The 104,329-nt window shown below is 33.3% G+C and overlaps 19 protein-coding genes and 1 long non-coding RNA gene across 36 annotated transcripts; 6 read left to right on the top strand and 14 right to left on the bottom strand.

The window, feature by feature from the left end:
- Positions 1-7,714: 7,714 nt before the first annotated feature.
- On the bottom strand, positions 7,715-8,696 carry LOC123223397. Its single transcript, XM_044646560.1, has 2 exons — positions 8,558-8,696; positions 7,715-8,168 (listed from the first exon to the last, which is right to left on the bottom strand). Exons 1-2 carry the CDS (start codon positions 8,694-8,696, stop codon positions 7,822-7,824), a joined length of 486 nt encoding a protein of 161 aa, XP_044502495.1. The 3' UTR covers positions 7,715-7,821.
- LOC123223396 (protein NETWORKED 3C-like) lies at positions 8,495-9,988 on the bottom strand. The gene is made up of 4 exons (XM_044646559.1): positions 9,870-9,988; positions 9,747-9,823; positions 8,948-9,019; positions 8,495-8,915 (listed from the first exon to the last, which is right to left on the bottom strand). Exons 1-4 carry the CDS (start codon positions 9,964-9,966, stop codon positions 8,739-8,741), a joined length of 423 nt encoding a protein of 140 aa, XP_044502494.1. The 5' UTR covers positions 9,967-9,988; the 3' UTR covers positions 8,495-8,738.
- A 3,066-nt stretch (positions 9,989-13,054) lies between these two features.
- On the top strand, positions 13,055-17,191 carry LOC123223696 (tubby-like F-box protein 3). 3 transcript variants are annotated; one of them, XM_044647020.1, is made up of 6 exons: positions 13,055-14,172; positions 15,114-15,201; positions 15,431-15,563; positions 15,647-15,826; positions 15,969-16,451; positions 16,885-17,191. In XM_044647020.1, the coding sequence occupies exons 1-5, from the start codon at positions 13,825-13,827 to the stop codon at positions 16,438-16,440; spliced, it is 1,221 nt and encodes a 406-aa protein (XP_044502955.1). In that variant the 5' UTR covers positions 13,055-13,824; the 3' UTR covers positions 16,441-16,451; positions 16,885-17,191. The 3 variants fall into 3 exon arrangements, with proteins under 3 accessions (XP_044502955.1, XP_044502954.1, XP_044502956.1); XM_044647019.1 differs by lacking the exon at positions 16,885-17,191 and having other exon boundaries at positions 15,969-16,646; XM_044647021.1 differs by lacking the exon at positions 16,885-17,191 and having other exon boundaries at positions 13,058-14,172; positions 15,434-15,563; positions 15,969-16,646.
- A 926-nt stretch (positions 17,192-18,117) lies between these two features.
- On the bottom strand, positions 18,118-19,170 carry LOC123223697 (translation initiation factor IF-2-like). The gene is made up of 2 exons (XM_044647022.1): positions 18,526-19,170; positions 18,118-18,403 (listed from the first exon to the last, which is right to left on the bottom strand). Exons 1-2 carry the CDS (start codon positions 18,810-18,812, stop codon positions 18,304-18,306), a joined length of 387 nt encoding a protein of 128 aa, XP_044502957.1. The 5' UTR covers positions 18,813-19,170; the 3' UTR covers positions 18,118-18,303.
- An 11,600-nt stretch (positions 19,171-30,770) lies between these two features.
- Positions 30,771-34,558, top strand: LOC123222571 (protein TRANSPORT INHIBITOR RESPONSE 1-like). The gene is made up of 3 exons (XM_044645414.1): positions 30,771-31,542; positions 32,537-33,029; positions 33,321-34,558. The coding sequence occupies exons 1-3, from the start codon at positions 31,073-31,075 to the stop codon at positions 34,140-34,142; spliced, it is 1,785 nt and encodes a 594-aa protein (XP_044501349.1). The 5' UTR covers positions 30,771-31,072; the 3' UTR covers positions 34,143-34,558.
- Positions 34,559-37,502: 2,944 nt separating this feature from the next.
- Positions 37,503-40,014, bottom strand: LOC123222708 (rRNA-processing protein FYV7). 3 transcript variants are annotated; one of them, XM_044645625.1, is made up of 5 exons: positions 39,608-40,014; positions 39,457-39,508; positions 39,090-39,284; positions 38,457-38,566; positions 37,503-38,023 (listed from the first exon to the last, which is right to left on the bottom strand). In XM_044645625.1, the coding sequence occupies exons 3-5, from the start codon at positions 39,265-39,267 to the stop codon at positions 37,715-37,717; spliced, it is 597 nt and encodes a 198-aa protein (XP_044501560.1). In that variant the 5' UTR covers positions 39,268-39,284; positions 39,457-39,508; positions 39,608-40,014; the 3' UTR covers positions 37,503-37,714. The 3 variants fall into 3 exon arrangements, with proteins under 3 accessions (XP_044501560.1, XP_044501559.1, XP_044501561.1); XM_044645624.1 differs by having other exon boundaries at positions 39,461-39,508; positions 39,608-40,010; XM_044645626.1 differs by lacking the exon at positions 39,457-39,508 and having other exon boundaries at positions 39,608-40,013.
- A 2,606-nt stretch (positions 40,015-42,620) lies between these two features.
- Positions 42,621-44,159, bottom strand: LOC123224281 (bidirectional sugar transporter N3-like). Its single transcript, XM_044647899.1, has 6 exons — positions 44,036-44,159; positions 43,898-43,934; positions 43,602-43,812; positions 43,372-43,533; positions 43,159-43,278; positions 42,621-43,064 (listed from the first exon to the last, which is right to left on the bottom strand). Exons 1-6 carry the CDS (start codon positions 44,142-44,144, stop codon positions 42,828-42,830), a joined length of 876 nt encoding a protein of 291 aa, XP_044503834.1. The 5' UTR covers positions 44,145-44,159; the 3' UTR covers positions 42,621-42,827.
- Positions 44,160-46,499: 2,340 nt separating this feature from the next.
- LOC123222566 lies at positions 46,500-48,585 on the top strand. Its single transcript, XR_006503664.1, has 2 exons — positions 46,500-46,988; positions 48,390-48,585. It is a non-coding gene; the product is annotated as an uncharacterized LOC123222566 (long non-coding RNA).
- A 331-nt stretch (positions 48,586-48,916) lies between these two features.
- Positions 48,917-51,303, bottom strand: LOC123222565 (zinc finger protein CONSTANS-LIKE 13). The gene is made up of 4 exons (XM_044645410.1): positions 50,414-51,303; positions 49,769-49,954; positions 49,317-49,573; positions 48,917-49,207 (listed from the first exon to the last, which is right to left on the bottom strand). The coding sequence occupies exons 1-4, from the start codon at positions 51,008-51,010 to the stop codon at positions 49,117-49,119; spliced, it is 1,131 nt and encodes a 376-aa protein (XP_044501345.1). The 5' UTR covers positions 51,011-51,303; the 3' UTR covers positions 48,917-49,116.
- Positions 51,304-52,530: 1,227 nt separating this feature from the next.
- Positions 52,531-54,319, bottom strand: LOC123223395 (E3 ubiquitin-protein ligase MIEL1-like). The gene is made up of 8 exons (XM_044646558.1): positions 54,316-54,319; positions 54,039-54,178; positions 53,863-53,919; positions 53,740-53,772; positions 53,558-53,635; positions 53,390-53,433; positions 53,186-53,306; positions 52,531-52,909 (listed from the first exon to the last, which is right to left on the bottom strand). The coding sequence occupies exons 1-8, from the start codon at positions 54,317-54,319 to the stop codon at positions 52,865-52,867; spliced, it is 522 nt and encodes a 173-aa protein (XP_044502493.1). The 3' UTR covers positions 52,531-52,864.
- Positions 54,320-55,673: 1,354 nt separating this feature from the next.
- On the bottom strand, positions 55,674-59,205 carry LOC123222526 (membrane-anchored ubiquitin-fold protein 3-like). 3 transcript variants are annotated; one of them, XM_044645355.1, is made up of 5 exons: positions 59,049-59,205; positions 58,781-58,895; positions 58,168-58,401; positions 57,183-57,353; positions 55,674-56,008 (listed from the first exon to the last, which is right to left on the bottom strand). In XM_044645355.1, exons 3-5 carry the CDS (start codon positions 58,298-58,300, stop codon positions 55,953-55,955), a joined length of 360 nt encoding a protein of 119 aa, XP_044501290.1. In that variant the 5' UTR covers positions 58,301-58,401; positions 58,781-58,895; positions 59,049-59,205; the 3' UTR covers positions 55,674-55,952. The 3 variants fall into 3 exon arrangements, with proteins under 3 accessions (XP_044501290.1, XP_044501292.1, XP_044501291.1); XM_044645357.1 differs by having other exon boundaries at positions 55,674-56,005; positions 59,049-59,204; XM_044645356.1 differs by lacking the exon at positions 58,781-58,895 and having other exon boundaries at positions 59,049-59,199.
- Positions 59,206-60,450: 1,245 nt separating this feature from the next.
- LOC123224285 (monothiol glutaredoxin-S9-like) lies at positions 60,451-61,170 on the bottom strand. Its single transcript, XM_044647902.1, has one exon. It carries the CDS (start codon positions 60,984-60,986, stop codon positions 60,678-60,680), a length of 309 nt encoding a protein of 102 aa, XP_044503837.1. The 5' UTR covers positions 60,987-61,170; the 3' UTR covers positions 60,451-60,677.
- A 1,888-nt stretch (positions 61,171-63,058) lies between these two features.
- Positions 63,059-63,921, bottom strand: LOC123224256 (glutaredoxin-C11-like). Its single transcript, XM_044647870.1, has one exon. It carries the CDS (start codon positions 63,558-63,560, stop codon positions 63,255-63,257), a length of 306 nt encoding a protein of 101 aa, XP_044503805.1. The 5' UTR covers positions 63,561-63,921; the 3' UTR covers positions 63,059-63,254.
- Positions 63,922-66,151: 2,230 nt separating this feature from the next.
- Positions 66,152-68,914, top strand: LOC123222410 (OVARIAN TUMOR DOMAIN-containing deubiquitinating enzyme 5). 2 transcript variants are annotated; one of them, XM_044645165.1, is made up of 3 exons: positions 66,152-66,321; positions 67,345-67,456; positions 67,822-68,914. In XM_044645165.1, exons 2-3 carry the CDS (start codon positions 67,353-67,355, stop codon positions 68,696-68,698), a joined length of 981 nt encoding a protein of 326 aa, XP_044501100.1. In that variant the 5' UTR covers positions 66,152-66,321; positions 67,345-67,352; the 3' UTR covers positions 68,699-68,914. The 2 variants fall into 2 exon arrangements, with proteins under 2 accessions (XP_044501100.1, XP_044501101.1); XM_044645166.1 differs by having other exon boundaries at positions 66,158-66,321; positions 67,293-67,456.
- Positions 68,915-71,749: 2,835 nt separating this feature from the next.
- LOC123224416 (monothiol glutaredoxin-S6-like) lies at positions 71,750-72,459 on the top strand. Its single transcript, XM_044648070.1, has one exon. It carries the CDS (start codon positions 71,823-71,825, stop codon positions 72,141-72,143), a length of 321 nt encoding a protein of 106 aa, XP_044504005.1. The 5' UTR covers positions 71,750-71,822; the 3' UTR covers positions 72,144-72,459.
- A 2,659-nt stretch (positions 72,460-75,118) lies between these two features.
- On the bottom strand, positions 75,119-76,351 carry LOC123222955. The gene is made up of 2 exons (XM_044645989.1): positions 76,175-76,351; positions 75,119-75,510 (listed from the first exon to the last, which is right to left on the bottom strand). Exons 1-2 carry the CDS (start codon positions 76,228-76,230, stop codon positions 75,318-75,320), a joined length of 249 nt encoding a protein of 82 aa, XP_044501924.1. The 5' UTR covers positions 76,231-76,351; the 3' UTR covers positions 75,119-75,317.
- A 462-nt stretch (positions 76,352-76,813) lies between these two features.
- Positions 76,814-81,882, bottom strand: LOC123222897 (BTB/POZ domain-containing protein At1g03010-like). Of its 3 annotated transcripts, none has more exons than XM_044645916.1 (5): positions 81,623-81,882; positions 80,315-80,617; positions 79,138-79,204; positions 77,673-78,866; positions 76,814-77,592 (listed from the first exon to the last, which is right to left on the bottom strand). In XM_044645916.1, exons 2-5 carry the CDS (start codon positions 80,404-80,406, stop codon positions 77,053-77,055), a joined length of 1,893 nt encoding a protein of 630 aa, XP_044501851.1. In that variant the 5' UTR covers positions 80,407-80,617; positions 81,623-81,882; the 3' UTR covers positions 76,814-77,052. The 3 variants fall into 3 exon arrangements, with proteins under 3 accessions (XP_044501851.1, XP_044501853.1, XP_044501852.1); XM_044645918.1 differs by having other exon boundaries at positions 80,315-80,500; XM_044645917.1 differs by having other exon boundaries at positions 80,315-80,504; positions 81,623-81,881.
- Positions 81,883-82,790: 908 nt separating this feature from the next.
- LOC123224112 (zinc finger CCCH domain-containing protein 32-like) lies at positions 82,791-88,396 on the bottom strand. Of its 2 annotated transcripts, XM_044647643.1 has the most exons (8): positions 88,043-88,396; positions 87,746-87,888; positions 87,234-87,296; positions 86,999-87,118; positions 86,578-86,868; positions 86,179-86,496; positions 83,566-83,975; positions 82,791-83,075 (listed from the first exon to the last, which is right to left on the bottom strand). In XM_044647643.1, exons 1-7 carry the CDS (start codon positions 88,128-88,130, stop codon positions 83,580-83,582), a joined length of 1,419 nt encoding a protein of 472 aa, XP_044503578.1. In that variant the 5' UTR covers positions 88,131-88,396; the 3' UTR covers positions 82,791-83,075; positions 83,566-83,579. The 2 variants fall into 2 exon arrangements, with proteins under 2 accessions (XP_044503578.1, XP_044503576.1); XM_044647641.1 differs by having other exon boundaries at positions 82,791-83,975.
- Positions 88,397-91,681: 3,285 nt separating this feature from the next.
- LOC123222706 lies at positions 91,682-93,829 on the bottom strand. Of its 6 annotated transcripts, none has more exons than XR_006503695.1 (2): positions 93,134-93,829; positions 91,682-92,307 (listed from the first exon to the last, which is right to left on the bottom strand). XR_006503695.1 is itself a non-coding variant. In XM_044645616.1 (2 exons), the coding sequence occupies exon 2, from the start codon at positions 93,064-93,066 to the stop codon at positions 91,855-91,857; it is 1,212 nt and encodes a 403-aa protein (XP_044501551.1). In that variant the 5' UTR covers positions 93,067-93,328; positions 93,440-93,789; the 3' UTR covers positions 91,713-91,854. The 6 variants fall into 6 exon arrangements, 5 of the variants coding, with proteins under 5 accessions (XP_044501551.1, XP_044501550.1, XP_044501549.1 ...); XM_044645616.1 differs by having other exon boundaries at positions 91,713-93,328; positions 93,440-93,789; XM_044645615.1 differs by having other exon boundaries at positions 91,713-93,398; positions 93,550-93,789.
- A 798-nt stretch (positions 93,830-94,627) lies between these two features.
- LOC123223864 (peroxisome biogenesis protein 6) lies at positions 94,628-102,275 on the top strand. 2 transcript variants are annotated; one of them, XM_044647295.1, is made up of 16 exons: positions 94,631-95,143; positions 95,402-96,019; positions 96,096-96,339; positions 96,654-96,795; positions 97,234-97,417; positions 97,884-98,066; positions 98,582-98,866; positions 99,070-99,141; positions 99,833-99,919; positions 100,009-100,131; positions 100,236-100,346; positions 100,435-100,473; positions 100,590-100,711; positions 100,813-100,957; positions 101,209-101,286; positions 101,802-102,275. In XM_044647295.1, exons 1-16 carry the CDS (start codon positions 94,871-94,873, stop codon positions 101,889-101,891), a joined length of 2,796 nt encoding a protein of 931 aa, XP_044503230.1. In that variant the 5' UTR covers positions 94,631-94,870; the 3' UTR covers positions 101,892-102,275. The 2 variants fall into 2 exon arrangements, with proteins under 2 accessions (XP_044503231.1, XP_044503230.1); XM_044647296.1 differs by lacking the exons at positions 101,209-101,286; positions 101,802-102,275 and having other exon boundaries at positions 94,628-95,143; positions 100,590-100,715; positions 100,813-100,868.
- The last annotated feature ends 2,054 nt before the right edge of the window (positions 102,276-104,329 follow it).

Genomic DNA, 104,329 nt, shown 5'->3' with positions numbered 1-104,329 from the left:
GTCGACATTCGTCTATTGGTTTACATTTATTTTGTATATTTATTAACACTAAAAATAAAATATAAATATAGGTTAAAATGTATTTAATAAAAATATATTATTATTTAGGTTTAGCTAATATTAGAAATATGAAGAGTATTTTGTTTTTCATAAATTTTTATCCAACTTGCAAACAAAATCTTTCCTTTTAAAGTTTAATTCTAGAAAACTATCATTAAAAAAAGTGGAAATTATTTTTATTTCAAATTCTATCCTAGGATATACATTGTGTACATTAAAAAAATTATGTATAACCACTTTAAATATATAAATGAATATATATTTATATATAAAGTTGAATTTGAAGTGAGTTTATTTGATTTCGAAACGAGTTTTGTTTGAATAAATTTAAACACAAACATGAAAGAATGAGTTTGACCCCGAACACAAGCTTGGGAGGACGAATGAAAACGAATCCGAACCCAAGCAAGTGCCTTGCTTGGCTGGCATGATTCATGAGCATAGCACAACTCAATTTTTTTAATAAATAAACTCTAAAACGATGTTGTACAATCTAGCATGTCGAGTCTGAGATACGATCCCAAAGTTGATTAAAACAAACGCAAGACAGAACACAAGAATTCTAATCAAGTGCAAGCTAATCATAAACACTAAAATTGTGAAATGAATCAAATACGAATATGTGTTTAGTGAACCTAAGTTTTGACTCACTAAAAAAGACTCTAATCTTATTTGAGTTTGATTCAATTTATATCTAATCTTACTTATAAGTATTATTATATAACTAAATAATTTTAAATTAATAATAAAATAATAATAAATTATCACATAATATATATATATATATATATATATATATATATATATATATATATATATATATCTCAAATTGAATTAAAGAATTCTGATATTGGTTGTTAAATCCATATCGGAAACTGAGCCTTAATTTCGTTATCAATGTAATAATTTTTCAACTCTTCGTATCCTTAACAAGTGAGATAGATTTTCACGTAATAAAGTTGCCTTTTTTAGTGGAAAACTGGTGGCTGCTATGTCAACGTTCATCTTGCTTTGCCTTCGAAATTAAAACCGGAATGGTTTGGTGGTTAGTTAATTGTAATAAAATATTAAATAGTTGAATTAATAATCCAACGTCGTGAAGAAGGAATAAAAAAAATAAGGGATATTCATTTTTTTATCTTTTTTTTTTTAAATGTTTGTATATATATATATATATATATATATATATATATATATATATATATATATATATATATGTTATTTATTTCAAATTCTAAATAAAAATATCATAATAATAATCTATTTTTCTAAAATATCTTTATTGATAAAATTCATATAGAAAAAAAATACCACAACAATAATTTCTTTCTTTTTCTTTAGCCTTCTAGAAAGGAAAAAAAAATTTTACAATATAAAAAAATTCTTCAACAGAGAAGACATATGTGATTAGATAATAAAACTCGTGAGAGAAAACTATTATAAAATATTCAATTTGGACACAAGAGAGAGAGATGAAAATTGTCAAATTTCTTTAGAGTTCATATTTGTCATAAATGTTTCATAACAAAATTGTTCATACTTAGGTCAGTTTTGATTCAAGCCCTTATGTTATATGTTTTCTTGTTTAACAATTGAAAATCAAATAATATAAGATAAATTTATGTTTATAACTTTATAAGAAATATAATTTTATTATGATTTCATGTTGTTAGATTGTTTAATGTTGTAATTTCATGTTGTTGTATTGTTTAATCTTATATTAGTAGTTAAAAAATACGAAAATTCAGTTCTGGATAAAAACCAAACGAAAAACAGGTTGACAGAAAGCAAGGGGTTGACCCCTTTTTGCCAACCCCTTTGGTCCTACATGTCTGTTTAAACATAGATATTTAACATAGCTGTTTAACACCAATGTTAATTTATTGCATGTCTTATAACGACTATGGTTTAAACACAAGTGTTTTTATGTTTTTAAGTTTATTTCAAGTCAAGATGAAAAAAATAGTATTGAAGATTCGCTATAGAGGGTAATAGATTTCAAGTGATGATAATGTTACGAGATATGTTGATGGGAATGAGAGAGGGATGTGTATTGACACAATTATTGATTTTGAAGGATTCATAGTAAGAATAAACTATCATCTATGACTCAATCGAAGTCAATCAAATATACCAAATCGAAGTCATTTGGTAGTTGGTGGCCTCTTAACAGTTGTCGATAGGTCTTACTTTTATTGTTGCACATTATTGTCTGATGAGTCATCCAACTAAAAAAAAAATTATTGTTGTCATTATTCTATAACACAACTAATTGAAATAATTAAAAAAAAGTATAGTGAATAATAATCTGTAATGATTCTGATGCCTAAACATGCGAATTCTCAAGTCTCATAATTTGATACTTTAAGGAGGACTAGAGTTCCTGTATCTTTTTATGAAGCATCGATGTCTGTTGTTGTCATTGCTCATTTATCTCCTCATGAAACACTGATCTCAGTTGTTGTCATTGCTCCTGTATCTCCCTACGAAGCATTGATGCTTGCCTATGCATCTCTCCGCCATTGCTTGCCCCTGCCACTACTCCTGCTGTAACTACGCCTATACCTCACCTTACAAAGCGTTGTTGCTAACCTGTTCTTCCACTTTAACCCAACAACAAACAAGTCTTTCAATTTAAATTTAGCTTGAATTCAAATTAAAACAATAATTCAATCCAAATCAAATCGAGATTTACATTGAATTACTTAATTAAATTCAAATCAAATTAAATTTCATACAATATAATTATGTTTCCATTTTATAAGAGAAAACCTCACCTGTCGTATTTTCATTGCATCATCACTATCAATCCAAGAAGTTTCTTCGTGCCCATGAAAACAATTTGATGATCTCTTATATTATATTTGTTTAATACTTTTATGCTATATTATATGATCTTCACGGGAAAGCAAGCAAATATGTATGTTTTTGCAAAAAATATTTGAAAAAGCATACATATATGTACATTCGCATGCATGAACACGTAGAAGCAAACAAACATGCAGAAAACACATGGAAGCAAACACACATGCAGAAAAGTATTTTGCATATTCTTAAGAATATATTCTCCACAATATTCTGTACAAAGAATAAATTATTTGCTTCTTTGTTTTTTTGCATATTTTATATTTTTTATATGTCTCACGTCAAGACCTTCTTTTAGACTGCATGCCCTTTACAGGTGATTTATTGAATTATTTTTTTATGTGTTGCTTCAATATTAGATTAACATCAAACAAGATTTAGAGAGATAAAATCAAGTGAGTTTAAAATTTTTTAGATTTAATCTAAAAAATTTAAACTCAAAAATTTTTAAATTCATTTGATCTTATCTAATACATTCATAAATTTGTTTCAAATATTAATATCAAATATTTATATATGTTCTCTTTATAATATAAAACAAAAAATAGTATTATCTTATTTGATTTTTTATGGTTGATAACAATAACTTAAGTATTTTAATATATAAAATAATATAAATATAATATAAATATATAAATAAGACTCAAGTTAGGTAAAAAAATTCAATTTCCCGTAAAAACACCTCATCTTATCTGTTAGGAGCAGCTGAAAGAGACTTTCCTCTTATTTCAATAGCGGCTAGGGGTTTTGAGATTTAACTTAGGCGTCAATGTTGTGCAGCCCGAAATGGCGAAATATGTGTAAATGAGAACATCAAATTTTCTTGTAGTGCAAACAAGGGTTAATTAATGAAATATTTTCAGCCATCATCTTGTCGGCTGGGCCTAGAGAGACAAGGGCCTTTAATGCCATCCATTGCCAGCCACAACTGGAGCCGGAGACCGATGGATTAAGGCGTCTTCGTAAAAACGTGCTTCCCGCGTCGCAAGGCGCGTTATATCATTGCACTTACATTATTACAATTTGTATTTTTAACTCTTTTAAGTAATGTTTTTAAAGTATAAATACTAATTTTTTTAATTAAAATTAAAGATAAAAATATTATTTAATTAAAAAATTTAATTTAAAAAAATTAATAATTTTTTTATTGAAGTTTTAAAAAATAATTATTTTTCTTTTAAGTTTTTTTTTAATGTTTTTTTACCACCAAAATTATCTTCAACCAATTTTTTCAGCCCACTATCTCTTTTATAGTATTTTCTCTTTTTCATGCAAATCGAACACTCTCTCTTATAAAAGATTGATATTTCTCTCGATTATCTTCAAATTGTCAACGGGGATAATACAATATAATCATCACTTTACCAAATAATTAATATATTGAAAAAAAAAAAAGAAAATGATTGAGTTGGTGGAACAACGTATAACATATTTAATGAAAAGCTACACCTAACTTTCTTTCAACTTAAAAGACCTTGACAATGTGCATATTTTGTTTTGATGATGACGAGACGACGATGATGATGATGATATCCGCTTCATCAAGTATATAAACTGGAGAAAGAGTACATCAAAAGAAATGTTTTTTTTTTTTATTTAAATAATTGAACTCAGAAGACTTCCGCTGAGTCGTCTTATGAAGTCCACTCTTCATGAATTTGTACACATTGGCCCTGGCACTTTCTAATTAATTAATCTAAGTCAGACCCAAACCAAGACTTGACAGACGGTGAATAAACGTACTACAGTGGCAAGGCCTCCTGTGTGGCTGGAAACAAAAGTCAGGTACAGCTACAGCTACAGCTACAGCGGCAATGAATGAAGTGTGGACAGAAACGCAGCTCCACAAGCATTTAAAGCTCTGCACCTGCAACTCAGATACCAGCTCAGCTTATCCTCTTTTAAGTCATGAATGTGTGGCTTTCACAGTAGCAATTATCAAAACACCTCAGCCACAATCACGTTCTAATATTCATAAAACAAATTAATAAATAAAAAAAAGATAATTATATGATCAATATTCCCTAAGATATTGATACTTATTTCATGTGTTCCTTTCGAGGGAAAACAATGAAACATCATCAACATCAACAATTAAAATGTAACGTGCTAGAAACGGTAAAATGAAGTAATCGGAACGTAGTTGCATGTGAGAAGGGCCCATTAATGTCGACTTTAAGAAGGAGGCCGAAAGACTTATTCCATCTCAAGTATAGCAAAATTTTAAATTTATATTCTTCAATTTTTTAAAATTTGAACACCTATTCATCACCTAAAATCTATTAAACGTTTTTCTTAAGGTTAAGGTAAAATATTTATTTTACTCATAATATTAAAAAAATTATTATTTTATTTTATTTTTCTCTTCTGATTTTGAAACTGACAAGTTTACCTATGCTTAAACATTTTAAGTTTTAAAATGTGACTATTTCTCTCCCACATCTAGATTTTTCTTTTCTCACCTCTCCAACCACCATTCTGTCATTAACTCCTTCCTCTTCCCACTCTCACCGTTAGAATTGTTCGAAGGACCATCATACGAAACTGTCTGACAAAGAGATGTTGTCTCTTCATCGATCTCTTTTGAGACGAAGAGATTCTCTTCCTCTTATAAGATGAAGAGATTCTCTTCGTCTTCTCTTCATTGCATAAGCTTCCAAGGGAATCAACCAAAAGATTTTGATAGTGAAGGCGGAAAGAGGAAATCGTTAGTGATAGAGTGGTGGTCAAAGAAAGGAGAAGAAAAAACCTAGGTGTGAGAGTAAAATAGTCAGTTTTTAAAACTTAAAATATTTAGAGAAGAGTGAAGTTATTAGTTTTCAAATTTTGAGGAGAAAAATAAGATAAAATTATAATTTTGTTAATATTATTAATAAAATGATAGTTTTATCTTTAACTCTAATAAAAAAATTTAACAAATTTTAGATAATGAATAAGTGTTTAAATTTTTAAAAATAAAAAAAATATAAATTTGAAATTTCACCATATCTTGAGTAGGAATAGGGTTTTTGCCTAAGAAGGAACATGTGTCAAGAGACATCAAACCATAAAATGGTAGGAAAAAAAAAAAAGAAATGAAAAATAACAAGAGTAACACAGCATAAGTAGGAATAGTAGATATTATTATATATTTTTAAAAATTTACCATTTTCATTAAAAAAAAATATTTGTGTTGTATTATTCAAACATAAATTTAAATTATTTGTAAATTGCCACATAATAATAGAGCATTTGCAAAACAAATTAATATGTAATTATTTATTTGTATAACATTTTTTATTTCAATACAAATAATATTATACGTATATATTTTAAATACATAAATAAGTATATATTTATATATATTATTATGTAATTAAAAATTATTTTATTATTAATTTAACATTATCTAATTATATATAACACATATAAATATATATTTAAAATAAATATATATAATTTTATTCTTTCGAATTATTAATTGCTAAAATTATTGGTTGTTGTGACTCATATCGAGATTGGGATATAGGCCAACCAGGAAAAGCCCACTTTGATATTGGGCGACAGAGAAGGAGTATGGGCTTTGTTTCTTGCTCTTCCCTTCACCCATTTCCTTCCATTATCAAATAATTTGGCATTATATTGTCATTAATTAAAGAACGATGCTACCTAATGTACCCTTATGACTATATAATTAATCATATATTATATTATACAATTAAATATTATTTTATTATTAATTAAAAATTATTTAATTATATATTGATATATCATCTATATATTTTAATTATATATTCAAAATATATATATATATATTATTTTTATTAATAATAATTAAATCATCACTTCTTTTACATGGTTTGGAAATGAAATTTAGAATACCTTTGAGATATATTCTATTTTCGATATCATTGTAATTGGCGTTTTATGTTTGTCTGTTATGTAACATTGCTAATTCTGCAATTTTGTATTGTAATTTCAGATCCGGTCGAAGTTGAATCTGTAAAGTCACGAAGACTCCAAAGTATCCGGTTGATGGGGTGAGGTGTCATTTTCAATTTTTAAATGCAGAGAGAGAAAGGTTTCAATATCATCCCATTTCCCCCCTCTCCTACTGCTATCCCTAGTAAGTTTTACCAGAGTTGGCTCTCTTCACACCAACCCTCATCAAACTAACTCCTACTCTGCATCCCCTCTTGCCCATATCTGAACATTTAAACAGAGTCTTTCTGACTTGGAACTTCAAGAAGCTCATTTACTTTTATAGATCAACTGTTCATTATTTCTCAAAGTAAGTATTTTCCGACCCTGCAATAAATAATTAACTGAACAACCATGATTGTGTCCCTTTGACTTCCCCGCACGGTAAGGGGGGTAACCAACAAGTTAATTTGAATTTCTAATATTGCTCTTTTTTTTTTTTAATACCAGTGAGAGACAGAGATAGATACAGAGAATAATATCACTCTCCTTTATAGCAAAAGTCTACTTAAAGCTTGACAAGAGACCTTCACGGGACAAGCTACAGTCTACAGCACAAACACTTAGAGAAAAAGATAAAAAGACACAGCCCATCTTCATGTGCACCAGAAGAAATTTTGCATAAGCAATCTTGTCACTTGGTAACAATGCAGAGCTGTATTTTCACAAGAAATTCCAATCATCTTTTGCCACCTATCATTCTGTCCCTACCACCTGTTTTTTAAACTTCAACTTTTAAGCCTTCACCATCCTCTACCTCCTCTCATTGCCATCATAATTCTCTTTTCATTATTCTTTCTCTCTCAGTTTCTTGAAGTTGCAGATAAACATTTATTAAAGTTGATTATAGGAGAATTGATACCTTCATCATTTAATGGCTTCCTTTAGATCATTCTTGGCAACTTTTATGCTCTTTATCACTTATTTTTCCTCAACTCAAATACATGCACAACAAGTCTCCACAATATCAGCTGCTCCTGCATTTTTGCCAAGTGCTCCTAATCCTGTAGCTTCTGCTCCAGCTTTATCACCAGACATTACTCCTTTGTTTCCAACTCCTAAAGGCATGGCTCCTTCTCCAACTGAGTCATCTCTCCCAACAATTCCTTCCAGTCTAAGCCCTCCAAATCCAGACGTTATGATAGCTCCTGGACCTGAATCGGCCTCAACACCATCTGGGTCTTTGCCAGTTTCATCTTCAGTTTCAACAGCACCATTAAATTTAGCTGCTTTTCTTGGCTTTCTACTGTTTTGCACAATGCCGCTTGCTTTTATGTGAAGTACTGTTAACGGGGCTTTTCCAATTTTTTCAGTAGTGGTTCCACTTTATGTTTGCAGATTTCTTTTGGTGGTATATAATATTGCTTTAGTGACATTCGTGAGTCAAGCGCATGACATTGTTTGGTGGGCATTATAGTTAATAATGAATAAATTATGTTGTTCCTGTTATTCATGTACTTTATTTTGTTGAAGGAAAGATGTTTTTGAGGACTGCAGAGTGTAAAATTTATGATGGTTTTCTTCTTTTCCATTTGAAAATGAGACTTACCATATGTATATTTATCAAATAAGATATGCATACTCTACTGAAAAACCTGGACAGGCTCTGTTTTGCAGCCAAAATGAATATTCTCTGTATACGAGGCTACTAGCATAGAAAAATTTATAACACCTCTAAAGTTATAATCTGAATCAGGCTTAAAATTTGCCAAATTATCAAGGATTATAACTACGATGGATATAAATTTACAAGCTATATTGAATACAAACTGTATGCTACATATTTTGCTACTTCCCTCCATCCAACCCATATCCGGAGAGGCAAAACGCTAGCCTGAGACTCAGAAGACCGGCTAAATAACTTTTCCGAAAAATCCTTCTATCAATCTAAGTTTCTTGGAGTCTCTGGCTATATACTTTATCAGTTTCATATTTTCTTCCTTGAGAACTCCCACAGTCAGGGTCAGCTGTCTAATAACTTCTCTCTTCTCTGCATCCTTCTGCATTAGTTGATCTTCCTGTGTCTTGTTCCCTCAGCATCCTGATTCCATTATTATGGCCGTTTCTTGTAAAACATTTCTGCACGTTCGGCGAAGTTATCTGCATCTTCTTCAATCAATTTCAGCGTTAAGCTCTATATAAACCAATCAATCAATTAATAGAAAGGAAAGCATCCAAATCAATTATTATGCATTCTCCAAATAGTTGACCTAAGAATGAAACTTGTTCAACCAGCAACCAAAACCACTAGACCCTTGAATTTTTTTCTGGTGGTCCTGGTGGAAAATGTCAGAAGTAGTATGTTATAATTTAAACTCTAATGAAACTTCTTAGGGCCCTTCAATTCCTTACACCAGAAAAAGAAGGGGGGCAAACAAAAAGGAAGCATTGATGAATTCAGGATATAGACCCACCAAGCAAATGGAATCTGGAAATGAGAGTCCAGGCCCCACCACTTTCCTTGTTTCATAAAAGCAACGCTTGTTCATCATAAAAAAAGTTATATCGTGTTAACTGGATACCAATGGGTCCGGTACATTATTAGGTCATAAATAGCATTTTACAATGCTTAAAGATTATTTGCTGCGTTTAGAGGCCAACCTAAAAGTTGATTAGCTGACAAAACTGGATGCATTTGAGGTTAAGGTTCCTCTACAGATAGGACCACCATATCACAATAAATTATTACCACCACTCGATTTTTCTCTCTAGAAATCATCACACATCTGACCAAAGAACACTCCTCAGAACCAGCGGCGTAAAAAGATAAGATATAATCTTTCTTCAGAAGAACATAAGGCTGTCCGATCTATCATTTGTTCACTTCCTAAGCTCATCCTAGACTGCCACTGGACAATTACTGTGGACCCAAAAACGAATGTAATGCTGTAATTCATAGATGATATCGTTATTTCGTAATTACCAACTTTCCTCAGCCCTACAAGCAAATAAATTCAAAGAGCAATGTTATGTGTACAGTTTACCAGCAATAGTTGTTTGGAGCCATGGAGAAGGGTTGGAGATTTCATGACCTTCAAACCACCAACAGTCTGATGTTTCCCCGTTCATCATCTCCACCATCCTTTGACTCTGTCTTACTATTTTTACCTTCTTCACAATCAAATTCAAAGCCAAAACAAAGAAACAGAAATAAAAAAATTCACACAGCCTTTTGCGTAGTTCAAGAACCAAGAAATAAAACAACAGAGACCAAATTTTATTATAGAACAATCAAACTATTTGCTGCTAAAATTGATTAACAAATTAGGTGCAAGTAGCATTGCTTATTATCAAAATCAGTTAACAGTCTCATATTGTTATATTCAGTAATATGTGTTAAGTGTATACACAATTTTAACATATTATCTGAGAATATAATCAATTAAAAATCTATGATTTAAATTGGTTGTTGTCATTGTAGAACGATATTAAGGTATTGTCTGGTTTAGGATAAAGATAAATTACTTTAGTAATCTATCTTTTATTAGTGAGTTTATTTCGTTTGGTTAGTAAATAATATAATATTATATTATCAACTTCATTTTAGATATTTAAAAAACATTGAGATAATCTTTATTTTTTTTATTATTTTATCTTTTTTAGTTAATTTTTTAATATAAAAATACTTTTATTTTTAATTAATATAACAGTAATAATAATTTATACCCAATAATTTTTAAAATATTTAATCTTTCTAATAATAAAAAATTATCTAAACTAAACGTTTCTTTAGTATGAGTGACATTAGATGATACATCATCTACACTAGATGTGTCAATTGAGTCAAACCTTTGTTTGGCCCCACCCAAAACCTAGGAATAAGACACAGCTCGACACCATAGTGTGTTGGGCCTAGCTTATGGGTCTTTTGGGCCTAGTCGTGGGCCTAGGTTTTAAGCCATGGGTTGGCCCTGCTTGTTGCTATTTATAATTTTTTAAAAATTATAATTAATTAATAATTATAATATAAAAAATTATAAATAAATAAAAATTTCAAACATAAAAAATGAGTTTGAGTTCTTTGGATCAATCTCAAATGTATGAAATAACTAAAATTTTAGTTTGGTTAAAATATGTTGTTTAACCTTTATTTACAGTGGATGAAAGAAGTGAAAAATTTTATTCTTTTGAATGTGAGACTCTTTACAAAGTGTAAAAGTGCAAGTGTAAAAGTCTCATATATAAAATAATACAATCATTTATTCTATTCATATACTAAAAACACAGGTTAAACAAAGTAAAAGGTTTAACTAAATTCATGTTTTATACCCCATATTGATTAGATTGATCATGAAAACTCAACTCATTTTTTATAAATAAGTTTTTTTTAATCACAAATTAATTTTCTAACATGTTTTATTTCTAATTAAAGAAAACATAATTAAAAAAAGTTATTTAATAATTTTTCTTTTTAATTAAAGTTAATGGGTTAACCCGTAAAACCTTGTTTAAAGTCTGATCCGTTGTATACTAGGCCTTGGGTTTTAAAGTTGTTATAAGTCAGCCCAGCTTAAAGGCTTATTACTATACGGGTTTAAGATTCGGCCGGACCCATGAACAAAGAGAGTGAGGATGAAGAGCTCAAGGCGACACCAAGCAGTGTGCTTAAAACAAATAAATATAAGAAATTGCGAATCAATTCCATAACAACAGTGATCAAGGTTATGTGTCAAAGGTTAAGTCTTTGAATTAAGTTGAAATGTACAACAGACGGGGCATCACCTACCACACCTTCGCCACAGACTAGACTGTGCACTAAAGGTGTCTCATCTTGAATAAGCACCTCTCAGATCACATACAAAACGTTAGAAAAAGAGTTGTCATCATTTACCTCTAATCGCCAAAGTTTGGTGAAGAAAGGCTTTACATATACTGGTAACTGCAAGGTGCAAACAGAATCTGTGGCTTAAAGGATTGCTTCAAGTGCTAAAAAGTAATAGAAAACCAAGATATTCATTAGAGACAGAGCTAAAACGAAACAAATCCAACTACGAATGATTTCAGATTAAGTGACAAACCTAGATAATGAGACTGGAAATGCTAATCAATTGTAACAAATACAGTGAGGAAAAAGAGCATAGAAAATATGATAATATAAAATCAAACTTTCCCAGCATCAAATATGATAGGTGGAAGAAGATATATAAAGAGGAGCTTTTCCCTTTAGTGGTAAGTAGAATAGCAATCCCAGTAGAAAGTCCCTGCAGTCATCGCCAAATATTAGTAAACTATACATTCTGATTTCTGCCAAAGATTATTCATTTGTTATGGACAGTATTAGTGTGAAGTGTAAATTAAATTTGGAATGTAGAACAGAGAAAATCACAATTGAAAAGCCCAGTAATTGAGCCGCTCACCTGGTTTTCTTTCAACTTTTCTTTTCCTTGGATTTATCAGCAACCAAACAAAGAAAAGAAAAAAAATAGCACAGTATTAACCAACCAACGTAAAGTAATGCTTATCCTATGGTCGAGTTCATATTCCTCTAAAACCACAAAGAAAACACAAAATAATAAAAAATTTAACAACCCGTAAACTCTTGGTGAGGAAATTAATTGGAAAAAAAACCATAACTACGCACCTTGAGAGCATCCATCTATATGAGAAGAAAAGTGGACACATCAGCAGGTTTTGATCATAAAACAATAACCGGGGCGGGAACCAGTTTGAGAGTGAGATAAACTGGTGAAATCAGTTACTCAAGGAGACAGTAAAAGTGGCTACGTAAAAAGATTAATTTTTTTTTTTTATTGAAAGAAAAATAGATATCATTGTCCTCCATTAGTGCATTAGTCTTTGATTTAAAGATACAAGTATAAGATTTTTATCTATAATCGATTTTATGAAGTTTTCATTGGTATTTCCCAGGAGTGTAGTTGTAACATATAGAAGAAGCTAAATATATTTCAAAAGTTTAGCCTTACCCTTCAAATGTTGAACTTAGTTATAAGATAAATTAAGATTTCAAATTATAAAAAGGTTTAAAAAATTTTAAATTATCAAAAAATTATATGTTAGATATATAATTGATATGTCATTCTATAATTAGATAATTTTAAAGTAAAATAAAATATTATTCAATTATATAAGGACTGATTAGCGGCGTATATAAATATAAATACACTAATATTGTTATTAGCAATTTTATTGAATGACAGAGTGAGTTCTTAAAATTAAGTGTTAATGGCTGGCTTACACAATTGTTGCGATCAATATAAATGGATTCTGCCGACAGGGCGTACGGTTCCAGGAAATTTGGACGATACCGAATCCTTTTTCTGTCCGTCACTTGTTTGTTTGGCTTTAAAGTCATCTAGAAAGCCATAGATCAGAATCAGATCTTCCTCATACCAGTTGAAGAGAAGAGAAGAGAATGGAAGGGAACGCGTCTGATAGGCAAAGTATTGGGTGAGGAGGGGGAAAGCTGGAAGTGGGATCCATCATGCAAAAATAAAAAATCAAAAGAAAACAGTTGTACGGCTAATTACAGCAAAAAAATGGAAAAATACCAACAAAAAACCCTAATCTATCAATCCGGAACAAAAATTCTGTTTCTTCTCTAACAGTCTCTTTTTATAGCTAAATGGGTCCCAATTTCTTAACAGATAACCCAACACTTCACTCCCAACTTCCATATCTTTCCTTTCTCGCTCAAATTTCATTCACTCAGTACACCAATCATTCAACATCAAACTGATTTTTTTACATCGTGATCTACCTAGTTGATCTCTGTTGCTGTACGGTTTTCACTTTTTTAAGATGAATTTCTGGTTATGGTTAATCAATTACTTCAATTTATCGATTGTTGGAGAGTTTCCGATATCAGCTTGTATTTGGTGTAAAAAGTTGTGATTTTGAGGAGTATAAGTTTGGGTTGATTAGGATTTGATAGAAAACGTGGATTTTGAGGTGCATTTGGTTAATACTGAGGAGTCATAGATGTCTTTCAAGAGTATATTGCAAGAAGTGAAGGGTGAGGCGGGGAACATATCTAGGAAGGGGTTTGATGTAAAGTTTGGATATGGAATGCGATCGAGGTCGCATCGAGTGTTTCAGGATAGTTATGTTGTGGTGAATGCTTTCAGGCAAAGCTGTTGGGCTAACATGCCGCCGGAGCTCTTAAGGGATATTTTGATGAGGATCGAGGCTTCTGAGAGTTCTTGGCCTCATCGCAAAAATGTAGTTGCGTGTGCTGGTGTTTGCAGGAGTTGGAGGGAAATTGTGAAGGAAATTGTAAAAACCTTGGAAGTTTCTGGCAAGTTGACGTTTCCCATTTCCTTGAAGCAGGTTTGATAGCAACACTTTGTCTTTTCTATTAAGCTAGAGATTTTTGTGTGAAATGTGCTTCTCCTTTATTAGGTCTATTGGCATTTTGCTGTACTTAATTGTTTTATGACCTTTGTTGATTTAAATCTAGTAAAATTTCTATTTTTGTATTTGCATCTATGTATATTCACCTCAAATGACGTAGAAATGGAATTCTCAAATTTAGAGGCTCATTTCAGGGAAAAGTTATGGACATCAATCTGATATTCTGATGTGCTTGTTAACTCTTGGCAGTTGTGATGTAAACTTATGGAAGTATTATAACTTGAAATTTGGCCATGATCTTTTTGCTGATTTTATTTTGTCTATATTTAATTTTAATGAAATCTAGTTACTGCTTTGTGGATCTGCATTTCCACTGATTAGACATTAGACTTTCAGCTCACTGTCTAACCTTCCTTTGGGTCTAGTTCATTATGGGTTATGGAACTGGTTTATTGAATTATGATATCATTGTATAATTGTTTTTTGTGAGCTTCCTCATAAATTTTTGTGATATGGACATTGAAGTCGGTTAACTTTCTCAGTCAAGCCATCAGATTGCCCTCTTATCCAGAGTCACCATAAATCTCTGAATCCAAAGTTTATGAATTAGAGTTCACTACACTACAACATTGGGGTGGATTTATGGAACCTATTGTTACAATTACTGTTGATCTGATGAATGGTTACTACTCCAATGATTATTCTCTATTTATTGTTGTGACTTTTCATATTTTGTTTTTTGTTGGAGTGAGCATAATTTTAACAGGATTTAGAAGCCAAAATCCCAGTCTTTTCCATCTGGAATATTCGGTTGCAGTAATCTTAATTATTTAATATCTTTCAATTTGATATTAATAATTTTTAAGACATCTTTTGCTTTCTGTAATCTTGAACGCCCCTGTTTTTTGGTTCCGCAGCCTGGGCCAAGGGCCACTCTTCTACAATGCTACATAAAACGGAATTGTGGCAACCAAACATATTATCTATATCTGAGCTTGAATCAAGGTGACAACTGAAATTTTGTTTTATGTTCTAGGTTGTGTAATCTTGGTGCTGATATGATTTTGTGTTTTCCTTGTTACAAATTGTCTTTCACTTTTTTTAGTAGATGAGTTAGGTTTATCTATGATTTACTAGTATTTTTGTATTCCTCTAGGGTTTTCTTTCTTGAACACTTTTTTGATTGATCTATGGTAGCTCAAAATTTTGTTATGGCCTTTGTCTCATCGCATAGCAGCTTCAAATGATGATGGTAAGTTCCTTCTTGCTGCAAGGAAGTGTCGACGCCCTACTTGCACTGACTACATTATCTCATTGAACTGTGATGATGTGTCCAAAGGGAGCAGCACTTACATAGGAAAGTTAAGGTATGTTCATATGTAGGTGATTTAGCTGTTTCTTCATTATCTTCTCGGTGTATCGGTCACCATTTGTGTTTCCCTAATGGCAGATCAAACTTTTTGGGTAACAAGTTCACAATCTATGATGGGCAGCCTCCAAATGCTAGAGCCAGAGTGACTAAGTGTCGCTCCTCCAGGCTAGTTAACTTGAAAGAAATCTCCCCTAGAGTTCCTTCTGGCAACTATCCTGTTGCCCACATTTCATACGAGTTGAATGTCTTGGGTTCTAGGTAACAGATGTTTATGAAATATTCCATTCATCTTCTTTGGAAAGAATTGTTGAACAATATGATACTACATTGTTGTTATTATTCAATTCCCAGGATGTTGTTTCCTTTTACTAGCTGAAAGTGTACATATCTGAAAAAATAGGGGTCCAAGGAGGATGCAGTGTATCATGGATGCCATTCCTGTCTCTGCTATTGAACCAGAGGGAGTGGCCCCCACACAGACTGAATTTCTTTACAGCAGTCTGGATGCCGTCTCTTCCATTTCTTTTTTCAGATCAAAATCAACCCGCTCGGAGAATTTCCAATCTGGACCATTGACTGGCCAGAAGGATGGAATGCTAGTGTTAAAAAACAAAGCCCCGAGGTGGCATGAACAACTCCAGTGCTGGTGTCTAAACTTCAATGGACGGGTAACAGTTGCATCAGTTAAGAATTTTCAACTGGTTGCATCCTTGGAAAATGGAGCTGCTGGCCAGGAGCATGAGAATGTTATTTTACAGTTTGGAAAAGTGGGAAAAGATGTGTTCACCATGGATTACCAATATCCAATCTCAGCTTTCCTGGCATTTGCCATCTGTCTTAGCAGCTTCGACACTAAGATTGCATGCGAATGACTGGCAAGCAGGTGTGCGCCTGTATGCAGAACTTTTTTCTGGTCAATGGAGTGCTTTATGCATGATTTGTACCTAGGACATACAACAGTTCAACAATAACCACTTCATTTAACTTAAAAATCAGTTTGAATTCTGATCTTGCTTTGAACTGTGAACAGTTACTTCAAATGATATACATTATTTAATGGAAGTTCTTATTGCCTGAAGGTAAGATTTGTGAGACATCATCCAATGCTTGCATTTGCTTTTGAAACTTCCCATCAGTTACTGAATAATTAACTGCCAATGTCACCAGCTCTTACTTATTTAGATTGATTGATGAACTACCGTACTAGATTTACCTTTTAGTACATGTTAGAGCCTATTTTGCTGTCCTAGGTTTCAGTAGAGCAGCATATGTTTAGGGATGTCAAGTAACTGAACTTACTGTTTTTCGCCTGGCAGGCATTGGCGAATGTAATAGAAGTTGGTCAGAAAACCAGTCTAGTTCCACTGAAATTTGGAGCATTTTGCTGATAGATAGTTTGATGTTTGTTATTTCATTGCCCTGTGAGCAGTTAGGTTTTTTGTTTTAATTTTTCCCCTGTACATATAATAATAATTGTTGTTATTAAAGTGAAACGTGTTTAGTTGGGCGCTCGCTAACACATTTCAGTACATCCATCTGATCATTTTGTGTGAGAAATTAGAAAACAGAAGATCTTGTAAGTTCATTTTATCATTGAACGTATTGGTTAACCTTTCCTGTCAATTGTGCAACTCTGAGATTCTTTAACTGGAGAACCCTCATGACAGGGGTAAATTTAAGTATGGATGTGTATTCATCAAGCATACCAGCAGGATATATTGGAACGAATCATCTTCATTGATGATTAATGGGTGCGAAATACCTAAACATTCCTTATCATTAAAATGTTCAAACAAAGATTGTGATTGAGGGGAGGAAGACAGTATATTTTGTTAAGCTTGTTTCATCACACCTATCTTCTCTGTTTTATTTTTACAACAGCTTTACCATCATAGCACTCAGTCATTATTTGAAAAATGACCAATCGTGGAATCATTTTTAGACCATAACGAATCCCTTCTTCAATTCAGCCCTCTCTTATTTATAAGAAAGGGAAAACATGAAAAAACAAGTCAAAAGAGGGCTCCTCTTAAAACACGGAGTAAAAAGAGATTTTATGAAAGGATATTTCTTGAAATATATGTTCACTTTATAAATATAAAAATCAAAATTTATATTACATAAAATTAATTAACTTATATTAAAATCTAATTTACATACTTATATACTATTCACTTTATTTAATTTTTTTTTTTTTGTTTAAATTTCTAACACCTTCGCTCAAATATAATCATCATAAACTGCTAGAATCGTCATTTAACTCAACCAATTTTTAGGTGAATGTATTATCATTTATATCCAGAAATACCTAAAAAATGTTAGACCTACCGTTTGACTTATATTTTAATACTATATTAAAATATATATTAAACTTATAAGTATGAAGATAAAAAATCATATTACATAAAATCAATTAATTTGTATATACTTAATAAATTGCATATTCAAAATAAATTATGAACATAAATAATGATATATCATCAAGTAATTAGATATTATTTTATTTTTAATTTTTATTTACTTAATTATACGATGATATATCGTGATTATTTATACATATAATATTATTTTTTATTTATTATAACATGATCCAAATTACACGTCAGCAAAGGAAATACCTATCTGATTTTAACACAAATGAAATTAAAAATTACAAAATACACTGACAGTACAAGTTATTTTAGGAGACACCAATATGAGATTCCCCGGTGCTTTTGAATGAACACAGATACATATCAAAAGGGGCGGGGGCCACCAGGAGGACCGAATGGACCAGGGCCACGGGGCCCACCAAAACAGTCTTGTAGCATCCAGCAACAGCACAGGGCGTAGAAGCTGCAATTCCAAAAGCAATCAATCAAATTAGATTGTGTCAAATTGCAAGTTAAACCAAGGCAATTCCAATGGCAGTTCCGATTATCAAATTTAGAGGAGAGAATGGCCGTGATTAGACTTACCAAGAAGAAATCATGTTGCACATACCATCGAAGAACCCACCAAAAAATCCCCCTCCAGGAAAGAAACCGGGACCTCCACCCCAAGGTCCAGGCCCCCAACCAGGCCCTCCACCCCAAGGTCCGCCAGGTCCAGGCCCCCAACCAGGCCCTCCGCCCCAAGGTCCACCAGGTCCAGGTCCTCCGCCCCAAGGTCCGCCGGGTCCAGGCCCCCAACCACCCCCAGGACCTCCAGGTCCAGGACCCCAGCCGCCGCCAGGGCCTCCAGGTCCACCGCCAGGTCCCATCATGCTTAAATATTTAACACTCTTAAACCGATGGAGTCAATATCCTACTGCCACAAAGAATGCCGAGAAGCCGAGTTTAGCGTCTCCGAGTTAGACAATCTCAAAATGTACACATATTTCTTCTTCCTTAAGTTAAACCAACTTCTCTAGCAAAAACCTACCATTCCAGGCGCTATTCTTGTCTCAACTACCATTCAAATGAATAACCTAATTGTTTCATTGAAATTCTTTAATTTCATTTGAACCCAGCCCATTTCATTGGGCCTCAATCTGGGGTTGTTGGGGGACGAGTTTTTTTTAATTGAATAGTTTCATTTCAAGTCAGTCCATCCAACCAGGTACTGGTCAATGTCCCCTTCCACCCTCATCCATACTCCCATTTCTTCATCTTTCTTGTTATAATAAAATTAATTATTAAACAAAAAAGGGGATTCCAATGACTAATCACGGAGACACTTGACAGCTAGCTGTGAACCATGTAGTTGACAGTGATTGAATATCTGCTTGATGGATCTCTTTCCTGCTACTGGAACGGTAATTCTCCAAATCACCATGGACCAAACATTTTTTCTCATTCTAAGCCCAATATCTCGATCAAGTAAATCAACATACCAACGTATGCCCACAAAAACCTCAATCGAAATACTGATTTGTGTTAAAAACAAAATAAAGGTTTTGGTAATCATTCAGCATCAGAAATCCAAGAAAAAGGCTAATTTGGAGTTCCTCTAGAAACAATGCTATATACAAGCTTAAATAGAATATGAAACTAAAGTGCACCCAACGTTTAGAACAACTCATTTGATATAATTTCAAAGATAAACACCACAGATTACTGATCGAAACTGCATTATCTTTGAATTAGGTTAACATTTAAGTTAATTCCCATCAAGCACATGGACAATAAAAAACAAATCTAGCAATTGGCAAACAGCATTCGGATATCATAATGCAGAATAGCTAAAAATGGTTAAAATTCAACTCACAAAATCAACTAGCTACCGGAAACCATATGGTGTCTAACTAGCAAGGACTTTACATATGAGAAATATACCATTGCCAATGACATTGAAACAATTATTTTCTTATGTACTCTCATATTAGGCATTGCATATCTCATTAAAACTCATGCCATCCAAGTCCAACAGCACAAACATAGTGTAGTAACTCCAAAACTTCCTGAGTTATCTAGTGGGCTCATGAAAAGATGACAATAAAATCTTCAAGCCATGCTTAAACTTCATGCAATTTGAGACTAACAGCAGGATCATACAGCAGTCACTGATGAGAAAGTGTGTAAGAAAAATTAAACTTTAACCTTGAAAAATCCAATTCATATACTTGAGTAAGATTTAAAAAATCCTGAGAGTCGCATTTTGTCACAGTCTTGTTATGTCAACAACCCATGTGTGCAATCTACCATGGTGCTCTAAATATTGTTGCAGCTCAAGTCCAAAATTGTCATCATACTCAATAACGATTCACAGTTCAAGTTCAATAATTCAGTCCCTGTAAACATAAGTAATTGTGCTGCCTCTCATAATATGATAATAATAACCTAGAAAAACCAAAATCATCATCAATAATCCCAACATTAACATTGATGTGAAATTACCTCGGTCTAATAAGAAATAGAAATCAAAGCCAAATAAGCTCTTCTTCTAAGTTTGTTTCCGGAAAATGCAAGAAAATGTTAAAAACAAACATTCGAAAATTGAATTATTCCATTAGTCCAAAACAGTAAAACTTACTAGTAAAATCCAAGGTTTCACATTGCAACCACTAAGAGTAACAGACACAAAAACAGTAAGGCAAGAGGAAATATCCATGATGAAAATTAAAAGAATAAAAGCCTCAGATTAGCATATTGGCACATTCTTCATCGCCACAACAACCCGTGTAGATAAACTACACGGAGCGCAATAATATGTTGTAGCAGCTATGCCGATACGTTCTCCTCACCGGCTTCACAACAAAATTAGCATAAGCAAATGACTCATTGTAATATACCCTAATAAATACTTACTTTAATATAAACAACAGAGTTATGTTTCTGAAATTTAAGATCAAAACATTAGAATAATATACAAACTCGCCAGAGAGAGCACCGAAATTTCAAACTAAAGTGATTGGATCTGCGCAAATTAGGGTTTTCTTCAGTTTCTTATAGACGCGTTTCTTATGTTTTGGGGAATTTTCGTGGTACCCCTTAAAGGAATTTTATTTCATATAATACCCTAAATTTATGGTATTTATAATAATCGCCTGATATAGTTAGATAATGTTAAATTATGAATTAAAAAAAATATAATAACAATATTTATATTTTTGTTAATATAGGTTATTTATATATATATAATATTATTTTCAAAAAAATAATGGTGTTATAAAGGCCAAAAGACTTATTTCATTTCTACTCAAAGTATAGTGTAAATCTAAATTCATATCCGTCAATTTTTAAAAATATAAAATCTTATTCATAAGCTAATTTTTGTTAAATTTTTTAATTAAAATTGTAGATAAAATTATCATTTTTACAATAATATAAAAAATTAATATTTTATTTTATTTTTTAATCTTAGTTTTATAAATTGACAATTTTTTCCTTAACTTCATAATTTCAATTTTGAAAAATGACATTTCTCCCCAACTCTAGAGTTTTATACTTTTTCAAGTTTTTCTTTTTAACCACCCCCAAAACTTTTTAAAACTTTCATTTCAACCCCCCATATAATTCATTTCAACTTTCTTTCTGATGAGATGGTGACATCGAACGATGAAAATTGCAACCATTACCCCAGCATCCTTCTTTGATGAGATGACAATGCTAGACAATGAAAATCGTAGCAAAACAAGGAATGTTTCTACGATTTTCATAGACAACACATCTATCCCACCCACACGATGGAATGTCTCTCTTTGGCACGATAACAACAACTTGATCTCTTCCTCATGACGACTTAGTGTCTCTCTCTCATCATCAACTTGCTCTCTTCCTCTATCCATCATCGACACACCAAGAGAGAAACGAGGAAGAGAGGCTACAGAGAGTCACACTCGACAAAGAAGAAACGTGTGGCCATTTCACCAGAGAAGGATGTTGGGCTAACGACAACTCGATCCTGGGCAAAGAGATGGCCAGAGACGAAGAGAGGTGGTCGTCAGAAAAAGGACGACAAAGAGAAACTATATTGGGGTGAAATGGAAGTTTTAAAAAGCTTTGGAGGTGTCTGTAAAAGAAAAACTTGAAAATGTATGAAATCCTAGAGTTGGGGAGAGGAAAAATGTTATTTTTAAAAACTGGAATATATAAAGTCAAGGGGGAAAATTATCAATTTCTAAAACTAAGGTAGAAATTAAAATAAAATTTTAATTTTTTAATATTATTATCAAAATGATAATTTTATCATTAACTCTAACTGAAAAATTTAACAAAAATTAGTTTATGAATAAGATTTTAGGTTTTTAAAAATTAACAAGTATGAATTTGGGCTTACGCTATACCTTGGGTGGGAATAAGTCTTGCGACCTATTATAAAAGTGGTTTTGGTAATATTTATTTGAGTATGGGTAAATCCCGAATTTTAGAATCAGGAGGTAAATGTAAAGACGCAGCAAACACTAGCTGCAACTAAAGCTGAAGCCAGTTGGGCCTAACAGAGAGAGCATAACGGCAATACATTGTTGGGCCAAGGCCTTTGCAGCTAATTGTATGTGAGAAATTAGAACTCACAATTCACAGCTACAGCACAGACTTGAGTGATACTAGTTTGTTGAGTGATTAACATTCTCAAATAAGGGTTGGCCAAAACAATTTTGCAGATACTGTAATTACTAATCAAAGATAAAACAAGACAATGACGAAATATCATATGTTACCAATTAGAGTACATCAAAATTTTGCAATCACAATTTTCTTCTTTCAATCACTAATATTTATGACCAAGTAGCAGTAGAGCACAAAAGAGTATCATCCAGAAGTACTAAGATGCCTTTAGACCTCTCTGAAAAGCATCTGATGCTCAGGCCATTTGTGAGGACATCAATTAGTGCATTAAACGAAAAGAGGAAGAGTTCACCGAGTTCATGTCAACTCACAAAGAAGGTCTCTAATCAACTCACGATGTTGGCACTCCAAGAGGCCAAGGAGTCCCTTTTAACGAGCGAGATCATGGCCTAAAAGATCAAGATTCATGAGATTGAAGAGTGGTGTGCAACATTGATGGTGTGCATTGTAATGGTACATGGACTGGATAGCAAGTGACATTGCGAAGGAGATTGGCTGGCTCTCGTGGTGGTGTGGAAGGATGATGTGCAACATTGGAGATATGCGATGCAGACTAGTGATGCAAATCACAATGGTGCAACAAAATTAGGAGTGCAAAGCGTAGTCATGCAAAACATGTAGTCGGCTAATTATGGGAAGTGAGAAAGAACCCCAATTTCTCTTTGTTCCATCAAATTTTTTCAAATCTTAGGAAATAAAATTGATGATTTTTCTCCTTTATTGTAATTTTTCTTTTAATGGAATTAAATTTTAGGTATAAAGATATGATTTATGAATCAAGAAGAAAAAACAAATAATTTTAGAACAAATCTTAGAAACGAAAAGTTAATCACCATAATTTGTTAAATTTTTGGGATATTGTAAAAAACTAAAAATCACGCATCTTTGTTTTCTATAAAAAGTAATATTATATATACCTATTTTGAATATACAAATTTATATATATTTATATATGTCATCATATGATTAAATGTTATTTTATATTTAATTCAAAATCACTTAATCGTATTATGACATATATAAGTATGAGTATATTGGTATATCTAAAATCAATAAATATAGTTTTGTTGTGCTATAAAAATATTTGAGTAAATCTCAAATTTTCAATTGAAATAAGATTCTGAATAAAAAGTCATAACTATAAATGATCGCAGGAAATTGAATTGAAAGAGATATGAGCGTGAAATTGGAAGAATTGGTAGAAATGGGCCTGACCTCGGACATCAATGTCAGGATATTATGCAGGGCAATGGCACATAAAATTAAAAATGAAGGATTGTGAATCTAAGTCTCACAATATTGGTCCCCGTTTAGCTTGGGCGAGGGAATAAATGGTCCAGGGAAAAAAATATATGATTGAATCATCGAAACAAGTGAGACCAACTATTTCCCACCCTTTTCTCCTTGAATGACATATGCCCACCCTTCAGGATTTGAAACGACATGTTCCCACATTTGTCTAAAATTTTTCATTATTTTATTAAATATTAATTATAATTTTGAAAAAAATTCTTCTTTTTTTTTTTTTATGGTGCTCTCTTGTTCATATATTGATAGTGTATTGTGTCATCACCATCACTGTCAACTCACATTCTCTCTCCATTCTCGAGACATATATGAACGTTTCGTTAAACTTTAGATTCGCGTCATTTACATGTTTATCTAAACAATATGATATCTCTCTCAAATCTCTAGACTCAGAGTGATTCCTAGTTAGGCCATGAACCTATGTCACTCCTTGCAATGCAAAAATGGCTAGTCATCTTGAAGTCAAAGCAATTTGACCAAGGACTTTCAAATATGCAATTTTTTGTTTGTTCTCATTCATGCCAAAACTCTGGAGTTCTTTTATTGCTTATCGGAAGTGGTTTACATGGTGTGTAGAGAGACTTGTTAATGGGAAAAAGTATGGACTGAAAATTGCTTAGAATCATATCACTCTAATACCATTACATCAAATTTGTCTTATTCTAATCATAATTGTATTGAAATAATGTGATTTAGCTTGAAACACACCATCTCGTGCAATTTTGGCTAAATCGGACAATTTTATATATAGTTTGATTGAAATTAAATCTCACTAATTTATCGGTGACTATTTTAAATTTTCTTTTTTAATCATTATTATCCTTAAATTAATATAAATTAAAGGTTAAAAAATACATTTAATAAAATTTTGAGATGTTTTCATCTTTTCCATGCATCAATGATAAATTTTAATGAATTTCACTAACAAAATCGGGTGAAAAGTATTGTTCTTCCTTAAGGGAATTACAAGCATTGGACCGTATAAAGGACAAAAACTTTGAACACCCCGCTTAAGAAAACTCCTCAAATCCAACATAAAATCGAGATGAGTCGAAGCCAACATTTGGTGTTCGTCATCACCAACTAATGGTCCCATTCACTCACCCATTAATATTAACATTATATACCAAATGATTCTATTCATTAACGAATCTACACACCGACCATCCAAATTCTCAATTACTATTTTTTTCACCATTACCTAATAAAGATCACTGTATCAGTATGAAAAAGGGGAAAGAAATGTAATTTGAATGATGAAGTCGGATGTTTAATAAGCCTAATGCCAAAATTTTACTATGTATTATTTAATTGAATAATTTTTGAATCGACCCAACTCCAAGCAAAGCATGCCTAGTCTAAATCTGTCACTTAGTGAAGAAGCTTACAAGAAACTTCGAACAAAGTCCGTCATAAAACATGGTTTTGCTACTTTGTTTGGCAAAACAATCCTTCACCATCAATTACAATACACTTTTAAAAAACCTAAAGGTGACAAAAAAGAAGGGTCACCTGTAAAATCTGTGGGTATTTTATCTAAATACATGTATAAAATTTTAGATTTTTATACTCGTATTCAAGGATAATGAATTTTACAAATGGATTAGGTATTCTCGTAAGTTGTCTTTTTTTCCCCTATTCATCATCATCATCTTCTTCTTCAAAATTAAACTTACAATATATTTCTCTTTTTTTAACATAAAATGAATTCAAATATACTCAAAGATTAAAAAATTTATTATGTTGAAACAAATTTAAAAAATATAAGTATTAAATACTTTGTTATAAATATTAATTTCTTGTTTAATGCTAAAATTCTTTAAATTTATAAAAAAATTTTTTTTATAATTTGAGGTAAATTTTCATTCCTCCATAAAATATTTATATATTTGACAAGAAAAATATTAAAAATTATGAAAAGAATACAATTAAAATATAAAAAACAACAAAAATAATGAGAAATTAATATTAGCTAGTAACTTACGGTTAACTTGTATCCATAAAGTCAGATATGAGTTTTAAAAATATTATTTATATAACTCAATTCGTTTTATTCACATCCGTTTTGACTTGAGTATCTTATCCGATTTGGTTATTTACCACCTTTAAAAGAACCGCCCATTATTTATTGGTTCATCATCCACATCTCCCACATCCATTATTTAGTTTGAAATGAATCAAACAAACTTGTGCACGCAATTCACAAGTCTAAAGTTCGAGAATGAAGAGCAGCAAATTAAGTCTAGTCATGAATCTAGTCATAACATTGCAATTTCACGACTCCATCCAATTAATTATAGCCCCAATACACATTCTTTTACTGTTGTGTGTCATGCTTTGTGGACCAGTGGTACTTACTTAAAAAAAAAAAAAAATCTTCACTTTGATATTATTTTTGTTTTACTAGCTCTAGCTTTATTGGTAATGATTAGTTTGTCGTTAGTATTTGTTTATTTGTAAAGCCCATTTTTGTGGTTGGCTAAGGATTACGGTGGAAAATTATTGAACCTTAATTCATAATTTAGCAATCTTAATATAAAACCCATGTTGCCACGTGGAAAGGACAAGAAAAATAATTAGGTAAGACGACAACTTTTGGAAGTAGCAGGAGCGCATTACGTGATAGTAATTGTACACGTTTTCAAAAAACGGTGTTGGATTTGGATAATTATGATATCATCACCAAGTCAACAATTGCGATTAAGTGGATAAAATTGTCAAATGAAAAATTGACACGCAAGTAGGTAAAAGTTTAAGAGAGATAATTAGGCAAAAGTTTAAGAAGGTTTTGCTTTTTATATTATTTTGTTGCGTCGAAACTCCAGTGTACAAAAGACATAGAGCTCATGCTATGTAAGAGAAAGATAAAAAAGAAAAAGGTAACGTCAGTCAAGTTGATTGGACAGTGCAGGCCGGCACTAGGGAGCAGACTTTGTTCGCCTCTCTATTCTCCTACTCAACCCAGTTTTTGTTTTCTTTCTCGAAGGCCCCCACGCTGCTTCTTCTTCTTCTTGGGCTCGTGTCCCAGTTTCTCTCGTCTTAATCTTGGTTTCATTCTAATGAGATATTTATTTGTTGGATGTGTAAAAGATGTCAATTTTGATTTAAATATTGGGTTTTTAATTTTAATAGAGGAAATATTTTTTTATAAAAATAAAAATAGAGATAAGAGTAAAAAAATATTTTTGTAATTTGAGAGAAAAATACAAATATTTTCTCTTAATTCGATTTTGTTTCTACCTTTATTCCTATTCTTATTTTTGTCTTATTTTTATTTAAAATATTAATATATATTTTTATATTTTTAGAGTATTTATATTTAATAAATTTATTTAATTTTTTGTTGTGTATATTAAGATGGTTAATATATATGATAGTTGAAATAATTGGTTCGTTTTAATTTTAATTAATTTTATTATAAATATTTATATTATATTTAAAATATATGAGGAAAATATTTTTTCTTGTAAAAATGAGAAAAAAAAAATATTAAAGGGGATATAAAAATGAGAATTTTCTTTATAAAAAAAAAGAATAAAATTTTATTATAATTTTCGTAACATAGGTTAGGGCGAAAATTAATATTTTTTATGAAAATAAGAACAGGGATCGTGATCTTTTTTCCATTACCATCGCTAGATGTGCGTATCTATCAGATAGTCAATAATTATCTGTGAAGTATCGTATTTGTGAATTTGATTTAAAGAAGAAAGTTGACGGCATAATATTTTACATCAATTCAAAAGTTTATAATTTGATGATTATAATCTTCAAATAAAACGTTGCAAAATTATTCGGTCAATGATGCCATTTTCTAGAGATTCCAATCAGTGGGAGCCATCTAAAACTAACTGCAACTCACTTTTTATACGTTTGGTCAACAAAAGTTCGCCAAAAATATCTGTTTAATGTCGTAATCAGTTAAAACTTTTTTTAACTTTGTCACACACAGGCGCACATGCACTAGACAGATGTTAAAATTTGATTGGATAATTGGGAGAATAACTGTTTTCCATCCAAATTATGTATAGAGAATAAGATTTCATCTTTAAAGTGGAATTGTAGCACATTCTCACATTTTCTTTATTTTTTTCACCTTAAAAGATTATTTAAATAATATTATCAGTATAATTTCAAATTCTATTTTATTTTTTCTCTTCCCTCCTCTCATCCTCCCTCACCTTCTTCTTCTCCACTAAGAAAAAATCTTTCACTGTCACTAATATCAAATCACAATTTTTTATTTTATTATCGACACTACTAGAAACTATTATTATTACCATTAAGACTCACCATGCACTCCAAAAATATACTATTAGAGACGACCATCAACACTATTATCATCTACCACACACTCTGAATAGTATCCTATTTAGTTCCATGGCCACCAACACCCATTACACAGTCTTAAAATACATTACTAGACACTACTATTAATATTGTCAACACTCACCATGAAATTAAAAAAGTATACTACTATATTCTATTACCACAAACACCCGTCACACACTTTGCAAATACACTATTAAACACCACCACCAACATTGCCAATACTCACCACATACTTAAGAAAATATACTAATAGATTCCATTGCCTCCAACTCCCACCACACACTCCAAACTTACACCATCATATACCATTATTGCCAGCAACATTGACCATGCACATTGAATTTGCCACCTTCTTAAACTCTTGTTTCCTCTTCTTCAATTTTCACCTCATTATTGAAATTTTTTATCTTAAACTCTAGTCAATGCCTCTATTAAAATGATGTGATTTTCACTTTTTTTCATTTTTTTGATCAACTCTTAAGTCTTATAAATGAAAAAAGATAAATATTTATGAGTTATAACAGATATTCATTAAATTAAAAAAATGAAATTTAATGAATTAAATATTAGATTCTCAAATAACGAGGGCAATGAGAGAAAAAAGTTAATGAATTATTAATATGTTATAAAAATGTTCATATTTAATAAGAATATTTTTTTCTTTTTATCATTTTTATCATAAAATAAACATAATTTACTAACAAAATCAGATGAATTAGAGGATTTTATCATGTAAGCGCAAAATCTTGTCATTAAAATATGTGCATTAATAATTCTCATAGGCTAAAGCGTGGGCGGGTTGCACATAAAAAAAATTACATTTAAGTAGTCATAAGTATAATTTATTACAACTAACACCTAAACTTAATTTCTTTATTCTCACCCACCCATCATTTCCTCAATAATAATATGACCTAGTAAAATCAATTATTGTCGAATTGAGCGTGAAAATTTGATGTGTATAGTTTGGAGTTGTCATCAATGGTGGTTGCATTTGCCACTCCCATTGGGCAGCTTGGGCATGCCGCCTTCACGTGTAGAGGATTAATTAAGAACAGCACCAAAGGTCATGATTGACTTCATTTTTATTGTGTCCATCTCCAAGTCCTAGAATTCGATTTCTGAAAACATTACAAAATTAGTCTCCAGGGATTCCCGGAGAACCGAGCGTGGGTTTATTTATTTATTTATTATTTCTCAATCATCATTTCTTACAATATTATTTTATGTGCAAGACAACTCATCTCCCGTATTTACTTAATTTTCTCTGTTTCCTGGATTAATTAAATAAATGATAAATCATTATTCTCATTTTACAGTAACCCTTAACGGTTGCTCTCCAGAAGGACGCTTTCCAACGACACACCTATCAACGGTCAAGATCTTTCTTTCAAATCTTGATCGTTAAGTTTTAAGTTTTAACTCTCTTTCAGCTTTTTCGTGCATAAAAAAGACGGGTCTATGGTCTCCATGCCGAGACCGTGGAGCCCCATAATACCATGTCCTTTTCACAGGACTGACAACTGTGCCCCTCATTTTTATGAAATGAGAACGAAATAGATTAGGGGTATTTCTGACATTAGGGTTTTGATATCAATATTTTTCCACGTACATGCACCTGAGGTAATTGTTGGGACCCTTTGCCGCTTTTACTATTCATGGTAAATTGTTTTTACTGTTTTTGGGTAAATGTGTAACTCGATTCTATTACCACACAGCGCACACTGTTAAAAGGTCCCCTCCTCATCTGACGGTTTCATTCAAAATGTGACGTGCACCAATTTGTATCTTCTACTTTTTTGTAACAAAACGATTACCCTTTTTTTAAGACTGAAATTTACCTAATTAAACTGTTAAAATACAGTTTGATGAGGTAAAATTTACTTACGTAACTGCTAATTGGCCTAACATTTAAGTTGTTTTTTGGTAAAATATTCAACTTTATTCAAAATGATATTTCCTGAGATTTTTCACTATATTTTATTTACCTTTTTTGGTTCCCGGAAAAGATTTTGCCAAAAAAATAACAATTTAAATGTCAGGTTGGTTGGCTACTTGATTGAAGGACGAACAATTAGTTTTCACTGTTTAGTTGTTGTATACATAGTTCACATTGTACATGTTGAGAGTCTGAAAACAGGAGAAACACGCTAATAAACTATTCAACGGCCATGATTTCAAAATAACAAAACTTCACATCAGATCATTCCTCATTATTTAACTTTTCTCTCTCAATCTGATCCCCCCAATATCTGATTCCCTCAGATCCAGCCGTGCAACTCAAATCATGAGATTCCTTCCTGCACTAACTCTTCTACACATGAAAACACTTCATCAACACCCTCCTTCCCTCCTGTACACGATAATTTCAAATCCAGAAATTCCAGATCATCTCATCCCACGATATTGCGAACTTCTCTTCTCGCCACGCCACATCTGCACTGGTGCCACTTTCTTTTACATAAACCCGTTTTCTGCGGCTCCTCTTCGTCGATTACGGATGAGAGCATAAACTCCCACCTTCCATCCAACGGATAAAATCAATATGCTAATACGTGTCGCAATTTCAACCGTTGTTATTTGTTTAACCATAGTTAAAATCTAGCCCCATTAGTTTTACCTACATAAAATTCTTTATCTATTTTAATGTTTGTTGTCCTACGCTTGACCCTCTTTCACCGACCTCACCTCAGTACTGAGTATAAGCATGTTAATGGCATTTTAGATCCAAACAAGACCAGCACCGAAACATCACTTCTCTTCCCTCATTCTTCCAAAATACTTTGAAAAAATTTGAAGATAATTTCTGGGAATTCAAATACTTAATTCTGTTTCCATGTTAAAGAAAATGTCATACTCATCCTTTCCAGAGGACGTGTTAGAGCATGTGTTTTCGTTTGTTCAGTCGGACAAAGACCGGAATGCGATATCTCTGGTGTGCAAGTTCTGGTTCCAGGTCGAGAGGAGGTGCAGGAAGCGGATATTCGTTGGGAATTGTTACGCGGTGAGCCCTCGGATGGTGACCAGACGTTTTCCCGATGTGAGATCAGTGGAGCTAAAAGGAAAGCCTCACTTTGCTGACTTTAATTTGGTTCCTGAAGGTTGGGGAGGTTACGTGTATCCATGGATCGCTGAGATGGCCAGTGGTTACCCGTTGTTGGAGGAGATCAGGTTGAAGCGTATGGTGGTTTCCGATGAGAGCTTGGAGCTGATTGCCAAGTCTTTTAAGAATTTTAAGGTTCTCGTGTTAAGCTCTTGTGAGGGCTTCTCTACCCAAGGACTTGCTGCCATTGCTGCTAATTGCAGGTTTACTTTTTTATTACTTTTTCTTACGATGGAACTTGCGAAGTATGCAACTATATAATATTCCTTACAGTTGGTTGTTTTGAGTGGTGATGATATTGAATGTGTGATAAAGATCCCATTTAATTGTGCAATTACGTTATTAGTTCCAGTTCATTTTATTGTTTTTTCATAATATTTTCCAATAAAAAAATTTTAGTAAATCTATAATGTTTGCTTCAACTGAGTTGAATTTGTAGGGTTTGTTTTGAAGATTGGGTATCCGCAAAATGTGGACTTTTTGTTACATGTTGACGGTGGCTCACTTATGCTTCGTTTTTTTCACTCTTAGATCTGGTGTGGGTGTGTTCTTTCAATCGCTAAACCTGTCAAGTTGACTTGCGTTTCTTTGCTCTCTCTTATTGCCTGTAGAACATGACGAGGGGTTGTCTTGCGTTTTATTTATTTTCTGGTGTTTTCGTCTTGATCAATGCGGGTGTTGTTTAGAATCCTTCAATAGGATTCCTCTTTCCTTACTCTATGTCGATGCAGAAAAGAGGATGGTTTTGCTTTACTTGATTTGCTTTTTATCATGCTTCAATCTTTTACCTGAAGATTCTGATGATTTATTCACTCGGACTTGGTTTTTTGTTTTGGGGGAAAACTCAATTTCTGTTTCCTTCTCTCTCTTATTTTAGTTTGGAATCTTAGAATGGAGACAAAATTTTCTTTATATGTGAAATAAATTTGGTTGTCTGAACAGATCAATTAATTAGACTGGGAGTGGGCTTTGTTTTCTGGAAATCCTCTTTGTAGAGGAAACATACTTTGATAAGGCAGTCTAGTCACTGTCATTTACGAAGATGGCAATGAACTTCCAAGTTTCTGTATAATTTTTTTTTTTTCTATTTTTCATTTTTATTTTGTCTATGGCTTAATATGGATTCCCTGTGTTTGGATTTTCTGTATTAAATCACTTATAAGGTCTTAGAACTTGTCATCTTGTATGTTGGTGCAGGAATCTCAGAGAGTTGGATTTGCGGGAGAGTGAAGTGGAGGATCGAAGTGGGAATTGGCTCAGCCTTTTTCCTGAGACATACACATCTCTTGTATCTCTTAACATTGCATGTCTAGGGTCTGAGGTTAGTATATCGGCTCTCGAGCGCCTTTTAGGTAGGTGTCCAAACCTTAGGACTCTTCTCCTCAACCATGCTGTACCTCTTGACAAGCTTGCCAACCTGCTTCGCCAGGCTCCTCAGCTTGTTGAGTTGGGCACAGGTGCCTATTCCGCTGATATGAGGACGGATATCTTCTCAAATCTAGCAGGAGCTTTTTCAGGGTGTATGGAACTTAAGAGCCTGTCTGGTTTTTGGGATGTGGTCCCTGCTTACCTTCCAGCTTTTTATTCTATTTGCACTGGACTGACATCATTGAATTTGAGCTATGCAACTATTCAATGCCCTCATATCATCGAGCTGCTTAGTTTCTGTCCCAATTTGCAGCGCCTTTGGGTAGGTTTGATCATATACAAGTATTTGTCAACTTTTAGTTATCATCTCATTCTTTTTTTTGTAACCGCTAGCAGGAGATGCTTCCTTTCTGTATATAACAAAATAATCGGCCTATGGTTATTTTTGAGTTTCAATGCTGGGCATTTCAAGTTTATCACTGATTTCATCTGTAGGCATTCCTTCTAAATGTTCTGTCAGCCTACTTTTGATCTTTTCTTGTGAAACTTGCAAGAACTTCTATCATCTTATTGCTATACTAGGACTAATCAAGGACATCATTGTGATTTTCAGGTACTGGATTACATTGAGGATGGTGGCCTTGAAGCCCTTGCCACATCTTGCAAGGATCTGCGGGAACTGAGGGTATTTCCATCTGAACCATATGGTGCTGAGCCAAATGTATCTCTGACAGAGCAAGGCCTTGTCAGTGTCTCTGAGGGCTGTCCTAAGCTTGAGTCGGTTCTCTATTTCTGCCGCCGAATGTCCAATGATGCATTAGTTACCATTGCTAGAAACCGTCCCAATATGACTCGATTTCGGCTTTGTATTATTGAGCCGCGAACTCCTGATTACCTGACTGAACAGCCACTTGATGTTGGTTTTGGAGCCATTGTTGAGCACTGCAAGGATCTGCGGCGCCTCTCCCTTTCTGGTCTCCTCACAGATCGTGTGTTTGAGTACATAGGAACCTATGCTAAAAAGTTGGAAATGCTTTCTGTGGCTTTTGCTGGAGAAAGTGATTTGGGACTCCATCACGTGCTTTCTGGGTGTGATAGCCTTCGGAAATTGGAGATTAGGGACTGTCCTTTTGGTGACAAGGCTCTTTTGGCCAATGCTGCAAAGCTGGAGACAATGCGATCCCTTTGGATGTCTTCGTGTTTGGTGAGTTTTGAAGCATGTAAGCTGCTAGGTCAGAAGATGCCCAGGCTTAATGTTGAAGTTATTGTTGATGAGAGGCAACCTCCAGATTTGAGGCCAGAAAACTTCCCCGTTGAGAAGCTTTACATATATCGAACTGTTGCTGGGCCAAGGCTTGATATGCCTGGTTTTGTGTGGAACATGGATGAAGATTCTGCATTGAGACTTTCTAGAAAGGGTTTCCGGACCATTTAAAAGCATCAAAGTAACAAACCAAACCCTGTGGATATGTCGCAGGTACATGCTCTACATGCTGCTCATTGCTTCACATTTAATTTTCTGTAGCTTAATATATAATTGCTGCCCATTTTTAAGTGGGGGAGAAGATAATGAGGGTAATACAGAGGCTCAAGAACTCTATTGCCATTGATTTCACTTGGCTGAGCGATGGTGTACCAACTAGTATTTAATAAAGAGATAAAAGCTCCTTTTGTGTATTAATCAGAGTTGCTATTTGACTTTGGCATAGTCACCATGTATACTATTTGCAGACTTTTGCATGTTATATGCAGCATTTGTAGCAACTATTTATGAAGGGTAGTAATAGTGTTGTGGGACTTATTTGTGTCATTGTTAGCTATTGAGGAATAAAATTTCAAATTTTGGTACAATTACATGATTGCATTTGGTTGTGGGAAGCCATTTATTTACCGAAATCAGCTTCCGAAAGCCATATAAACGTTATGATATAAAGAAATGTACAACTCTAGTCCCCTGGCCGATCATAGATTAAAGAAATAAACATAATACGGAGGAGATTTGAGTTTCTTTGTTTAACGACTATCAGGGCATTGCCAAGTGATTGAGATTGAGATTGAGACTGACAAAGCTGAAAACCATGTCGGCATTGTATATTTAAAATATGGGCGTATGAAATAGTTAGGATAAAATACAGAAGGCCAAAGAACTAACTTTAAAAAATTTGAATACCCACATATCTATTAAAATTTACGGTTAAAGTTAAAGATAAAAATATTATTTAGCAAAATTATTTTAAAAAATTAAAATTTTATCATATTTCTTTCTCTAAGTTTAAAAAATTAATAGTTTTTTCTCAACTCAAAGTTTGAAAAGTGATTGAATCTCCAATAGAGTTTTCTTTTTCTTTCTCTAGCAACCACCTTGATCTTGGTTGAGAATCAACCTTCATTGTATCTTTCTCTCTCACTGGAGATCATGCGATAACATGCATTTTTGTTGGACAAAAAATAATTTGTTTTTGTTTAACGAAAAGGTTGTTTTCATCTCTTTTGGAGGACGCGATGATTTCAATCAAAGATCAATATGCTTTAATAGAAGAAGAGGAGTCTGCGAAGGCCGACCGTTGGAGATGGTCACCGGAGAAGGGAAAGGAAAACCCTAAGAGAGATTTGGTCACTTTTCAAATCTTAGATTAGGGAAAAATTGTTAGATTTTTAAATTTAGTAGATAAATGTAATAAATTTTTAGTTTTTTAAAATAGTTTTACTAAATAACATTTTTACTCATAACCTTTAAAGTGAATTTTAATATATAAATAAATATTTAAATTTTTTAAAGTTAATTATAAAAATTTGTCGTTTCACTAAACCTTAAGGGGGACATAGTCGTTTGGCCAAAATAGAAATAATAATAAGTACCATTCAGATTAAAGTCTCTTAGGGTTGGATTCGAGCCGAGCCAGCTCGAGCTCGAGCTCGGCTCGGCTCGGTTCGAGCCCGAAACGAGCCGGGCTCAGCTCGGCTCGATCGAGCTCTAGCCGAGCCCGAGCTGGCTCGGGTTGACTCGGTATATTTTTTTTAAAATTTTTTTATACAAAACGGCGTCGTTTTGATCCATATATATATACAAAACGGTGTCGTTTTGATATAATAAACGAGCCGAGCCGAGCCGTTACCGAGCCGAGCTGAAAACGAGCCGAACTCGAGCCGAGCCGAATTTGGCTCGAGTCGACCCTTAAAAAGCCGAGCCGAGCTCGAGCTCGGCTCGGCTCGAATCCAGCCCTGAAGTCTCTAGACTGCGTAGTGGATGATCTCAGGCACGTATGAATTCAGCTTCTTTTTTTTTTTTTTTTTTTTTTTTCAAATTGTCAAGATGACAAATTCGGTGGCATTGGTTGCAGATTTATCTTGTGATGATGGCCACACGTTTAATGGTTTTATGATGATGATCATTCTCTGTTGCTAATGATTGTTGCTGAATTCATACATATATATTTCAATCACTTATAGCCAATTATAATGCATGGTGATGGTGATGGTCCAAGTCTATGATGCGAAAGCAAGTCAAAATTGGCATATACAAAGTTAGTCTTATTGATGAATCATGAATCTACCATCTCCTCCGCTCCATCATAAAATTGATGCTCTTTATGATTTTGTTATCAAATAATGTTATATATATATATTTTATATATAATTTAGATACATAAATAATATATTATCATATAATTATATATTATTTTATTTTTTATTTAAAATCATTTAATCATATAATAAAATATCATTTATATATTAAGATTGTATATTAAAAATCTGTACGTATAATTTTATTGTTTAGGAAAAGACTGAGCAGCGTGAAACTTGGAAATTAAATGGGGACGCTAAAAGCAAATAATCTCAAACTCCATTACCCCGTCAATGGGTTCTTTGTGTCATCTCATTCTGTCAATGGTCACAGCATTCTTCAACCAGTAGTTTTTCTAGCCATTTGACGTCAATGTTGACCTCATGCCTGATGATATTTCCAAGGTTTTACAAAATTTTCCAGATTTAAACTAAACTTTCCACCATAGCATATAAGGAAACTTAAACTTCCAAACAGAAAAAGTCATCTAGATTTATAAGAACCATTTCCCTTCTCCCAAATATCATAATCAAATAGCAGGAGCGCTTTTATCAGATATGGGGAAGCTCATCTGCTCGGAGATAGTAGATTGTGGATTGAGTATCACGGGGCTAATCACGGCACTCATAATAGCTCTCGTTCTGATGCTGTTCTGTGTCCAACCTCCACGTCCCCGCTGGATGGTGGCAGCCTATCCTCCTGTCGTATTAATTAGACAATGAGAAGACAGTTCTTCAACAAAATTTCTATGATCGGCTTTTCATTTTCATGAAAGCAGTATATTTTCCTTTTTTATGGGTGTGGCTTCTGTGATCTACTTTTCATGTTTATCAGTGGGCTTTGTTTATTTTTGGCTGTCTTTACTCTTTCCTTCCCTAATGTTGTATAAAGGGTCATAATATTACTTGGGAATTTGTCACCAGGAGTCATAATTCTCCTCAGAGTCTCCCTGTAATTGAATGCCCTTGCTAAATAAAACTTTTCCATGGTCTGTTGCACACTTGTTTGTTATAAGTTTTTTCTCATAATGCTTGCTTACACAACTCAAATTATCATCTGCTATGCAAGACACAATCTTTCAGCTAACAAAACCATATCCTAGTAGTAGAATTTTATTCCATTATAGTAGTGTTTTCACCAGATCTAAGTTACCATCAAGCAAATGATTTAAACATATAACCTAAAAAATATTTGTTCTGACTTCAACAATTACTTGAAACCAAAAAAATGTGCCACTCAACTTCAATTTATTAATTATCAAAACAAGCTACAACAGATGTTTGTTTTTTCTTGAACTAAAATCTCCTCGACCTAGAAAACTATTACAGCTGAACTTATATCTATCTAGTTTCAACAAAATAATTCAAGATTTCTTATCCACATCAGTTTGTGCTACCATTTTCATGAATAAGGTAAACAAGCTAAAGATGCAGAATTTCAAACTAGTTACTGCTATTAACTGAGTTTTTGCTAGAACTTTGAATGGTCTGCAAAAGATGTTCAATCCTATACTTCATCACAGGCTGGCCATATTTCGTTTTTTTGAACATCTTCGCTCTTGTTGCCTTCCTTTCAGCTTCAGCCTTTTCTCTCTCTTCCTTCTTTGCCTGAATAATTGCCTCCTTCTGTATTCTTGCCTGCTCAATTTCTTCACGCTTCTTCATATACAATTCTTCCATACTTGGTTTCTTCTTCTTCTTCTTCTTGTTCTTTATATTCTTCTCATCAACATCTCTAGTTTGAGCTTGATCCTGCCACAGCCATAAAAAATTGGATGATTCAACAATATCAAGACCTATATCAATATACATATCAAAAATTACATTCTGATACCAGAATTTAATCAGGAAATTGGGTTCCAAAACAAGAGGGTATAGATTTCAAGAGGAAAACCACATGGCATTGGCAAATATAAATAAACATTTTTTGGGGTCACCTAGACAAACATTTCCAATGTATTCAACCTGTTAATTTACCCTCTATATCCACAAATGCAAAAGCAATTGTAGAATACTTAACATAAGCAAATGAAAATCAGATACCGAAGATATATAAACAGTACACAATCACTTGTGTAAAGTAATACAGTAGACTTATTTAGCTTCAACCTAAAGATATTATATATATATATATATAGATAGATAGGTAGAGAGAGAAAGCCAGAGATATGGTATAGTCACAAACCTCTACAGGTCTTATGGCCAAGGAATTATCATTCTGTTGATTCTGTTGTTTCAGTGACTTCTTATACTTGCTCACACGCTTAGCATTCTTGTAGAATTCCCTCTGCTTCTCTGATAAAAACAACGAGAAGATTGTTTTAGGCTTACTGTTGGCTCTTTGTTCAAATAAAAGGACAAAAACTTGTCTTAAATCACACATTAAGAAACTAGTAATCAATCCAAAAAGTTTCAAATAGAAATTCATATATTAACCCTTTCAGAGAGTTCTAGTTATTAAGATGGACTTCACGCTAGGTCATTATAGATTCAAGGCCAACCAATTAACTCTACATCTCATTTGCAAAGTGAACTTAAATTAACACTGTTTATAAACAAAGAAAAATTCATTACATACCAAATAATAAACGACACAGCTAAACCCAGAACCAGACGAACATTGCATATCTTAAAAGGCCTCAACCTAGTTAAATCCGGTCCAGACTAAAGTGATTTACACACAATTCACCATTCCCATTATATCATTCAAACAGAAAGAAAACCATAGAAGGAATAAGAAATTATAAATTATCAACACAAGACAAAACAAAGTTTCAGGTAATAATTTAAAGCTTAAAAGAAGATTAATTTTTATTACTTTTGAATGCAGGATTGTACTTGTTGCTCATTGATTTGGCATTAGCAAAGGCTTCGAGAGAGAGGCCGGACCCACCCAATCTCTGCATGTTCTTCTTCTTCCTGTTGTTGCCCATGCTCGATGTTGAGCCGTTGATTTTGCCAAATTTTTTTGCATCTTTGGAGTCCCGATGCTTCATGGTTGCAAGAATTCAAACTGGAAAAATCATTCAAATCCTCTAAGTCACAGAATGCAGAATAAATAAAGTCTTCTAAAACACAACACAAATTCACAACTTTCAAAACCCAAATCTCATAAACAAGCCAAGAGTCAAACAATCTAAAAAAACAACTCATCAGATCACAAAGATATGAACTTTGAAGCATACCCACCAAGCAATTGAGGTCCGTCACACCACACTTGAGCTGCTCAGCAAAATTCTAAAAAGACAAGAAAGAAAATCAAAATTGCGGCAACATACGAACCTAACAACAAGACTTCTACGAAGAGTTCTCAATTGGATAAGTAGAATAGCGTACCAGATTAAGTGCACAGATGAGGACGGTTGTTACAGACTTCGCAGATTTCGAGACGCCGGAGAGGAGGAGAGCTCACGCCGAGATGAGTTCGTTGACACTTCGAGACGAGGGCGACGGTCAAGAGTTGAGACGCCGGAGACGGAGAGGATTCGTGACGACGACGGAGAGGTTTCGTGACGACGACGTAGAGGTGATGGTTAAGTTTAGGGTACCCTACAAATTGCAGTGTAAAGGGCGAAGGAGAGCGAAGATACGGTGCCCTTTTTACTTCGACTTGATATGGTCCACCCACATGAATAACAAATTTAATGCCCTAACTCGAAAAAATTGATAGTTAGTAGGTGAATTTATATGATTTTCCCCCGCCGTGTTTCTATTAAAATACAATTGCTTTGCTTCAATCAAGGGTGAAGAATCCATGATAATAATAGTAAAGAGACCTTAAAGATTTTATAGAGGAGTGTTTCAAGTTCACAAGTTCCATACAAATAAGCCTAACCCTAATCAAGGAAGGTTGATTATTTTCAACTATAAGAATTTTATAAGTTGGGATAATGTAAATTCACTTTCTAGACACAACAAAACTTTAGAATTATGTAATCTTGAAGATTTCTTAGAAAAAATTCTGAAAAAAAGAGTGTTTTGAGCAAGTGAGTGATATTAAATTTGTCAATTGAAAAGCAAAAATATACTATTAATCAATTGAAAAGCAAAAACTAACGCTTTATACCTATTCTCAAAGTTTGAAAATTTTGAATTTTACTCTTAGGGTCCGTTTTCTTTCTCTAGCCACTACTATTCCGATCGACGGTCAAGGCTTTTTACTTATCTTCTAGATCCAATCACGAAAGACGATCACCCACCATCATGAAAGATAATGAAGCATCGTCTTTCGTTATCTAGATCACTTCTTCCCAATTTGGATGATGATGAGTTATCTTTCATCAAAGAATATTATCACTTTTTCCTTATTGACAGTCAGATTCCTAGATGAAACCTTAAAAACACAAATACTCATCTGTTATTTAATTTTTATTTAAATTTTTAGTTACATATAAGGATAAAATTGTTATTTTAACAATAATTTTAAAATAAATAAAATTATGTCTCATTTTTTCACCCCTGCTTAAAAAGTTGCATTTTTCCTTTACTAGGGTTTATTTTTCTTTCTCCCATTTTTTGACCACCTTCTCTGTTTCTAGTCGACGACCCATGTCCAGTCTCTCTCCCTCATGGTGATCTCTCTCCCGACCCTATCATTAGTTGAAAATGGAAAACCTCTCGGATGAATTGTCTATCAAAAACAAAGAAAAGGAATTGTCCATTGGCGCTTCATTTTTGACAAACGATTCGCCCATCTCCGTCAAAGCTTTGTGAAGATGGGTTGGCATTCTAGTTGTCTTCTTGTTGTCAACTGAAGACAATGAGTGGAAGACCAAGATTCGGCTAATGACATTGCCCCATACCATAACTAGCTTGACGTTTGGGAATCGCATTTGATGAATAAGATTCAATAGATTCGAATAATTTCACTAGGTCGTCTGTTGTTAGGAGAGAAGGCAGACGGAGAGGATGTTGGGAACGAAAAGCTAAAACATGAAAATTATGATATTAATCATCTTTTATTGAACATCGATAAAATTTTGCAGAACTCATGGAACACCTGTTTTAAAGCTTCGAGCATAGTTTGTTACAGGTGGAATAAGATCATCTATTTGGTTGCAATGCCCGTTCCACGACCAGAATGCTTGTTCAATATGGTTAAAGTCAAGTATGAGTTTGTTCCGTAACCCATTCCAAAAGGCCTCAATTAAATCGTTCTATTCAAGAAATCCCTTGCAGGATTATAGGAAATTTGAAATTCCCATTATCCCTGGAACACTTACAATTAGTTGTACCAAAGTCTAAAATTTATACATAATTAATAATTAACCTTCTTGATTTTGCACTTATTTTTATAAGAGTGTATGTTTTTTCCAACAAATCTACGGTTTCAGATTTGTCTGTGTGTTGTGGGATACAGTTACAAAGCATATTATTAATTTTATAAAAGTATTTTTATTTTATTATTACAAAAATATATTGGACAAATTATATTGTCAACAAGAAGTAATTAAATAAAGAAATTAAAGAAGCTCTACATGTCACTTTCTCTATTAATTCACAAATGTGAAGAAATTCTGGTCATTAAACGCTGTCATTTCATGCATTAATCACGTGGATAAATTAATAAAGAAAATAGTTGGAATTGCACGTATTGGATATCAAAACAGGGGAGTACCGTATATAATAGGAAAGAATGGTATATAAATATAATAAATTAAATTTTAAATATATTAATTAATTTTATATAATATGAGTTTTGGTTTTTATATTTATAAATTTAATATATTTTGATATGGTATTAGAATATAAATTAGACAGTAAACTTAACAATTTAAAATTTTTTTAGATATAAATGATAACATATTCACTCAAACAAATTTAATCAAACAGTATATCTAATAAACTATATAGTTATATTTCAAAAAAAGTATTAAAGATTAAAAGAAAGAAGTCTTACATCTAATAAAAAATAAATAAAACAAATAATATATAGATATAATAGATTAAACTTTAACATAAATTAATTAATTTTATATAATATAAGTTTTAATATTTATATTTATAAACTCAATATATTACAACACCATGATATATTGCTCGCTGTATTGCTAGCAACAAATGACCATTTACTAATGGGATTTAATGAAATTTGAACGAGCAAATTGAAGTCACTTCGAAACAAAAGAGGGACCAGTTTAACATAAAAAACAAGAAAGGCAATCCGCAAGCAGCCCCATGCATAAAGAGAAAATACAAGACACAGAATTCTGTTAGCCGGTATCATTTAGACTGCCGTGCACGGTGTACTCAAATTCAGTCATTATTATCTTTTGCTATTTTCAACTTAACGTAAGACGCCATGCTAAAAGAATTAACCAGAGCTGGAAAGTTTGGAAGATACAATCACTTTAATATGGCTGAAACCATCGAGGAGTAATTATAATTTGTATTTGATTAAAGGTAAGATACCCATATAATCACATTATGGAACGCATATTTAAGCTGACTGATAAGCTATTTTTTCTTTTTTTCATAAGGTTAACTATAAAAATAAAATTATATTCCGATCTATCGATTAATCTCGTCAGAGTATGAAGTGTGTTCGTCTCCTGGATCACACATTTTCTTCACTTGGTTGCATATTAGTTGTGTTGGGCAATTCTGAAATTCCTTCAGTTTGTTGTGGGCGATCAGAATTGTTTCTTGGCTGGTCAGCTATATTGCTCATGTGGACTCCGTTTGCTTCCTCTTTAGGATGAACTACCGGCATGATTTCGTTGCCTCTTTTTCTGTAGACGATGTATAATATCATCTGTGTCACTCCAAAAGCTAGGCCCAAAATATTTGGTGTCTGATTAAGAAGCAATACCATAAACAATAAGTATAGGAAATTATACATATAGGTTAGCTTTAATGGGGTTGAAGGAATGTATATATATGCTTACTGCGACGAAGAAATCCTCGACAGAAAGGCCATACATGAACCACATAACAGCACAGATTGTGAGGCAGACGGAGAGTGGAAATGGCATGTATTCTGCGCTCTTTGTTTTTATGACCAACCTCTGAAAATATTGATCAATGAAACACAGTTAGTGTTGATGAATGAAAAGTGAGCTTCGCATCAGAGTTGGTGAAAGTGGTATGTAGATACGGACAATGACACTAAGAGGAGCCGCAAAAACACAGACAGAAAAGACGGCACAGGTCCATCCCACAATTGTCATTCGTCGATGACCCGTGGAGAATAGGTAGGTGAAGAGTGCAACCAATCCAAATGCTCCAAAGTTGAAAAAGACTAGCAACTTTGCCGTATAAGTCTGCAAATGAAATTAGTACAAAGTTTAGAATAACATATTTCAACACCTTAAAGAAGTGATGGAAATACCTTGGAACTTTTGGTTGCATATATCATGTAGAAGATGAGGTAGAAGGATTCAATGACGCATCCAATTGAGTTGATGGTTATGAGCAAAATTCCATTAGGCTTCAGGAGCCCATAGTACAACGTCAGCATGGCACTAAACAGTGCTACAGAATATGGGACTGATTGGAACCCTTCTGTAGATTTTTTCTTGAAAATTCGGTAGAATGTTGGCCTATAATTTTTAAGTAACAGCTTAGTGAAACTCCAATAAATTATACAAAGATCTAAGCAGAGAGAGAGAGAGGGAGAGAGCTTACAATGGTGCCAAATAAACAAGGAAAGACACAACGTTACCTGCACAAAATGAAGAACAGATTTTTTTGACACGCTTAAGCAAACAGAAGGTAAAAAAAAAAAAAAAAACTGAAGTTTATGAAAGAAAGTCCAATAAGTACCAAGAAGGCCAAAAATAAAAGATGTGTGAGTTCCAAGTATCGCCATTCTTGGTGGTATGAGGCTAAAGCTGTTGAGACTTGAGAGTAGAACAAGGAGCTTGTGGATCATTTGCAGGGAGTGGGTCTGTATATATATACACAAGCCATGAAGGGGCAGGTGCTGACCGGTGAAATAGATGAGTTTGCTTTCTACTATATTTTACTTCGTTTTTTTTTTTTTCAACCAAATTAACTGTTTTGAAATTTTTCTGGAATGTTATATATATTTATTTTAAATGTATAATTAAGTATATATTTAATATATATGTTATTAAATAATTTTAAATTAAAAATAAAATAACAGTTAATTATATAATAATACAAATAAAATAAATGTCTTTAAAGGAGAATACACATAACATTGCTCAATCACAAACTAACTACTTAGTATTATTGGAACATTAATTGAACGCGTGTCTAAAAACATAGATATTGATTTAAGGCTAGACTACCGACATTGCTTAGCTCTGTTGAAATGTAAATGCCTAATTACCGGTTAATTATCCTGCCATGTGTCACAAAAAATTTATTATTCCCTAATGCCCCTACAATCCTAAAATGTATAACCATACTTACCTAATTTTTAATATATAATTAAATATTTATATAATATATGATTTAATTATATAATAATATGTTATTTGAATAAAATGAGAGTCATATAATTTTATTGATTTAAAATTAAAAAAAAAAAAGCTATTGTATACAAAAAGTTGGGTTTTAATTTTATATCTCAAACAATGTGAGTGTGTGTATATATATATATATATATATATATATATATATATATATATATATATATAGCATTTAAATTTGTTTAATGGCAAGTATTTGTGGAAAAGCGAGGATAGACGAATTAAGAGAAGTTGGCATGCATTAATAGTTGAGAAGCAAACTGGTTTTAAGATTGAGCCAATTTGATGACGTGAAGCAAATGATGTGGTGGCGGAAATAGATATATCGAGGGAGTTGTTTACGTCTGCTAAGTTGGATTTAGCACGTGAGCTATTGTATCCTAACCCTACTTGTCTTGGTTTCCTTTACCTTTTTTTTTTTTTTTTAAAAAAAAAAGAAAAATTTAGATACACATATTTTTAAATATATAATTAAATAAATAAATAATATTTTTATTATATAATTAAATAATTTTAAATTAAAAATAGTATTAATATTTTATTATATAATAATAATATATCATTATATATTTAAAAATATATACTGATAAAATTCTTTATTCTCCAGTTACATGAACCCTACCCCATTCCGCGCCGCTCCAAATCAGTTACTCGGATTATGTCCCAGATCTATGGTGCAAATTATTAGTTCTATAATCATAGCTTTTGTCCCCGTCATACTCATATTAATTTGTGATTAAAAGCCCGTGGTTTTATATTGATGGATTTGCTTATTGAGCTGACTCATGCTAACCATTAATTATGAGCGTCTTCTTTTATTATTATTATTATTATTATTTTTTACGATAAATAATAAAACTATATATAAATAATTTTATATGTAAATAAGATAATCGGAACTGGGGGGTCTGCTTGTTTTATGTATTAATGGATATTCCTTTTTATTTATCCATTGCCTGGCCCTTCCCAGTTGATTATGTGTTATACATATAACAAACTTATATTTAATTCAAGGGGCTAATTAAGAAGCATCTGACGAGCAAATCGACATCCATTCTTTTCTTATACAAACTTATATTCTTCTCTTATACAATGCATTTCTATTTTAGGGTAACGAGAAACATCACTTGAGTTGGATTACGTTTTTTAAAATCAAATTAATCATGTTAAATAAAATAAAATTAATAATTTAATTTTGATATATCTTTAAATAAAACTTGAATTCATATATTTTTATATATAAAATCTGTTATTTTGTGATTTGAATTATTACATTATTCATATTTGAGGGAGTTCAATAACGGCGATACCAATCATTAATTGAAACGCGATGCTGTTTACACAGGAAAAAAAAAAAAAAAACTTAATTGGGTTATGTTTGAAGAAAGATACCGTGTACGTTTATTTAAATTATTTTTAGGAAGATTATGGAATTTAAGTGCACTAAAGATTAGTGGAAATCAAATTAATAATGTGTCATTACCCACACATAAATCCAATTATAAAAACTAAATTAGATTACTTGTATGATGTGGGTTCTGGCTAAATAACTATAATAAAGAGTAATACAATTTGAAATTGCCTGCTTCACCTATAAAATGTTAATTTGAAGGTGGTACATTTTGATTAACTTAGATGTTTAAAAGACCTTAAAGTTTACCATTTTAAGGTAAAGGCTTCTTAATCTAGTAGGAATGGCACTATGATCAAAATGTTGAAATCACTTTGACGAAGAAAGCTTACATAATTTTTGTTAATTAATTCGGAAGAGAGCAATGATAAAGGCCGTCTCTTAATTTGATTGAGTTGTGTGAGTAATTATCAGATTCGTTAGCAGCAAATCAACTGAAGCTAAACCTCTTTGGAAATAGCTATGCACAGGCCCAACAACGACGACATGCAGGGATTGAGAGAGAGAGAGAGAGAGAGAGAGAGAGAGAGATGCAGGGACACTCTTGCCTTCATTTCCGCAGTTGTTGTGGGTATTGATAAGGAGAGTCAGATGGTTTAATTCTTTCACTTTGTCAAAACTTTGCGTCTCGTCCATTTTCCCATCACTGCTAAGTGGCAATATTTGTCTGCTTTTGTGTTAGCTATAACTTGTCTTTCTTTTATTAGTTGATTATTAGGGTTTCGTTTTCATATTTCCCTAGTCCCCAAACAGACGGCAAATTACAGTTAATACGGACGTTGCGTCCATGTGCATGTGCCGTAACAAATGGGTTCTGAATTCTTTGAATCGCACGATAGAGTAGGAAATGAGGCCTCAAAATTCAAAGGTTTGTGCCAATTTTCACTCTCAATTTAATGAAGTTAGTTATATGGCTCTCAACTCAATAAACATGTGCTGAAATTAAATTTAAATTTTAGATGGGCCATGCATGGCTACGTCTTCCTTGGTCGCTGCTCCTCTACGATGATTTGAACTTCTAATCTAACTATAATTTATGATGCCTACGTTTGGCTGGTATTCCACTTGGAATGAATGAAATGAATTTATGTCATCTCTTTGATTTCCTAGGTTTTCCTACAGTGTTCTTCAATAACGTTTTCATCCCACTTTTGAACCCACATCATTTTATTTATTTTAACATACAAGTAATTTAAGCATTGTGAGTATAGAGGCCAAAAATGTTATTGGGGTTTATTTTGATGGTTAAAAAGAAAGAAACGGATTATGTTTACCAACTAGCAAATGAAGATTGACAATAGATATTGTTCCATAAATTGATTAATCTAAATAATGCTTGATTTAACTTAGATTGTTCCATAATCCCACCCCTTTAGATGCACAATTAACCTTTCATATAAAATTGATGAAACTTGGAAACGATTTTGGCAAACTAAGAACAAATCATGATCACAAATATTTAAGTTTATGATAATAATATTGTGTGCATGTAGAACATGTTAGAAAATTTTCCAAATGTGGGTAAACTCTGATATTGTCTTTCTGTTAAATAAAACCGAATAAATATATAGTTAAAAATCAGTTTGCTAGGCATTATGTGATCATTTTATAAAACCCATTACACTTCATATTGAGTCTTTTAATTTGAGTGATAAGTGTGAGCTGTTGTGGTCTATTGAACTTTTAATAAGAGAATTTAATAAATTTATTAATAAAATAAACTAAGTTCTTTTTTCTAATATATATGTAATATTTTATCCCATTCCTATCTATTACATTTTGAAAGTTTGCTGGGAAGTATGACCATTATTGCCTAAGGTTGATGTTCAATCTAAGTTTTGCCATCAAACTATACTATTTTGGGAGATGGCTCAATCAGGTTTCTCTAAACCTTTGAATTAGGTTTTAGTATTTTATAATCTTATGTGTTTAGACTTTGAATTAACTATTGAGAAATTATAATTTATGATTATTGTTTTTGTCAATTCATATTTTGTTTTACTTTTTCGACCAATAACATAAATTAGTAATGAATTACACTAGATATAATTTGTACCTTTGTGTATTTTATTACAAATAAATAGGGCATGTGAATCATAATCTAGTTTTGCCAACAATCAAGAGAATTTGAATCATTGTATAAACAACTCTCTTTTTCATCATTTTGCAACCTTAATATTGACTTTCTCTTTCAAGTTCGTTTTTGCTATTTGGGTTATTCATTTAAGCTCTCATTTCTATTAATCCTCTTCTTAAATTCTTTTGGTAGGCAATCATCTAACTGCAAATCATGAAGATTAACGATGATAGGACATTAAAGCCATTTAACCTCCCAAGTCGAAGAGATTTCAGCTTTCAAGTTTAAGGGGATTTGAACTTCTCCTTCTAAGTCGGAGACTTACAAAAACGAGTGAGATACTTTTATCTCTTTTCAGATCTATATAACCACTGTCATTTGGATTTAAGTTTCAATTGCGCAAGCTTGCTATGTGCTAAATATGAATTGATCTCTTATTGCATTTGACAATTTTTTTTTTTAAATAACCGGAGATTTCGTTTGTATTTATTTGACGGATAAATCTAGAATACAATAATCGAATTCATAATCACTGCACCAAATAAGTTAAAGTTTTATATGTATGACAAAAATTCAAACTCAGACTTATATTTTGAAAGTTTTAATATTTCACTAATTTTGTTAACTCTTAAGGGCTTGACGGTTTATTTTGTGTTGCAGTGGAATTGAATTGTTGGACTTCGTCCCATAATATAGGCAAAAACTATAGCTGAACCATGTAGAAAACAAACTGTCCCCTTTACTTTTATGTTTGTTTTATTTTCCGTTGCGTGTGTGCGTGAAATCGTAATTCAACTAATTACTTAACTAAATTGTGCTCACAAATTGTGTACATAAGCAACCTGTATCATTTACATAACTTCAAATAAAACTGGTTGTCAGGGTAATTACATGCAGGCAGTTCGTGGTTTCAAGTGTATCAATGGTCAATCTTTGCAAAGCGTCCTTTAATTCTTGTCCTGCTTTCAGCCCGAACCTTCCTCGATTCATATCTGATTTGTTTATCATACCTGTAAACGAACACAAACATTATGTGAAGCACACGAAACCATCCAAGTACAGTGGAAGCTACATTTGAAAATCCATGTTCAAGTCAAAGGGATGAATAATGATGAATACCTGCGTGTTTTCTTTTTCTCCTTGTACCGAGAGAGAGCTGAATCTCTTTCTTGACTGTTTATCTCATGTAGACCAGCTTTAGACAACACTGATAATGTTTCAGTAGAAATTGGATATCGAGATCCCCCTTCATCTCCATCACTTACAACCCTTAAACGGCCATCAATATCTGAAAGTTTGTCTGGAACAACAGAAACTTCATCAAAATGGTTTCTTGATACCACTGAACGGTCATTAAACCACTGAAGTGCAGTGCCCTGTATCAAGGGAAGAATTTGAGCTTGAAAAAAACTCTCCACTAACTGAATAAAGCATTTCGACTAAACTCGCTGCATGATCACTCAAGCAAAACTTTCCATTTTCACTGATCAAGTTCAAAACAATAAGAGTAGCCGCATTCTTGAAGCATTAGGAATCAATTTCAAGGTTACCAAAAAGAAGCAAGCTTTTACCTGGTAGGCAGGATAAGAGACTGGCTCTCCAGTACAAATATTTCCTGGAGGCGAGTTTTGGTCAGGCACAGATGATTTGAACCTATTAATGGGTTTAGCATCAGTACTTTCATATTTCAACTGGCCGAGTTGACGAAGCTGGCAAAGCATTTCATACTTATGTTTCCCACAAGCAGCATTTCGATTCTGATTTAACAACAATTTTCTGAACCAAGTCAAACTACCATAGTCGATGGACAATCTCAATAGAATTTCAGACAAATGATTAAGTGAAAAGATTTAAAAAAAAAAAACAAATTGAAACAATGAATCAAGAAACGAACAATAATTCGAGAAAAAAAAGTTACAATCTAGCACTCAAACCAGCATCAGAAATTTGAATCAGCAAGATCACACATTTAATCTACAAAACAGGTAACCAAAAAATTAAAAATAAAACCCTAAATTTTCTTTTAGTTTTATATCAACAAGAAAACAAAAGGGTGTAACTTCCGTGCTTCCATTGGAAAACATTTTTATATTTTATTTCTCCAAGGAGATCATCGATGCTTGCAAAATCTTAAAAAAAAAACACACAATCCTTTAAAGATAAAATTAAATTTATACAAAAGAGAGATAACGTTTGAAACAGAACAAACTACTTGCCTTGAGCAGAGGAGGTACATCCAGAGCCTGAAAATTATGAGCCGAGTCACTCCCAACAATCAGGTCATCTATACTTACAAACTCAGGTTGTTCCCAAATTAATAAATCTGATAACCCATCTCCATCAAAATAATTGGTATTACTATCATTACTGTGATCGTCTCTCAAAAACAGAGCTTTATTATCCAAATCATCGAACCCCAATATTGTGGACAGCTCGTTCGCTGATGGGCATCCAGTGAAAAACTCAATTGGTCTACGATTATGAACATAGGAGACATATAAGCTGCTCTGGCGGTGATATTCCCAGTCACAGTTGGAGCAGAAAACAGATTGCTCTGTTTCGCAGAAAATTGAAGCAGGGGAAGAGTCACAGGCATCACAGAGAAGCGAGCGAGAGTGCTTGGAGAAAAGCAGATTTGTTGAGTGGACTTGTAGGTCACATGAGAAACAAAGCTTGGCTGAGTCTGCTCTGCAATATAAAAGAGCCGTTTTGTCGTTGCAGTTATCACAGAGTCGTATCTGTTGTTGCTTTAGCTGTGGCTGCGGCGGCGGCGGCGGCGGTGTTTGTTGTGATTTACGTGGAGTATCAGTCATCTCTGTTAGTGATTTCAGATGGCTTTTGCTGATTGAAAGTATAAAAGATAAAGAAGAAAGAAGAGGAGAAAGAGAATTACAGAAATGGAGAGCTTATCATTTCATGATGTACAAGAACTTTCTTGATAAAAAAGAAAAAAAAGTTGATCTTTTTCTTGTGTGTTGAAACGAAAGACCGAAGCTTTTAACCTTTTTGTTAAGTGCAATGAAAAAGGTTGTATGCTTTAATTGTATCTGTTGGGAAGACAATGAAAAGCTTGGCATGTGTTCAAATTTCCATCTTCATCTTGACAATTCAGTTGAAAACGACCACCAGCCTACTACAGCTACGAGCTTGAAATGGTAGATACTGGACTTACATCTAGATACCAATTTACCTTCTGGTTTACCCTTGTGACAGGGTAAACAGTTAAAGCTATTACTTTTTGTTGTCCACGTCCTGAAGGCTGAAACAAGACTCCTAACCCAGAAAATAAAACAAACAAATAAATAAAGCTGATAATAAATGGTATGGGCAAAGTAATCGCAGCCTAATTAGCAGAAAGAGTGAGCAACCGAAATGTTCATTATTATAAAAGGGAATTATAGCTCAACTGTATCATTCACTTGCTCCAATTTCAACTGTCTTTAACGATAATTTAGTGAATCCTTAGACTTAACCTTCTAATTAAGCAATTTATAAAAATTTATTCATTCGCATTAGTATTGGCCTCTCAATAAAATTCCTAATCAAATCATATAAAATAAGACCAGATAGTCGGTTACTTTTATCTATCAAATCAAACCCTTTAGAAAACCATCAAATAATTAGATAATTTTAAATTAAGAATAAAGTAATATTCAATCATATGATGATATATTATATATATACTCATTTGTGTATTAAAAAATGATTATGCATAGGATTCTTTTTTAAGGGCATTTAGTTAAATAAATTACTTAAAATATTAGTAGGTATAAATGATTATTATGGTTAATAAAATTTTGTAGGTATAAATAATTATTATATTTGATCAAAAATAATAAAAGAATATTAGTATATTATTTTACTTAAATATCTTTAAGTATAATTATTTTATAATATTTTTATATTAATTGTTATATTAATTGAAAATGAGTATTTTTTCCTAAAAAAATTAATAAATAAAACCAATTCACTTGCAGGTACAATTTGAGAACATAAATAAACAAATGATGCAGGAATGATCACTGCAGATTTGTATAAAAACAATCAAAATGAGAAGCATGGATGAATCTATTACATCATACTGATACTCCGCAGGCATCTTATTAGCTTCGATTTGTCCAAAAGAAAAAAAAATACCAAGCCAGTATTGTAGTAAAGAAAAGGAGAGACAATCATCCATCCAAGTAAACTAAAATATTACTACACATGCAGCATAGATTTGTTACAGTCAAACAACTTATAGAATAAGGAGGAGATACTGAATGCACAAAGATATAATGTTCAAGAGTACCCCATGAACATGAAAAAAGTTAATAAAGTCAATAAGTTCTAAAGGAAAAATACATAGCCTTTTAAAGCTACATCTAATTTTATTCAGTAGTTGAAGCTTAGTCCACAGAAAACTCATGCTTAATCCTTCACAAGAACTTAAAGAAAGACATAATTAGATAGAGACAGAAAGAGGAAATGCAAGCCATGAACAAGAAGCAGAAAACAATTTGTACAATAGCACTTGTACATGCTTATTATTCCAACAAGAAGGCATCTCACAAAAATTACAATTCCCCTCTTATGTTGCCAGAAAATTTAAATTATTCAGACCAATTTATAGAAATTTAACCTAAAAGTAAAATATTCCATGCCTCCATACCTAACAGCTGCCAGTACTAAGACTTGTTAAGCACTGTCTTGGATAAAATGGGTAATGGTACCTGGGCAAAAGCCAGAAAAAGGGGGAAAAAAAAACAAATTATAATCAACTCTGATGAGTTAAACTCTTCCAAAGAATTTGACAATTGATCTGAAGTTTACTGGTTTTGATCAGCCATTTCTTTAAAGCAATTTGAATGCATTGTGCATCCACATTTCATAACTGTTCAGCCTTTAACCCAGTCAAAAAGATAATGTTGGCATAAAACAGTATTATTGGGCTGATGAAAACCCGTGAACAACAATCAATTGTGACAGATAGCTGTTGAACCACAAACCTCATAACAAACAGGGCAGTAATTCTTCATGGAGTTCTCTATGCATACACGATCATTGTGCGCACTTATTGAGTAGCGAGATCCTGTGCTCTCACAATATACATTAGAAAGCGATAGAGATCTACAAAATAGGAAGACACCAAGCCATCACTCCCTCACACACTTAACTAATAAAATACGTGACAACATAACTGGTTTACTAACCTGCCAATCCCACAATCATCATAATGGAACTGTCCCTTTGAAATCTGTAAAATTACATTAAGCACGTGAAAATATCACGAAAATAAAAATCAACAATGACCAAATTTAAAAGTGTGATTCTAAAACATTGAATTGAAGTGAACAACCGATTGAAACAAATTAACTTACATCATCACCATGGAATTCGCAAATGTTGCAAAAATATTCACCCATTTGACCCAACAGTGAGCACAAAATTTGAGCAACCTACAAACAGAAGAAGGAAGAAAGTAAAGGACATAATCCTGCCTAAGATGTTGGAAAAAAGAACAAAAGGAAAAGCGACTATCGGTAGATCCCAAAAAACACACCTCCTGCTGGGTGTTGCAGCGTGAACAGATAACCTGGAAGACCAAATTGAATATGATAAAGAAATAAGCAATTTATCATACGCATACATGTAAATAAACTAGAGTAGTTAAAACAAGGCATACTTGCTTAAAATTTTCCCTGACAAGCTCGTGATGATCCTTGGGGTTGCACAACGAGTTCTAAATCAAAGGCAAGAAAATCCCACAATGAAATAAAACACCAAAAAAAGAAAAAAAAAACAATCAAATGAAAAATAAAATAATCGAGAGATGTGGAAAAGAGAGAGAGAGAGAGTTACCACGGCCTCATTATGGCAATGGCGGCAGAGGAAGATCTTATCGCAACAAGGAGAACGGATTTTGCATCGTCTCTGATAGTGCTCGCATCTACAAATAAAAATAAAAAGGCAAAATGAACAAAAATAAGAAGCAATTTTTTCTTAAACGCAAAATAGATGAAGGTATATTAATTTTATATGCATTAACTTTGAATATAATTTTTTATATAAATAATAATATATTACTTTATAATTAAATAATTAAAAATAAAAAAACACTACTCTTATTAATTTTAACCCATATTGTGATTTTTCAGAAGTCTAATTTTGTTGTGTGAGGATTCAGAGCCTCTACTTCTTCCATCAATAACGTAATGTCAATGAAGAAAGGGGACGACACGACGGAGCGGCGAAAAGATTGATATTCTACTTGGGTTTTGTCCCTTTTTTAAAATGTATAGTATTAGCGGGAGAGGGGCAAATACATTATGACGTGGATTAGTCCCGTCAGCTCATTTTGCTTCTTACACGCGTCACTTGTTTTAGTTTGTGTGGACTGGGGAAGGAAGCTTGCCTTTCAAGTTTATAAAATTTTATAATATTTAGAGGTCAACAGTCAATGATGCTTACTCTGGTTTATGTTATAAATTTCTGCATTCATTTTCCAGACTGATTTCTTTTTCTTTGTTTTTTCTTATCTTTTTAAAAATAAATGTATCAATGATGTGACAGAAGGAAGAAGAATACCAGAATCCCAATCGCTAATGAGATCGTCATGGTTCTAACTGACAAAAAGAAACGACAGAGTCCCACCTTCTACATTTATATCAATGGCCAAACGATTATTTTCCACCCAAGGTTTGATGTTTCTTTAAAAGTCTTCCTTTTAATTATGAAAATATCAAATATTTACCCATAATCAATTAGATTTAACAAAACCCTAATATCTAAAAATTTTATCTTTTTTTACCCTCCTAAACTTTAAAAACTAAAAATTTTTCCTTAACCTAAGTTTTAAAAAATGACAGTTTCACCCTAGAGTTTGATTTTGAAATCTCCGACAACTGTTTCGGCTCTATTGTCGATGATCTCTCTCTCCCGAAGCAGCCTCTCCTTACGGCGAATGCTTTCCTCCTATTTAAAGACTCGATCGACGTCGAAGACGTCTTGAGAGACGAAGTTCTTCGTCTCTCAAAGCGAAGACAAAACCGATCGAACCTCCAAATGAGAGAAAAACATTCACCAAAAAGAGAGACTACTTCGGAAGGAAGAGACCATCGACAATAGAACCGAAACAATTGTTGGAGATTTCAAAATCAAACTCTAAGGTGAAACTGCTATTTTTTAAAACTTAAACTGAGAGAAAATTTTAGTTTTTAAAGTTTAGAGGGGAAAAATTAGAGTCTATTTTAGTTTATTTTTAATATTATAACAAAAATGACGATTTTACCCTTACTACCGTTAGAGTTTTGTTAAATCTAATCGGTCATGGATGGGTGTTTAATGTTTCTATAGTTAAAAGGGTAAAAACTTGAAAAAACATCAAACCTTGGGTGGGAAATAGCCGTTTGGCCTTATATCAATTGGCAAAAGCATGTGTATATGTAGAACTTAAGTAACAAGGTAGAAAGCATGCGATGTGGACACATCCGGATCTGCGTTCACCTCAAACATAAAGGCATGCTGATTTTGTTTATCCAAGAATGATGGCAACATGAACGACAGTTAAAACAATCAATACAACAGAGGCAGCCTACGTACACGTTTGGGTTATTAAAAATGTACAGCAGACCAGATTAGTATCATGAAGAAAAATAGGAAAAATATGAACCACACTGAAGCTTGCGTAAATGTGTATGGCAGTTTGAACATACAAAAGTATACAATGTTAAATGCTCATTCCATCTCGTCCGCCCACAAAGCATTATCCCCAACTCAAAGGATAGTACATGAGCACAAATTCTGTGACGGCTCTTCACGTTTCTTGTCTGCATTTTACCATATAGGAGGAATGTTAGTTCATATAATGGTAGAGATAAATATCTTAATCCAATCAATTGGAGAATGCAAATCAATATCATTGCAAAATCATTACAAGGTCATCACCACCATTATTGCCAACAATAATTACACTGGGTTCTCCAAAGGCATAAAAAGGAACCAGCTTAAGTACTTTAAACAACTACCCAAATTCAAATTGAGTTTGGACAATAGACAACTTGATATTTGATGGCTCAACTTAAGAAACTAGTTGTGTTTCCTACAGAGTACTCAGATTTATAATTTGGTAATAGTTATCAAAGAGAGTGAACCTAAAATCTTCAACTGTTCTACAAACTGCCAGGTAACTCAATGCTTAAGAATTTGTATACTTCTCAGTTAAACTATAACTCAGATTTATAATTTGGTAATAGTTATCAAAGAGAGTGAACCTAAAATCTTCAACTGTTCTACAAACTGCCAGGTAACTCAATGCTTAAGAATTTGTATACTTCTCAGTTAAACTATGATTCAGTCCTTTTAATCAGTTTTCCACTCTACAAAGACATAGCTTTAACTTCAGTGACCGGAAGCACACATCAATTTTGAGACACTATGACATAACAAGGATGGCATCCAGGTATTTAGTGGCCGATTGTAGGCAATCTTAAAGAAAAATAAGAACTCCTGGAACCAGTGTTTATGGAATCAGGAAAGAACGTATGCTATTTTTCCATAAAATAAAGCAAGCCAACAACAAAAGGGCGTAGACAAATTGCAACAAAGAGAAATATTAATCCACATCCATTTTTCACATTTGCATAGGCCTCACAAGGATTCTTAAATAACTTAAAGACTCTATAACAGGCCAAAAGAAATTTAAATGCAAAAGGAATTGAATATATATTAAACTCGCAAACTTAATGGGAGAGAAGACAATCTTATACATACTATTTGCATAGGCCTCACAAGGATTTTTAAATAACTTAAAGACTCTATAACAGGCCAAAAGAAATTTAAATGCAAAAGGATTTGAATATAGATTAAACTGGCAAACTTAATGGGAGACAAGACAATCTCATACATATTAGATCCTTTCATGTGAATGATGGACAATCCAGACAATGAATAAATTCCAAAGTAGATTCTGCATACCAGATATAAAGGATGAGAAACTAAACAAACCTTTCTTCTTTTTAGCTACAGATGGCTGCACAACAATGTGCATGGTAATAACACCAGTAGGAAGGTCACCCATGGTAACTCTTGCATCAGCCAAAGTGGTGTTATTCTCCAAAATTCTACCAGCATGTATAAGTTTTACATCATCTACTGACTTGGGTGTGACTGTTTTATCTGAATATGCAAACACCCCATCAAAAACTTGAATTGAGTATTACCACCAGAAAGATTATGAAAACCTAAATCCAGTAATTTTGCGTTCACATAAGTTTACATAGCATGAGCCTTGACAACAACGATAAAATTATTTATTTAATTGTGGAAATGCCATGTTAGTTGCATGTGTACATAAATCTTCTAAGTTGAAAATAAATTTTTCATTGCAAAACATCATGCAAGATAAATGCTTGATCTGATAATGAGAATCATAGGTAAAGGGCATACAACAATTTCAAGTCTTATAAAATAATAATTCCATGATAGGATGACAAGGTTTATAAAAGGTGTGATAAGGCTGATTCTAATGCAAAAGCCTTATCTGACTGATGGGGGTTTCAATCTAGAACTTCCATAGGTTTTGCGACTGACATTGATTCTTGTTTGTTCTTTTATTGATTGTGCTGCATGATTTTCTTTTATTAGTCAGGTTTATTCTGATAATTTTGATTTTTGCTGGCCATAAGCTGAAATTGTGTTAATGGATCTTAAAAAAACTGAAACAGGAACCCAAAGAACCTCAGTTCAACATTATTTATTTCTGTTGTTGGGTTATTATTTGTAAAGAGCTTTGTTCACATCATTTTCTTTACAGATAAAATGAGACCATAAATCCAAAGAAAGAACATAGCACAATCATCCTCAAACTATGTTCAGGTCAGACAGTAATCAAGATAAATGCAATAATGTCAGTTAAGTGAGTCTGAACACCTAATTTAATCAACAAAATAACCGGTTAATAAATAAACAAACAGAAAATGAACGTAATAACCTTGAGGCCACTCAGCAACTAGCCTTTCCTTGAGAGTTGCAACAGAGGTAGATAGTGCATAAGTACCATGGCTGATATCTGTGCCATCATAAATGCGAAATTTAAGCTCAATTTGCGGTTCTCCTTCAGCCATAGCACCTTTCTCCTTATCCCAGCTTGAAAAATCCGATGAAATACAAAATCTACAGATCTAGGTCCAGTCCCAGCCACAGAATTCAGTCTAACCCTATTCACCTGGACAAGAATTCACATTCACAACTTAAAGCCAAGATTTATGCAACACTAACTGTTTAGCTTTCCAGAAAATATAGCTATATAACATAAAGAAAAAACTTTTCTAATCTTTCCATAGTTTTTGATAAAAGATACAACATACTTTTTTTTTATAAATATTTTAAAAAATATTCCCCTTATCATGTTTCTCTATTCATCACTTCTTTATATCCTACAATTGAGAATTAAATTTCATTTCTCGCATAACCTAAATTGCCAAGCACATAATTCACCTCTTCTCCAAGATTTTGAACAGCAGATGAGGAAATAAGTATACAACAACTAAAGTAAATGTGCATAGAGAGAAACATGAATTTGATTAATATTCGTTTAAACCAACCTCCGTGAATTTGAAAAAAAGTTTGTTTGGAGTGAAAACATGCAAGAAAAGTACATAGCCAAACCAATCCAACAAGCACTTCATATGATCCAATCACTCTCCGCCCACTCAATTCCTGCAACAAAAACAGACTACCTTCAACACCAATAAAACCTAATTATGAAATGTTAACAAGAACCAAATTCCAGAATTCCAATATCAACCTGGCATCAAAACTCAAGAAAATTAATAAAATAAAAGGGAAATAGTTGAAAATTGGAAGTAATACCTAATCAAGAAGCCATAGATTGAATTAGGGTTCACAGTCTTAGCTTCAGTGTCGGTGCTCTGTACTTGTTTCGTTAGTTAATTTTCTCTTCACGATCTTTACTTTTCTTTTATTTTCCGTGAAAAGCTGGAATCTACCTGCATTATAAAGAAATCGAATTTATATATAGTTAGGAAGTAAGATTGTGCGAGCTCGCCCAAAGCGTGAGACCAATCCACGTCAAGTTGTGATTGGTTACTTCTTTTATTAAATGATTATATTACCCCCACAGGCGCGTTGCAACTTGTGGCTGGGGAAACTAAAAGGAGCCCCGTCATACCGCTAGGAGATCCAATGGGATGGACTCTGTGTAAAAACCAACTTGAGGCCGTTGGGTTCATTTTGAATGGTAAAAGAAGAATAAAAACCCAAAATAGGGAGAGTAGAGAAAAATACCTTCTCTTTAAGTCACACATCTATATGGATATGGGTGCAAATTTTAGTCTTTTTTTTTTTTAACAAAAAATAATATTTTATAAGATTATTTTTATTTCACTATCTCTAAAGAATAATTTGAATAACAAATAATATAAAATCTTCAAATAAAAAAATTAGTTTTGAAAGAAGAAGATAGATTTAATCATTATTGTGAGATTCTCTTACTCATCTCTTTACTTTGAAAATATGTGTCTTTCACTTTTATATCATTCACATTTTTGTCATATATCATTAAGGAATCTATCTATAGACATTGATGAAAGCAAGTAGTATCTCATATGTTTAAGGCTAATTATGTTAGTTCACTTTGAAAGATACATTATCGATTTTCTTTTAACTCTTAAAGTTGAAGTGGTCATGATCTAATTTAAGTGTTTATAGAACTCAAACCATCGTATACTCACATTGATTGCAATCTTAGAACTTGTTCTTAACACATATATCTTTGTTAACTCTAATTTATCCTCTTCTTCATGAACTCTTTACTGATAATAATTCGTTCATTCAAATTGCTTCCCACTTGAATATCACTAGGAAAGACAAAAAATTTAATATCTTTCTTTATTCCGGATAAAGTAGAAGAATCTGTAATGACATATATTATAAAAGATAAAAATTTTCAAAAAATATAGTTAGATTTTTACATTTAGGGTCTTTAAAGTTTTTTCCGTGGAATACTTTTCATTTTCTGATAGGTCATTCTTGTAATAACTTTTCATGTTTTAGAAATTCTTGATTGCATATTATACTATATTTTCCATTAAAAAATTTCCACCTCTTCGTATCTTTCTAGTATGCTAGTTTGGAAGATTGATTCATAGGGAGATTTTTCTTTGTGATCCAACTAAAATTATTCAGTTTCTTTCTCCTTTTCCACTAGTGCTGGGGATTTCATTCTGATAATTGGAGTAGAAAAACAATCGGATGTTCAAAAGCTGATTTATCCATTATTTAAATCGTATGAAAAGCTTGACAACATAAATATATATAAAGCTGTACTTCATTAAGAAGGGTAACACACACACACACACACACACACATATATATAAAGGTTTTGGGGCATAACAAGCTTCTTAAGCTACACACAAAGGGCACACTAAACTACTAATCTGTGCCAATTTTATTCATCAATGTGATACTGAAGTATATGATTTAAGACACAGCCCGCTGATAAGGCCTAACCAGTGGAATCAGATTGCCACTTAGATGGAGAGACATGACTTCGTTGGTGGATCCTATTAGTTTCCCAGCAATGAACACAGCTGGTACAGGCTCGTTACACCCCAGCCTCATCAGAGCTTTCTCCATTTCCCTGCCTTCAGGATCCTGGTCGATCTCATGAACCACTGGGCTCACTCCAAGTTCCTGAAATAAAATGTTGACTGTATAACACATGCAACATGAGCTCTTGCTGAATATTACCACTCCTTTCTCCGACGCCAACCTTGTTATCTTATCCATAATTAGAATGCTTCTTGCTTAGTGCAAAATTTTCTCTTGACAGATAAAATTAACGCGGGTGGGTTACTTTAGATTTGCTCTTAAGATCTAAATACCATAAGCTGAATTTTGTCTATTGATAGGGTAAGGATGGAGGCAGGGGAAGGAAAAAGTAGGCAATAGAGAAAAGGATTTAAAGCTTAAGGTTGTTTGAACCTAGTTCTAATGTTGGCCTATATATAGGGACAGCCAAGTAGACTCCATTGTTTGAACAAGGACATTCAAAAGAGGATCTACTTTCCTTAGTTGCCCAAATTAATAAAGTAGCTTTACTGGGATGGAAACCACTGTGGTCTGCTGAACAACTGAACAACTTGCATATACTGCATTTTTGGCTAACATATTATTCATTTTATTAGATTGAGAATTGGTGGAGTTGATACATTCAACTTTTTAATATCGGCGTATATAACTTACTGGCCATTTGTTTAAACTTTTTGCTGATTTTACGGAGCACAAGTATGCTCTCTCCATCAAGATGCGACAAAAGTAAAAAATTCTATGGCGAGGTGTCATCAATTTATATCAGATGCTCCGAGTCACCTTCTTTGAACCCTTATGCGGAAAGGCTGGAAATGAGATGGCTTTCGGTGGTCGTAAATGTTGCGCCCACCACTTGCATGATTCCCCCTCGCACATGACCACATGCTCTGTTGCTCTTCTGTAAATACTGCTTTCATATGTATGGACGAATACAGAATCTGCAAACTGAACAAGCATGCAACTCTTCCTTCATCAAAGAATTCTCTTTTCAGGGCCAAGCCCACGAGTCTAAGGAAACAAAACAACTGCAGCTGCATAGAACCACAAACAATTATTTATGGGATTGGTAGCTTTACACTGGCACTCCGGCCTTGTTATTAAATTATTTCACAGATTCTTTTATATCCATCCATATGTGGCAAATACGCGCAAACATATTGTTACACGGATAAACACATGGGTGATATCTAGAAAATCCAGTCTTCATCCTGGAAAATCATAGGGCAAAGTAGCACGGAAACTCACAATGAGTGCGTTTCCATGTTTCAGAAACGTTTCTGTTTTCAAAACTCTCAAAATTTGTACAAAACGTTTCGGGGTATTTCGAAATTTCTAAAAAATTTTTAAATGCTTTTAAAAAAAATTGTGAAATCGATTGAATACACATCTTTTGTATTTTCAAACTTGATCTTCACTCTTAGATGTGGTACTTATCTTTTTTCCCAACATATTATACAGATTGATGTGTATTATTGTTTTTTTCTTAAATATCTACATATATTTACTTAAAAACAATTTACAATAGGCTTTATGATTTCATTTTATAATATTCGTTTTCTTTATTCTTTTTTATTATTTATTTTTATATTATATATATTTATTTATTTTTATTATAAAAAATTTAGTATTAATAAAAAAAACTCATTATATTTTTTATACTTATAAGTTTTTTTACATTTCCATTTTCTATATTTTTTAAAAAATGTGTTTCCACATTTTTGTTTTTGTTTCTTCATTTTCACATTTTTCCGTTTCCGTTTCGGCTACATAGTCACAGGGGAAAAGCTTTTTGCTATCGGAAATGAAGGAATTTCCTTTTTGTCCCTCACTTTAAAAGCGATTATGCAGATGTCTCACGGTTAATTATCTGGTAAAAAGGTAATTTTTCACAAGATAACACTCTGAAGCTGAAACTAAACAACTCATCCAATTGTCGTTCGTATAATTAAGCCATCAGAGAAAATACTCTGGTGTCTACTAGAATTTTCATCGTCACCTTCATAGTGACACAGAGAGGGGTCCTCCCTCTCCTCTGTTAATGGATTCATTTTGGAAAACTTATTCTATCATAGTGTAGCCTGCACACGAATAATTTCATTAAATATTCTCAAATAGGTATTTGTCTGCTGGTGCAAGTTTGATTTGAGATTTCAGGTTGATGACAAGCTTATCCTGAATTCTGATATGGAAGAATCCTAGAAAGTTCAAAAGATAAAAATGATCATTATGTTTTGTGATGTGTCTTCATCATGCATTGGAATGAAAGCCAATAATTAAAACCAAAATCTGTGATTAATTACAAAACTCCTTTGCTATTTTACAGAGTAATATGATATTCTGCCATACAATGTTGTCAAAAGGTCAAATATGACAGAGCTTTTGACACAGTATTAAAAACTAAATTCATATTAATACAACTTGAACCAACGTAGTACAAGGGTTGTGTTTATTGTAGTAAGTAGGTAGCTAGAACCAGATGGCTTTTGCATCCATGAGCATCTGCTTCAGAGATCCATCAACATGAAGGGAAATGACATCTTTTGCTGAACCCACATATCTTCCACCAATAAATACAGCGGGGACTGACCCATATCCTTGGGCCCTTAGAGCCCGCTCAATCTCCCTCCCATTTGCATCATGGTCAAGCTCATGAATCGCAGGGCTTGCACCCAGTTCATAAAATAGTGTCTTGATGCTATGGCACATGCAGCATGAGCTCCTTGTGAAAATCACAGCAGCCTTCTTTGATGCTAAATCTCTCACAGCGTCCATCTTGGTTGATAAGCTCTGTATGATTTAGCAAAGGTTTTGGTCAGCAATGCAGCTCAGTTTTATCAAAAGCCTGAAGACAGCAACAAAGGAAGTTAAATTTGTGAAAACTGAAGAAGAGAAAGTAGTATGCAGAGGAGTGGCAAGTGATCTGTATGCTTTGGTGGACTTTGAGATTTCAACAAGCCTTATTTATACCAGTTGGTGAGAGAGGTGGATTACATTGTTTAATCCAAAAACAAAAAAACAATATAAAACCAATAGATAGGATAAAAAGAAGAAGTTCTTTCAGATATTTGTTTGGATAAGAAAAATGCTTCCATATGATTTGCTTGATTGTGACCCTTCTGTGCTATAAATCCACTTGCTTCTTATATCAAATATAACCATAATCTAAATCTTCTCGGGACTGTCCGTACAACTACTCTGAGAAACGCTGGAATACAAAAACAGTACTTTATGGATTATTAATTAGCACAAATTACTTTCGGCCCTGGTTGGTAGCATCAAACATAACAGTGGCAACAGAAAACAGAACGAATAATTCCTTCATCCAGAATGAAGAATACTTTTAGTATTAATAAATTTTAGAATGCCAACAATTTTTAAAAGAAAAAGGGAAGGGGGGCTGCAGCAGTAATCTGGTATTCATTCTAAGCTACCCTCAACCTACAACAAAATAGTGTTTTCTTCTGAAACAAAGTGTAATTTTATGTTAATTGCAGGGTGATGATGATTCTGGATTCATCATGTTGGTAGTTGATCATCTGAGACTGGCAGTTTCAGTTTGATGATGTGGAAAGAAAGATAGAGTTTATCCAATTCATTCCACTTTTGTAATTTGGTCCCCGCATCAAATACATGGCGCATCAAAATCCACCAATAGGACAAGAACAAAATCGCCATATCTAAATTCTTTCCCTGTTACTGACGCAAGTAAGAAAATCTCTGCAACTACAATAAATACATAAATCCGATCCCCAGGGGCCAGGGGGAATATGAATATGAATATGATGATATGTTTTAAGCAATAGGGCATATGACGTCGGTGTAAAAGTTGATGGAAAAGAACAAATTAATTGAAGAACAAAATTCCCAGCTTCCAACACGACATGTGCAAGGAAGGAATCTTATTTCAAAGTAATGAGAGCCACATGCAGGTCGCCCTTTATTATTGCTATTACTCATCCTTATTCTTCATTCTTATATATCCTTACGAACACTGCAACCCTTTTTCAAATGGGATAAGAGAGAATGTCAGCTTGGAATTATTCCAACTTCATCATCCCTACAACTAAAATTTTGGTAGAACATGAATCAATGCACTGAAATACTGTTAATTACAGGCTAATCTTAATTGGAGAATATATCTCTCAAAGTCAAAGCTATTTGAGAATATCTTAGTCTATAATCCTAACCAATATGTTGTGCATGTGAATTCCTCCTATATCCCTTAATTTAGGCCAATGGACTATTTCCCACCCAAGTTTTAATACAAAGATAAACGCACACCCATAGGATTTTAAAACTTAAACACCTATTCATAGACCAACTGTTATTAAATTTTATATTAGAGATATGAGTAAAATTATTATTTTATCAACAATATTAAAAATTATATATTTTTGTATCATTTTCCTCTTTAGGTTTTGAAAACTCGCATTTCATTTCTAGTCTCAACTTTAAAAAGTAACTTCCTTTCAAATCTCTTGGGTTTGCTGCAAACAACGATGATGACAACTAATCAATTTTGACGTCGACTAGTCTTTTGTGCATCTATCTTTGCTATTGCTGATAATGCCAAAGGAAGGCCAACAAAGCCCTGATGGTGACACAGAGGCTTCATCAAATCAGCTCTGAATGGTGAGAAAATCAATGCATTTTCTGTCGATGCAACTTCAAATCTGGAAGACCATTGATGAACACGACGAATTCTTACTGTCTGGAGCTAATTTGATGAAACCTCTTTGTCTTTGGGTTTCATTGGCCTTCGTTTGGTGTCGTTTATGGTAACAAAGAGAGACGCACAAAAGGTCAGTTGACACTAAAGCCAATTGACTATCACCATCATCGTTGTTACCAAAGTTTTCAACAAACCCTAAGAATTGGGAGGGAGAGTTACATTTTCAAAGTTGAGGCTAAGGGGTGAAATGCGAGTTTTCAAAACTTGGAGAGAAAATAAGATAAAATTATATATATTTTAATATTATTTGATAAAATAATGATTTGACCTTTAACTCTAACATAAATTTTCAACAATAGCTAGTTTATGGGTGAGTGTTTGAATTTTTAAAATCTCACGGATGTGCATTATCTTTGCATTAAAACTTGGGTGGAAAATAGTCCTTTGGTCTTTAATTTATTCCATTATAGTAAAATCAAATTAGGGGAATTTTATCACATTAGGTTGCTGTCTTGTTGTGGGCCGCTTGGAACAATATAAGCACTGGATTATTAATGTTTGGACTTATGGGAAAGGAGTAGCTAGGCCCAAGTATAAGAGACCATCGCATCATGCTTTCAAAGCCCAATGGAATTTTAGTTTTTTCTTTCTAATTTTTTTAACTTTCCCTGTAATTAATATCTTCGGGCATATACCAAAGAATAAAATAGAAATACAAAAACAAAAAGAAGAGAATATTTTCTGTCTGCTGGGTGCTGGCAAAGCTAATCGGAGATCTATTAGGTTTTACGCGAAAAACCCTAGCCCACAAAAGTCTTGTTCTCTTAGGTGTTCTATCTCTTTTCCCTCTTCCATTGCTTTGTAAGTTCTCTTTGATTCACTCAGTTCATAAAAATTTCTGCCTTTTTTAATTGTTTTGATGTTGTCATGTTATTGATGAATTTTATGTAAATGATACTGAAAGAAACGTGCAGAACATATTGCTGATAAAGAACAATGCTTCATGGATTCTGTTTATTGTGCTTAACATTTCATTATTTACCTTTTTTAGTTTGTTGTGCTGCTTGAATTAGTTGAAGTGAAGTGATTAGCCACTTTTTGCTTGATAATTGATTGCGAGACCTGTGAGATTTTCCTACTTTTTATTATTATTTAATTTAGTCTTAGGATATAAATGCTATAATCTATTTTTAGTCTTCCTTTATTCTTCTTTGTGAGATTATTCATAGTTTGTAATTGGTTATGACTTGTGTGCTTTTTGCATTTAAATCTATTTCCTGAAAGTATAGGGGGAGTCAGTTTTAGATTATGGTCTTCATCTCTTTATATGGGGAAAAAAAAAAAAACTCATCATTTTTGTTTTTATTATGTTTGCCTTTTCAAATTGATGAAAGAATGACAATTATTAATCATTGTGGTAGTCACTAACACAATGCATTACAATTCATAGTGATATGCCCTGTAAATTTTGTTCATTTATTCAAATTATGAAAATTTATTACAGTTTTTATGGTTGTGATGTATCCAAAATGCATTCCAGAATACATTTCTTTTAATGTTATTGTTGGTGCTTGATGAAAAGAAGTTGATGTTCTCAATGTTGATTTTTGTACTATAAAGAAATATGTTTGGTATACCCACATTCTGTGTTTGCAATATAAATTTTTTTGGTGAATGATTGCTGTGAGATAGATCCGGTTCATTGAGCACTTGGAATGTCTTTTTTAATCTAAATTTTTATTGGTGTTTGCAATATATGTAATCAACTTATTCATATCAATTCTTCCCCAATCCTTGACAGCAGACATTGTGTAACTAATTGGTTCATATAGTTTCAGAAGGTTTCAATAATATTCTTCGCATTTTTTTCTACCTCAACTTTAGGAGTCCAAATGGCAGAAAATCAAGAAATAGAGGATGGACTATCTGACACAAAATCTGTTGATGCACCTCAAAAGAAGCAGGAAACTCGTGATGAAATGCTTTCTAGGCACAGGTAATATTATCATCTGGCTGTTCCATGAAATTTGAACCACTTCATTAATCTTGTAAGCATTCTGGAGTTCTGTGGGTAGTTTAATATGAAAAGCATATTCACAATTGTCTAGTCTAGATGAAGTTTCTAACCAGAAATATTTAAAATGGCTCATATTATTTGTTGGTTTCTGAAGTAAGACTTTTAGCATGGAACTTCTGGTTTGATGATTACTTAAGTTATTACTATATGGTTTCTATCAAGTTCTCTTTATTTCTTATTCTTCTAGATGCTTGTGCCTTCAAACCTTTTGGTTTCTTTTTCCAAGCTATTTCTTAGATTTTCAGGGTAGTATTCATGCCCTTATTTCTTCCTTGTGAGTACAGGAAAGAGATATCTCAGCTTCAGAACAGGGAAATTGAACTGAAGAAAGCAGCAGCCAAGGGTAGCAAGGCTGAACAGAAAGCTAAGAAGAAGCAGGTGGAGGAGGAGATATCTGAAGTATCTGCAAAGCTTAAAGAGAAGCATGCTAAAGAACTTACTTCATTAGGTTTTAGCAACAGTAATGAAAATGATAAAAGCAATCTTGACAATCTGGTGAAGGCCATTGCTGGAGTTTCTGTCACCAACCAGTCTGACCATTCTAAGCCCAGCAAGGGTGCTAAAAGGAGAGAGAAAAGAGCTCAGCAAGAAGCTGCAAGAGAACAAAGAATTCAAGAAGAACAGAGTAACATTGTAAGTGATCGAATGGTTGAAGACAAGAAATTGGAAAAAAAGCTTGAACCCCTTGGATTGACTGTTAACGAAATTAAGCCAGATGGACACTGTCTCTATAGAGCAGTTGAGGATCAGCTTGCCCATCTTTCAGGAGGTTCTTCACCTTACACCTACCAAGCACTTCGAGAAATGGTAGCTGCTTATATGAGGGATCATGCATCTGATTTCTTACCATTCTACCTGTCAGAAAATATGTTAGATGAAGATTCTGATAATTCACAAGCAGAGAGATTTGAGAATTACTGTAAAGAAGTTGAGTCTACAGCTGCATGGGGAGGAGAGCTAGAGCTCAGAGCCTTAACTCACTGTCTGAGAAAGCATATCAGGATATTTTCAGGATCATTCCCTGATGTGGAAATGGGGAAGGAGTACAAATCTGACATTGAATCGGATTTTTCTAATGGAAGCATAATGCTGTCATATCATAAGCATGCCTTTGGCCTTGGTGAGCATTATAATTCAGTGGTCCGAAATTTGATCAGATAGGTGGTTTTTATTTTATTTGTGAAAAGTAACGATTTTGTTTAACATTCTACTTTTGTAATGTCATAGAGAACATGTTTGAGCTCCATGTTAAATTTTAATTTATCAGAAATGTTAACATTATTGCTTGTGTTGGTGACATTTTGTATTAGCTCACTGGAGAAGGATATTCATTAGGGTATATGCATAATTCTTTACTATTGCTTGTGTTTCACAGAATTCTGCTTGGTCTAACTTTGGACTGGGGTGCACGTATGGGATGTTCCAGTGTATTTCATATTCCCTGTAACATGATAGAAACCATATTTGTTGTACTTATGCTTGATACGAGAGATTTGTCAACTATCACTACATTTTGGTATGGGTATTTAACACTATAATAAACTTAACCAAATTATCTGTACCCTAGTTCAGAGAAATAACAGGACTAAAAACTTTTTTAAAATGGTCATCATATATGCTCCTAGTGTTTTACGGTCAACAGTCGTCTTGTATTAAAAAGAAAAGTCACCAAAAGCTACTATGGATAATAGTGTGATAAGATAGGAAACTTCTTCCCAATAATATAATCTACATAAGGAAAGATATTTGGCCTTAATTTAATTTTGTCGTTAAAAGCCCCTTACAGAGATCTTCATTCTGGTCTACTAGTCGAATACTACGGTTCCCCGCTGAGGTGGCATGGCATCTTAGAAGTAGAAGGTGATTAAAGATAATCTTCTATGTGCTAATCATGAGATATATTGTAATTATCAATATGTTATCGATTTTTCGTCTGACCCTCCTAATTATACAGCCATTTAGTTGGAATCTGCTATTAGGGGCACATTACCTTTAATAATTGAGCATCTTTACCTCCAATAAGGTTTTCATTCTTCACTGTTCCTTTATTTTTCCCTTTCAGCTTTCGGTTTTCCTCATTGAGCATATGGAAATCTTCTTATGGAGAAAGAAAGTGTTGCTTGGATTAACTCCACTTAGTTTCCACCTCAGCAGAAGCTTTTAACTAGATATTGCATATATTCCATAATGGTAAAACACAGGAACATGAAATGAAATAACGAGAAATTCTAATTGCCAAAATACACATCATATGAATCTCATCCACGCCATATTAACTCTAAAAATGATAAAGTAACATATAATTACGTTATAATATTTTATTAATATTTAATTTATTATAAGTAAATACAACATCACTCTTATATTAATGATTTAACAGAGAAAAACCAGCGGTGATCTATAGCAGGAGCAGTTGTTCATAGGGCCTACAGGTTCAAAACCGGCTAAGCCAGTTACTCAAAAGGGCTGGAGACATCTGGGTTTGAAACAAGGAAGCCTTTTAATTACTTCCTCACTCAAACTCTTACTACTACTGCATATATACTGGCTAAACGAGCTCTAATAAAATAGCTTTTAATTACTTAATTAGTAATTGCTTGACAACATAAGCTACTCAGAAAGCTTCTTAATCACCTACAGTGTACTTTTTTCCTTGTATTTTCTGGGTGTTTTAGTCAGGTGGAACTTGTTTTATGTTCCAGATGCTAAATAATACATAAACTTGCTGTATATCAGTATATGTTCTACGTGCTGCTGTTTAATGACAAACCTGAATTTGATTATGAACCCTGCTATTGGCTTTACTTGAATACGTATTTTATACTATATACAATACGCATATACATGCATGTTAATCAAGTCCATGTATGATGTGAGGAACCGTCCTTGCATTCTGCTTTATCTTTTTTTATTTTGTAACTTCTGTAAGTGTCCATCAAAGTTGACATTCCTCCACAAGATTACTTGGCCTGTTGCCTGCGTCTATTCTTCTTATCATCTTTCAATCCACCAGGCATATTGATATATTTGGTAATAGTAATTAAATGCCACATTTAAGTATCATAAACAGTATTAAGTGATTCATTGGCTCTATCGTGAGCCAGTTACGCAACCTGATTCCTCATATTTATTTATGCTTTGATAATGAGCTAGCTCTTTTGGTGTTTGAGAAACGTGGCAATTTCTGGTACCTAAGATTTTCAGTAATTTACACTCATCAAACCAATTTGTTCCTTCCTACACGTAAGAAGTAGAAATTTTGATTGAGCTGATAGAAGAATATCTCAAAATCTCAGGAAGTTTTACTTCTATCACACATTAATTATGAACTGATAGACATCACCTTGCTGATTTATGTATCATTCAAACCACATTAAACCTTGGAGAGCTAGCTAGAAGTTTGATGTAATTCTCTTTCTGGAACAATGGCAATTAAGTTTCTGATTTATGTATCAGATTAATGAGTGTTTTCTGCATTTCATTAGAAGAATATAGCACGAGTCAGTGAGCTCAAAAAGGCATCCTACAATGTGTACGTACCTTTGGAATCATAATCTATCAATCAGCAAAGACAAATCTTGATGTTGATAATTACTGATTAACTTAATTTTAATTCAATGCTTTTGATATTCGTAATAAGACAGAATATTTATAAAATATTTGTAGGATTTGATTTGTTTGGTGGGTCTCATCTAAAGGTATCATCTTCTTGTACGGTCTTCACGCGGGTTTATGATAATAGTGTCTTATCGGAGGTAGATATAAGATGACACTATTTAACTTTATCAGAAGCATCTTTTCTTTACAATTTCTGCCTGTCCCTCTGTCGAATTTTCTTCGGTTTTCTGTACTCAAATAGATATAATTAGGTAATAATTTTATGTGATGTATGTAAATAGGAAGATTTATGGCTGCCTTCTTGCTGAAATTTTCTGAAAGTCCCATTCTTCATAGGTCAGAAAATATAGCTTTTATTCTGCATTAGCAATTCTCTGCAACTTGTTCTTTAAATGCAGATTAGACAGAAAATAGATTGTCATAATCAAGGGTACATTATCTGGAACATTTTATTCCTTTCCTTTACTGATTCTATAAGGAAAAAGAGACTAAATAATGCATGATAAAAATATGGCACTAAATCAAGTCCACCAAAGTCAATTTGGACTATGGATCATTATAAATACACCTACGTGGGTGTTTCAAGTTGCTCATAGCAAACCCCTCTTAACTCTCTCACCTAACTTGAGTTACACACTCCCGCATCAATTTGCAGCTTAAGATAGCTATGGACATGGTGATGAGGTTAATTAATGAAAAGCCAGTGGTGATTTTCAGCAAGAGCTCTTGTTGCATGAGCTACACCATTCAGACACTAATATGCAGCTTCGGTGCAAACCCAACTGTTTACGAGCTCGATCAAATGTCAAATGGACAGCTTATTGAAAGGGCATTGCTGCAACAAGGATGTCAACCAAGTGTACCAGCTGTGTTCATCGGCCAAAGACTAGTTGGTGGTGCTAATCAGGTGATGTCTCTCAACCTGCAGAACGAGCTAGGCCCTCTGCTCGTAAACGCTGGAGCTATATGGATTTGGAAGAAAAAGTAGCTCGCTTCCCATATCCAACTCAGATGCTTATATACATACATATAATACGTGAGTTTGCTAATTACTATTTTCTTCTTCCTCCAGTTCTTGTTGTCGTAAGTACTATATATATTAAATGAGAAGTATTTGCACGTACGGCTAGATGCTTTGAGAATCTTTAGCACTTCTTCTTGGGTTTGAGAAAGATCACTCAATTTTTCTTCTTCTGAGTTCCTCAGGAACTTGTAATATGGGGTTCAAAATTCGTGTAGGGAGAAAAATGTGTTTTCATTTTCCCTTTTGAAGTGATCCGTGCAGGTCATAAATTAATATTGGATTACTGTGAGTTTTTAATCTCTGTAATAGATGATTTTCTACATGTAAAATTGTTAAATTTCTTCCAATAATGATTCAGTGATCTAACAAAGAAGAATTGAAAACATGGCTTGTAAAAGACGTTATACAACCCACCAAGCATTGGCGAGGATACGATTCGTTAATTCGATATGATATGACATAAAAATAATAAGTTAAAATTGAGACTTTAAATACAAAATTTATTTTATATCAATCTGACATAACTTAAAATTGAATCAAACTGTGTTATGATTGACATAAAAATAATTTAAATTAACATGAACTAACCTGAATATATGGAGAAATGCTAATTAAATATATTTGTTAAGGACAAATTAAAGAAATTTTAAAGGACAAGTACTGATAATAGTTGAAATTCTAACATATTGCATATAGTTATATCTCTATCATAGTAGTTGAATTGTGTATCGTATTGTGTATCGAAAACTTAATTTTACGTATTGTGTATTAAGTATAATATTATATCGTACGATACAATTTTTAATAAATAAAATAAACTAAAAAATATAGTAAACACGTCATCATTTTGAAAACTATCATAAACACCTATAAAAATTCCAAATTTCTCATATACACCTTAATTACATTATTATTTTTTCTAAAAAGTATATCAATCTGTATTGATAATATGTATCGTATCTTATGAACATCCACTATATCGTATTAATTACGATAAACCTTAAAATATATATCGTTTTTAAATCTGTATCATATTGTATCGTAAAATATATATTATATATCTTAAAATTCTAATAACTATGATTTTCATATAATTGAAATTACTTCAATTATTCTTTATTTTTATTTAAAGTCTTATTTTATCATTTAGTACTAAAAATAAGATTTAATTACTAAGATTATTGAAGTGTTTTAAATCTCCTAATACGTATTTTTTTAGATCATTTGTAAACATGATACAATGTTATATTATTTGTTTTATTGATAGTAAGTTGGGGTTCCTAATAAAAAATTAAAATGTTAAAACATTTATAAGAGTGAAAATAATAAACAATTTTGGGTTATATTAAATTAATCTGAACATAATTTATGTTAAATTAGGGATGAAAAATTTTGACACATACCTAATTTAAATTAGAGTTAAAAGTCTCTAAATTAATAATACTTAAGCTAATACCGTACGAATAAATCTAGATGTCTACAACCAAGATAGTGAAAATTCCCCACAACATAGGGTGACAACTCATGGCTAATGCCACTCTAACTGTTGGATCTAAATTATATTCTTCAAATCTCATCAAGATTTATGGTGTTCTGAAAGATCTATTGATTCGCATGGTACCTGAGCTTGATCGCGCGGTTCATCATTCCATGATTTCTTCTTTGGCGCACATGATGTGACCACCTGTGTTAATTGCAGCTTGTCAATTTGAGAGTCGCATCAGTTATCTGTACAAAAATTCTGATTGGCAAAGAATTATAACGATTAGATTGGCCTACATATCTAGATCAATGAGTTCAAAGTTTTCCAAATTTGAAAAAATTAAAAAAAAAAAAAAAAAAAAAAAAACCTGAAAGCCTTATTCCCACCTTAGGTATATTGAAATCTCAATTTTATATCTTTTAATTTTCAAAAATTCAAATATCTATTTATCACTTAAAATCTGTTAAACTTTTTCATTATAGTAAAAATAAAATAATTATTTTACTAGTAATATTAAAAAAAGTATAATTATATCTCATTTTTCTCTTCAGGTTTTAAAAACTATTAATTTCATCCTTACCTAAATATTTTAAGTTTTGAAAAGTGACTATTCCCCCCTCTCCTAGCATAGGTTTTTCTTTTTGTCCTTCTCCAACCACCGCTCTATCATCGACACCGTCCTCTTCCCACCCTCATTGTCAAAATCATTTAGATGGCCTAATGGGAGGCCATCTAATGATCTCTTTGTCTTAGAACAGACGGAGATGATTTGTTTGTGTCTCTTCAAAGATGAATAGATGACAAAAAGTCCCTTCTCTTTGTCATCTCTTCTAAGACCAAAAGATTTCATCTCTTCGTCACACGGCCTTCCAAGATGACCAACCAAAAGATTTCGATAGGGGTGGGAAGTGGAAGTCATCAGTAATTGAGTGGTTGCTTGAAAGGAGAAAAGAAAAAAACTTTGGGAAAGGGGAGGGGGGGGGGAATAGTCACTTTTTAAATTAGAAATGTTTCGACAAAAGTGAAGTCGTTAATTTTCAAAACTTGAAGAAATAAATGAGATAAAATTATCATTTTTTTAATATTACTAATAAAATGATAATTTTATCCTTGATTCTAACAAAAAAGTTTATTAGATTTTAGATGATGGATGAGTGTTTAATTTTTTTAAAATTATAGAGTATAAGTTTGGAATTTCACTATGTCTTGGGTGGGAATAGTCTTTTGGCCCAAAAAAAAAAGCCAGAGAGTATCAAACTAAAAAATATCTTAAAAAACCAAAGACAAAAAACATGTAGAGAGGAAAAGTGTTTGATCAAGAACACCTACCCATCATCAATCAGGTAGAAGACTAGTTTGAGGCAACAAAAAGATATTCATCAAGTGAAGCACTAACCTTACTGTCCGTATCGTTAACAAAATTGACCAGAAAATCAAGCGCACCAATATTCCGATGTCTCACAAAATGTATATTTACTTATGTATGCAACATCATGTCATTTCCAATACCAAATAGAACTGATTCAGTAAGCATTTTTTTTTTTTTAAATTCATAGAAATGGTATTCTAAAACTTAGAAGCACTCACAGTTGAGCTCAGAAATTCTACAAAATTTGACTTAATACAATAATTTAAACTATAGCAGCAAACGATCCTCACTTGTGAATAAAATCCTTTATAACTCGGTTTCCCTGATCTAGGCTTGCATTTCTTCGCCAATTCTCAACAGCTCTGTTAACTGTAGCATTTGCATGTCGTATCTCCTCTGCAGAGAACTTGTGTTCTATGATTCCCAAGGGTCCAGGCTGCAGAACTTTAACCACAGTTTCCATTTCAGCCTCAAGCTGCCTTTAAGATGAGAAAAGGACATAGCAGGTAACATATGTTAATAGATGAAACAGAAAGGCATGAGGTTCCGGTAAGAATATAAACTTACAAGCATAGAAGAGGAAGAATATTAACTTCACCATCACTTAAAAAAAGATTCAATCATCCATGATAAACAATTTTCTATGACCATTAAACAGATTTGAAGCCACAAGAAGAATTAATAACTAACATTGAAACAGAGCACTAATGTGAGATTAAACTCATTGCTGATTTAGATTTTTTAGAGTGGAAATCCCAAATTATGAATTCCCACTTTCAAATTCCAAGAAAACTCAACAGAGTCCTTCAAATTCCATAAAACAACAAATTATGCGCTCTTCCTTTTAACTTCACAAATGGTCTTACGGAAGAAACATTTAATTCCATCTCTCCAGACACTGACCATTCGAGACACAAAGAAGTCATAAAATTCTATCTGTTCGAGGAAGAAATAAGTTCTGCAATCACCTAAATGATCAATTCGTGTAACCCTCATAACTTCATGAACATAAAAACTAGTGTCAAACCACATAGATAGGATACTGGTGATCGATTACGGAAGGATTTGAGCAAGAACGATTAATAAAATTAAAGCACAAAACCCTAATAAAAAAATGTAATATATGTAGACAAAAGATAAAACCTGAAGAGCTTTGAAAACGGAAAGAATTTGCCCAGGCGAGATAAAGATTCGGCCATATCTCTCTGATATATCTACACACCGTTTCTCAGTGTGACAGGAGAAAAATACTTCAGTTAATACAGAAAGCTCGGATCCTATGCTTTAACGGCGAACTTCAAAGGAGGTGTATCGTTCCGAAATTTTATGTATCCCAATTCCCAAACATCGACCTTCAATTGAAACGACACCGTTTAACGGTTTAAAAAGATTTCGCCGTTTAATTGTCTACACACGACATCGTTTTTCAAAAGAAAGCAAAACAATAGTTTCTATTAGATGGCGTTTTAAATTAACAGCAAAATATCAGGGAATACGACACCGTATTCAAAAAATAACTCTGTTTGGTGACCAAACCCTGCTCTTTTTGGTAGGAAACATTACTTGAGTAGGATAGTTCTTTCGGAAAGTAAAATAAATCAGCAGAGAACTTGAACTCATTCAGTCCAGATGGAGTCATTTAATATTTAAATATTATTGATACGATGACCCAGTAAATTTTTATCATAGGTTCTAATCTACAAAAATGAAGTGTCTTAAGTTAATGATATTGAGTCTATGGATGGAACTTTCCACTTTGAATAACAACTGGGAAAAGTATACTTATGCCAAACCTGAAAGATGATAATTTTATATCTCCCTGGACATTACCTAAGATGAACATGTAATAGTAAGTTATTGGGAGAAAGAGAACCTGCATACATATGCATTCCTCAAGACTTGCTAGTTCAAAATGTCATGGCAATGATGATGTCACAGAACAGGCAACCCAGAATCAGCACTCAAAAAACTATGCATTCAAACTACTATGCACTCTTTTACTTATTCACACTATTACACAGTTATGACACAGAGCGGCGCCATCGCTTCTGAAACAAATATCGATTTTCTGAATTTGGCTTCCCTCCTATTGGCTTCATCCCATTGATCCTGAATAAGGCATTCAGCTTGCCTAATTTTTTGGTAAAGGTTTTCAATAGTTTATTTGCAGGATGGGATCTTACTAGCTCTTGTTTCATTGATGCATGGTCCTTTTCTAGGTCGGTTAGTCTCATTCTCATTCTTGCAACTTCAAGCTTTAGCTCTCGGTTTTCTCTTCTCACCGACGCATAATTATCTCTCGGAGAAATGGCTCCACTTCCTGCCCCACTGTTTGAACGTTGAGGGAATTGCCCGTTTATTGAACCAAAAAATAATTGATTGTGCCCTCCACTCATTGCATTTCGAAGCCTGATTTGTTCAAAGTGTAGCACTTGAACGGCCATTTGCACTGGTAACCTTTCATTCTGTGCTGCATGACTGCAGGCTTCTTGTGATAGTTTCTGACAATCTATTGCTTTGCAGAGTTTGTAGCCTTCAGAATCCTTAATATTTGGATGAACCTGCAAATAGAAGCAGATTGGTGTTCATAACTGTCCTCCATATAAACTAAATTCTAAGTATGAAAGAGAAAATTTCCCACTTTGAGAAAGATGTCCACTGCTCTGTACAATCCATCGGTTACTATTCTAGCATGATTTGGAATTATTTCTGCTAATGATATGAACTTTGATGGCATTAAGTTGGAGTCCAATGCAACTTCTGCAAGATAATTGTCCAATAACTTTGACACCTTGAGAATTGAGCTTTGTTTAGGAGATCCAGGGCTGTCAAAATCATAACCCATATCGCTTTCATCTCTCATATGATTGTCTTCGTCGTCATCTTCATCCAAGTTCAAAAATATGGCGAAGATCCTCAGGATCGAATCTGTATCATAAATATTGCTGTGGTTGTTTCCGTGTGGATTCGCTGGGATAAGGATGTCTTCAAGAATTGCCTGATCCAGTTGAAGACCAATACGCCTCTCTAAATCGGATCTGCAAGAAGTAGTTGCCGATGCTATTATTGCTGTTTTCAACAAACTTGAGAGAAATGCCATTGGAACTGGACTCTTCCTTGATTGAGTGGGTAATAAGCCAACGATTGCTTCAACAATGACCCTTTGTTTCTTCTGCAACTCTAAATCTAACAGACTTCCTTTAAGTAGTTGAGGATCCCTGACAAGACCTTGAAGAGATTTATGAGCATAGTTTATTAAGATTTTGCTGATCATCTCCTGTTTTAGACCTTTTGACTTAACTGCAGATAGAACCCGTTGGAAGAAATCCAAATTAAGCACTGCAAGAGCCTTTCCCCACCGATCCGCGGGTGTTTCTGGTTCAATTTTTGAAGAATGTTTTGCAGGGAAGCTATGATCAAGTTTTAACAAGCCGGAGGTGAGCTGCTCTTTACATGCATTATTTGCAATTGCGTTAATGAGCCTATTAACCAGGTTAATCTCTTCAGATATGGGCAAGAGGCTTTCACAAGAGTGAAGAATGAATATTGCGCTTGATATGTCAGGGAACACCATCTCCTTTAGATAAGCTTCGGCTAGAGTCTCCAAGTTTTTCTCCACAAAGTCTTCTGTCATTTCCAGGAAATGGGCTGCACAACTTAGCATTGCAACATTTGAAAATGTAATATCAACATTTACTCCATAGCAGAACTTTGCAGCAAGCTCAAAGGCCTCTGGTCCACCAGGAACAGCTGAGAGATTCACGTGTGAAATTTTAGAGTCTTTTGCTTCCGACAACAATTTACGAATCCTTCCACTTCTAGAAACGAGAGGGAACTGCAAGAAAATTGAAACAATAAGGGTAAATCTTCAGATGAAGTTCTCTTTTCCTTGAATTCTTCATCTTTCAGTTTTTCTCATTGCTTTGTTTTAGTATTAGCATTTAACTTTTCATTGACAAAAATTGATGTATTCAGTTTTTTTTAAACAGGCTGAGTTGATATATATGGCTATATTGCAACTCAATAAAAAGCAATAATAAAAAGAGCGTTAGCAAATTTGGTAGAAAAAAAATGCATCACAATTGCTTAAACCAGAATGTTTGTACCTTGTGAAGTGCAAAGCTTGATGCTCCTACTTCGATAGTAAGGTCACTAGAGACATCAGAAATCGGCCTGCAAGATATGCAGTAGACTAATTGAAGATGTATTTCATTACATAGAGACAAGGCATAAAGGAAACAAATTAGTAAACAAAACTCAGTAATACACTTTGGTAAGTGCCACTAAGGCCTGCAATCTCATGTTTGAATTCGTGATCTCTAAATGAAGAATAAGTTCTTTGTCAAGAGTAAGTTATTTTTATATACAGTTAACATCGAAAAACCTATGGATACTACAATCACAATCCTCTGGATTCATGTTTCAACACGTAAGGACCAGACTTATAAAAATGACAGCTCAATTATTAAACCCTGCATGACTAGACTTCCAGCAATAGTACAGGCAGTAAGGTAGACTTTTCTGTTGATAAAGACTGAAGAGAAGAATCCCAGAACTATTTGTGCCTGGGAAATGGAAACAATATGACCATTTTCCTGAACTGCATTGACAAGATGAGAACCACATGGGTCATTTTACAGAAACTTGATAGCTGTGAATTTTGTTGAATTGTGAATGTCAAATCAAATTTAATGAACTGACATCTAAATCCTCTGTGCACATCTGACGGGTCTGTCCATAGTAAAAGAAAGCAAATTATTGGCAGGCAAAATATTTATTGTCGTTACAAAATTAATAGTACAGGATTATAATATATTAACCCAGCAGCCTCATGAGACTGTCATTTGGTTGCAGAACTTTCAGGTCAAGATCGCAGGTCTGATCTCTATCGGATTCCTTGCATAAAGATGTACAATAAATTGTTGCTTTCTCGCATAACTAGTCCGGAGTCTATCCACCAATGATACATTATGTTTAAATTAAAGCAAGCATAAAAAACACTACACTGATTGACCCTGTTGCAATGAAATATAAATCGTATTCATCTTTTGGAATTGCTCTAGTTTTTTGTAAATTCAGACCCTCAATGTTTTAGAAGGCAAAAAAGTACGTATTGCGGTTTTAGTACTGGCACAACACCGCCAGTGCTAAAACCGCAATACACCACCTGTTTCATTGCAATGGAAAGTAAATACAAACTCCAGTCTACAGATATTAGTAAACATCAATGGCAGTATGCAAAAGTAGCAATAGAAAGTAGCTAGCAAAGAAAGAAAGTATTACCATTCAGTGGCATGTCTTATACTGGAGCTTGGACGAAAGGATCTCTTTCCTGATATAGTTGGCTTCAATTCACCAATAGTTACAACACCCATCTCTTCAAAAAACTGGCAGTTCAGCCTTAATTTTCAGTCTGAAACTACTGTCTTCCACGCCAAATCCACTAAAAAGTGTCTTTTTCTCTGGAATCTAACTACATTAACAACCCATCTCTTGTCAGTTACGAAGCAGAAGAGAGTTTATGATTTTCTTGTGGTGAAAGGTTGTTTGAGGACACCTTTCTGCCTTTATTTTTTCTCCCTATAGCTTTGTAGAAAGAGAAGGCTGGAGTGAGGTAAATGTCACATGAACCCATGCAGAAAAGTAAATTAAGGTGTAGTGATGAGTTTGAAATAAACTTTAATGAGTGTTTATAATTGGCCTAATCTAAAGTCAAGAATGTTGCTGGTGTGCTTACACTTTTCGGTGAAAGACAGTGAGAATGGCCTTTTGACATGGTTTTTGTTTTGAAAGATTGCAGGAATTCAGAAGGGTTGCAATGCTTTTGGGGGTTGTAATCATGCCTACTGAAAGCTGCCTACATAAAGATTAGTATAAATTAACACTAAATAATTTGTAAAGCTCATTGAAGCGGAAATTAAGATGATGAGTTGGATGACATGTTATAATGAGAACCACTGTGTATCAACTAAACCTACTTCAGGGTGGGGGCAAATACAGCTTTCATGTCAGCTTAAGAGGCACATTTGTGTAACAACAATCTTGACTTTAGCATCAATATTTCCATAAATACTAGAAAATTTGATTAACTAAGACCAACTATAAACAGTGTAATACTAACATATAATATGACCTTTTTTTGGCAGAAACACTTTTGGCCAGAAAGAAAGGCTTCATATAATTGATATAAGTTCAAGTTACATCACCCACATATACCAAAGCAATAATTTTTTTTATCATCCCAAAAAAATAAATGTATGTGAGGTGACTATTAGATTAACTTATGACAAAGATTGCATTGATCAAGTGGTAATGATGATCCCATCAATTGGTGTTTTTGTGTTGCCATTTTTTTTATTGGTAGATTACATTTAACCTTATATTTAACAAAAAAAGGTTTGATATTCAAATGGTTAAAATGATTTCATTTCATCATATTCATCTTTCACTTTCTTTCAGGGGAAAAAATAATTTGACTGGATCAAAATGACATGTACTTATAATTCATTTTATTTCTATCTTGCAGAGGCAAATAATATTTGAATTGTTTCAGGAAAGCTAACATAATATTTGAGTGGGCAGTGAAGATACCTCTCAGTGTAGACTCATAAGTGCGGTGCGTGAATGAGTTATACACATGGAATCTTGCTTTGAAGTTTCAAGTTTTGTTTGTGTGGGTTCAAACTCTGGGGGAAGATTTGGTTTTGCCGTATTTATTTTCCTTGAATTTGGGGAAACCGAAGGGAAACAAAAGCTAAAAGCCAAAAAGGTACACATGAATAATGGAGCTTGTGGCCACAATCATAACACGCAACATCTGAGCCTACCATACTAATTCATATGACCCATCCGTATATATGCTGTACCACTTCATCCCACTGAGTAAATTTTTTCCTTTTTAACAAGAAACCCCACAGTTCAGATGTAATAAGCAGACTTAATATTGATATATCGTCAAAAACTTGAATTCAAACTCTCACTCTTAACTCTATACCTTTTTTGCCACTTAAATTATCTCTTAATGTTCCCACGAGTACCTTTAATTTTGAAAGTATTGCTTGCTGTTTTTAAAGGGTAGTAGCCCTAGTTTAGCACATTAATTTCAGGGCGTTGGCCTAAATGTATCCAAATAAGAAGAGGATTGGGTGGGTTCCTTAAAATTTGTGCTTCCCATCTGCCTCATGTCGATGGGCCATTCTCCTATACGGGGTGCTGCTACTATGATAGATGTCGAACAAGTACTTAGGAACCAAAGCTTTTCAATTGACAGGAAGAGGTTATGTGAATGAATTCTCATTTTTCTTTTCTCCTCAATTGTAGCAGGCTGATTTACATTGAAATAAGTATGTTTTTTCTGTATTACATTATCTTTTGGCCCAAGTGAAAAGATTAAGGAGAAGAGTAGCTTGTTTATCTGACCACCAACATAAATCACTTTTGATTTCGTTTTCCTATAAGACAAAAACGCTGCATGCGCATTAACTAATTCAAATGTTTGAACTGGGATAAGATTTATGGATAATTTCTTTAATTTTTCTATAAAATACATAAAATCATGTTTAAATCCCCACATTCAGATGTCCTACAAGAATTCATTCCAATATCATGCCAACCAAAATTTGTATGTATGAGCTATAAATTAATGATGTTTTCACATAAAACCAGTCACAAGCAATAATTTTTCTTTTTCATCATCCCAAACAATCACTAAAGCAGATTCACAACCTCCCTAACCTTTGCCTTGCAAACATCAACCATATTACACAAGTACTAATATTTCAATATAATACTTGAAATTTGACAGCAATCTTTGCCATAAATTAAGTAATTCTCAAGGTCCCATAATGTCTTATCTTACATAATATAAATCAATGGAGAGAAATAAGAGAATTTCTACAGAAGCTTTCTCACTCATCCAATACATATAAAGACCCTTAAGGACACTAGTTCTCTTGTATCCTCAAATGAAGTTGCAGTATGCCTTCTTGGGACCTTCAAAATGTCCTCATAAGAGTAAGACCTACCAGATGGGGGGAAACTAACCCTATAAAATCAAACGTATAAGTTCAAAGATACCAAAATTGGAAGTTTATCCCCATAACTTTGAGAGAGGCATGAATAGACAGCAAAGTAACACAAGGAATACAATCTACGAGTAAGAAAGACATGAATAGCATGGCTGAGTAATTCATGGAACTGATCATTCTTTCCATTGCATAATTGGTCATATGACACAGAGATATAAAAGGTCCAAAGTTAAACAAGTAGGAAGTCGGCCTGATCATTGCCTCTGTTGCTATTATTTGGGAGATTGAGGAAGTGTTCATATGGTGTTTGCTATTGAAGCTTATTTAGATGGACACAAAGATGATCATATAAGACAATCAATCCTATGGTGAGGCAAACCAGATTGACTGATAAAGCCTGACAACTATAGGTAAACTTTGCACAATTGACTATAATTTACTGAGATCTATAAACAAGAAACATATAAAGACTAGAGAAACCACATTTGGGGGCTAATGAAGAATTACTTTCATGTTATACATCAACTTGAACGACGAACTTCAACTCCCTGCCTTGTACTTCTGCTACTGCTTAAAGGAATAGAAGTCTGACCTGAAAGCTGCAAGTCAGAAAGTGGACCAGGCCCAGTCTGAGAGAAAATCAGACCAACAGAACTATTTGAGCTATTTCCAGAAGAAGGAATTCTGCTCAATATAGAATCCTTCTTGGAAATCAGTTCAGGCCGCAGCTCAGAAGAAGAGGACGGAGGGGCCAGAGTAGACAGCAACGAGCCAACTGGGTAGGGAGCAACAGGCATTTCAATGAGGGAGGACGCTGATGGACTATATCTCATTGTGCCCACTGGATGATCAAATTGGCATGTGGACCCAAACTTGCAGTATCCATTTTGCAAGTAGAAAACACAAGGCCGCACCCCCTGTTTTCCAAAGAGCGATTATATAAAACAACCATTCAACTTGCCACATATCACAGCCCAACATCAAAAAATTTTCATAACACCAAGCAATACATAAGTAGTTCAAAATATTAACATTAATCACAACAGTGGAAAACATATTAGAAACAAAATAATTTGGAGATATATTACATCAGTATTCTAAAATAAAGCATAATGATTACAATGACATGGTATCACAACATCATAGTGCATTTATGCCAAGGTTCAATCCTTAAGAACCTGTCCCTAATACCCTACACAAGCGAAGTCAAATTAACCATATAATCTCTACTATAAGGCTCTGAGAAAGTAAAAAATTAAAAGGCATTTCAAGAAGACAAAGGTTTTAAAAAACATGCTATTTCCATCTATTTGTTAGTGAAGTGATTAAAATGAAAAGAAGTGTTCATTAGTTTTAAATTCCTCTGTACTAAATTAGAGCCTGTGTAGGACAAACAAACTGAAGCTTTCAACATGTGAATAGCCAAATCCATGCAACATACTTGGGAAATTTTTAGATGGCATTTCTCATATCATAGCAAAATTTCATTTACAGACCAGAATTTCTGAATAGCAACTATAATTTGCTGTAACATATAAAAATTATTTACTAACCACATTTACCCTAACTTAGTTTCAAAAAGGATAACACATATCATAATTACAAACAAGATTCATTAAAGAATCCTAGAATAATAGCTAAATGATGAACAAATTTTATTGATATGATGTTGGGAAAGATGACTTTCCATAAGACCTCACTAACCCATTGTAATGTTTCCACAACATCAATCCAGCTGTTACTTGACCTCAAAAAACATGTGACTAGAAGAAAGAAAGAGAAATTGTAACATATGAAGAAAAAAAAAGCCTCACATTCCAAATGACCAAAAGCCAGAAATTAAACCGGTTTTGTAAATAATACATAAACAAAACAGAAAGACAAAAGATATTTTAAAAGGAGAGAAACATAGAGTATGAGAGTTTTATAATTTTATTTTTTGTTAAACATTCCAGGCCAAGTTTAATCGGGTTAACCACCACAACCAAACTTCTTTGATTCCTGACACAAAGAAAAATAAAAAGAGGGTAAAAATTCATGACCTCAAGTTGAAAACAAAGAGGAGTATAAGGAGACTTTTTACAGGTAGATACTAGAATCAGCCAGATTCCTTGAACCAAAAAGTAAAAGATTAACCAAACATAATTGTTTGTTGATTCCAAACAATAAGGATAGAGACAATAATGAATATATCCTAGGAAATACAGATTTATTTTCAGGAGTTTTGAATATACTCTTTTCTAAGTAATATACAAAAAGAATGTTTTAGAAAATATGAGAAAATTAGCAACACTTAAATCAATTGATTATACCTCCTTTTGATTATGTTATTACTCTTATCAAGTGTAGCTTCACTCTAAATTAAGCTCCTTTAAGCAAACTTTAATTTCGCTCCAGTGCATTGACATGGGTAAACATGCCAACAGATGCAGATTGTAGTTTTAGCAATGTTTTGCTTATAGACAATAATATATCTAGCGATAAATTGGTGGCTAATGTTACATCTCTCTAGCATACATATAGTCATAGTAACTTTAATGTAACATGCAAACCAAGCCGGCTAGCCTACATTATAGAAAATAGCATAAATTTTCAATATCAGTAACAATTACATGAAAACAAAAGCACTCTAAGATTATGGATAGAAAGACTACATTACAGAAGATGGCACACAGTGGAAATCGGAAAAAAAAAAAAAACAATTTCACATGAAAACAGAAGCATCTTACGATCATAAAGTGAAGTATAAGAATAGGTCAGGAAAAAAAAAAAAAAGCACTTATTTAGGCTTCCAGGTTTGATCCAAGAGAGTTGCACAAATTCTCTCCAGCAACCTTATCCATCAAACATCTCCAACCTTACCAAAATCCTAAAAATTTAACTTCATCCTTTAAGGAGCAAGGAAACATAATGAGGGCGAAAAGGAGGAAACTACAACATTAAGATGTATAACATAATTTGGTGAACTAATATGATTGCAAAATAGGGACATAAAATAGAATCTGAAATATGAAGCCAGCCTAACATAGCAGAAATCCCTATAATTGATCCTCTATTTGAACCTTAAGAGACAGAATATAAATAAGAGAGAACCTTAGAAGAACATCAGTAAACTCATACCGGACGAATAGGGAGACCAAGTGGGCTGAGGGCACAATTTGATCTCAGTGCAATCCTATCCCGAGGATGATGATACCTACAAGATGATCCAAATTTACAGTTCCCAGTTTTCAAGAAGAATTGGCATTCAGGTTCACCGGGTCTCTCTGGAAAAGATTGTTCCTTCTGCCCACTACTTGAAGGACCAGTAGAGGAAGGTAAGGAGGAATAAGGTCCTGTAAGTGCAGGCATTGAAGAAGATAGCTGTGCTACTCCATATAGAGAAGTTGCTCCAAGTGCAGGTTGGGCACCAGGAGATAGCACAGGACTCACAGGAGCCTACACCAAGTGTGCCAATTAGAGCATAAGAAGAAATGTATTTTTGGGAAAAATCTCAAAATAAAACAGATCATATCATACCGAGTAAGGACTCCAACCAGAAAAAGGTACAACTCCAGGGGAAAACAGCACAGGACCATAAGCCCCCTGAAAATAAGAACCAGCTAAAAGTGGAGGTCTTGCTACCCTCAAGCTGGTGGGTGCCCCCCTGTACTGTTCAGACATGGGAACTGAAGGAGACTGCACCGAAGGATAAAACTGGGGTGCAGATGCCAGTGTTGATGTACCAGCTGGTTGTGGGTGATCGAATTTACATGTTATACCAAATTTGCACTGCCCCGTTTTTAAATAGTAGGAGCATTCTTTTTCACCCTGTTAAAGCTAATAAATGTAAGAAAACTGTAATTGAAAATTTTCAGAAATGCATAGCATCAGTACATATAAATTCCAAGAGATAAGGAAAGAAATTAAGAGAAAAAAAAAAGGAACTAAGAAGTCAAACCGGTCGTAGTGGGTATCCAAACGTATTCGTTGGAACGTGACTCATGGAACTGCCTGAATGTTTTGGATGGTGGAATTTGCAGGATGCACCAAATTTACAGGTTCCAGTTTTCATGTAAAACTGTTTATCAAGAAATAAAAATACCTTAAAAGGTAAACAAAAGTTTTCAATTGTACAAGAAAACAAGAGAATCTCAGCATAATGTCTAAAACACTGCCTTCCATTCAAAATTTACCTGACACAGTGGTTCCCCTGGTCTTTCTGGGTATTCCCTTGTAGCCCTAACTGCAGCCTCCACCTAAGCAACATTAAAACCAGATAAAACCACTGAAACCCAATATTCTAAATAAACTTACCAAATTATTTTTCAAGCATAAAATAGAAGAAATGAACAAAATTCATATCTGAATTACAAAACTTTCAGACTATGGCACAGACTAATACATTGCTTTCATTTCCTAGTAGCCTAAACACAACTACTCAAGTTCAACATAGTCTAGGCAAGTCTCTTGTCTTTTCTTCACCTTTCTGATATACCAAAAATATATTTAGATAATACACGCCTAATTACACCAAGAAATCATCAGATTTGCCACATCAAAACCTAACATACTTTTCACTACATAGTAATCACCTGTCAATTAAACTAAAAAACTGCACGTCATAACAAATACCCACAACACAAAAATAGATTCTAATACAATATATAGGCAATGATGAAGTAAGCCTCAAGCTAATTATATTTACCGCAGCCCGATTTCGAGGGTGATTGTATCGGCATCTACTACCATATCCGCATGTTCCAGTTCGCATGTAGTACACACAGTCGGGCAATCCAGGTCGCTCCGGATATGATTCAGTGACTTTCGGGTCGAATTGCCACATCGATTCTATATTTACCAAAAAAATCCTAATTCATGATCACATTACATAAAACCCTAGAACTTTTTGCGATTTACAAATATTAAAAATAAAGAAGCATATTCTAAAACGGCAAATGAAATGCAATTGAAATTAAGTGAAATGAAATGTACATGGACGGACCTTCGAAGCCGGTTGGAGGGTTCCATTTGGGCTGATAACTGGACTGAGACCCATTCCTCGCCGTGTTGTTGCGACCGTACAACTCCATGGAATTATACAGGGGAGAGGAGGGTTCTGTATGTACAGTACCTACAGTGAAGTTAAAAAAAGACGACGTTATACAGAATAGGCTCTCGAATGTTTAAAAAAAGGTCGGCGAAGTTCGATCAAGAGTTTGGAGTTGGTTGTATTGAAGAAGAAGGAGAGAGATTAGAGATGCTTTCACTGTAATGGAGCTTTTTGTTTCTCTCGTACGGTCTGGTTTTGTTGCTTTTTAGCTCTGTTTTTGTTTGATTTACTTTTTTTCCTCTTTTTTTTTTTTTTTTTTCTTTTTCATTTTAATTTTTATTTTGTGACTGATAATATTCGTACCCGCCAAATTAAGAACCCGGAAAGGGTAACTTCGCGGAACAGTTTAAAATCAGGCTTTGGACTTTAAATGGATAACCGACACTGACTAAGGTCAGTTTTACCCAACTATTCTCGGTGAATTATGTTTTTACGCAACAAAAGAAAGATTTTTTTTATTTTATATATATCTATATATTTGACGAGGATAAATTTGGAATTTTGATTATATCTTTTCTTATTTTGTTCAATGCAATTCTTCTAACACAACATGGTTTTCATGTGCTTTGCCCCTCCTTGTTTCACCTCGTATTCCTAACATAAATCGCCCATTTCCCATGTTAATTAAGAAGGTAATTATAATGTAGATTTTGTACTTGACGAATCGCTGTGCCTAAAGGGATGTTATTTGTGACGTGATGCTTTACTTTACCTATGTGGAACCCCATAGACACTTTTGTTTTAGTGATGGTCTCATCCCATGGAAAGCGAAATATCCTTGGCCGCCATCTTCATCCATTCGTCAATTTCCTCTGTCAACTCTTTAATTAGAAATTAAGATATATTTGAATAAATTAAAATTAAAAATAAAATTATATTTAATCAAATAATAAAAAAACTTTATCAAACATTAAAAATTGAGTATATATAATTTTATTCTTGAATGATATTCATAATTATATTAATTATTAATAAATTTGTATGCTTTGTTGAATAAGTAAGGAGGGTTATTTTCTAGTCATATTTCTACGCGAGGGAAAAGCTTTGTCGATCATGTTTACAGCCTACAGATGTTCTACTTTTTTAACCTTTAATAAAATAATATGGTCAAAAGGATTATTATATATCCAAATTTTAATATAAAGATAAATATATATTTTCAGTATTTTAAATATCTAAATATCTATTTATAGATTAATTATTACCAGAATTTTATATTAAAAATAAAAAATAAAATTATTATTTTATCAATAATATTTAAAAATATATAATCTTATCTTATTTTTATTTGAGTTTTCAAAACCCGTATTCCAACTTTAACCTTAACTTTGAAAATTAACTGTACTCGTCCTCCACACCTTCAATATATATATATATATATATATATATATATATATATATATATATATATATATATATAGGGTGCCTTATTTCCTAGTATTTATTAAAGAAATTGAATCCACTGGATACAATTCTAATAATTTTTTAACAATTAATAATATACTCTTACATTTATTTTTTTTTAATATAGTATTAAATTTATTATTTATTTAAAATATACTATTAATTATAATTTTCATAGCATTGCCAATTTCAAATATGACCTCATTGGTATCAAGTTCCTAGAATTTTAAGTTTTACCGTTCATACTTGAATTAAATTGTTTAAAATTCAAGCATATTCTTTAAAAAATATTATAATTATCAATTATCGGACATAGAGTCGTAGACTCCAGATAAACATATCTAATAATTGTACTACATGATCTGCTGTTGCTAATTGTTAGTGATTATATTATCATTTATGGCTTTTTAAGGTAGTGATTATATTAAACAAAATTATTGTATCTTTATGTTTTTTGTGCTTACAGATTTTAATTAAAATAATACTGAATAATATTTTTACCATATAAGTACGACCATACAATTGCGAATCAAACAGACTTCGTGAGGCACTTATTGTGACAGCAGTAGAGCATGCATGGCCTGGCACACCTGCTTCCAATTCAACTGTTAATTGAGAGGCCAAAAGACTTATACTCAACTAAGGGCTAAGGGGTAATTAATTAAAATAAACAAAATTTTAAGTGTTTTTACGTTTTTAGGTGACCCTAGAAAAGTTTTAGCAAAATAAGTAAACTGTATTTTTTTTGCGTGGCACTGTAAATTTGAGCAGTTTGCGCAGCGCTGTAAATTTGCGCGTTTTTGTCTCTCACCGATTACACTTTCAGACATCCATTAACATCGAAACTACATCATTTTAAGCGTTCGAAACATTCAAAAACATTCATATACATAATTCGACATATTTAGGATTTCACTGTAGAATCCCTAGCTACCATCGTAAGCACCATAAACCGACACACATTCTTAGAAAAAATATTTTTACTTGGTTTTTTAACATAAGGGTAAAAAAAATACGGTTTACTTATTTTGATAAAACTTTTCTAGGGTAACCTAAAAACGTATAAACGTTTAAAATTTTGTTTATTTTAATTAATTTCCCCTATTGTCAAATACAATCTAAAATGATTAAGATTTTTTTTTTTTTTGTTTCAAAATTACTTATGATACTATATCAGATTATACACAAAAGGTTATATGATTTGTTTATATATATAATATTACTCGATTCTAATTGTTAAGTAATTTACTTGTAGTACAAGGGCCTGTCAAAGAGGCATAATGGCAATTTTGTCCTTCCAGGCTGCACAATTTTGCTATAATTGTAGTACCCTTATGAAAAATTTTCTGTTGGTAACAAAAGCTTCTTCTATTACTATCCATCAAAAAGAAAATATTAATTATTTTCAACATTTATATAGTAAATCCTTGAATCATTTTCCTTTAAGATGTGTTGTAAGAGTGATTTTTCTTAGTAATATTTGTAAAAATAAAAAATAACAAAATTAGAAGGTATATTGATTAAAAATAAATTATTATAAATATATGTATGCAAAGGTTAGGATCAAATCTTGTTGTACATAGATTTAAAGCTTTGTCATGGAGATACTAAAAAATATATTTCTGAAAGTAAACAAGGGACAAATGTTCTCAATCAACACCTTGCCTTACTGCAGCCAAAATTTATAAGGTGAATACATCAACCCGATGTTGCAGTTCTAGAAAATCTTGATCTGGACATCAAATTCATTGCAAAATAAAATTCAAGCTAAGCAAGACTGCCTATCAATCCCATTCACTGATGTCTAAGTCTCAATAACTATATCCTCTTTCCCTCAGAGAATTTAACTTGACCAGAATATACCTGAAACCACCCAATGGAGATCTGATATAATATTGCAATTAGAACTATACAGAGGACATGTCAACCAAACATAGATGTTGCGCAAGCAAAAATACAACAGCATCATATCTACTATACTGAGTAAGACAATCAATATTACTGGTTCATCTTTCTCTGCTTCCAAGCTCACTGTAATTTAGGGCTTGTTAGAAACTCCAGGGACTAAGAGTAAATCAAAACTACTTAGTTGAGATTCAGATCTACATCTACTTGTCATGTACCAAATTGGCTTAAAATATAAATATAGAGCATATAATTAAGTGCAAATTGGAAATTGACCAAATGATATTCCCAAAACTACTGAAATAAATCAACATTGTTCGATAAACTAAAACTCTAAAATTTAATGACCATCAAATAGAGATTATACAATCATCTAGATTTGGAAAGTTGACATGCTACAGTTTGCTGGAAGAAACATAGAAATTCATATCAAGAGCCTGAAAGCCTTCCTTCCTCTGGTAGATATTCATCAATTCAGGAACCTGGTCCAAGTACTTTGTCACAAACCTATCCAAGAATAGCTTATCTGCAGGTCTTAGAAATGAACCAATGCGTATACGATTTTTCACCAACCCCTTCGACTGTAGAACTTTAATAACCAAACACCTTGGTATTACCCTCTTCTCCAAACTCATTATGAAAACATCCGGATACGAGGCAATATCTGTGGACTGCCAACCCATCTTGCTCATAAGAAAATCCATTCCATTCACAATTTTGCTTTCAGAGGCATTCATACAACTGGGGTGTTTTCTGAACGCCAACATAATGTCATCATCAGACCACCTCCATTCCCTGAAAATGTCCCATTTCTGTTCCCAAGTTGACTGACTTATTGAAGCAAACACCTGCATCGCATGGATGAACGTACATTTATGAGGATCAAAACCCATTTCAATCACCTTCTTGACATTTTTGTCAAACTTCTCACGGCTTTGGATGACTATTGAGGCATAACATTTTAAAACCAATGCCACAAATTGCTCAGGCATTCCAAGTTCTCTCAGGACTGTCAGTTTTGGAGACACATTCTTCTGCAGATCTTGCTGAAAGAGCCATGATTTTTTTCTAAAAGATTTAATAACATTTTCGTCAGAGAGAAGCACACTTTTCAGGAATTTATAATTAGGTATGAGTAGATTTTCCAAACTATGAGCCAAAATAGCTGGAGTTGAAGAGCAAACACTCGCAAGCTCAGCATCTGTAACCCCAAAAGAGTTAAAAAACTCAAATTTAGGCAAAATTGCCCTCTCTGGATTGGCTAAAAGTAAAGTAGGGCGCATTCCTACAAGTTTGGTTATATGGGCAGTTGTAAATCCACGGTTTCTTAGAGCTTTCAAGACTGAATCTGGTTGTTCAGCAGATTGAAATTTGATTCTTTTGGAGACAGATTTTGCTTTTTCTGGGGACAACCCACATGAGTTTATGAGGTATGACACAGTAAATAAGTAATCCTTTTTAACTTGTTGGATTTCCGTTGAGAATGATCTGATGCTAGTGGGCAACAAACTCAAACACAAATCCACATGATTAGTTTGCACGACACACCTAAAAATATTTGGCAAAACTTGTACATATACTAGCCTTCTATACACAAAACCACACATCGTAATCGTTGAATAGTATTGATAACAATGTATCCAAGGTTTTGTTCAGTATGTAGATTTCACTCACCAGCTTGTAGAGGACAAGAAGAAGACACTCCCGCCAACTGGGGTTAGGAGGAAATGAACGCAACAATTCGTGCTATTACACCAAGAAAATATTCTCGGATACAAGGCTAGCCAGTTACAAATTTAATTCATTTGAGAAGCTTCAAATAAGGGGGCACGTTTTAACTCTCTTTTTTACCTTCAAGAGCAGCAAAACCTAAGGGCAAAATTAACCCGTTGAGTTGACAGCAATAGACGGAAATTATTAAGAACTTCTATGATTTTTCCTGAAACATATGGACTTGTATTCAGAAAATAGTTGAGATACCATAGTTTAACGCAAACTCTCGTTATATTGATTTCTGACATGAATAATTGTGATTGCAGCCTCTACGAGTTAAAACCGACATAACTAAAACAAGGAAAGCACAGACTCACCTCACCGGCACCGCTACCTATGACTGACTTCATCTTTGCGATGGACTCGCACTAATTGATGCACTTCCTGATAGGGTTTTGGCGGCAGAAGCGGGGTTAGGGAAGAGAGAGCCCGGGAGGAGAAGTTAAAACGCTGCGTTTCGTTTCCAGTAGAGAAATTGCTGACTATCCAAGTCACTTTCGCAATTAAATTTGGGCATAGGTTTGGCGCCCATTATGAAAAGAGTAAAGAGTGAATTACATTTTCGAGCCCACAATCACACTTGAAAATCTACAATAAAATGGCAAAATCAAAATTTTATTTTTTAAATTAAAATAATGAAAAATTCGTTTTTTTTTTTCTCTTTTTCATATACTTTCTTCTTATTACTGTCATTGAAGTCAAATTCTCACAAATCTTTCCTTTTGCACTAACATCTGGGAAGCTTCAATGGCCTTAGGAGTTTGAAGTGGATTTTTTCAACTTTGTTGAGTGATGCGAATTTACCTTGGAGAGTGAGAATTTCTTCCCAAGTGGCCCATACACGCTCGACCCAGTTGTGCTGTGGGGTTTCGTCCTCGGTTTAATTGTGTTTAGGTGAATATTTAGGAAAGATGAACAAATTGAATGTTTGAAGCATTTGCATCTTTAACCATCTTCTTGTTGCTTGTTTACATAGGAGATTTGAGCTGGTATGTGTCGGTAGAAAATCTGGTCCTTTTATTAAGTTGCATTGCCATCAGGTTATTGAGTAGCTTCATCACCAACATCAGGTGAAGAGGATATATTTATTGAGACTTGAGACATCAGTGAAGGGGACTGATAGGTAGTCTTGCTTAACTTGAATTTAATTTGGAGTGAATTTGATGTCCAGATCAAGATTTCTTGTAAAATTTAGATGCAGAAAGGCAAGGTGTTGATTTGAGTAGGTGTTTGATGTGTTAGAAAGTGATCCAATCAACTGTTAGTACTCAAAGGTTTCTCATATGAGATTTAGCACTGATAGTGAAGAAAGATTAAATTTTCACCGTTACAGTGATTTTTCATTTTACGAAGGGTTAAAAAAGGTATCAATTTGTTAACAACTTGGGACACCTTTCCACAGTAATGCACAAAGATATTCATTTTTCACTTTATCTTCTTCTTCTTTCCTCACTGCCGTCGGCTGCTTTTTCTTCTCTTATTCTTCTTCTTCGCTGTTTATTTGTTTTGTCGGCATCAATTTCGTCGATACGTGCTATAACAACAACTCCACCTACGGTCTCATCCAAGTAAGCTGTAGCATAATCAATGGATTTGAGCAAGAATTGAAGAGGTTAGGGTGTCGACATCCAATTATCCATGGTGGAAAGACGGAAACCTCTGTTACTCTCGTCAACTAAAATTCTCATTAATTCCTTGTTCAATTCCAGTTCGACTTCTCAGCCACCACTTGATGTCGATGGAGATAAACTTCTTACCCCTCAAGTCTCGCCTACTTTACATTTACCTGCCGGAATTCTCCGGTTTTCGAAGGACAAATTTGATTCCAAATTATCTTTTCTCGACGATGCTGCTTTGCTCGGCCTTTCAGTTTCTGTTTTGAAAAGACTCTCTTTAACTTCTGGCTCACTTGTAAGTTTCCTATTCTTTTGCGTTTTCGTCTTTGTTTGCTTGATGAAATGTGAAATGAAGCTTCCAATCAACTACAAACACTATTGAGGTTTATCTATGTTTCAAGAGCATAGATGCTCCGATTGTCTCCATTTCATTAAGTTTATACTTTCAATAATAGTAATTATCTACACAATTCCATGCGGTGAATTGCCTACCAGTATTCAATTGGCTCGATTTAGCGTTCTAAATTATCTTTTTGGTTTATAAATTTGCAAGGTGCGTGTCAAGAATGTTGAGGCAAACATCCAAAGAATTGCACAGATTGTTGTTCTAGATCCTCCAAATACCCTTGAAAAAACATCTGCTGAAAAGTTATCTGTTAAAAACCCTTCACGTGTAATGCTTTCTTTTCCTTCATTTCATTTTCCCCTAAATGACACCATGTCGCTGGACCAAGAAATTGCCTATTTGTCTCCACTCTTAGCTTTTAACCTAGGCTTGCACATATCTTGCTTGAAATCTATTGTCCACCAAGGGAAAGAAACTTTAGCATCATTATTTAAAGCTAAAGTTGAAAATGAGACTTGTTCATTACTCAGTTTAGGATTGGAAACTTTGGGGAAACTTCCAAGATATGCCTCACACTTGAGGGTGTCATTTGTCAAGATACCAGAATGTGGTACTCTTGAATCTTTGAAAGGAAATTCACCTGTTGAAGCTGAAGATCGCCAAGAAATTATTGACATGGCATTACATAAGTACTTTGAAGTGGATAGATACCTAGCAAGAGGTGATGTTTTCAGCATTGGCATAAATTGGAACTGCAATTCAATTACTTGCATTCCTTGCAGTCAAAGATTGCAAAATAAAAGTCATAGCATCATCTACTTCAAGGTATCCTTCCTTTGTCATGTCCTTAGTGGCTCCACATGCTCAAGTGCTGTCATCTAAAGGCAATTGATGTTCTCAGGTTGTGGCTATGGAACCATCACATGAAGCTGTTCTTCGAGTTAACTGCACCCAAACTGCTCTTGTGCTTGGAGGGAGTGTTCCATCTCCTATTCCACCAGACTTATTGATTTCTGGGTCAAATGGTTTTGCACCTTTGCAAGGGGACACAGTGAAACTTTTGGCCTCCATACTTGCTCCATCTCTATGCCCATCAGTGCTTTCATCAAAATTCAAAGTTTCTGTTTTACTACATGGCTTGCGAGGTGTGTTTCATGCTTTTTGGTTTGTTTTTGGTTTAAAATACACTAGTTTCTAAACTAATTTATGAATCTTTCCAATGAAAGTGTGAAATGTTCCCTTAACCCCATTCCTCCAAATTGCTGGTGTGAGTGTAATTTGATTCCTGGACATCTTTGTATAATCCAAGAGCCTCACCCAGCTGAACTAGTTAATCTGCAAAATTATTAGTTATAATTACAAATTGATTTTCAAAACAAGATGCTCCTAATTATTGTTTAGTGTATGAAACCATGTTTTTACATAGTGTTGCACAGTGCTGATTAAATGCCTGTTTCAGGGTGTGGTAAGAGAACTGTTGTTAGATATGTTGCTCGTAGGTTGGGGTTGCATGTAGTGGAATATAGCTGTCATAATTTAATGGCATCCTCTGAAAGGAAGACTTCTGTTGCTCTAGCTCAAGCTTTCAACACAGCACAAAGGTGAAGCAGTTTACACCTTGGGTATGATATGTGCAAGTTGTTGTGTAACTTGTGAGCTGTGCCATACTGTCTTTTGCTTGATAGTGTATAAAGATGCTGTGGAATATGAGGCACATATGATTATACTTTGTGACTTCAATACTTTTGTTCCTTAAATAGATGTCCAGTATTTCAATAATTTGCAACAATTAATCTTACATCTGAATTTTTTATTTTAATTTTAGTCGTTTCATTAATGTACAGGAAACTGCTTAGACTTCCTTATCTGTGGCATTTTACCCATAGTATTCTCATGTTGATTCAGAGATCTCTCTTGTTTGGTTCTTGATTATTATCTGAGATTTATTATCAGGCTGTAGGAATATAATTACACTTTTTGATGGCTTTCTGCTGCTGTCATTGCTGTCACTTGTTCCTCATATACTGATCTTTTGACAGATACGCACCAACAGTTCTTCTTCTCCGTGATTTTGATGTTTTCTGCAATTCTGTCTCTGGTGAGGGGTTACCTACTGATCAAGTTGGTCTTTCCTCTGAAGTTGCATCTGTAATTAGGGAATTCACCGAGCCAGTTGCTGAAGATGAAGACTACTATGCAGATGAAGAATCACAGGGTGATTTTGTAAGTATGGTCAATTACATTGTTCCATCTTCTTCTAGAAGAGACTAAGCTTTGGGTTTTTTCTTCTTTGTGTCTCTCAATATTCCTCCTTACCACATAAGTTCCTGTGACTTTGTTGTTTTGCATTTTTTTCATAATCATGTATGCCCTCAAGGTCAAGTCATTAGATTGGGTCTTTGGAAGTACCTTTGAGTAGTTTATCTATTTCATCATTCGCTTCTATAAGTATGAAAAGGGAGAATATAATTTTTAAATTTTTTCACTCTTTGAAAAAACTTGCATTTTTGACTAATTTAAATATCCTTGGGAGTGCTTATGTATGTGTATGAATTAGCTTAGAGAGTACAGTTGAGAGGGGACAAAATAAAGTTAAAGATTGGAAAAATCAAGTTATTTCTAGAATATTATTTGCAGTGTTTTTTGTCAATGTTGTTAATACTTATTCTTTCTAATGCAACCTTTAAAGGATGTTGGAAAGATATATAGACAGCAGGTACTATTGGTAGCTGCTGCTGACACTTCTGAAGGTTTGCCGCCAACTATTCGGAGATGCTTCAGCCACGAAATAAGTATGGGTCCTTTAACTGAAGATCAGAGGGCTGAAATGCTGTCCCAGTTGCTGCAAGGAGTTTCTGAACTCCTCTCTAATGTATGTGAAGAAAAGTGTTTCTGTTATTCTTGAGTTCCTTGAAGAAACTATGTGTGATATCACTGACAGAAATATTGCGTCTATCAGTGGGATAAAGAAGTTGATGTCTTGTCTGCCTCTTTACATGTTTCACGCGTGTGTCATTGCAGCATTGTTATTTGTTGGACCCACATGCAGGATAAAAGCGACATTGGTCAAAATCTATCTTTATCTGTTCTGTTAATGTGCTGGTTTGTGACAACTTTTTGAAAATCCCAAAATAGTGGCATAGACTATAGATATATCAGTTGGTTTAACATCTTCTGGTTTCAAAATCGGAAAGTGACGAAATGGACTTTAAATTATCAGTTGTGGAAAAAAATTCCTGTTTTTTCCTGGGACCTACTATTAAATGATTAAATTTGTGGAAGATGCATTTGCTATTTCATTTGTTGACCTTGTTACATATCCACTTGAAGTAATTTTTATCAATGGAAATATTTTGAATATAACGGTGACATTGTTGCCTCTTTTAGACGGGTTCAGAGGAAGTTATAAAGGACTTAATTGGACAGACTTCTGGATTCATGCCCAGGGATTTGCAGGCTTTAGTTGCAGATGCTGGTGTGAACTTACTCCAGAAGAGTAATTATCAAATTGACAAAGCTGAGCATGGAGAATCATATAGTTCTATTAAAGTCAACTCAATGCAAGACAATAAGTCATCTGATGCTGTAGCTCAGGTCATGGAGAAAGATGACTTGGTCAAATCATTGGAGCGATCAAAGAAGAGAAATGCATCAGCTTTAGGTACTCCAAAGGTAAATGAAAAAAGAAATTTGCATAGTAAACTATTGTAATAACTTGTCCATATAGGCATTGTGTCATTTTGTGGACTGACATAAATGTACTTTTCCTTTTGCTCATATTTGAAAAAAAAAAACAGGTGTGCAAGCTTTTTTTTTTTTCCTGATTTGAGTAATTATTTGCTAAGGGTATATGATTATGAATTGTTATGTCTCAGGTTCCCAATGTGAAATGGGAAGATGTTGGCGGGCTTGAGCATGTGAAGGAATTGATTTTGGAAACTGTTCAGGTATGACTCTTATCTGTCTCTACCCTCTCTATATGTGTAGATCAATTCCAACCTGAATTTTTAATTTTATGTAGTTCTAGAACATACACATAATCTTTTTTTCTTCTACGAGTGTTTATTGCTTATAAATTAATCTGCACACATCATATTTTAAAAATTCTCAACTTCTAGGCACCTTAGCTGAAAGATAAGCTAATAAATAAATACTGAATAAATAGATTTTCTATTCCGTTATGCATAGATCGGATTTTATTTTATTTTATTGTTTTATGCTAACAAATCTATGTACACAATGAGAAAGTTGTCAATATATACAAGGATGTGCCTTTTGGAGAATTATATGGATCTAAGAATGAGATTTTAGTACAAGTTAAGTATGAGACACGGGAGTGTATGCTAGATTGAATAGGAAGGAAATTAATGGGCAATATCTTAGTAGGTGACAGAATTTCTTAGAATGAAGGTAAAATTCAGAGAGACTGATTATCAAGTATGTTAGTCTTGTTCTGTCAGTATAAAAAGAATAAAAGGCTCTTCAGCATTTTCTGCACTTTATGTTGTTTTGCATATGAAAAATCTTATTCATTCTACATTTATTTTATTAACTTTTTGTTAGATATCCTATGGACTTCCTATTCTCTTTCCCTCACTAGCCCTGAATAGTTTAATCTTATAAGTTAACAATTTGCAGTTACCTCTGCTGCATAAGGATTTGTTTTCTTCTGGGTTGCGAAAGCGGTCTGGTGTTCTTTTATACGGTCCTCCTGGGACAGGGAAAGTAAGTTCAATCTATTATAAAGTTAAAATGAATTTTCTGTTAGTAATTTACTTTGTAACCTATCTTATTGTTCTTGCGTCAAATCTCAGACTTTACTGGCTAAAGCAGTGGCCACAGAGTGTTCCCTAAATTTTCTTAGCGTGAAAGGGCCTGAACTTATTAACATGTACATAGGAGAGTCAGAGAAAAATGTTCGAGACATTTTCCAGAAGGTTAAAATTTTGTTTATCTTCCAATTTATTTTCCAACAGAGTGTACAAGTATCTTTTAGAAATTTGTTTTAGCTCATATGGTGCCTCTATTCATGATTTCACAGGCCAGATCAGCTCGCCCATGTGTTATCTTCTTTGATGAACTTGATTCGCTTGCTCCAGCTCGTGGTGCATCTGGGGATTCCGGGGGCGTTATGGATAGAGTTGTTTCTCAAGTAAAGACATGTTTACTGTGATCTAGGTTGATCGGTTTCCTTTTTTGCTGCAATGAGTAATTAACTGGCTAATTTCTCTTTTTGCCAGATGCTTGCTGAGATTGATGGTCTAAATGATTCTACACAGGTTATTTATCCACCATAAACAACACCCTCATTACTGGATGATTGTAGTTTTTCTTTTTCTCTTTTGCTTGTGATGTGAAAAGATGACATGCCTTTTTTGCCTTCCTGGTTCTTTAGGACTTATTTATTATAGGTGCAAGCAACAGACCTGATCTTATTGATCCTGCACTTCTACGCCCTGGTCGATTTGATAAGCTTCTATATGTTGGTGTTAACTCCGATGCGTCTTACAGGGAGCGGTTGGTATATTACTTTAATCTAATTTTCTTTCATGATTTAATACAATATGTATGTTAAATTGATGACCTTATTCCTGTGCCTCATCAATTTCCTCTTTTAGGGTCCTTAAAGCCCTGACCAGAAAGTTTAAATTGCATGAGGATGTATCTCTTTATTCAATAGCAAAGAAATGCCCTCCAAACTTCACTGGTGCAGACATGTATGCCTTATGTGCAGATGCCTGGTTTCATGCTGCAAAGCGTAAGGTGAGCCAACTTCGCATCACTCACTGAAGTAAATATTGTACAGGTTCATTTTCTCAGTCAGGTTGTGCATGATATAAATAAATACATTTGTGACTGAATGTTGGTTTGTTGTTATCTTACTTTGAATATGACTTATCTTGGATTTTGAGCTATGACTGAATTGATGTACGAGACATTGACCAACATCTCTTGGAAGATTCATAGTTTGTGCAATGCATTGAGCAGTTGATTGAACTGGTCCTTTTTTGTAGGTTTTGAGTTCAGATTCAGATTCTTCTTCCATAGATCAAGTTGACTCTGTTGTGGTTGAGCTTGTTGACTTTGTGAAGGTACGAAATAATTGCTCCCTGGTTAGGTGGTATTTGCGTAGAAAAAACTTTTAGAAATTTTTATGCTTTTGAATTACAATAATGATTAATGAAGAAATTTACTCAAAGAATGCTAGCGAAGGCATGAAAACATGCTCTTGGGATATTCTGGGATGCCTCCCAATGTCTCTTCCAGTTGTAACGGCAAATAATGTATTCCATCTATTTGTTGTGGGTAAGAGGTTGTGAAAATTCTTTTCAGGAGTCCATTTGATTCCACTAGTATCTTCAATATTTTTACGCCTACCCACTCCTATAAATATTTGTTACTGTTGCCTACGAAACTCTTTTCTGTTTTCAGATTTGGAAGCACAAGGTTTTTTAACACTAGTTTACCATGACTAAAAATTTTTGTTGGTTCCAAATTTTACCTTTATAGAATGATCACCCAATTATGAACAATGCAGAGTGTTCAATGCTAATCATGCCTTTGCATGTGTGAAGTGTCATGTATGTGATAGCCCCTGATTATGCAGGTCTTGAAAGAGCTATCGCCCTCACTGTCCATGGCAGAGTTGAAGAAGTACGAGTTACTTCGAGATCAGTTTGAAGGTGCTTCAAGCTAAATATCTGATTAAACATTGTGATTCTTCTTGGGTATTTCATTTTGTTCAAGTATTGTGACATTGCATTTTTTAAAATTATTTTAGTGCTGTAGATTCTATGTTTTATTTTTTCACATAATGCAATATATTATTACATATTAAATAATTTTAAAAAGATATATCCCGAAAGTAGGACTGGGAGACATAACTGTGGAAAATCAATGTTAATTGAAAAAACAGAAGACTAGTACGTAGTAATATAAGTTTGTTGTATGATTGTTAAGAGATGTTTCTGGTTGATTCTGCTTGAAGCACGAATCCACGAGCTGATGCAATGTAAGTAAATAAATGTAAGAACAATTAATAGTGTTTAATTGTCATTTTGCCCTGCCCCTGTTTAATGTACATTGATGTTGATGATAAGTGTAATTCATCTCCTTCAACTAAAGAATATTCCATTCCTCGCCAATTAACATGCTTTTTCTTTCCTTTTTTAATATTTGACAGGAAAGTGAAGAACTTTGGTAACTCAGAAACATAAAAAAGAATTATCTTTGAAATCATGAAGCACGCTCTTATCTTTTACAGTGTTAAGGGTAATATTAAACATTAATTGATGTCTTTTGCGTTAATTAATATTAATTATTATACAACACCTTGAAGATGACGAATCAAATAAAAACAAGAGACACCCAGAGCCACACAAATTTAGGGGTGATTATGTCACAAAGGAGTATTTTTTTGGGTTATAAAAAAAAGGCATACTGAAACAATAAGAATTGTGAAAGAGCCATTACTCTCCCTCACCTCCCATGGCGAGGTTGAAAATGGGGAGTTGTTTCAAACTGATATGTGAAAGTTTTTCAGTGTATGCAAAAGCAAACTGTGAAATTGGCATTTTGTGTTTTTGCCCATTAATTACAGTTTGATTCCAAGTAATATAATAAACCTAAATAACAGTTTAGTTGAAGGTAGTAGAATACAGGTGGTGAAGGGAAGAAGGGTGTCAAATTGTCTGTTGCCGGAGCGACAAATATTCCTTCCTTGTATTTTATGGTGTCAGAGTCAGAACCTGTGAGCCTGCTTAATTATTCATGCAATGCAATAAACAGTTTTGAATCAGTTTTATTTTCATAATAAATTAGAAAGACTGGTTGAGTTGAATAGCTCTGGATTTATTCCAAACTACACTGTAATTTCATTACATACATAATTCTAGTCAATCTGTCGCGATTTTGCTGTCAAATCCTAAAAAAGATGCGAGGCCAAAACTCCCTCGTACATTCTCAACAATTCACACTCCATAGTGCACACACACCACACGCTTGACCTCCCCAACTCCTTCAAAAATACACATATATAAATAAATAAGTAATGTTATGTGTATTTATTTTTTATACATAATTTATATATATAATATGTATCATAATATAATTAGGTGATTTTAAAATATGTATCATTATATGATAAAAAAATATTTAATTATATGATAATACCTTATTTATTTATATAAATTATATATTAAAAATGAGTATATATAGATTTACATTAAATAAATACCCAAACAAAATAATATTAATATTAATTAATTAAAATCGAAAGCATATTCTGGCCTTTTGTAGCAAGTATCTTCCACGTAGTTGTGCTGTGGATATGCTTATCCTATGTTCAGTTTTCAGATTGAAGGCAGGGCCCCACTTTCAGATTCTGCAATACTTAGCTTGTGAAACACTTGGTGACTTTTCATCCCCCCATTTAGCCGTTGATCTGAATTCTCAAATCAAAATCATTACCGTTCATTATTAATTCATAACATTTCTTTATTCGATAATGGCACTGACGTATACATTCCGACCCCACGCTCTCTTGATTTTTATTTTATTTTTAATTCTTTGAGGGTCCAATTTTATGATCCTATTGTTGCTGTTGCCATTCCCATACGTCCCTTTTTCCTGTTGTGTATCAAATTTTTAATACATAATTAATACATTATTATATGATTAAAATTTTTTAAATTAAAAATAAATAATACTTAATAATATAATAATATATTATTTATATATATAAATTATATATAAAAAATTAATATACATAATTTTTTTTATTATATGCACACATACACACATATATATATATATATATATATATATATACACACACCCCTTTTGAAAAAATAAAGAATGGCATAATTTTTTTTCTGTTTTAATAATCAAAATCTCTATTCATATCGATTAAATTAATAAATTTAAAATATAATAATTAAATTTATAATCATTATACTAAATAAGTAAAAATTATAAAAATATGACGTAAGCTTAAAGATAGCACATAGTGTCATTGTGCATAATAATGCTCCTGCAAAGAGATGGGTATTTAGTGACTGTGCTTCATTGTTATGTGAATAAATGCAAGAATAAAATAATAAAGGTTAAAAGACTTAGTCCCACCTAAAATATAGT

This window comes from Mangifera indica, chromosome 8, assembly GCF_011075055.1.
Source record: "Mangifera indica cultivar Alphonso chromosome 8, CATAS_Mindica_2.1, whole genome shotgun sequence".
NCBI lineage: Eukaryota > Viridiplantae > Streptophyta > Magnoliopsida > Sapindales > Anacardiaceae > Mangifera > Mangifera indica.
Note: the sequence above shows the minus strand (reverse complement) of the source record. Positions and strands in the feature narration are given on the sequence as shown.

What these genes read in the sequence shown, in the direction of transcription:
- LOC123223696 (XM_044647020.1), top strand. Translation starts at nt 13,825, where the DNA reads ATGTCTTTCAAGAGTATATTGCAAGAAGTGAAGGGTGAGGCGGGGAAC. An exon ending in ACTTACATAGGAAAGTTAAG is followed by an intron (nt 15,564 to 15,646) that starts GTATGTTCATAT and finishes CCCTAATGGCAG; the next exon opens with ATCAAACTTTTTGGGTAACA. An exon ending in TTGAATGTCTTGGGTTCTAG is followed by an intron (nt 15,827 to 15,968) that starts GTAACAGATGTT and finishes CTGAAAAAATAG; the next exon opens with GGGTCCAAGGAGGATGCAGT.
- LOC123222706 (XM_044645616.1), bottom strand. Translation starts at nt 93,066, where the DNA reads ATGTGTGGTTTTGTGTATAGAAGGCTAGTATATGTACAAGTTTTGCCA.
- LOC123223864 (XM_044647295.1), top strand. Translation starts at nt 94,871, where the DNA reads ATGGTGGAAAGACGGAAACCTCTGTTACTCTCGTCAACTAAAATTCTC. An exon ending in TTCGAGACATTTTCCAGAAG is followed by an intron (nt 100,132 to 100,235) that starts GTTAAAATTTTG and finishes ATGATTTCACAG; the next exon opens with GCCAGATCAGCTCGCCCATG. An exon ending in TGGATAGAGTTGTTTCTCAA is followed by an intron (nt 100,347 to 100,434) that starts GTAAAGACATGT and finishes TCTTTTTGCCAG; the next exon opens with ATGCTTGCTGAGATTGATGG.
- LOC123223395 (XM_044646558.1), bottom strand. An exon ending in GCTGCAACACCCAGCAGGAG is followed by an intron (nt 53,636 to 53,739) that starts GTGTGTTTTTTG and finishes TTCTGTTTGTAG; the next exon opens with GTTGCTCAAATTTTGTGCTC. An exon ending in GCGAATTCCATGGTGATGAT is followed by an intron (nt 53,434 to 53,557) that starts GTAAGTTAATTT and finishes GTAATTTTACAG; the next exon opens with ATTTCAAAGGGACAGTTCCA.
- LOC123224256 (XM_044647870.1), bottom strand. Translation starts at nt 63,560, where the DNA reads ATGGACGCTGTGAGAGATTTAGCATCAAAGAAGGCTGCTGTGATTTTC.
- LOC123222708 (XM_044645625.1), bottom strand. Translation starts at nt 39,267, where the DNA reads ATGAAGCATCGGGACTCCAAAGATGCAAAAAAATTTGGCAAAATCAAC. An exon ending in GTACAATCCTGCATTCAAAA is followed by an intron (nt 38,567 to 39,089) that starts GTAATAAAAATT and finishes TGTTTTTATCAG; the next exon opens with AGAAGCAGAGGGAATTCTAC. An exon ending in TGGCCATAAGACCTGTAGAG is followed by an intron (nt 38,024 to 38,456) that starts GTTTGTGACTAT and finishes TGGCTGTGGCAG; the next exon opens with GATCAAGCTCAAACTAGAGA.
- LOC123222565 (XM_044645410.1), bottom strand. Translation starts at nt 51,010, where the DNA reads ATGACTGATACTCCACGTAAATCACAACAAACACCGCCGCCGCCGCCG. An exon ending in ATGTACCTCCTCTGCTCAAG is followed by an intron (nt 49,955 to 50,413) that starts GCAAGTAGTTTG and finishes TTGTTAAATCAG; the next exon opens with AATCGAAATGCTGCTTGTGG. An exon ending in GAGAAAAAGAAAACACGCAG is followed by an intron (nt 49,208 to 49,316) that starts GTATTCATCATT and finishes GTTCGTTTACAG; the next exon opens with GTATGATAAACAAATCAGAT.
- LOC123223697 (XM_044647022.1), bottom strand. Translation starts at nt 18,812, where the DNA reads ATGATGGGACCTGGCGGTGGACCTGGAGGCCCTGGCGGCGGCTGGGGT. An exon ending in TGCAACATGATTTCTTCTTG is followed by an intron (nt 18,404 to 18,525) that starts GTAAGTCTAATC and finishes TTGGAATTGCAG; the next exon opens with CTTCTACGCCCTGTGCTGTT.
- LOC123222955 (XM_044645989.1), bottom strand. Translation starts at nt 76,230, where the DNA reads ATGGCCGAATCTTTATCTCGCCTGGGCAAATTCTTTCCGTTTTCAAAG. An exon ending in CCGTTTTCAAAGCTCTTCAG is followed by an intron (nt 75,511 to 76,174) that starts GTTTTATCTTTT and finishes CTCATCTTAAAG; the next exon opens with GCAGCTTGAGGCTGAAATGG.
- LOC123224285 (XM_044647902.1), bottom strand. Translation starts at nt 60,986, where the DNA reads ATGGATAAGATAACAAGGTTGGCGTCGGAGAAAGGAGTGGTAATATTC.
- LOC123224112 (XM_044647641.1), bottom strand. Translation starts at nt 88,130, where the DNA reads ATGGAGTTGTACGGTCGCAACAACACGGCGAGGAATGGGTCTCAGTCC. An exon ending in CTGGTTGGAGTCCTTACTCG is followed by an intron (nt 86,497 to 86,577) that starts GTATGATATGAT and finishes CACTTGGTGTAG; the next exon opens with GCTCCTGTGAGTCCTGTGCT. An exon ending in TTGGTCTCCCTATTCGTCCG is followed by an intron (nt 83,976 to 86,178) that starts GTATGAGTTTAC and finishes TTTGGAAAACAG; the next exon opens with GGGGTGCGGCCTTGTGTTTT.
- LOC123222410 (XM_044645165.1), top strand. Translation starts at nt 67,353, where the DNA reads ATGGCAGAAAATCAAGAAATAGAGGATGGACTATCTGACACAAAATCT. An exon ending in GAAATGCTTTCTAGGCACAG is followed by an intron (nt 67,457 to 67,821) that starts GTAATATTATCA and finishes TTGTGAGTACAG; the next exon opens with GAAAGAGATATCTCAGCTTC.
- LOC123223396 (XM_044646559.1), bottom strand. Translation starts at nt 9,966, where the DNA reads ATGGTGGAGATGATGAACGGGGAAACATCAGACTGTTGGTGGTTTGAA. An exon ending in GCTCCAAACAACTATTGCTG is followed by an intron (nt 9,824 to 9,869) that starts GTAAACTGTACA and finishes ATTTGCTTGTAG; the next exon opens with GGCTGAGGAAAGTTGGTAAT. An exon ending in CATTCGTTTTTGGGTCCACA is followed by an intron (nt 9,020 to 9,746) that starts GTAATTGTCCAG and finishes TGGTTTATATAG; the next exon opens with AGCTTAACGCTGAAATTGAT.
- LOC123222571 (XM_044645414.1), top strand. Translation starts at nt 31,073, where the DNA reads ATGTTAAAGAAAATGTCATACTCATCCTTTCCAGAGGACGTGTTAGAG. An exon ending in GCCATTGCTGCTAATTGCAG is followed by an intron (nt 31,543 to 32,536) that starts GTTTACTTTTTT and finishes ATGTTGGTGCAG; the next exon opens with GAATCTCAGAGAGTTGGATT. An exon ending in CCAATTTGCAGCGCCTTTGG is followed by an intron (nt 33,030 to 33,320) that starts GTAGGTTTGATC and finishes TGTGATTTTCAG; the next exon opens with GTACTGGATTACATTGAGGA.
- LOC123224281 (XM_044647899.1), bottom strand. Translation starts at nt 44,144, where the DNA reads ATGATCCACAAGCTCCTTGTTCTACTCTCAAGTCTCAACAGCTTTAGC. An exon ending in TTTTATTTTTGGCCTTCTTG is followed by an intron (nt 43,935 to 44,035) that starts GTACTTATTGGA and finishes CATTTTGTGCAG; the next exon opens with GTAACGTTGTGTCTTTCCTT. An exon ending in ATGCAACCAAAAGTTCCAAG is followed by an intron (nt 43,534 to 43,601) that starts GTATTTCCATCA and finishes TTTCATTTGCAG; the next exon opens with ACTTATACGGCAAAGTTGCT.
- LOC123222897 (XM_044645916.1), bottom strand. Translation starts at nt 80,406, where the DNA reads ATGGGTGTTGTAACTATTGGTGAATTGAAGCCAACTATATCAGGAAAG. An exon ending in ATAAGACATGCCACTGAATG is followed by an intron (nt 79,205 to 80,314) that starts GTAATACTTTCT and finishes CATATCTTGCAG; the next exon opens with GCCGATTTCTGATGTCTCTA. An exon ending in CAAGCTTTGCACTTCACAAG is followed by an intron (nt 78,867 to 79,137) that starts GTACAAACATTC and finishes ATTTTCTTGCAG; the next exon opens with TTCCCTCTCGTTTCTAGAAG.
- LOC123223397 (XM_044646560.1), bottom strand. Translation starts at nt 8,696, where the DNA reads ATGGGTTGGATGGAGGGAAGTAGCAAAATATGTAGCATACAGTTTGTA. An exon ending in TTCAGATTATAACTTTAGAG is followed by an intron (nt 8,169 to 8,557) that starts GTGTTATAAATT and finishes CCCCGTTAACAG; the next exon opens with TACTTCACATAAAAGCAAGC.
- LOC123222526 (XM_044645355.1), bottom strand. Translation starts at nt 58,300, where the DNA reads ATGGCTGAAGGAGAACCGCAAATTGAGCTTAAATTTCGCATTTATGAT. An exon ending in AGTTGCTGAGTGGCCTCAAG is followed by an intron (nt 57,354 to 58,167) that starts GTTATTACGTTC and finishes TTGCATATTCAG; the next exon opens with ATAAAACAGTCACACCCAAG. An exon ending in TGTAGCTAAAAAGAAGAAAG is followed by an intron (nt 56,009 to 57,182) that starts GTTTGTTTAGTT and finishes TATGGTAAAATG; the next exon opens with CAGACAAGAAACGTGAAGAG.
- LOC123224416 (XM_044648070.1), top strand. Translation starts at nt 71,823, where the DNA reads ATGGACATGGTGATGAGGTTAATTAATGAAAAGCCAGTGGTGATTTTC.